Source organism: Impatiens glandulifera, chromosome 2 (assembly GCF_907164915.1).
Source record: "Impatiens glandulifera chromosome 2, dImpGla2.1, whole genome shotgun sequence".
In the NCBI taxonomy this organism is placed as follows: domain Eukaryota; kingdom Viridiplantae; phylum Streptophyta; class Magnoliopsida; order Ericales; family Balsaminaceae; genus Impatiens; species Impatiens glandulifera.
In genome coordinates this window covers 64,501,044-64,618,547 of record NC_061863.1, presented here as the reverse complement: position 1 = coordinate 64,618,547, position 117,504 = coordinate 64,501,044, and the positions used below count along the sequence as shown (strand labels likewise).

At 30.8% G+C, this 117,504-nt stretch overlaps 16 protein-coding genes across 30 annotated transcripts; 10 read left to right on the top strand and 6 right to left on the bottom strand.

Moving 5' to 3' along the window:
* The first annotated feature begins 13,062 nt into the window (after positions 1-13,062).
* LOC124927495 (extensin-2-like) lies at positions 13,063-16,819 on the top strand. The gene is made up of 3 exons (XM_047467912.1): positions 13,063-14,518; positions 14,766-16,513; positions 16,610-16,819. Exons 1-2 carry the CDS (start codon positions 13,108-13,110, stop codon positions 16,484-16,486), a joined length of 3,132 nt encoding a protein of 1,043 aa, XP_047323868.1. The 5' UTR covers positions 13,063-13,107; the 3' UTR covers positions 16,487-16,513; positions 16,610-16,819.
* An 8,024-nt stretch (positions 16,820-24,843) lies between these two features.
* LOC124924005 (bifunctional purine biosynthesis protein PurH-like) lies at positions 24,844-31,642 on the top strand. Of its 2 annotated transcripts, none has more exons than XM_047464031.1 (12): positions 24,844-24,998; positions 25,081-25,213; positions 25,662-25,737; positions 26,446-26,542; positions 26,931-27,033; positions 27,667-27,800; positions 28,140-28,317; positions 28,855-29,009; positions 30,030-30,239; positions 30,625-30,972; positions 31,066-31,192; positions 31,311-31,642. In XM_047464031.1, the coding sequence occupies exons 1-12, from the start codon at positions 24,882-24,884 to the stop codon at positions 31,460-31,462; spliced, it is 1,830 nt and encodes a 609-aa protein (XP_047319987.1). In that variant the 5' UTR covers positions 24,844-24,881; the 3' UTR covers positions 31,463-31,642. The 2 variants fall into 2 exon arrangements, with proteins under 2 accessions (XP_047319987.1, XP_047319986.1); XM_047464030.1 differs by having other exon boundaries at positions 28,852-29,009.
* Positions 31,643-31,807: 165 nt separating this feature from the next.
* Positions 31,808-35,379, bottom strand: LOC124924007. The gene is made up of 5 exons (XM_047464033.1): positions 34,677-35,379; positions 34,555-34,599; positions 34,183-34,464; positions 33,910-34,103; positions 31,808-32,212 (listed from the first exon to the last, which is right to left on the bottom strand). Exons 1-5 carry the CDS (start codon positions 34,945-34,947, stop codon positions 31,958-31,960), a joined length of 1,047 nt encoding a protein of 348 aa, XP_047319989.1. The 5' UTR covers positions 34,948-35,379; the 3' UTR covers positions 31,808-31,957.
* Positions 35,380-37,500: 2,121 nt separating this feature from the next.
* Positions 37,501-43,940, bottom strand: LOC124924004 (aspartic proteinase 36-like). Its single transcript, XM_047464029.1, has 12 exons — positions 43,541-43,940; positions 43,335-43,455; positions 42,071-42,498; positions 41,809-41,965; positions 41,200-41,282; positions 41,007-41,103; positions 40,835-40,907; positions 39,720-39,923; positions 38,652-38,776; positions 38,437-38,538; positions 38,252-38,349; positions 37,501-37,982 (listed from the first exon to the last, which is right to left on the bottom strand). Exons 1-12 carry the CDS (start codon positions 43,828-43,830, stop codon positions 37,811-37,813), a joined length of 1,950 nt encoding a protein of 649 aa, XP_047319985.1. The 5' UTR covers positions 43,831-43,940; the 3' UTR covers positions 37,501-37,810.
* A 1,725-nt stretch (positions 43,941-45,665) lies between these two features.
* On the top strand, positions 45,666-46,967 carry LOC124924008. 4 transcript variants are annotated; one of them, XM_047464035.1, is made up of 3 exons: positions 45,666-45,763; positions 46,362-46,549; positions 46,623-46,967. In XM_047464035.1, exons 2-3 carry the CDS (start codon positions 46,382-46,384, stop codon positions 46,692-46,694), a joined length of 240 nt encoding a protein of 79 aa, XP_047319991.1. In that variant the 5' UTR covers positions 45,666-45,763; positions 46,362-46,381; the 3' UTR covers positions 46,695-46,967. The 4 variants fall into 4 exon arrangements, with proteins under 4 accessions (XP_047319991.1, XP_047319992.1, XP_047319990.1 ...); XM_047464036.1 differs by having other exon boundaries at positions 45,671-45,767; positions 46,373-46,549; XM_047464034.1 differs by having other exon boundaries at positions 45,674-45,767.
* Positions 46,968-47,664: 697 nt separating this feature from the next.
* Positions 47,665-48,648, top strand: LOC124924009. Its single transcript, XM_047464038.1, has 3 exons — positions 47,665-47,812; positions 48,251-48,329; positions 48,415-48,648. The coding sequence occupies exons 2-3, from the start codon at positions 48,257-48,259 to the stop codon at positions 48,516-48,518; spliced, it is 177 nt and encodes a 58-aa protein (XP_047319994.1). The 5' UTR covers positions 47,665-47,812; positions 48,251-48,256; the 3' UTR covers positions 48,519-48,648.
* Positions 48,649-48,721: 73 nt separating this feature from the next.
* LOC124924006 (signal peptide peptidase-like 3) lies at positions 48,722-55,694 on the bottom strand. Its single transcript, XM_047464032.1, has 14 exons — positions 55,293-55,694; positions 54,711-54,869; positions 54,509-54,620; positions 54,244-54,360; positions 53,349-53,503; positions 52,925-53,083; positions 52,075-52,109; positions 51,833-51,989; positions 50,839-50,892; positions 50,673-50,765; positions 50,232-50,374; positions 49,420-49,490; positions 49,186-49,269; positions 48,722-49,086 (listed from the first exon to the last, which is right to left on the bottom strand). Exons 1-14 carry the CDS (start codon positions 55,443-55,445, stop codon positions 48,983-48,985), a joined length of 1,596 nt encoding a protein of 531 aa, XP_047319988.1. The 5' UTR covers positions 55,446-55,694; the 3' UTR covers positions 48,722-48,982.
* A 1,130-nt stretch (positions 55,695-56,824) lies between these two features.
* On the top strand, positions 56,825-58,767 carry LOC124926515 (RNA polymerase II subunit 5-mediating protein homolog). 3 transcript variants are annotated; one of them, XM_047466756.1, is made up of 2 exons: positions 56,825-56,973; positions 57,283-58,767. In XM_047466756.1, the coding sequence occupies exon 2, from the start codon at positions 57,293-57,295 to the stop codon at positions 58,523-58,525; it is 1,233 nt and encodes a 410-aa protein (XP_047322712.1). In that variant the 5' UTR covers positions 56,825-56,973; positions 57,283-57,292; the 3' UTR covers positions 58,526-58,767. The 3 variants fall into 3 exon arrangements, with proteins under 3 accessions (XP_047322712.1, XP_047322711.1, XP_047322713.1); XM_047466755.1 differs by having other exon boundaries at positions 56,855-56,973; positions 57,170-58,767; XM_047466757.1 differs by having other exon boundaries at positions 56,865-56,973; positions 57,230-58,767.
* A 1,527-nt stretch (positions 58,768-60,294) lies between these two features.
* Positions 60,295-69,670, top strand: LOC124923893 (pre-mRNA-processing factor 39-2-like). 8 transcript variants are annotated; one of them, XM_047463884.1, is made up of 16 exons: positions 60,295-60,624; positions 61,015-61,419; positions 62,120-62,226; positions 62,884-63,113; positions 63,321-63,488; positions 64,589-64,952; positions 65,092-65,144; positions 65,253-65,343; positions 65,439-65,582; positions 66,178-66,330; positions 66,410-66,526; positions 67,353-67,433; positions 67,517-67,666; positions 68,455-68,754; positions 68,886-68,978; positions 69,389-69,670. In XM_047463884.1, the coding sequence occupies exons 2-16, from the start codon at positions 61,041-61,043 to the stop codon at positions 69,461-69,463; spliced, it is 2,505 nt and encodes an 834-aa protein (XP_047319840.1). In that variant the 5' UTR covers positions 60,295-60,624; positions 61,015-61,040; the 3' UTR covers positions 69,464-69,670. The 8 variants fall into 8 exon arrangements, with proteins under 8 accessions (XP_047319840.1, XP_047319838.1, XP_047319839.1 ...); XM_047463882.1 differs by having other exon boundaries at positions 61,000-61,419; XM_047463883.1 differs by having other exon boundaries at positions 60,295-60,628.
* A 460-nt stretch (positions 69,671-70,130) lies between these two features.
* LOC124926142 (ras-related protein RABA5c-like) lies at positions 70,131-71,487 on the bottom strand. Its single transcript, XM_047466318.1, has 2 exons — positions 70,970-71,487; positions 70,131-70,603 (listed from the first exon to the last, which is right to left on the bottom strand). Exons 1-2 carry the CDS (start codon positions 71,298-71,300, stop codon positions 70,281-70,283), a joined length of 654 nt encoding a protein of 217 aa, XP_047322274.1. The 5' UTR covers positions 71,301-71,487; the 3' UTR covers positions 70,131-70,280.
* Positions 71,488-72,895: 1,408 nt separating this feature from the next.
* On the bottom strand, positions 72,896-76,714 carry LOC124926653 (biotin synthase, mitochondrial-like). Its single transcript, XM_047466925.1, has 6 exons — positions 76,413-76,714; positions 75,900-76,079; positions 75,273-75,379; positions 74,449-74,654; positions 74,136-74,275; positions 72,896-73,485 (listed from the first exon to the last, which is right to left on the bottom strand). Exons 1-6 carry the CDS (start codon positions 76,617-76,619, stop codon positions 73,186-73,188), a joined length of 1,140 nt encoding a protein of 379 aa, XP_047322881.1. The 5' UTR covers positions 76,620-76,714; the 3' UTR covers positions 72,896-73,185.
* A 2,363-nt stretch (positions 76,715-79,077) lies between these two features.
* On the top strand, positions 79,078-83,857 carry LOC124926944 (eukaryotic translation initiation factor 3 subunit E-like). Its single transcript, XM_047467278.1, has 8 exons — positions 79,078-79,320; positions 79,520-79,674; positions 81,189-81,416; positions 81,513-81,634; positions 82,019-82,238; positions 82,575-82,717; positions 83,223-83,360; positions 83,551-83,857. Exons 1-8 carry the CDS (start codon positions 79,113-79,115, stop codon positions 83,645-83,647), a joined length of 1,311 nt encoding a protein of 436 aa, XP_047323234.1. The 5' UTR covers positions 79,078-79,112; the 3' UTR covers positions 83,648-83,857.
* Positions 83,858-84,615: 758 nt separating this feature from the next.
* On the top strand, positions 84,616-90,919 carry LOC124925355 (casein kinase II subunit alpha-2-like). The gene is made up of 10 exons (XM_047465336.1): positions 84,616-85,043; positions 85,151-85,280; positions 86,738-86,932; positions 88,589-88,746; positions 89,187-89,277; positions 89,435-89,500; positions 89,726-89,808; positions 89,929-89,992; positions 90,061-90,129; positions 90,562-90,919. The coding sequence occupies exons 1-10, from the start codon at positions 84,658-84,660 to the stop codon at positions 90,607-90,609; spliced, it is 1,290 nt and encodes a 429-aa protein (XP_047321292.1). The 5' UTR covers positions 84,616-84,657; the 3' UTR covers positions 90,610-90,919.
* A 625-nt stretch (positions 90,920-91,544) lies between these two features.
* On the top strand, positions 91,545-93,044 carry LOC124925356 (30S ribosomal protein S21). Its single transcript, XM_047465337.1, has 2 exons — positions 91,545-91,918; positions 92,838-93,044. Exons 1-2 carry the CDS (start codon positions 91,608-91,610, stop codon positions 92,845-92,847), a joined length of 321 nt encoding a protein of 106 aa, XP_047321293.1. The 5' UTR covers positions 91,545-91,607; the 3' UTR covers positions 92,848-93,044.
* Positions 93,045-93,744: 700 nt separating this feature from the next.
* On the bottom strand, positions 93,745-106,077 carry LOC124925354. The gene is made up of 24 exons (XM_047465335.1): positions 105,861-106,077; positions 104,719-104,837; positions 104,243-104,327; positions 104,070-104,123; positions 103,834-103,925; positions 103,637-103,740; positions 101,638-101,713; positions 99,843-100,284; positions 99,095-99,439; positions 98,779-98,982; positions 98,560-98,655; positions 98,269-98,344; positions 97,695-97,822; positions 96,991-97,273; positions 96,679-96,908; positions 96,480-96,604; positions 95,766-95,883; positions 95,351-95,406; positions 95,173-95,266; positions 94,892-95,066; positions 94,753-94,821; positions 94,572-94,672; positions 94,216-94,278; positions 93,745-94,129 (listed from the first exon to the last, which is right to left on the bottom strand). The coding sequence occupies exons 1-24, from the start codon at positions 105,900-105,902 to the stop codon at positions 94,019-94,021; spliced, it is 3,288 nt and encodes a 1,095-aa protein (XP_047321291.1). The 5' UTR covers positions 105,903-106,077; the 3' UTR covers positions 93,745-94,018.
* A 6,777-nt stretch (positions 106,078-112,854) lies between these two features.
* On the top strand, positions 112,855-115,709 carry LOC124927959 (xylan O-acetyltransferase 1-like). Of its 2 annotated transcripts, XM_047468471.1 has the most exons (6): positions 112,855-112,997; positions 113,112-113,707; positions 113,784-113,955; positions 114,578-114,777; positions 114,854-115,012; positions 115,093-115,709. In XM_047468471.1, exons 2-6 carry the CDS (start codon positions 113,148-113,150, stop codon positions 115,439-115,441), a joined length of 1,440 nt encoding a protein of 479 aa, XP_047324427.1. In that variant the 5' UTR covers positions 112,855-112,997; positions 113,112-113,147; the 3' UTR covers positions 115,442-115,709. The 2 variants fall into 2 exon arrangements, with proteins under 2 accessions (XP_047324427.1, XP_047324426.1); XM_047468470.1 differs by lacking the exon at positions 112,855-112,997 and having other exon boundaries at positions 113,039-113,707.
* The last annotated feature ends 1,795 nt before the right edge of the window (positions 115,710-117,504 follow it).

Below are 117,504 nucleotides of genomic sequence, written 5' to 3'. Positions count from 1 at the left end.
ATAAGTCCGATGTTAGCTGCCCCATGGTGAACTTGTCTATAGTACATGTATTGGTTTTTTAGTCCATATATTTCAATTACTTTCAATTTCCCCCTAATCTATACATTAAAATGTCCCAAAATCAAATTTTGATAATACAATTTTGAGTTTGGTGTCATTAGTTAATTTCGTTTGGATATAAGAATTGATTAATTTGTTTTGATAATGTTTTTGGATGTGGGTCAAACTGCCTTATTTTTTAACTTGAGACATTTAATTATTATCCAAAATATAATTAAAATACAAAAAAAGAAGTAAAACATTATATATGATATTTCAAGGAGTTTTTCTATTAATATAAAAACAAAATAAAAAGGTAATTGAGTGGTTTGTAATTATTATGTCCATGCAAGTCTTTTCTCTTTGTCTCATTACAAGAGTTTTTACTTTTTAGGTAGAATTTGTAAAATTTCTCAATATATATATATATTAACTACTCCACTTATCTAATGATGGAGACAATTTTTCACCACATTATTTTATTTAATAAATGATTTTTGTATTTGTGCATATATATATTATATACTGAAAATAATTAATTAATTTAATTGTATTTTTTTTTTATTTTTTTTTAAATTATCAAAAATATCGTATTCAATTTTCACTAAAAAAAAATATCTTAAGTTTAAGTTAGAAATAGATATCGAGTAATTAACTTAAATTAAAAATTATGATTTCAAAAAATAAAAATATTTTGATATACTGATTTGTGATTTGGAAATACATCTAATTATTTAGTTGATTAGTTCTTATGTTGTTACACAACATTAATTTAAAAATCACCAAAATAATAACATAATTATTATATTTTCTACTAAATAAAATGTATGTTATTAAATTGATCATGTTAGCTATTAAACACTTAAGCAAATACAGTTTTATTTTACGTAAAAAAATATATGTCCAAAATTAATTAAATAATTTTTGGATTAATATTCAAATGTTGACAATATTCAGATAAGATCATATTTAATTTAATTATTTCTAAGTATTAAAATTATTTACATTTTTGTTTTTGTTGAAATACATTAAAAAAAATAATAATAATGGTGATTAAAAATATACCTAGCCTTATCATTTCAATTCTCTAAAATTTAACATCATAACAAAATAAAAATAAGAAATCAAAATCGACAAGAATTGACTAGAAACAAAGTTTAAGATCAATAAGAATATGTCCTTCAAGTTCAAGGGTCATTAATATGGGTAATTAAGCTAGATAGTAACCTAGGAGACTACAAATTAATTGTTTTGTAAACTAATAAATTATTTAAAGAACATCTTTTATATATATATATATATATATATATATATATATATTGTTCTTTTGTGCTAACATATTAAACGTAAAACGTCCTTTCCTTTCAACTTTAAAAGTTATTGTTAATAATATTTATCAATTACTATTAATTAAAGTGACCGCTATCTATTATTATTCCAGTACTAATATCTTTTTCATTATATATCTCCCGGTTCCAGCCGCTTAAACGCTCGATTTTGCATCGAGCGATCATGACATCATTCAATATCGCCACAATAACAGATTTAAATACCATGTTTGAATGAGGTCACCAAGTGTCAATATTTTGAAAACACTCTAAAAGAAAAATTATTATAAATTTATTTATTTTCAAATGACCCATCAAAATGATAATGATTATTTATACCAATCATTTGAGAATATCTATAATATGAAACACTAGTTTTAGTAATACTTTATTGAAAAAAGAAAAAAATAACTAGATTTCTTTTACCCTTACAAAATTAATGGACGAAAATAAAGTACTAAACAAAATGTAAGAATAGTAAACAACTTATTAACGATTGAAAGTATTATTCAAATTATAAAAATTCAAGACAAAAAATCTGACCCAGCTAAACATTATTTCGAATCGAACCAAGTAGAGCATCATAAAAAAAAAAATGAGAAATATGAGAAAGGGTTCACCCTAGCTAAAGAAACATTTTGATATTTCATATATTAAAATTATACCTGTCTTAATTATACATTAATTATATTTTTTTTCCTTTATCTAAACTCCAACTAAAAATAATAATTAATAATGATAAAGAAGAATATAGTCTCCATCTATAGCATATAAAACAACAAAAACAAATATATTATATGATTAATTATTGGGGTCCTATCTACCGTACTACATCATCTCGTACTATCACACAATAAAACGATATCCTTTAATTAAATTTGTAATCAATTATATATGCCCACATTAGTTAATATTATTGGACACTGTTATGAGATATCCTTTAATTAAATTTGTAATCAATTATATATGCCCACATTAGTTATACTAGCATTTATCTCGTGCATTTGCACGAGTAATAATATAAAAAATCATAAAAAAAATATTACGGTAAAATTTTTATGGGCGGGTCAACCCACAATCCGACTCAAATATTAATTTTCCTCTCAAATATATCCAAATTAACCACAGCTCTCGACCCGACAATCCGGACACTTTAAAAATTAAGCATCATTATATATATATATATATATATATATATATATATATAGATTAGTTAGTTGAAAAGTTGAACTTATATTGTTAAAATGTCACGCGTTTATCAAATTATGGGTTGAATTTAAAATATAAAGTGTTATTAGCCTAGTTGGTTAAAAGGTTATACTTGTTTTGTTAGGTTGCAAGTTCGAACCATACCTATAGCATTTTTAATTTTATTTTTAACCGTTTTAAGTTTATGGGCGGGTCAACCCACAATCCGACCCAAGTATCCATTTACTCTCACATATATCCAAATTAACTACAGCTCTCGACCCGACAATCCGGACACTTTAAAAATTAAGCATAATTATTTATATATAAATTATTGGACACTGCTGAGCTTCGATGATAATGATAAGTTTCTATTTTGATGTTTAATTAATTAATTATATCTAATTCAAAAAATATCTGTTTTTTCAATATATTATTTTTAAATTAATTTATCATTTGTCCCCTTAGTTAAATTTTTCTTCTAATATATATATATATATGAACTTGTTTGATCTAAGAAGAGTTATTTGAAAAATACTAGGTTATGAAATTTAATTTTTGTTTAGAAAAAGTGAATTAAAATGTATTTTTTTATGTTTAATTTTATAAAAAGCTGTATAAATTAAAAATATATTTTGATGTTTAAGTGACTTTTTAATTAAAATGATAAGTCATGCGAAACATTTGTTTTATTCAAACAAAAACAACTCCAACTCACCTACAAAATGACCCCCAAAATGGGTTTTCTCTTAAACTCGAACCTAAAACAAAATTCAAAATGAGTTAATTTTATATATTTAATATTTTATATAATTATTATATGTTTTTCATGTTTTATTTTTATCTTTTATTTTTTTATTAATATTTTTTTAAATATCATACATTTATAATAATGAACAACATTGATAAAAAAATAATTTTAATAATATTTGTTTTGATATAATTTTTTTTATTTTTGTAGTGTAATTGAGTTTATTTAAAAAAAGTTTAATTTATTTTTTTATTAATGTTTGCTTTGATATAATTTTATTGTTCACGTAGTATAATTTGTATTTGTTTATTTAATGATGTTTAATTTATTTTTATGTGTATAAATTATTGATTTATAATTAATATTATCTAATAAATGTGAGTTTGAAAAATAATGGTGTTTAATTTATGCTGTACCGAGTTTATTTCTTAGTTTTGAAAAAACACTCTCCTTTTAATAGCCTTTTGCTATTTCTCTTAATCTATATTACACCGGAGTCTCGTAAAATGAGATGAGACAACTCGCTCGAGTGACACCTCGTCTAAACATGAGACGAGGAACCAAAAATAAAAACTAACAAAGTGAATGCGTATGTGACTCTTGTTTAGAGTCGCCACCTAATTTTCTTATTTGAGAAATTAGGAAATTTGAAGAGATTCTTATTCGGATTTGGTGCTTTGATACGTATGGGGAATGACCTCTACGCTATACCCCAACGTCTACTCAAATGAACGGTCTTTATTCTGAAACTCTTGGCTATTATTAAAACACAAAACTTTAAACTAAATGGATTGCATCATGTCCCGCATATCTTTAAGTTTTCTGCCTATGCCATAGTCTAAATTTATCGGATTACGTCGTACTGGTAAGTAATAAAATAAATATAGATATCGGTAGTTGGAAAATACCCGAATAATGATGACGAAAAAGGTGAAACCTAAAATAATTCCAACAAATATGGGCTTATTTCATCAGATTTTATTCGAGGTGACATATATTTTAGTTACTTAGTAGGCTAAAATCTAAATCCATAAAATCTGACCAAATAATTCCTAAAAATAATGAATAATCCAAAGAGACATTTACTACTTTTAAACCTAAGGCCAAATATGCAGCATCAAAGAACTGGAGACATGATCATGAATCCTAACAACTAATTCACACCAATTAAAATTATCTTAATACAAAATTATAAATTAGATTTAACAAATTCTTACTTCAGTTGAAGTCTAAACCCTAACAACCAATTCACACCTTCACATGAACAAGAGAGAGAGATCCACGAAGTCATTTGCATTATATTTGATCATGGATTCATATGAAAGCTCTGATTACTTCTAATTTATGACTCATTTCCTATCAATATTGAATCTAGAAATCTCTCGAAAATCAACTAGACGATAACAACTAGAAACAAAGCATCAACAAAAGCTCATTTGAACTTCAAGAGAAGACGATCTGCGAATAATTTTTTTTTTTATGCAAACAAACATCAAATTGGCATATTTCGAATCTATAACTTACTACATGTGTACAAACGCATTTAGGCCTCTTCATTGTTTATAGGTTAAAAAAAAAGTCGAACGTATAATTCTTAGTCTAATTCACAATTATTGAGTTATATAGCCTACACTTATAATAAACTTCAAAAGTTAGTTAAAATTTAATGAGTTTGGATTTGGGTCTGATCAAAAGTTATTTAGATTTTATTAATTTAATGTTTACTTTATAAATATATTATTTTTAAGAATATACGTGTAAAGAAAATAATTTTAGAGAGATGAACAATACGGGGCTAAAATTATATATTTCCTTTTCTTTATAGCGAAATATGGTGACGGCCAGGGATGAATCTATGTAGGGGCTCGAGTGGGTTAAAGCCCACCCCAAAATTTTTATTTTTTTTATTTTTTTTACGGTAGAAATATGACATTACCCTTAATTTCTTAAAAAAATTTAATATAATTCATTGTTTTTTTATTTAATTATTAAAAAAATTGTAAAACTTTACTTTTATATACTTGTTTTTTTCAAAATTTTCTCGTAATTATTTTAAGCCACCCTAGTTCGAAATCCTGGGTCCATCCCTGGTGACGGCTGAAGTGGATGTATCTCTTTTGAGTAAAAAAATATTTGATCATCGGTCTAGTACTGGTTTCGCTAGCCGAAGTAGATATAGAATGAAATTAAACATTATGGAGACTTCGTTCTATAATAGAGTTTTACTTTTGGCGACACAAACAAGTATCACAGTTTGAACAAGACGTTATGCGTTGGAAAAATATGGATAGTTTCTATGCAAGCATTGATACAAGTTCGCTAAGATGATTCTATATAATTTTTGTTTGGAAAACTTTGGAAATCAAAATTTAATCCAAGATCTCGTTTTTGGACAAAACATTATTCATTTTAGAATTCTAACCGATGATATGTGCATAAAAAAATGATTTATTATAACTATTCGTTGTCATATGTGTCACGAAGAGGTTGAATCGACAACTCACTTATTTTTGCATTGTTGAGGGTGACTAGTATTTAGAGTCTTTTGTGGAGTATTACTAAGATTAATTGAGTGATGCCCGAATATTTAGATAGTTGATAGAAAGTTTGGATTGATGCGGATTATATGATATGTCTACATATTTCGATTACCATCCCAATATTTAAGTTGTTAGAAATTTTTAATGATCGTAGTCGTCTAATGCGTATCATATCATACTTCATTATGACGCTTTATGAAGTCATTCAAAAAAGTGAGTAGAGTTTGTCGAGTAGTTAATTGTTTTTCTCGAGAATTTATGAGCTCAATAACTTATTAAGTACCGTTTTTTTTTTAGTTTTTTAATTTTTCAATTTTTATGTTATATTTTTTGGTTTTACTTAAACGATTTTTTTTTTCATTTTTAATATATATATATACATTTACCTTTTTTATTTTTTTTTTATAAATTTATCTTATTAATTTTAATATGAGTAATAAAAATAAAATGTAACTTTTTAATCAAATATTTACACTAGTACTAGAGCTTAGACCTAGCTAGTTAAAAGTTAAAATTAACAACCAATAATAATATATTATTGATCTGACTATTCATTGTTATTGTATATATCTGTGAAGGAACACTTTGTTTAATGCCCATGATCAAAACATTTAATTATTTTATTGTAAAACTAAAAGAACGACAAGACAATCTTTACAGTTCAATAATTGCAGTATAAAATTATATATTGTAACGTGTATATATATTATTGAGAGAATTCCATATCAATCATGCATGTAAATAATATTGTCAAGTCCTTAACTATTCACAAATAATCCATTATCCATGCATGATAAATTTATTATAATGAGAATAAAATTTGGCTTGGAAATTCTGACTCATTCTAAATCTCTAATTATGATTTAATAAATTATAGAGGGTGGATATAAATTATTTCAAATTAAATCGTATTAATAAAGAAAACGCTATAAACTTATAAACAATGGAAGTATAATTAATAAATACAACTCCTACAAGTTGAGATGGATAAATTAATTGATAATATTAATATAAGGTATAAAAATCAAATAAGAAACTCACAGCTGTAATTTATTTCGGATTTTTGTATGTGATCGAATAAATGAAATTAGCTAGTGGCAGTATATATAGGAGTTGCACATGTCAGCAGCATGCAGGTCCATTCATTTCTGCCAAAATTTTGTAACAATCTTCATTGTTTATTATTGCATTCCATATTCATTAAATAAAGGTGAAAGATATTAAATTAAAAAAAAAAAAAAGGCTACATACATTCATCATTGCATCTCATCTTCCTAATTACAATAATATTTAGATATATTTAGCGGCAATAAGCGTGGATACCAACCATAAATTTCTGGGTTCAAGCCCGTTAGGCGGCAAGTTATGCGTTATCATATTTTTTTTTACCAATTTTTTTTAGAAAAGATATATAAAAATAAAGAAGATATTTTTGTTATTTATGATCAATTTTTGCGAACATTAATTACTAAAAAAAATAATTTAGCATAATATCAACTTTAATTTTGTGTATAAAAATTGAACATATACAAACATTTTAATACTTTTAATTCAATTTAATTGTCATAAAACTTTATTTTTTAAAAGAAATAAATAATGACTCATGTTTAAAAATGAGGATATTCATTTTTATATTAAAAAATGAGAATATCTTTGAACTCAACTTAAAAGAAAATATGTCAATATATATAAATATATATATATATATATATATTAATTTAATTAAAATATTTTTAGTGAAATGAAAATGTATGACTCCAATATCTAAAATCAGAATTTTATTACTAAGCTTAATGATATATAGGTATAGGTAAAACTCCTTTGTTCAAATTATATAAATAAATTATTATATTTTTTATTTATACTTAATTTGTAAATTTTATTTATTATATCACTTCATTTATCAAATAAAATGTTTTTATTAAATTTATACTATTTTATCTATTAATATATAGGGGCGGAAAAATTAGCGATATTATTTATATATCAAAAATATCGTATAGCAAAATATTGAAAATATCAATTTTTTCGATATACAAAAAAATAAAATAAAGTATGACGGCGATAAAGAAATTATTAATATAATCAAGTTATTTAATTTTCAAAATTTTGATATATCATTGTATACCAATTATAAGAAAATAAATAATGAGTAATTAAATTATAAATAACTATGTTTTAATTTTTATTTAATAAATTAGATTCACAATTTTCAGCAAGATCAATTAATCTAATAAGTTTCAAAAATAAATCACATTTTCATACAAATTGACAGTTGACACATGTTTTTACAATTAAAACTGTTATCGTTGTGCCTTTAAAAAAAATATTGTTATCTCTATTGCCCTCTTAATCTGACAATTGTTTTGCAAATTTATATATATATATTTTAAGGGAATGGGCTATAAATTAAATAAATGATATACAAACAAATAAATATATATTATATATATATATGAGGTGTAATTTGACTTTTCTACCATCCTAATTAGAAGAAGAAATTGTTGAATATTTTTCTATCGTACGAATGCATGTTTCAATAACTGTATAGAATTCATATTTAAATTGCCTTTCCAACCTAATCCCTTAAATTGGAGGGCAGAAACAGACATTTAGGATAGTGTTTGAAATTTGAACATGCAGGGTACTTTAATTTAATTAATAGGAAAATGAATAAATATCTATTTTTTATTCTTTTTATGAAGATTTCTAATAATGTACTAAATAGATTATTAATTTTTTATTACATATTCAATGTTTATATTTTTAATTTTATTATATAGTGTGACGGTTTCAAATAGTTATTATTGAATATTTTGGATTAATGGTACTCCTTCAAATAGTTTGATAAGATAAAAATTAGAATTTGTTATTTAAGAATATGTTAATTTTTCAAGTGTGTCATTGAGGGGCATGTAGCTTTTTTTCAGAGGGTATGCGGTGAAGAACACTTCTTTTAGAATCTTTAGATTTTTTTTTTTTTTTTTTTTAAGCGGAATTCGCTCGTTCAGGTTTTCATCGTTCTGGGCTGGTATTGCAATAGACAAGACTGGATCTGACTTTGTTCCGGATTTAATTTCCGGATTTAGTTTTCTAATAACATCGTAATTATCTTATTTGAGATTGCTTCCCAAACAAAATTTTAGAGACCTATTTAATTTTTTACCACTTAAATCATATTTTATTTTTTCCCTAAATAATACAGGCAGAAAACCTGTAACCCTCTTATTTGCACATGGCACTTCTCATCATTGAGAAATCACATTCAATTATGTGTTATAAAGGAATGGTAATGGGGTGTATATTATTTTATACATATATTTTTCAACCAATTATTAAAATTGAAAGTCATATTTTATTTAATATAAACATTAATTTTTCTTAAAAAATAAAATAATATGAATACATGTATTATTTCTTTGAACTTTCTCAATTTGGATTTTAAATTTTTTGGAAAACTTGATGCTAAGATTTGGAAATTGTCAAATATATATGGCCAACACATATAATAAATTTAGGTCATTAAAACATATGAGTTCCCCAATCAGTATTATTAAGCTTATTTTAAAAATGAAAATATTAAACTTATTTTAAAAATGAAAATTGTTAAACACATAATTCTAAAAAAAAATCACCAAAGACTGCTCTATCTTTTTAAATTTAATAAAATTATTGCTATATATAAAGTTGTATTATGTTTTATAATATTTTTCTCATTAAATTACATGTACAACCAAATTTCTTCTTTCTTTTCTTTAATCATAATTTATCATATTTTTACTCATAAAATAAAAATGTAATAATATACTAAACTAGATAATTATAAAATAAAGAGAAATGATAACAGGAATAATAAGTCAGATTGATTGAAAAAATAAATGATTTTTTTTCTCACATTTTTTCTTTTATCCAACAAATGAATTATGTTACATTATTCATTGTCTCATTTTTTTCCTAAACTTTCTTTCTTTATCATTGCTTTAAAATAAAATAGAGAGTAAAAATTAGAAATATATATATATATACTTATTATATATATATATATATATATATATATATTATAATTTAATATATTAATTAAAAAAATATTAATATTTATTTTAAATATTTTTTTATTTAATATATTTAATTTATTAACTAATATAAAGGTATAATAGTTTTTATGTATTTTTTAAAATATTAAATTTAGATATTATCAAACCAATTCAAATATTAAATACTTAAATTTTATACGTGTTTTTATTAATTTAATTTTTTATATATATAGATATTTAAGTTATTAAATATTTAGAATTTAATGTTCATTATACAAATTTTAATTTTTAATTATATCAAACATAACATCACTTTACTTTTTGGATTTTAAGTTAATTTTTATTGAAATTAATTATCGTATTGAAATGGAAGGCAGGAAGGGTTATTTTTTAGATTTTAAGTTCAATTTTTATTAAAAATAATGTATTGAAATAGAAGGCAAGGAGGGTTATTTTACCTTCCTCAAAATAGTATAAGTATATATAAAGTTGTCCCCATAAATAGATTAAAATGAAATATTGGATTATAATTTTAAAAGGAATTATAATAGTTTATTAAAGGCATTAAATAATTAATTATCATATATATATATATATATAATAAAAGCACATGAGAATTTGAAATTAATCACTTTTGTTTTTGTTAAAACATCGTGTTGCATCAATGCATATGAAAATGGAAGGGATAGATTCCTTTTTCTCTCTTTACAAAGGAAATATCTAATTTAAAAGTTCAACTTATTTGAAAAAATTAATCTTATTTGTTGTCCGACTAATTTTTCTTTTTTATGAAATCATTTTTCATATATTCACTGTTTTTATATAAATAAGGCTTGATCAGTTTCTTATTATTTTAAAAATATATTTATGAATTTGTTCGGTTAATATATTTCATCATTATAAAAATAGTTGAACCTTTATATTTAAAATTTTTATTTTTATAAATTAGTCATACAATTTAATATATAGATTTTTAATTTAATTTGTAATTCAATAATGTTATTTAAAAATTAATTTATTATACACAACTCATTATTTAAATAAAATCTTATCAAAATATATATATAGAAAAAATATCATATTATTAGAGCTGAAGTTTAATTAATTAACGTCTCAACTTTTAAAAGAATAACTTGATGATTAATTTATATGTTAATAATTCCTATTTGTAGATGAGAAAGTAAACTAGCTAGGGAGGGTGTAAGTATAAATCCATTGCATCCTATGCCCCTACAATTACATGCATTCTTTATCTTTCATCCCAAATCTAATAAATTAGTATTTTTTTTTACTATGATTCACAATAATTTAGAAAAGTAACTTTCAAAAATTCAACTATGGTTGGTTCAATAATTGTGACAATTATCAATGTCAATTGTCAAATGAATGGGTATTATTTAAATTTAAAATTTCAGTTATAAGCTGTTTCCAACTTACAAAATCCTATTACATTAAAAGTTTATTATTAAACAAAATATTTTCAATGTAGTTCATCAAAGTTATTCGTCCATATGTAAATTAAATTATAGGAAGCTCACTTAGACGTATCTACTTGTACAACTAGCTTAGACGTATGTACTAATAAAAGATCATTTAAACATATGTACTATCAAAAATTGGCTCATTTAACCTCTTTTAATAACCATGGTTAACTTTTATTTTTAAATTTATATATTTATTAATTAAATATTAATATATTTTCTCTCTCATTCTTTTTCATTTATTACTAATAAATGAATTCTCTATTTTTTTTTATATTTTTTATTATTTCTATATGAGCATTTATTATTGATTATTTTAATTTTATTTTATACATATATGAATATTCATCATTAATTATTTTAATTTTATATTTTTTCTTCTTTCTTATATTCACATAAATTATTAATTATTTTAAAATTGTTTGGTCCCAATGATTGAATATAACAATGAAAATCATTTCAACAATGAAAATTCTTTAACACAAAAATAAATTAATTAAGAATTAAAAATTGAATAAACCCAAAAAAGTAATAATCAAATATTAGACAAAACAATGCACCTACTATAAGTCGTAAATAAAAATTAAATAAAAAATTATTAATTTCATTTTTGTTTATATTAAATTAAATAAGAAAAAATTATTTAAAAAATATTCTAGTAAAATATAAAATTTATAAATAAATTGTTAAATATTTTTCAAAAATGAGAATTTAAACAATATTAAAATAATAAAATAAATTAAGAATAAAATAAATTATCTGGTTTAATTAATGAAAAAGAAGGAAGGAGAAAATATATTAATATTTAATTAATAAATATAAATTTAAAAATAAAAGTTAACCATAGTTACTAAAAGATGCTAAATGAGCCAATTTTTGATAGTACATATGTTTAAATGATCTTTTATTAGTACATACGTCTAAGTGAGCTAGTTGTACAAGTACATACGTCTAAGCGAGCTTTATAATATATTTTATAATATGCAATTAAATTTTGAACAAAATAATATTTACTACATTTATGTGTTTAATAAGTTAAGTAATTTTTAATTAATTAATAATCTCTATTAATTATTCAAACAAATTGATAAAATGTGAAAAGAAAACATGGGTTATTGAGGAAAGTATTAATTGATGTGTGTGGATAACAGTCGTGCTGGAGTAGTGTAATTAATAAAGAATTCATTAATTAATTAATAAGGTTTGATGAAACTGAGATATCAATTAAAATTTGTAAGTGTGTTTAAAATGTAGCAGGTGAATTATTAGTAGATGATTGATTGTATTATTAATCAGCTAATCTCAAATTATTAAAACTATTGTTAAGTTTTTTTTCTTATATATATATATATATTTGAAAATAAAATTAATGGGTTATAAAGAAATTAATAAATTTATATTATATGAGTAAATAAAGAAAAAAAAAAAGAAACACAAGTTGACAAACACGTTATTATTAATAATAATAATTAATAAGAAAGAAAGAAAAAAGGGGAGGAATTAGGTAGAGTCGTCCATAGGATAATGCCTTGTGGAAGGAAGATTGTTATTTCCAGCTAGCAAGTAATGACCAATAGGAATCAAAGGGGAAATGGTCCCTAATTGACAGCTCCCTCCCTCCCTCCCTCCAAACGACTTTTCTTTCTCCTATAAAACCATATTCTTTACACTCTCCCATTCAAACCAAACCATTTCTCATCTTCTTTTCACTATCTTTTCTTCTCTATTCTCCGGCACCAGCCAGCCATGAGAGATCGTCGTGGCGGCGGTCCCATAGGGACCCGTCTTTTGCCACATTTACTCATCGGAGTTGCTTTAGCGACACTATTGACTATTTCAGTATCATCTGCTGATCCTTACTTGTATTCTTCCCCACCTCCTCCCTACGAATACAAATCACCGCCTCCACCATCTCCATCGCCGCCTCCACCGTATCTATACAAATCCCCACCACCTCCTTCTCCCTCACCTCCACCGCCTTACGTCTATAAATCTCCTCCACCACCATCTCCGTCTCCTCCACCGCCTTACGTGTACAAGTCACCACCACCGCCTTCACCATCTCCTCCACCACCTTACTACTACAAGTCCCCGCCACCACCTTCCCCTTCACCTCCTCCTCCATACTATTACAAATCTCCTCCTCCTCCATCACCTTCACCCCCTCCTCCATATTATTACAAATCACCACCACCGCCATCCCCGTCTCCTCCGCCGCCATACTACTACAAGTCACCACCTCCTCCGTCCCCCTCTCCACCGCCTCCCTATTATTATAAGTCACCACCTCCTCCGTCCCCGTCTCCACCGCCTCCATACTACTACAAGTCTCCACCACCGCCATCACCTTCTCCACCGCCTCCCTACTACTACAAATCCCCACCACCACCATCTCCATCCCCTCCACCTCCTTACTACTACAAATCTCCCCCACCACCATCACCATCTCCTCCACCTCCTTACTACTACAAGTCTCCACCACCACCATCGCCATCTCCTCCTCCACCCTACTATTACAAGTCTCCACCACCACCATCCCCATCTCCCCCACCACCTTATTACTACAAATCTCCCCCACCACCATCACCTTCTCCACCGCCTCCCTACTACTACAAATCCCCACCACCGCCATCGCCTTCTCCCCCACCTCCCTACTACTACAAATCCCCGCCACCGCCATCGCCTTCTCCCCCACCTCCCTACTACTACAAATCACCACCACCGCCATCACCTTCTCCCCCGCCTCCCTACTACTACAAATCACCACCACCTCCATCACCTTCTCCCCCACCTCCCTATTACTACAAATCCCCACCACCGCCATCACCTTCTCCACCGCCTCCCTACTACTACAAATCACCACCACCTCCATCACCTTCTCCCCCACCTCCCTACTACTACAAATCCCCACCACCGCCATCACCTTCTCCACCACCTCCCTACTATTACAAATCACCGCCACCACCTTCACCAACTTACATTTATAAGTCACCTCCTCCACCATCTCCTTACTACTATAAGTCTCCACCACCACCAGCTTATTATCCTCCTCATCCCAATCACCCATTGGTTGTGAAGGTGGTCGGAAAAGTCTACTGCTACAGGTGTTATGATTGGACATATCCTAAGAAGTCTCATGACAAGAAACATCTCAAAGGTACAATCTTTATCTTCTTGCAAAAATATATTATAAAAGTTAATAGAATTCATAAATTAGTTACACTATATTATTATAAATATAAAGTTCAAAGTTGATTAAGATTGAAAAATAAAATAAAACTAGTTGGTGTAATTATGATGTTTTAGTTATTTTAGTGGACATGTGTAATATTGTTGGCTAATGTAGTTACTTTATAAGATGTCTTTTTTTTATGTATTTCTTATTGTTTTATGCACATGGATAGGTGCTGTTGTCGAAGTTACATGTACAATTGGCAAAAAGGAAATTGTAGCTTATGGTAAAACCAAGATCAACGGAAAATTCGCTATAACAGTTGATGGCTTTAATTACAATAAATATGGAGCCGAGGCATGTAAAGCCAAGCTCCACGCCGCACCTAAGGGCTCGGCATGCAACATCCCGACTAACCTCCATTGGGGTAAGACAGGTGCCAAGTTGAAGGTTAAGTCCAAAACCGGATATGAAGTGGTGCTCTCTGCCAAGCCATTTGCTTATGCCCCAAAGACTCCTTACAAGGAGTGTGAAAAGCCTAAACCTAAGCCACCAACTCCTACACCATACTATTACAAATCACCACCTCCACCTCCTCCGGTCTACTATTACAAATCACCACCACCACCTCCAACTTATGCTTATAAATCACCTCCACCACCTTATTATTATAAGTCACCACCACCACCCGTGAAATCTCCTCCTCCACCATACTACTATAAGTCTCCCCCGCCGCCATCACCATCTCCTCCACCACCTTACTACTACAAATCTCCTCCTCCACCATCGCCATCTCCTCCACCACCATATTATTACAAGTCTCCTCCACCACCATCACCATCTCCACCACCACCCTACTATTATAAATCTCCACCACCACCTTCGCCATCTCCTCCACCACCATACTATTACAAGTCTCCCCCACCACCATCGCCGTCTCCTCCACCACCATACTACTACAAGTCACCTCCTCCTCCATCCCCATCTCCACCCCCACCATACTACTACAAATCTCCTCCACCACCATCCCCATCTCCACCCCCACCATACTACTACAAATCTCCTCCACCACCATCCCCATCTCCACCCCCACCATACTACTACAAATCTCCTCCACCACCATCACCATCTCCACCACCCCCATACTACTACAAGTCACCTCCTCCACCATCCCCATCTCCACCTCCACCTTACTACTACAAATCTCCTCCTCCACCATCGCCATCTCCTCCACCACCCTACTATTACAAGTCTCCTCCACCACCATCACCATCTCCACCACCACCTTACTATTACAAATCACCCCCACCACCATCGCCATCGCCTCCACCACCATACTACTACAAATCTCCTCCTCCACCATCCCCATCTCCACCACCTCCATACTACTACAAATCTCCACCACCACCATCCCCATCTCCACCACCTCCATACTACTACAAATCCCCACCACCACCATCCCCATCTCCTCCACCTCCTTACTACTACAAATCCCCACCACCACCATCCCCATCTCCTCCACCTCCTTACTACTACAAATCTCCCCCACCACCATCGCCATCTCCTCCACCACCTTACTACTACAAATCTCCTCCACCACCATCGCCATCTCCTCCACCTCCTTACTACTACAAGTCTCCACCACCACCTTCGCCATCTCCTCCTCCACCCTACTATTACAAGTCTCCACCACCACCATCCCCATCTCCCCCACCACCTTATTACTACAAATCTCCCCCACCACCATCACCTTCTCCTCCACCACCCTATTACTACAAATCTCCCCCACCACCATCCCCGTCTCCACCACCTCCCTACTACTACAAATCTCCTCCTCCTCCATCACCATCACCTCCTCCCCCATACTACTATTCTTCCCCACCACCACCGTTAAAGTCTCCCCCTCCACCTGTTTACCTATATGGTTCTCCACCACCCCCATATCATTATTAACTATAGATACTTCAACTCATCTTCAATGTAAGTATTTTATTTATTTATTAATATTAGATCATATAAAACTATATAATCAACCATGAATTAATGACCTAATTATATATTTGTGCTTACTTGCAGTTGTTGATCACAAAGCAACAAGAATAAAAGAAGGCTCTGTGAAGGGAATGTTCAAATTATATGGAGAAATAAAATTAGGTTCTCTCAATAAGGTCCTAGTCAATTTATATGTGAAACTTAGTACTTTTAGTTTGGACCAATTTGCTCCTACTTCTGTGGTGACAATCTTGCACATTGTGCTCATATTATTAATGAAGCTGAAGAAGGAAGGAATGAAGATAAGTGAAGCCCAGAAGTCAAACAAGTGAATTGTTATTTTTTTTTCATGATTGATTATTGTTTATGATGTTTTTGAGTGATTTATTGGTGTATAGTTTCTGGGTTAATTTGCTTTAATATTGTTCAATTGTTTAGTAACTTGTGTAATTGGATCTTTGCTTTGTGCACAATAAAAGAATCTGTTTTCTACTTTCTCATTATCTCACATTTTGTTAACGTTGCTTACCATATTTTCCAGGTATTCAAAATTATGAATTTGATTCAAAATTTTGTTTTATCAAAATGAATATTTTAAATTTGAAATGATGAATTTGTTTCAATTCCTGAAGCACAATTTCTTATATCAAACTGAAGAGTAATCCAAAGTCATCATATAAGTGTAAACTCGTCTATCGTACATCAATTTATTAATTTTTCCATCTTTTTCAGTCCATATACTTCAATTATTTTCAATTTCCCCCCTGACTTGTTCATGTAACATTAAAATGTCCCGAAATCAAATTTTGATATGATTTTGGTGTCATTAACTAATTTCGTTTGGATATATGAATTGATTAACTTGTTTTGATAATGTTTTTGAATATGGGTCAAACTGACTTATTTTTTAACTTGAGACATTTAATTATTAACCAAAATCTAATTAAAATACAAAAAAAAGGTAAGCTTTATATATATATATATATATATATATATATATATATATATATATATATATATATATATATATATATATATATATATATATATATATATATATATATATGATATTTTCATGAGGTTCTCTATTAATATATATATATATAAATAAAGATAATTGAGTGGTCTGTAATTATTATGTCCATGCAAAAGTCTTTTCTATTTGTCTCGTTACAAGATTAAGACACAGTTTTTAGGTAGAATCTGTAAAATTTCTCACTATATTTCCATATTTATTTATTCATTTATTTATAGCTACTCCACCTATCTCATGATAGAGACAATTTTTCACTATATTATATATTTTTACGTTACTACTTTTTTTGTTATTCAATAAATAATTTTTGTATTTGTGCATATATATATATAATACTGAAGTTGTTTAATTGTAAAATATAATTGCTAAAAATATCAAAAGTTTTATATATTGTAAAATATAATTGCTAAAAATATCAAAAGTTTTATATTCGATTTTCACTATAAATTAATATTTTTTAATTAAAATAAAAATCATGCTAAATTTAAATAATATTTTTTATTTAAAAAATAAAATATAAATATTTTGAATACTCATTTGTGAGCTGGAAATGCATCTAATTATTTATCTGATCAGTTCTTATGCTGTTTACAATTAATTAAATCTTATACTAAATAAAATGTATGCTATTAAATTGAGATATTACATTTAATTATTAATATTTGTTTCCAAAATTAATTAAATAATTTTTGGAATAATATTCAGATAATATCATATTTAATATAATTATTTATAAGTATTAATAAAATTGTTTACTTTTATTTTTGTTTGTTAAATGTTCACCATGCACCGTCCTAATTATTTATATTAATAATTTGATCATAAATTTGTTAATAACACTTGTAATTAATTAAACGTCTAATTAGCTAGTGTATATATTCATATATACATTATCGAAATTAATCATTGACCAGAAACAAACAAATGAGTAGTTGTTGAAACTTTCTTTATTTTATTTAATTTTACTATTATTTGATAAAAATAAAAGTATTAAAACTCAAATCCGTGGAATTATATTATCATTGACTCTAACTAACGCAACCAAACATGACTTCCAGCTTTCTCCATTTACCACGTTCTCCAAAAGTGCATCAATAATTATATCAATATTGTTGTTCTATTCTGTTTGGATCTAACTCCTTGTTAGGGTTTGTTTAAATTATTTAAATAACTAAAAATAATCAAACATAATTTCATTATTACTCTCATTACGCTATAATTAGTATTACTCTAATTTATTAACAAAATTAATAAAATATTATTTATTTTAATTATTATTATATATTAATATGAGTTTTTCTTAATGCAGTTAATTTTGGGACATTCACACGTCTAATAAAATTGTTATCAACCTAATATATTAATGTTATTGAAATAAGGAAAAAGCTATTAAATTAATATATTTCTGTATTTTATATTTCTTGTTTTGATTTATGGTTATCAATTCATTTGATTTATGCCACCAAAACCTAATTTAAAAAATTATTATGAATGTATCAATAATTAATTTATTAAACTCACTGTTATATGTAGTTTATATTTAATGTAATTTCTCAATGTTAGACATAAAAAAATATCCCATCAAAATTTTACTCTATTTCTTTCTGTTCAATCGTATCAAGGGATGGCGTCTCCGCAAAAAAGAATTGTATTATATTGAATCTCGAAATTAACAGACGACAATAGGTGTTCTTAATATTATAAGTATTTAAATCTATGTTATTATTATTATTATTATTTGTTGTTACATAATATTTTTAAATATATAACCCACTAAAAATATAACAACTACCATGTGCAAGCCAAATGGATCGATGTCTAAGTAGACTTTATTTTATTATTTGGAAAATAAAAACAATTAAATCATACTTTAATCACTAATCAGCATCATGATACCAATCGTTTGTGTTGTCATTTCATATTCATCGGATTCTCAGTTTTATTTTGTAAATAATATATATCCCAAATTAATTTCTTCCAAATGGATAATATTGGTTAGTACGAATTACCATGTTGTATCAGTGGACATAGACAAGATTAGACATATTATGATATCTTTACATAAATTCAAACCAATAACTTAAGTTAGACATCATTACAATTTCAAATCTCTTATCATATTCATCATACTATATATCTTTTGTCAAGTTCAAACTATTAATTAATTATGTTAATTGTTTATAAGTTTATAATTTTTGCGCCTTCAACATTGTCTTGTTTATAAGCCTAGCTAGGGTGAAAACGAACCAAATCGAGCCAGATTATATTTAAAAAATTGATACTCGAGCTCGAAAAATATGAACAATATTCGAATTCGATTTGAAATTCGAAAATTTAATAAAACTTGACTCGAGTTCGATTCGATGTAATGTTTGAATTTGAGTTTTCGAATTGTTTGAACCATAGCTCAAAATATTCGTATTTGGAAAATAAACTTTTTAATATATATAATAAAATATAAGGTATAATATAATAAACAAAATATATATATATATATATATACTATATTAAAGTTCACAAACTGCTCTCGAACAATTAAATAAAATGGTGTGAGTTCGACTTAGGTTGAAATATTATCGAACATGTTCGAATTTGATAATCTCAAACTCGAATCAAATATATATCAAGTCAGCTTGAAAAAATTACGAACTGACTCAATTTGTTTGCACCATCCCTACAACAATCATTAAAGTTTTTTTTTTAGAGAAACAAATCTACTTTTTTACTAAAACTTAGTGTATTTTTTTACATAAATTATTAAAAAATAATTATTTATCTACAATTAAATTAAATTAAGGTAACAACGAATTCCCACAAAAAAATTTCTTCTCAATTTGAGAACTGAGGCAGCCCAAACATCTTTACTTGCATTTGGTGCATTGCATGCAGTACTCTTATCTTAAGAAATTCAAATAATAATAATAATTAATGTTATACGCTAAATTTACAAATATTTTTTTTAACAATAGTTTACATTAAAATCAAAAGAAAGTTTTTATTTAAAAAAAAAAAAAGACAATAAGTTGGTAACCGTGAAGTCAGTACTCGATAGTGGAGGGTGGTTTGTGATAAGATGGTGAAATGTAGGACCCAAAAGATTATTAAATTAAAATAAAACTGGGACCCCTTTTTTTCTTTTTTCTTTTTTCTCGTAGTAGTGGAAGAAAAGAAAAGTGATAGGTACAGCCACACAAATTTTAAATATTATAATTCTTTAATTCATTTTAAATATTATATTAAATTGTTTTTATTCGAAATATTTGTAAATTCATATTATATATTATCCTTCTTACTAGTCTGTCTAGCTATATAATAATATATATAATCAAGTTGGGGCTTATTAAATTAAACTTGAAAAATAAATTTAAATAACTGTTTTTAGATTTAGATTTTTTTTAATACTATATAATATGAGGTACGGAACTTGTCTCAATTACACAACTCAATAATGAAACTGCCCATCATGAGTTTGTTGGAGATTAGTTGAATTATTACTTGTACATTATTTGTTTCTTTTGTAATTAATAGATATTTATTTTTCATACTTTCTTTAATAAAGTAATTAATTAAACCTTAGTTGCTTGAAATGATAAAAAAATGACGAGTTCAATTTTTAAAAATATTGGTGGACATTTATACGTTACTTAAAAGAAACATTGTTTTTACATATGATCAATTATATTTTAATCATGATTAAATTATAATAATAATAATAATAATAAGTGATATAAGGTCATTCATTAGTCTTTGTTTAAATGAAAAGTAAATAAATTATGTATACATTTTCAAATAAGTCTACTCTTTGTAATTACTTATTTCCTTTTTTGTATCTTCTGTCATGTTTTCACTGTTTTTAATTATCTTCCTAATTAATTAATTAATTAATTGGGTGAATTATCTTTTACCAATTTTCAACCACGTCGTTTTCATCTAGCTTGCTAATTAATTTAATTGCATGTGTTATATATATATATATATATATATATATATATATATATATATATATATGAACATCATAATTAACTTGATTGAAATGATATAATTGATCTTGTTTTTTGTTTTAAGTGTTTGTAAACTTCTATATAGAACAAAGAATTTGGAACTTAATTTTCATGAAATAATATCATTTTTTTTTAATTTTAAGTTTCATTATATGCACTAGTTAATTGATTTTATAATTTATAAGTGTCGTACTCTATTTTGTTTCAAATAAAGAAATTTTACAAACAAATTTAAATAATATCTATAAAAATTACTATATATATATTTATTGAAATATTGCACTAGCTAAATAAATATATTTATTACGTGTTATTCAACAAAAATATGAAACAACATAACAGATTAAAACACACTTTTATTAAGAGTTGCATGATTCACCTAAAATAATCTACAAAGGTAGTTTAAATTTAAATAAATAAATAAATCAATAGAACGTCCTTATTAAAAGTGGAAAATATATTTGTGAGGGATAGTACTATTTTCTTTTTATTTTTAAGCTACAAAAAAAAATCATGTTCAGTTTTAAGATATTTGAAATAATTCATGGCTGTTTTCAAATATATGAGATTAGGAAAAAAGCCCAAATGTTTTGGGCCCTCTACGGAAAGTTGGGCCTTAACTGACTCACTAGTAGCTTGTCATGAATAATCCATCAAAGAAATTATATCAATTTATTTATTTGAATAATTAATATTTATATTTTTAAAAATTTTAAATACAAATTCACCTATTAAATTGTAAAATTAAAATTATTTAGAAACTCATCTTAATAATCTAACTAAACAAAAAGAGTTCATTCTAAGCAATTTGAAGGGTGAACTCGGAATTTTAACTATTTTGTTCACTATTTATTTTTTTAATAAACAAAATTATGATTTATATTCCTAAAATTTTAACTATTTTACTTGCTATTACTTCTTTTAATAATAAAATTTATAATTTATAATTAAAAAGTTTAAATTATAAGATTTAAGGTCATAAATTTTAACTTTCTTACCCTCTCAATTCTTCTAATAATAAAAGTGATGCAATATGAATTGTTTATACATTTATATATTTTAGAAAGTTCATATAATCTTATTTAGTAACTCATTAGATCTATATTTAATTTGAGAGTAACCAATTTTCTTTTGAAATAAAACAAGAATTAAGTAACTTTAGATTAAATTGTTATACAAGTTTTAAATATCTACTTATTCATTTAATTAAGTTGTAAATATCTATACAAATAAAATAATAATCTTTATATATAATGTTCCTTATACATAATTTTGTTTTAATTTCATCCTTACATTTTTTTTAAATTACTCTTTATACATTTATTTTTGTTTAAAATTATTATTTACTACATTTATTTTTAATTAAAATAGTTTGAATTTCTCAAGTAGTACAAAATGAAGAACTTAACTCATAATATATATAATTTTTATTTTATGGTTGAAATTTGAACACTATTGATAACTAATTTTAAATTATTGATCGTTAAAGCTTCTAACTATGTTTTGTTTTTTTAATCTTGATTAGAACTTATTTTGACTAATAAACTAATTTTGTCTTTAAATAAAATTTCATTAATTTTCACTCTTAATTCATTCTCATAGTCATCATTTTTGTATAATTCTTGTATAGCCATCCGACTAGCTGATTCAACCATATACTATATTACGGATTTGTATTACAATATCATATATTATATCTCGTAATGTTTATCATAATATTACATTTAAACTATATAACTATCGTACATCTTTCTCTCCTTCAATATTGATGGAAATGCATCACAACGGTAAACAACAAAATGCGGAATTTATCATTCGTTTGACAACACTTTCCCAAACCGTTTAAACCTGTGAGGAAACTAACAAATAGGTATGCAAATTGCAATCAAAACAGTCCCTAAAATAGTGAGTAACACACAAAGCAAGCACACACACAAACAATACAAAATTTTAGCGTGAAAAACCTCTCAATTGGTAAAAACCACGGGACACTTAGTGCCGCTTAAAATCCACTATCACAGCAATAGAGCAATACAAAAATTTTCTCTAGACAATACTAGAGGCATACAAATTCATAATATCATTGGAAACATGCACATCAATGATATGGAAACAATTAAAGAACAAGAAAAGAAGAATATCACCGAAATAACTGTTACTGTTCCGGCAACGAAACCCCGACCTCCAGACCTCAGAATCCGATCTCCACCGTCCAGAATGTTGGCCTAGAAGTTGTGAAGCTGCTGTCCAAATATTAGGACGATCCAACAGTGCAAACTCTGGCGATCATCAAAACACTAAGACTACTGAAACTTGAAGTTTTTCCCTCTTTTCTTTCTTGATTTTATCTCTCTTTCTCTTGCTCTTATTTCTTGCAAAAGAAGCTTTCTCCCATTTGTATATTGCTCTCAAATAAGTGTATTAAGTGAGGTCCAAGATGGGCCTATTTGCTGGGCTTTTCCTCGTAGACTAAGGAAAACAAAAAAAACCAACAAATATCAATATTTTTATATCATTTAGATAATTTTGAGGCACAACACAAACACACCATATCTAAATATAAAAGAGACGAATTAGTAACAACTTTGTCATTGTCTTAGTCTGTAACATCGTTATCTAAAAATTGAAAATAATAAATGCGTCGTTTGAGAATTGTGTTAGAAATATTATTTCAAGACGGAAGTGTAAGTTTTGCTAATAATTAAATTAAAAAAAAAATGGATATGCCACACATAAGAAAAATGTATGCTCATTTTAAACACAAATTAATGAATTTATAATATTTTAAATACTTTTAGATATTTACGGTTTAAATTTAAACAAAAATAAATAAATATAATAAGAAGTGATTTTAAATAAATAAAAAATAAACCCTAAAATGAACATTTTCATACCCAAAAAAAAATATATATATTTAAAAGAGTGAGTTTAATGTATACAGAGAGTATTATTGTACATATTAGATTACTTAGATTTTACAGATATTTAATTTATAAACCAAATATTGTTACAGCCTTACAGGGAGATTCATTAGAATCGATGACATTTTGTGTTATTGTTAATACCTTTTGTGTAATTGTACAAAAACAGGATTCATATATTTGAAATAACTAATTATATAGCAATAATTGTTAATACATATATTTCAATTTATAAAACTAGTCATATACTTATTTTAGTAGTTAATATATTTTTATTTATTAATATCTTAATGTTAATGTCAATTATATTATTTATTTATAATATTTATTGTGATGTTGATATAACTTGTTTGTTTTTTTTTCTTCATTTTTCTGCGTATTCTTTCTTGTGTTGCCAAATGTTAGCGGCGGCGGCGGCGGCGGCGGCGGTCCCTTCTTCTTCTGGAAGCGCTGTTTCAAAGCTTACTCGCTATCGCCTTCTCAGCGCGGTTCAAACCTATCGGCGCTCCCACCTGGTAATTCTCACTTCAACTAAAACCTAACGGATAAAATTTGTTTTCTTTTGGATTGAATGTTTTTGTCCTGTAATTGGTCCAGTCTCCAACTCCATTGTCTCGGGCTTCACCGTGTTTGGTGTTCTATTCCAGTTATAACAACACCCTTAGAGCTACGATGGATGCTCAAACCATCACAACCCCTGATGCTGACTATCAGGCCTCTCCTTTTAAAGGTAATCCCTTTAATTCCCCTATTCCTTCACTCATATACATAATTCTATTTAAAGTCTGACTTGTCCTTGCTTTGAATTCTCCTGGCTGTTCTCTAATTGAAATGTTCACGAGACAGCTGAATTATGCAGTACAAATAGTCACAATCATGAATGTCGCTTGAAATGATTAAAAGTGGAAGCTAATGCAGATAGTTTGCAACTCTTTCTCCTTTCTGACCGCTTCAAACAAATTTGTGTAGATCACATTGGTTCTTTTTCCACATATATGTTCATGTCTTGCTCTAGGAAATAGCTTTGCATTTGACTTCTTCTTTTTTTTGTTGAATTTCCATTCAAGAAGAGCCAAACCACTAGTGAATTGTCTAATTACAGTTTTTAGTTTGTTTCTATGTCTGACGTAGCTTGCTATTTCGTGTTCTTCACCATGATTTTCTTTTCCTTGTTTCAGGAACTAAGCAAGCATTAATATCACTATCTGACAAGAAAGATTTGTCTTTTCTTGGTAGCTCGCTTCAGGAACTTGGGTAAGCTCACTCGGTATATACTCATTAAAAATTATATTAGACTATAACCAAGCGCAGGAGGTTTTCATGGAGGGGTGCATCGGATCAAGTTAGAAAGCATCGAAGAATGAAACTCAAATGTTTCCTTTCCCTCCACATTTGGGCAAACTTTATTTGCTTGATGTCAAATAGTTATTTGAGAATAATTGAAATTCATGCAAGATTGTAATCTATGGCAATGAAAGATATAATGGCACCTGGAGTTTATAGCTAAAGATCAAATAAGCCCCTAATTCTTAAATCATTGCTCATTGTTTACATGTATAGAAACTACCCGCCTATCATCCAAGTATATACAGATCCCATTTGGAAACATTTTCTATTTTTGTTTTTGTATTTGGATCTAGATACAAGTACTTTTGGAAACTAAACTTAGAAAGAGACAATTTGAAAAAAATATTGGCAGTTACTCATCTAGATCAGGGATCCAGAAACATAAATTATGAGTGTTTCCAAATGGAGCTACTAGTTTGTGTTTCATTGTACCCTGTATTTTCTAACAGAATTACGTAATGATGAGATGCCATTCAGCTCATTGATCTAATACCTACAAGTTGAATGCTCGGATTATTAAGATGAACTGTTGCTGATAACTGAGTTGGTTACTTTTGCCAAGATGTTTCTTGTGTTGAAGTTTGTAATTTATTAATTGATCTTGGTAATTATTAGGTACTCAATTGTTTCAACTGGTGGAACTGCATCTGCTTTAGAAGGTGCTGGCATAACAGTCACCAAGGTTGAGCAGCTTACGTGTTTCCCCGAGATGGTAAGTTGGATTACATTTCACTTAGTTAGTAGTTTATTACCCTCAAGTGGGAAAAAACAAAAAATCATTTATCAAAAAATAAAAAAATATCATTTATTACCCTCAAGTGGTAAATAGTTGGCCTAGTGTTGGATGTTTATGTGATGAATGGATGAGTTCTTTAGTTGTCTTCCTGTTGGCTACTCAGTCTACCACAAGTCCGGGTGGTGTTAAAATATAAAAATATACTTCAGTTATTAGATATTCTCTCACAAAGTGTTTCATTTGTTAAAATATGGTTTCCTACTGTAAGCATATACATGTATTTACATGCTCAAGTTTCTCTACCCTTTCATGCAAATTTTATATACAACCCTGATATAGTTCTAACTGAATATTTTTTTTTCAGCTTGATGGTCGAGTAAAGACCTTGCATCCTAATATACATGGGGGTATTCTTGCTCGGAGGGATCAAAAGCATCACATGGAAGCCTTAAACAAACATGAAATTGGTTAGATCATAAGACTTGACAAGGGGTTTTTCATATTGTGTATGAGGCAATAATTACGTTAATCCTTCTCGGTAGATTTACTATTAGCTTTCTGCTTTAAAAAGCCATTATTACAGTCTTCATTAACCATGTTGTTTGATTCTTTGTAAAGTTGTAGCAGAGAAAAGGTCGATATTTTTTCGTTAATGACCCTTCACATTGTTCCTTAGTTCATTTATTGTTCTCTTAACATGGTAAATAAAATGAAAAGAATAAGAAATCATTATTGTTAAGAGTTGCCTTGGGCACTCTTCCCTCCTAGAAAGTTGTTAGTAAACTACTGCAATACCTTATGTTTTTCAAATTTTTTATGCTACCCGAGTTGCTAAACATATGTTTGCAATACTTGAAACTTGTAGATAGCTTCCTCGTCACTTAGTATAAACAAAAAATAGAAATTTGCACATTATTATAATTCTTGTTGACAAATAGATCCCTTGTGGCTTCCTCTATGAACTACTATACCATATTTAAGTATCCACCTGGTTTCCCATTTGATGAAATGTATTTAAGTGTGCTAATTTCTTCCAGTGTGAACCAATAAACTGCAAGTGCATTCCTCTTGTTTTCATTACTAACAAATTTTTATTTCAGGAACATTTGACATTGTGGTAGTGAACCTTTATCCATTTTATGAGAAAGTTTCATCTGCTGGAGGGGTAACATTTGATGATGGAATTGAAAATATTGACATTGGAGGCCCAGCCATGATCAGAGCTGCTGCAAAGGTTGTTTCTCATCCACTATCAGACATGTTTTCAAGTATCTGAAGCATTCCAATGCATACGTTTGTTCCATTCCGGCTGAATGACACTAACATTTAGGATGCCTTGTAAACTTGATATACCAATGAATATCAATAATGATTGATGAACCTGATTTACTGAACAGTTTTATGAAGAGGATCCAAGTTTTTGCCTGAATTAATAATTTTTTTTATTTTTCTGGTGCCACAGACCTTGACAATTTGAAAATTTTACATCTATAGATTGTAACTGTTTTTTGTTTATTTTCTTTTCTAAAGTTAAATGCGTCTTGACCTTTGAAGATCCCATTTTCCATAACAGAATCACAAGGATGTATTGGTCGTCGTTGATTCACAAGATTATCCTGCCCTAATAGAATATCTGCGAGGACAGAAGGATGACCAGCAGTTCAGAAGGAAGCTTGCTTGGAAGGCTTTTCAACACGTTGCCTCCTATGATAGTGCTGTTTCAGAGTGGCTGTGGAAGCAAACTGTGGGAGGTAAAAATAATGGAACCATGTCGGACATGATTCTTGAGAAAATGACACTAGGAGGCATTTTAATACTATTTAACATTTAAGACATTTAGTGGATCCCACATGTTATTCATATTCTCCTTTTAGAAACTCAAAGATGAAATTGAACACACAATGTCTTTCATTAAACTTTGTGAATGTTAGGAAATAACTCACTTAAGAATTTAGGCAGACTGTACAAAATTTGTTTTAAGATCAATTTACGTTTTAATCCATGTGCATGTAAATGTTTATTAGCTTGATCTTATAGATAAACATAAACCTGATTAATTTTCTATCTGAGTCACCACTCACCAGCAGCCTGGCCCTTGAAATGACCTCCCAAACTGTTGCTGAAATATATATTGAAAAGAGGTCTCATTACATCAATTTTATGTCCCCATTCATGATAAAAATAAATAAATAAACATTGTATGGTTGTCATGCAGTTACTTATTATACCTTCCAGAGAACGAAACACAAATTATAAATTAATTTATTACTTGTTTATTATCATAGAAGATGTGTTCCCTCCAAGCTTGACGGTGCCGTTATCACTTAAAAGTTCACTTCGTTATGGTGAAAATCCTCATCAGAGAGCTGCTTTTTATGGGGATAAAAGTCTCGCTGAAGTCAATGGTGGTGGCATTGCAACCGCTGTACAGCACCATGGAAAGGTAAGAAAGTAGACCATTTAGTTTTTTTTTCTTTTCTTATGTTTCTGACTTGTGCTTGTTCTGTCTTTTTTTTTCTTCTTCTAGAAATTGAATGTTTGGATCCTGATTAATCGACTTTAAGCTCATTTTTTGCTGGTTTACTAGGTAGAATCCATTGTTAAAGCTTTCACGAAAATGATAATGTGAGTGTGTAACTATTATATGATTCCAACTCAAGTATTTTGCAAGTCTGGTTAATGAAACATATATCTCAATGCTAATAAATATAAGCAAGAAACATGCTAGGTATAAAAGCTAAAATGTCTAAGAGTCTTCATCTGATAGTTGACCTCAGAACCATAAAACTGCAAAATAATTCTCTGGAGAAGTCCTTAAAAGTTTGCTTTGTCTGAAGTGATGTGTGAATCACTGTATTGGATCTTCTTCTGAGACCAGGTTTTTTTCCCTAGAAGGGAGACTAGCATCTTAGTTCAAGTCTCTTTACCACTTGAGCTACCCTTGGTTGGTCATTGTTTAGGATCTTTTTAGTGTCCCATCACATGGCAACACCTTTCTCTGGGGTACTTGATTATTGAGTCAAGCTGAGATGTACTCTTTCTTGGCTGAATAGGGCACATGGGGTCTGTAAAGCAGTTAAGGAGCATTATGATTGATCTATGTTTCCTTCAGAATGATATTTTGATAAGCTCTTTCTTATGATTCAGAATGTTTCTTTTACATAAATGGTTTGTAACCTTGTAGTCTCATTGCATTATCAAAGCTCTTATTTACCTATAATTACTTTATCCTCTTGATCTATTAGTTCCATGAAATTTGATTGATTGTGAACCATGATGAAGCCATGATATTGATAGTGGTGAATATTGAGCATATGAAATTTGCAAAAAATAAAATCTGTTTGATACTTCCAGAGGGATTATTTGACCCATATATACAAAGTGCATTATTAATTTGACACTTCCATAATTTTAAGATTGTACTTATTCTTGAAACTTATACTGAAATTTTCCATCCTTGCAGGAAATGTCGTACAATAATTATTTAGATGCAGATGCTGCTTGGAACTGTGTGTGCGAATTTGACAAACCTACTTGTGTAGTTGTGAAGCATACAAACCCATGTGGTGTGGCTTCACGTGATAATATAAAAGAGGCCTATAGATTGGCTGTACAAGCTGATCCAGTCAGTGCTTTTGGTGGTATTGTCGCCTTTAACATTGAAGTTGACGAGGTAAGTCACTTATTTTGCTAGTTTCCTTTTTCCCCCTTTTGATACATAATAACGTGGATCTGTTTTTTGAGAGTCAAGCATCTTTATTCAAAAATAAGAAACAACATTTCTAATACTTTTTTTACATTTTTTATTGGACCAATTACTATTCGAGGCTCGAACTTTGATGTGTTCGTAGAAGTGAACCAATAAAACGAAACAGTGGAAGTTCTAACCTTTTTGATTCTCTCAAAATTTTCAATCTTTGATCTAAGAGGATCTCATGTTTCTTGTTGTCTTATAATTTGTGCGATACAGTGAGATTTTCCTCGTGTAATTTAGTATTTCTTCAGTCATTTCCTGGTATTCCTAACCTGTTGATTTCCTGGGTTCATAAAATTGGAAGGAACTGGCAAAGGAAATAAGAGAATACAGGAGCCCCACGGATGGTGAAACGCGGATGTTTTATGAGATTGTGGTGGCACCCAAGTATTCCGAGAAAGGACTCGAGGTCCTTCGGGGAAAATCCAAGACACTGAGAATCCTTGAGGCGAAGAAAAATGAGAAAGGGAAGCTTTCTCTCAGACAAGTAGGCGGGGGCTGGTTAGCACAGGATTCAGATGATCTGACACCCGATAGTATCCAATTTAAATCAGTATCTGAGAAATCTCCCACTGAAGACGAGCTCTCCGATGCAAAATTTGCATGGTTGTGTGTCAAGCATGTAAAGAGCAATGCCATTGTGATTGCAAAGGTTAGTGGATCTCGACTTGACAACTTAGAGCTTGTTTGATGAAAAAGTAGTAAGACATCCTTTGTATATCGGTTGTTGTTATTGTTTGGGCAGGATAACCGGATGTTAGGTATGGGAAGTGGGCAGCCAAACCGTGTGGAAAGTTTGAGGATAGCGTTACGAAAAGCAGGAGAAGATGCTAAAGGCGCTGCTCTGGCTAGTGATGCCTTCTTTCCATTTGGTAACAATTCTGATTTCTCAGATAAAAATAAACAAAATTAACTATCTGTTGTCTCTATTCTATGAAAAGTTGATTTTGAACTTGATCATCAAAATGATGATTTGTGGCCTGCTTGCAGCATGGAATGATGCGGTTGAGGAAGCATGCGAAAACGGGATATCTGTGATCGCAGAGCCTGGAGGAAGTATAAGAGATGTAGATGCGATAGATTGTTGCAACAAGTATGGAGTCTCACTTCTTTTCACCAATGTTAGGCACTTTAGGCATTGATTGATCAGTTTTGTCAGTCTAAGATCTTTGAATTTGCTGTATAACTTATTAAACAAAATGTGGTTTTGTTGATAATAATTGCAACTTCAAACCTGGGAAACAGTTAAGTTGGTCATGATATTTTTGGAGGATGAATTGTAAGAAATTCACAATAAATGTTAAGAGTTAATTTGTCAGTTATCTATTGGTTTATTACATAGCTACTAATATACTAGTAGGAATTTAGGATACCCCAGGCTGTTAAAATATGGATATTATCTCGATAAACCAAATGTCTCGTGTTCGTGATTAAAGGGATCATGATTGTGAGTGTTATTTTATCCACACTCCGGGATTAAACCCATGTCACAAAAATAATAATTTAATATATAAAGCAGGATTACACGTCATTGTGGTGGGTGAACAAAACAAATAAATATTGATAGATTCAAATTTGAATGAACATAAATAGGTATAGAGAATATTTATATAGAGAGAGTTTATGAAGAAGACCTGCTATGAATATGGAGGATGAACAGAAGCATTGTTCTTTCTTGGATCTCTTTCTCTTTCTCCTGTATGATGATGTTGTTGTTGATGTCTCGTTATCATTGTCCAAAGGCTGCAGCCCCTGAAAGAAAAGCACTCACCAACTTGCTTTCCCACTTTCTTCTTTTTCTCATCACCTTTTTGCTTCTTCTCCTTTTCATCATTCTCTCTGCTTCTTTTTGTCTCTTCATTATTATCCTCTCTTGTTTCTTTCACCTCCAACTGCCAAAACCATAACCAAAATCCATCCACTCTTTTTTAATCAATTATTATAATATCTGTCACTCTTTGATCTGAAAGTGACCTATTCACACATTAATAATGTTAATCTTCATATCTGTTAAGCCTAAAGTGACTGGTCAAAAAAAAAACATTTGAATATTTAATTTTTAAAAGTATGATTTATTTGATATTTTGTTAATGATTTGATTCTCACACTTCCAAATTATTATCTTGAGCTAAAACATTGAAGAAGAGCTAATCCATACATTGAAGAAGAGCTAATCCATCCATTAATGAAGCTAGGGCCACCTTGTCCTAATTTTCCTAGTTGAAAAGACAATTTGGCACATTTCAAAAGATTAGAGGGCCCAGTTTTTTTTTTCTTTCTAATTTAGTTAAGCCTGTCCTTTTTTTTTTCTTTTAAAAGAATATTTTGATTTATGAGAGAAAATAAAACAATAAGTATTTTGAGGATAAGACTTTGTTTGAGTGTTATTCAAAATTTAAAACTCATGATTCTCATCCACTATTCCATATTATGAAAATCTGGATCTGATAACCAGGACCATTCATATATGACCACACATAATATATATTCTCTTCCCCACTATCCCAAATCCAAAAACATCAAACCCTTATGTTTAAATCTAATTAATGAAATATATAGAAATCAAGGGGAAAAGGATGCAATCTTAAGGTAGATTTTTATAATATTAATTAAAATATCAAAAATAAAAAATATTTTAGTTATTTAATTTAAATAATTCACTTTCTCATTAATTAAATAATTTGATTTTTACCTAAGCCCATAGTCTTGAAGGGTGAATTGAAATCAATCAATCATCATGGGGGACCAAATTTCCATCCACATATAAATAGAAATCCATGGGTTTGAATTTTCTATAATCTATCACTAAAAAATACAAGATATTACTTAATTCTTACAAAAACAATATATCTTTGTTTAGTAAATTTGATATAGTTTAATGTTTACACTGAATTAAAACAAATTTAAATAAAGACTAACATATCGTTTGACTCTAACAAAAATATATATGTTTTTTAGGAATGAATTTATATCATAATTTCCTTACAATTTTATTGAATTTTAATAAAATTAACATACTCCTACTGTAATTTCCTTACAATTTTTATTTAAAGTGGTTTTAATAAATAAAAAATGTAATATCTTAAACACTTTAACTACAAGTAAAGTATTTTTAATAAACCATTAAACTATAAAATAGAAGTAAGTAGTAAAAAAACATGTTAACTTTTGAGAAAAAAAATGTTAACAAGTGGGCCGTGTCAGGCTGTCTGAAAGATCAAATAAAAGCAAATTGTATCATAAATATGCATGCATATAATATTTATATTTTTGAATTCAAAATTGATCCAACACTTGGATAGTCTGACATAAAAATTTGGATTAAATAAAATAATAATTTAAAATAAAATAATTTGATAAAATACTTAATGGGGTCAAGCAAATGTTAATAAAACAATCCCTTAAATTTAGAATAAAAATAATTTTATTTTATACTATTTTAAATATTTTAGGTAAGGAACAAAATTATTATTAAATTAAATAACAGAATATGGATTAGCCTTATAATACTAATAAGGATATTAAAGATTATACTACTAAAAACACAACTGAATTGATTAAATAAATTATGTTGAATTAAAGATTGTACCTTTTCCTCAGACATGGATCTTGTTATGGAAGAGACAGGAGACTCTTCTTCAACTTGAAGCTTCACTGGTCTATCTTTAATGGAAGGAGTAGAATTAGCTGGAACAGGACTACAATTACTACTACTGTAACTGATCAAATGTGATTCAGCGCACTGAGTTCCAACGTCTTTGGGGTCTGCTTCTGTGATCTTCTCTGCAAATCATTCAAATTCGATTAGAGGATTAAATGAATATGATCGACGGTTTAATGATAATTACAAATGGAATGGAACCTTGAACAGGGAAGAGAAGTTCATGATCTTTAGTCTTATCAATGTTATTGTTTTGATAGTAGGCTTGTTTTGAGTAAACAAGAGGAGCAGACATGGTGATCCTTCCTCTTAAATGGCGAAACGATGCGTTTCCTAGCGTTTTAGCAGACAAACACTCCATAGGTACCTCTCCAGAGAACGGATTACATATATACTTTTCAGCTTCGTTCCATTTCGAATTCAGAGTTAATCCTGATTCTGGAGATTGCAATTCCCAGCAGTTGGATGATCTTGCCTGCAATGCTGCAACAAACAAACAAACAGACTAACAAACTAAGTAACTAACTAACTAATCCGATGTGAGAAGAAACCGCCATGATTGACAATTAATACCTCTAAGAGCAGTGGTGAAGGAATACGTTGATGGATCAATTTCCTCTGTAAGACGTGATGAAATTTGAATAAGACAGAGGATCGGAGAAGAAATACAGAAATATAGATGTATGTATGAGTACCTGTTAAGTAGTTGTAGGCGGGAGAAGAAGCAGTAGTCGAGGAGACGGTTAAGTTGGATCTGAAAGATCTGGCGGCATCGACTTCTCTAATGGTTCTGATATAGGAGGCGGAGAATCTTCTAGAGCCAGTGTTGTCGCGGCTGACGAGTCGTGACTTGAGTCCCCATTCTTTCAAGTTGAAGTTATCATCATCGTGATTGATCTGATCTCTTTTTGTTGGACTCACAGGAGCTTTTCTAATTGTAGTTGTAGTAGTTGAAGAAGAAGACATTGTAGTTTTACTTCTTTGAATTCTTCGAATTCTCCTAATTAGATGCTAGTAAGTAGTAGACTCTGCTATTTTAGGATTTTGCATATGCACTAATATTTATGCCAATTTCAATATCATAATTAGTCTCATATGTCAACATCAAATACATATCTATCTATATAGATTTTTACCATTCGAAAACCTGTAAAAAAAGAAAATAGAATTCTACTTGTTTGAATTCGGATCTTCAAACTCGAGCTAGGATTTGTTTTGAGTCAGAAATGGAAGTGCGCAATAGTGAGAAACAGTAAAAGGAGAGGAGGAATGGTGTCAGATGCATTCAAATTGATGAAAACGGACACAAATGTTCGGCCATTTACAGTGCGGGCAGTATAGGGAGAGTGACAGAGGACGATGAACACAGCACCACATCTCGAGATCGATGAATAGATAGATAGATTAGAAGAGAGAGAAAGAGAGTGTACATGTGAATGTCGCGGTCATGATCGTCACAAATCATCTCGTAGGAGGGTCCCATACCTTAAGCTATCTATCATGCCTGTCACTTTCTTCGGTAGCATTTGACAGAGAGACTGTAGGTGAAAGGGACCGGCGGAATCTCTCCCTCCTTTCGCCATTTCCGTTCCTTTAGGGTTTTACAGCTTCTTTCAGGTCTTTGTTTATCAACTGCTTTCGTTTTCTTTTCTTTTTTTGTTTTTACAAAATTAAATTAAATCAACCGTTGGTTTTAATTTCTGAATTACCGCCAAAATTTGTTTAAATCAGTCCCTAAATTTACAAGAGATGTAGAATAAGCCAAATTTTATAAGATGACATGATTACCCCACCTATCAAATCATAAATAACAACAATTTCTATTTTTTTATTATTAAAGTACTACTAATAATTCATGTAATCGTTTACTAGAAGTTTGTTCTTGTTCGATTATTTGAAATGATTTTTTTGGAGTTTTTTCTAAAAAAAGATTGGTTATTTGGACTTTTAATTATTGAATTATACAATGTTTTTTATTTAAATTTTATAAAAATAAAATAAAATTATTTTAATATTTTAATTAATAAAATAATAATCAATAATTAGAACAATAGTAATGTAGTAAAAGTGAGAATTTATAAAATGATGAATAAAATTTCAAAATATAAAATCACATCAAACTAGCTCTAAAATTACTTAGCTCATTCTTAGGAAATAAGCAAAGGAGTTATATTTTTCTTACAAATTTATCAATTAATTAAATCTAAATAAATAATAATAAACCATTTCATTGTCTTCTTCTTTCTCTATTTTTCTTTATAATATCATATTCTTCCTATTATTATTTTTTTTTGTCCATCATAATTTGTATTAATCAAGAATAAAATGTTAACATTCCTAATAATCAGCAATATAAAACATTCAGATTAATTACAAAAGTACATTCAAATTATCGTTAACAAAATTCAAACCGACGAGATTGCTGTTAGAAATCATACTTGATATTCGTGTGTACAGCCGTAACAAAGAGGCTGTAACCTCAAATTTACAATTCTCAGTTCTCATAATTGTTCTAAGTCCATCAAATTTACAATCCTCGTCAAGCTAATTATTCTTCTCATAATAACTATTAAACGTGTATAATCATAGTATATTATCTAGATGGTTTCTTTTTCTAGCGGGATAAGTGAGCCCGAATTTGTAGTCCCGAGATTCAAATTATACTTCGACAATTCATCATACGTAAGAAAACTTTTAATGTCAATAAAAGTTTCCAGGACTAATACTCTTCTTGTCTTCAATGATTAAACTAAGGAGATACGCGTCAATCAGTCCGGGCCTCATATCGGGATAAAAAAACGTCAACCAAAGAACGTGACATGAAACTTTAAACAAAGAATAAAATAAATTAACACTGTTTTAACCGATAAAAATGGAAAGACTAAATGATACTTATGTTTAATATTTTTTTTGTCAAAGTCTAAATAAGTTAGTTGGACAAAGGTTAATCTCTAGTTTTTATATAACCTAATATATCTTATTATAATTATAATTTGTGTAACCATCAAATAATTCAATTTATTAATTTAAATATCTTTATAAATTTAAATTTTAAAAATATAATAATTTAATTAATTAAAAACTTAAATAAATCCAAATAACCTACATCAAACAAGCCGCCTTAGGAGTTAGTTTATATTAGTTTTTTCTTTTAAATATTAAAAAAACTCAATTATTTACTATCATTCAAATACATTTAATTTAATTTTAAACAAAAAAATTATTATAATAGTTCAACCAATATCAACCCAAATAACCTATCTTTTCGTCAAATAATTTTTTTCTAAAATTCTCAACAAAAAATCTAAATAACCCAACCTCAAGTCTCACTTTCAAGTTGAGTAACATAAACTACATAGTATAATAAACAATTTTTTTTAATGAGAATTTGAACATAAAACATCCAAATAATAAACTCCTAGCTCAAAACTGTTGCTAATGAAATTACTCGGACCAGGTATTTATTTTGTATGACCAAAAAAACACAAAAAAATAATGCCAAAGATATAACCCATTTTGAAAAAGACCTGAACTAAAACATATGACTAACAATTAATGTTTTTGTTCCATTTTTAAAATTCAATGTTGTTTTTGGTATACAGAATAAGTGTGCTTTACTTGCTGTACCTCTTCTGTCTTTCCTGCCTCCAACAATCTTATTAAACCCCCTCCCTTCCTCCTATGTGGTCTCATTGAATGTTATATAACCAGCTTTCTCCAATTGTATCATCTCTGTTAGTTTTGCTTGCAGAAATCATATCTCAAAGCCAAAATGCAATCAATGTATTTCACAATTCTAGTAGATGATTTTTTTGGTCAAGAGTTATTATTATAGAGGTTGTAACTCTTGCTCAGAAACCGCATCATTAACAGGACGATAAGAGATGGAACCATCCTGCCTTCGTTTCCATAGAAACCAACCCAAGGAAGCCGATAACCCAAAGATTATCGTCACAACAATTGGTGTAACCACAACCAAGTAATGTTGCTGCCACCATGTCCTGCATTGGTCTAAACAATCAGGAACTCTGTGCAGATTAAGAAGTGAAACAAAAAGCCCCATATAAAAATATATAAAAAATGTTCAATTGGGTAATCAAGACCATAAATAAGGAATTGGACATAAAGACATTGAATTATAATTATAATCTAATTCTAGATCCAATTATACACATCCAAACATAGCTAAGAGAAATGACATACCCAGAAAAATAACAAAACATTACCCATGTCCTATTATTTATGAGAGGCAAAAAGATAAACTACTAACCGCTCTTTTGGTGGCTCAATATTCCATTCAACCAACTGATAGTTTCCAAAGGTTTGAGGAAGATTAATACGATTCTCTGATATCCGGGAAATAATGCTCTGCCAATTTCAATTAATGAAATATTCCTAAAACCAATAATAATAATAATACAATATTAATAATAAAGGCTGAACAACAAAACTTACCACTGCCGTGGCATTTGGGAAGTACCCAGCAGATCCTGAAGGAAAAATGGCCCATTTGGTTAGGGAACCATTTCCTTCTGCAGTAAAATTTAACAAGTGGATCTACAGAAATAAAATAAATAAATTATATCATTCAAAGGGAAGTGTTTCACCTACAATTCAAAGGGTACCAATAAACATAAGTGATGAAAAAAAAAGTATTTGAATGAAGTTACCTGTGAGGTATTAACCTCCAACTCCTGTGCAATTAATTGATTAAGCTCTGTAACGAGAGGCTTCAAATCATCGTACTTTATGCTCAAGGACATGAAGAATGTTATGAGTCCTACTTGAATTTCTCCTGTGCACAAAAGGGTAACGGTACGGTTCTTTGTTTTAGATGCTATAGATGATACTCCGACACTGTACACTATATTTATTTACATCTAGGCTAATGTCGCTTCCCTATGTAACAAGTTATTTTTCCTACTGAATTTTTCAAACCCGATAATTTTACTTGAGTGGATATTTCATGGAAACATCCATGCCTTGTTTGATGTAGCAATATCTCATCACCAATCACTTTTCCATCAAATCATCATCCATAGTACCAAAATACCCTTATATTATTCTTTATAAATTATAATAATATTTTAAAACATCATATACTAAGGAAATATTGGTCATTTGACCCCAAATAACAGAAACAATAAACTTTTACATCAAAGAACAGATTATGCACAGGTAATATAAAACAACAGGAAGATTGTAGTAGAAGCAGATTATGCACAGATAATTAGAAATACCCTTAGTATGACCCTATAATTTAAAGAACAAAAGTGAAATCCAGGTGTTTTTTGTGCTTAGTCGCTACTTCAACTTCATGTGATTAACTCTTGCAAACATGCCATGAGTTGTATTAAATGGTTTTTGACTAGGTGTTTCCATAGTTTATCGCCTTTGTGACAACTATGTATTGTTGAAAAATAGTTCTATCATTTCAAAAAATATCTAGTCTACAGAACATACAACTGGATGTTCAAACAAATATAAAAGGCTATGAGTACTTATTATTATTTCGAAACAACTACAATATCAAAAACTTTATCAACCTACGAATTTCTTATCTATCCAAATAAATACTAAAATACCATTCTCAATTAACAAAAACTTCTAAAAAGCATGAAGATTCTCAAATACATGACGATTTCCTCATGTTGTGCCTACAATAAGTTGAGCTCCAAAACTTACGAACTTTATTGCATACCCCATCAAAAGGTTCAAGAACATGTAGCTTATTGTACCTGGAAAAACATGGTGTGATGATGATTCAGGAGCCACAGAAGGTGGAATGCCGATAGACGGGTTTGTACCGTTAGAATTCGATAGTGGGGGCGGAGCACCATCAACATGAAGGTTTTTCCACAGCTGAGAACAATTGGTTCTCCAGAAACCAATCTTCTCATGTTCCCGGTCATATATCACAAGAGTATTGCGGACAACAATTCCTGGCACAGAATATCCGCAATAAAGGATGATAAGAAATCAATTTCCTAATTGAGTTCTATCAATCCATAATTTTTTTGGAGCATATATATATGTAAACCTAAAAGTAAATGGAAGGGAAGGGCTACTACATGATATGTAAGATTTCACATTACAAACTCTTAGCAATTTGTTGGAGAAAGAATGTGGATTTTTTATGTTCCATTTTAGAGATCTCTACTACTTATTTCTGTTTAGGTGTATAATGTTGTCTAGACACTCATATACTACTTGAACAACTAAAAATCTATGCAGATCTATAATAATAGTTATTAGCCCTATTCTAGAATATTGAGAATTTCTGAGGTAGAAGAGATTTGTCCTCCTTAAAGTTTTCTCATTGCAGGGCTTTAAATTGCACGGGTCTTGTTAAATTAAATCTCATAATAAACTTTAAGAGAAATGATTGGGAGAGGGAATTTGGAAGAGTGAATGGGTGAGGGGATGACGTGGCGCAATCTGATTGGCTGAAAAAATAATAAAATTTCTCTCTCTACTCTCTTTCCTTATACTTTTTCCAGTCAATAACGTGATGTCACGTCAAATCTGCTGTTCCAGATTATATATTCCATTATGTAACACCTTCACAAAAATTGGTCATTTTATAGAATGAGTAAAAATAATGAAGAGAGAATGAAAAATTAACATATTTTGTGAAGGTGGTACATAATGGAACACAAAATCTGGAACAGAAGATTTGATCCCCCAAAATTCCCTTCCCCTATCACTCCTCAAACTTTAATGTATGCAGACTTTCACAAGGAGCACTTGAAAACCATTAAAATGAAAGGAAATATGTTGTAAAAAATTACACTATTGCATCACTTTTTCACAAAGAGATGAACTGTTGAAGAATAATGAAAGCCCAAATTACCTCCCAATAGAGTGGTTGGATCCTTCCCATTCTGGAAAACCCCCAAGCAGTATGCTCCCGGCACCTTGGAATGCTTTATGTGGATATGATGACATGTGGAGAAAAACAAATGAGAATCATTATAAACAAGCAAAGTTTTCCAAACCATCAATATGAAGTTCACAATGCATACCCTGAACAAGTAGTTTTCAGGACTTAGTGAAAGTTTCTGTCCGTTTCCAAATACCATGTCAACAGATGGAAAGACTTTGGGCAATTGTGATACATCACTGCAGGAAGCATCAAGAGTGAAATTAGTTATCAAAAGAACATAATTGGGTAAGCTGTGGCTTCCAATGACTTTTTTCTAATATTTTGAAGACAACCTTCCACCACCAGAGAAACATATATCATTATAATTTGGATCAGGACCGCGAATTTGTTTGAGTGAACCTAATTCCTTCATTATCTGAAATTGTACAAAAAAAGCATTTCATAAATAAAATAAATGTTGACAAACTAGATTACTTTCAAATTTTGAAGGTGCTGGTATATGAAACAATGTATGCGACCTAAAGTTCTTTTAGCATTGCTACAAACTACTATCCCAACTATTGGCCCAAAAGAAAATTAGGGTTCAAACTTGCACAAGAATTTCAAATCAAGGCTCCGAAGAAACTATTTAAACAAATCGAACCTGAGACCTAAGCCTCTTAGTACAAGATTTTTATCACTTAAACTACCATGGGTGGGTCAATGAATATTGTTAGTAATATTCAATAAAGTGATACTTTAGTTTTCTAACTTACAGTCTTACAAAGTCATGAAGTGTAGCATCTGCGTTTAACATAAACAAAGATCTGGTCCAGACAAACTTAACTTTCATGAATCTCCTATAATGTGAGGAATACAAATGAAATAGGATGCCTCTTCAATTAAAGATACTACAGATACATTAAGGGGATGAAACAGGATTAGGAGAAAGTAGATCTTACAGCATCTTTAAATGCTATAAATGCAGCTTCAGGCAGATAAGCATATGTTGTTCCACTATCGAGAACTGTCCCATGCTTCCCATCAAAAACACTTGGCTTTAAAGACAACTGCTTCCCAGCAACTTGTATGGCTTTCAGCTCAATGTTGTAATAAGGACTGTTGCCATCCGAGACTATAGTAAATTGAAGAGATTCTCTTCAAATGTATTTGTAAACAGTAAACCAATGCCTTCCATCGATTAGATGAACACGACAAACATACCTGCGCACAGGATCAGAATTTGTAAAGACCATGTCAGGAGGAGGAGAAATTCCACCAAGCACCATTGCACCACCACCAACATCCATCCCACCATAACACAAGGAAAACGAGTCACTAATTACACCTTCGTCAACAAGTTGATCAACAATACTGAGTTCTCCGCGGCCCAATCCCATGATTCCATCTGCATGCTGACTGTAGAGATCACCAGTTTCCACATTTTCACAACCAAAAACAGCACGCTGAGGTACTAGATCACTTTCGTCACCAAAAGATACTTTGTCCTTGCCAAGTACACCACTACTTGAGCTCAACTCAGCATATTGTCTATCATATGTGCATTGGTTCCTATCATTGTCACAGGTACAATCAGCATTACACTTCACAGGCTCATAAGTGGTGGATAGATCCGGCTGGAATTTCGGATCCTGGTGAAAAAAATTACCACTTAAAATAATTTGGAAAAAACTCTTCCTTGATCATTTTCTCACTATCACGGTACAATGAAAAGGTCTTCACTTTTTAAAAAACAAGAGAATACAAAGTTTTCCAAGATAGCAATAATTCACACGTCACTTTTGAACATGGCTTCTTCTTGTTTCATGTTATGTCGTTGCCGTTTAAGATTTCTTGAGAATGAGTTTTTTGTTTTTGGGCCACAAAAGAGCTTCTTGAAATAATGTGTAATAATTTTATATAAATCTCTAAACAATATCAACATACACTCATAATATAATGAATAAGCTTGTTGAACAAAAAGATAAATATTTCCAAATGAACCCAAGCTACTTAAAGTTTTTACCGACAGTTTCTCGTCCAACCCCATACCCAACTCAAGATCCACCTCAAGAAAGTGTTTCCAAATGGGCCAATAAGCTTACTCCAAGTGTTAATTCCAAATGAACCCAAGATACTTATGTCACTACCCTAAGTGAAATAGGCAAAGACATAATTCAACATGAGGAACCATCTTACAAATCTATATAAAAAAAAATACACAATTTCTTCTCAGTTCCTCTTCATAACGTGGCTTACAACTGTTACTCAGCCTTATTGGACTGTTCCAAAGCATAATGACGAAGAAACCCATTTTAATCTTGTATGAAGCTAAGATAATATCTAATACACTAACAAATCCACTACGTCAGACTCTAGTATATTAAACACGGCAAAAGATAAACTCCAGCTATATGTCCACATGACTTTGAAAAGTTGCAAATTTCAATCAACAAATTAAACCCATCATCAAAGATTAGATAATCACCTGATGCCTACCACACTGTTCACAGGTAGAACAAGGAACATATGTGACTGTACTTCCCGTATCAACGATAAGCGCAAATCTCTGCGGAGGAGTCCCAATGAAAAGTCTCGTAGTATAGTATCTGCAAAACATACATACATAATCAATAAGATTCTGATCCAAATAGAAAATAGAGATCAAATAAATAAAATTAAATGATGAATTACCCGTTGAGAAGGAGATCATCGTATAATCGCATACGAGCGATGGGGCGATCAGAAGTGGAACCTTGCAGTTGGCGTCGGTATTTTCCGACGGAGGTGATTGAGGAATTGGGGGAAGAAGATGGAGAAGCGAGAAAGAGAGGGAGAATCATAGTGTGACGATCGCCGCTGGCTTGAGGCGGCTGAAGGACGAAGTAATCGGGATCTCCGGAAAGAGTGGGAGTGATTTGGAAGAGTAAGATCAGAGAGACGATGAAGATGGTCATGGCTGAGATGAATGGAGACGAAACCATCTGATCTAACTCTCGATGTGAGAGATCGAAGAATCAAATGGGGATTCAGATCAGAGTGAGTCGGAGGAGGAGGAGGGCCATATCAAACACTCAGATTCTAACCTTCTTCTACGTTAGTAAATCGCACTTTGCTCCCAATACAATTAATTGACTTACGAATTTTTTAACAAACATACCAAAATAATTGCATCAAATTTAGCCCTTTTTAACTATTTAATTTCATTAAATAAAATATAATAATATTACTTTATTTTTATTATAAAAAAAAAAACTATATTATAATAATTTGTAAAATATGGTAATTTGGAGAGAAATAGTCAAAATCTTAGTTGCCCATTCTTATTATTAATAATATTATTATTAAGTCATTTTCTAATAGTGTGTTTAAACGATATTTACATTAAAAAAATAATCGGTGATGTAAGTATGTTAATAATAATAGTCAATATTTTATTTTGTAAGATATCTAATATCCATGATCAAGTTGGTTGGTTATTGTAGGTTTGTTGAATGAAGAATTAATGACAGATAAAATTATTGATAATATTTTTTTTTATTGTCCAACATCTTGGTTGCTTTAGAAGGCAAAATACATGTGAAATAACTAGTAAGAGAGGGTTTGGACTAAAAAACAAGCTATTTTATTGTTAATTTATTTGTGTTTAAAAAAAACCATGTATCTAGATTTGAATTATATATTTCAAATATATAATGAACATGATTCCTATGTTTAAACAATTTTTTTCCATGTACAATTTCTATAAATGTTGTTTCATGGATGAAAATTATTTTATCTTTACTAATATTCATAATCTCAATATGTGTAATATATTTTTGACACATACTAAAATTTGAAAAAAATAACATTTGACTTACAAAATGCACATCTTTTGGATATATTTTTGCACAAATTTTTGTATAGGGTGGCAAGTTAGCGGGTTGAACAACATTATTATCTGACTCTGAAATGTTTAGTAATTCGAGTCAAAATCTCTAACATGAACATAACATGTTTATTTGTAATTGACCCAACTCAATTGACTCAACTCGAACCCAACTCGGTGTATTAATATCACATCTCTAGATTTTGAATTAAAATGATAAAACACAATAAAAAAATAAGTTAAATCACAAATTCATTTGCATATTTTTTTTAAAAATGAGTATCTAAATAAAAAAATGACAAACAAAAAACTTTACAAAAGAAAATTATAAATAAGTTGACGGGTCTACTCTGAGTCATTTAAGGTCGACACGATTTTTAACATGTTTATTAATTAAGTTAAAATAGTCCACATGAACCGAAGATACATGATCTTAACATTATTTTTTTCAAATTCTGTTGGATAAAAATTTCTAACTTAATATCGCAAACAATAAATAACAATTTAGTTCAAATAGAAGAGATAAATTAAACATCTAAAATCAAATATCTTAATTACTTATTAGCAAGATTTATTAAAATGTCATTGAACCCTAATAATTAGATAATCCAATGAAACAAGTTTTAGTTTAGTTGTCTTATTTTATATTCATGATTTACTTTTTCAATAAGCAAATAATATTATAAAATAAGATAGTTTGAAACACCAAATGACAAAGATCATAAAGGCAACCTAATAGTAAGAAGGATACAAACATGAGTGAAATAAAATTCAATTGATTTGTCAAATAAATCGAAACTTCTTATAGGTGGAAAATGTTAAAATTAAAAGCTTAAAGTAAAAATGTCTAATTTAAAACAAAATAATATATATTGTAAATACTTAGATAGTTTGAGGACTACACTAGTAATATGCATCCCAAATCGAATTCCAATCCCTAATTTTTTTCTTTCTCATTTCTCCCCCGTTGTCTTCTTCATCACAAATCGCTACCATAAGTGAAGATCCTTCGGACTGAAAGTAAGACGAGCGACACTTCGATCCTGAAGGTAGGTAAGCATATACATTTCAAATCTATATTCTTTATTTTCAATCATTGGGACTGGAATGAAATGGAACAGCTAGATTTGTTCCTTGGAAATGGAATGTTGATAAACTGTTCTCATTCGCTTTAAGCCTTGTTGTATACAAGTTTGTAGAAACGCAAAGCGTAAAACTTTATTGACGTGATTGTTTCACTGTTAGAAGTTAGAACTCATGCGATTGCCCTTCCTTAATGATGAACTTGTGTGAAATTCACATCTTTTATAATGCTATATGTGTTAGTAGAGCTTGGTATGACTTTGAAATGTGTAGTAAGTTTTCTACATTTCTGCTTGATTATCCTAATTAAATCATAATGAAACCCTAAACCCTAAAATTGTAGGAATCTTGCTGCAAACATGTCTAACTTAAGCAATGCTATTTTCACTTATATTTGATCAAAGGTTGGTTGATATATTGGACTTGATTTAGATTAAGAACATGATGGATTATCTCTTCCTTCATTAGGGTAGTGACAGGATGTGATACTGATGACCTTCAACTTCTTCCTTATTATTTGATTGCATTTTAATTTGGGAACCTTAAGATATTAATTTTATATAGATATATTAAAGGAGGAAGATATGGGGCACAAAATGGGTTCACTGAAGATAAACCCGAAGAAGTTTGGGGGATTTAGCAAACCTTGCATGAAGGAAATGGTAACTTTCCTGAATTGCTTAGCCATCAACCACACCGATGAAAAATGTGCTCGTCATAAGGATCTTTTGACTACATGTATGAGTGCTCAGGTGAGAAAATTCACTTGACCCTCCAAATAAAAGAAAAATGAATTAAAGATTTGCATTTCTTTGTTTCTTGTAGGATACCAATTCCAAGAATTCATGGGGGAGCATGAATTATCATCTGCAAAGGCTTAATAGGGGAAAGAAGTAGAAGCTTGGCATTCCTTGGTTTAAAAAAGAAGAAGAAAAAGCGACAAATAAACCTATGCATCTTGTGTGGAAGAAGAGAGGTCTCATCCACTTTTCATTTTGAAAACTTTGGTTATTTGCTGACATATTACCCTATGAGATTTTTTTTTGTCAATTGTTCCATTTTGATAGAATACAAAAGGTGACAATTTAAGAATTTACTCAGTGATTCGGGTTTATTCTTACTAGTGTGTCTAGCATAATCTCCTTTAAATTAAGTATTCTTATTGAGAATTGAAGTAAGATTATTGTCATGCGAGCAAAGAATGTGTAATTTTTTTTAAACATATTTAACTTAAAATGACCATGGCTTTGGGCAAAGGTGTTTACTCGTTTTCTTATCAATCTCAATTATTTTCTTTTGTAAATGAATTTCTTGTATTAAAATGACAACTAACACGAATTTCTTGTATTAAAATGACAACTAACACGAATCTACCCGTAGAAATAATTACAACAAATAAAGCACAATGAAAATTAAAAGGGTTAAACAAAAATAAAGCCGTAATCCCTTACTCTTCCAATGAATAAATTGAAAATTTTCTATTTACCACTTCAATATCTAGTATATCATTCTTTACAAAAGAATATGTTTGATTTTCTTCATCAAACTTCAAGAAAATTGCATTAGTGACAAGTAATGAGACGCCATTTTATTCATCCAGTTATAATAAAATAGCATTTAATTATTACGGATATTTTAGAGAGTGCAGAAGATTTCTACAAGTGATATAATAAAGCAAAAAAAATATATATATTTTTTTTATAAGAATTTATAAATTCAAACCTAGGTGGTTGTCTATCTAACATAATATATTGAAATTATAAGTTTAAACTGAAAACTGTCTCATCTAAAAGAACAAAATATTGATTTAAATACTTAGATAGTTTGAGGACTGAACTAATATTATGCATCCGAAATCGAATTCGAATCCCTAATTTCTTCGTTCTCATTTCTCTCCGTCTTCTTCTTCATCACAAATCACTCTGTTTCCTAGTCGAGCTGCTAGCATTAGTCAAGATCTTTCAGATTGAAAGTAAGAAGGGCGACACCTCGATCTTGAATTTCACCGAAGGGAGGTAGAGATATACATTTCAAATCTATATTCATTGAACATATTTTAACTTGAAATGATCTGTTCACTGAGGAAGACAATATGCTTGGCCTCGTTTTTTTTCACCTCAATTCCTTCTCCACTCGTTGTTTTTAAATGCAAAATTTCATTTTTTTAAAAACCAGGTTTATTCCCTCCTTTGTAGCTTTAAGTGCTTTCAGTTTGAGTTGAGAATCAAACTTGAAACCTGAGCCCTTAGTTCATGACTATACCCCTGTCACAATTTATCCCAATATCTGAATCTGCAATTTGTAGCCTTATCATAAAATGGTCCAGCTGTGGCTTCTTTTACATTAACATACTATAATTAGGTTCTTTAACTTTGTTAACAACATAGATATCTGTCTTTCATACTTCAACAAGAACTAATGATGATGAAACCTTGTCATCTAACATTTGACAGTTAGAAATGAGCAGGGGACTTATTACCGACAAATGGTCCATGAGGATTCTCTGGGCTTGTGCTGTTGGAAGTGCAATCAGTATGTAAAATAATCTTTTCCCCAATGTTATTTAATTGTTGAAAGATTATGTGGGTTTTTGATAGTTTGTCTGTTTGCCTTTCAGGTTTCTTTATGGTGGCGCAAGAAAGACAACTGCAGAATAGGGATAAAATGTTGGCTGATTCTCTTAATGAAGCAGATGGAGGCACTGGTGGTGAAAAAATGTAATCAAACAAGATGCTTTAATGCTATCTCTTTTGTTTTGTTTCCTTGGTTTTGGCTGCCTTTCAATGTAGCATCAATGATTTGGAACCCTATTGCTTTTGCTATATACAATAAGTCGATGAATCTTAAACATCGACCACAAACAACATATAATAGTACATTAGTGACACGACATATGGATCAGCGAAAAAATTGGGATCTTCTACATAATAAACTTTTGAACTTGTTACAAAAGTTAAAATAAAATTGTTGGCACAATGAGGCCAATATTGTACATAATATACTTATGTCTGACTCCAAACAATACTACTACTAAAAAAGAACACCAACTAAAAATGAGCACAAATTTACCTACTGACTTACTTAGCTGCTATTTAAACAAGGAGAAATTTACAATTAAACATTTCTTTTCTTTCATATACATTCGTGAATACAACAAACAGTGCACCATACGACGACTGGCTTCTTCAAACTCTATCACCAAGAGTTTCTGTGGGCTTGGAGCCTTCTTCACCGCAACTCCAAAGAGCTTTTAGTTCACCTCTAATCAAGCCCAATACAACGCAAGTTCCTAGATTTTGTTTTTAGCAAATTGAAATGTCGGATTATAAATGAGGGTGGACAAATATAATTTTAGCATTTTAGTAAACATTTGTGATCAACTTATTACCTAATGTGCAGGGAACAAGGTACAAGAGAGCAGGTTGACCGTGGCCATTCATCAAATACAATCCCATGTAAGTGAACATCAGGCCTGCAAACAACAAAAAGTGTCTAAAATCTACTAAAGAATATACAATATGAACAACTCTAGTTATCTAGGAAAGCATTGCCCCCCACGTTTCCAAAGTGAAAGTTGTATACAACCAAATAGTATGCATAACAACAGCATAAAGATACTTACCACATCCATAGCCAATCATTAAATAAAGGAAATATCCAGTTGGTAAGGTCTTATTAGTACTTTTGTCAAACCTGCAACAGCAAGAAAGTCCAAAATGATTCAAATAGACAAGATCATTGAAAGTTGAATTTCTTATTGTAAAATGAAACACATTGAAGGATTCCAGCAAGGTACCAACATAAAAAGAAAATACAAAAAGAGAATGCTATAGGACCTCCAAAACTAAACGTCAATACTAAAATATTCTTAACTAATTTTTGCAAGAAAAAAAATACATCAAACAAGCTGTTTGAAACATACTCTTATTCATTAAAATCCATCTTGCAGCTGAAAGGGCCTCAATCAAAGCATACTAATAGATCCCTCTACTCGGTCTAGGCCTATCTTCAACTAAAGGACTCCCTCTGACAGATTTTATGCGATGATTTGTGCATTTGGAATGCCCTGTGAAACACTTTTCAACAGTTTCTCTAAGAGAAAACTAAACAAAGAGAAGCTTCTAACCATTCTCCACTAGTGAGACCAGACACCTAAAGTTGTACAAGATAAAAATGTATTAAAAGAAAGCATATCCCACTGAAGATCCAAATTAACCCCTAAAGTTGCACAAGATGTTCAAATTATCTCTTAAACTTCTTTTTTTTGGGTTCAAATCAAACCATAAACTTATAAATTTATCTAAACCAAACCTTCAAATTTGATAAACATTTATTTTTGTTATTTGATAAATATTATATTTTATGAATGCAGATTGAAATTCAAGTTAACAGAATACATTGTGAGAAAAATCATGAAAAGATTCATGTGGAAACCTGTGAGCAAATGAGACCAGAAGACCAGGGAAGAGGATATCCCCAAATCCAATCATATTATAGCCACCCCAAGGATCAAATAGTCGTGGAATTCTCAGAAGCATCGGAATAGATTCTCCACCAGCTTTGTCACCTTTCGCTACCTAATATATTAAAAACTATACATAAACATGGTAATAATGGAGGAACAAATTGTCAAACTGGGATTGTTTTCAATGAAATTACTCATAATTCATACACGAACAATGTAAAAAGCAAGCAACTTTTCACTTTCATGTATCATGAATAAGCCAGTCTTCTTTACTATTGTAAGACAACGTTGACCTAATATTCATAGTACTTAAATCCTTAACTAGAAAAATGATGAATCATGTGAATACTTTCTGAACATGACAAAAAAAATCACATGAGTGATACTTAGAGATTAAAAATAACACTTACCACAATCATAACACTGTTATGGAAGATATAAGGCGATAGGAAGACCCAGAATATATCATAAAGAAACGCACAACAAAGAAGTACTGTAGCCACCTGAAGTAAAAGACAGAAATTTAGATGAACATGTGTAATGTTAAATCTTATAACAGTTTAAATCTACACAAACCTTTATATTGGGTAATCGTGCAACCTGAAGAATTGTTATCATCAAGCAAATACCCTGTTACCAATAAACTCACTTGAGAATCTGATTCCAAGCTAGATAAAGAAGGCACTCATTCATACACATACCAAATAACATTAAAAAAAACTACTAACAGAACAAAATTGTAGGGTAAAAACAATCAAATCAAATATTTAACATAAAATTCAATTTGGACAGCTGAATCAATTCCTTCTAGCTACAGTAAAATCCAAAAGTGTAGAAATAGCATGTCTTTAACCATTCGTCATTATTTTATCATTCACTTAAAGACTCAATCTGAGGACTAAATATTAACAGTGAGGTAAGTGAAGAATTAATTAGATTCAATACATAACCATTTCTGCCATGTCTATACCATTATATAGTTGTGCAATGAGGAGTTCAAGAGTAGTTAAAGAATTATGTCGGCAATACCCTTAACTTTTAGTCAAAAGATGTCTTTGAAGGATATTATAGTAAAGTTGTGCAAAAAAAGGATAATGATTTTTTCCCTTCCATTTTTCGAAGTTCTTTTCCTTTTTTCAGTCCTGTACCATTTTTATTTTTCTTCTTCTCTCTTGTAACTATGAACTTGCAACCTTTGCAAGTTTACCTTTTGAAATTAAAAAGTGTGGGAATAGTTATGCATTTAAATAAAAAATATATATACTGTTACATACATGATGGCGAAGTATATCTAACACATGAGGGTTACCTATGATAATTAACTTTGTATGTGATGTAAGTATGTAATCAGCAAGAGTTAAGCACAAGGCAACATATGACGGAGAAAACAAGAAGTTAATCCCAGACTAAATGAGCAAGAAATGACACAATTGAAGAGAAAAATAGTGAAGGTGAAGCTTCTGAATAGAATAAAAATTCAATTGACTGCAAAAGTTGAGTCACCATCCATTACAAGCACAATACAGTACAAAAACTATGCAGCCAAATAAGAGCAATGAAGACGACTTACTAGAATATCTTGACCAATCCATGAAAATGATGCTCTCCTAGTGGCAGCCCAACCTATGGCAAACACCATGCAGAACAGCAAAGCAAGAAGAGAAAGAACAGATATAGTCCCCATAAGAGGCAAGCTAACTTTCTTATCCCCACAATTTCTACACCTCCTGTGTTCATCAGAAGCAAAAGCATTTATTGGTTACAGAAGTGACTGTCCAAAACAAAATGAAAACATTAATTTCAACGTATTACCTTAACGCAAGAGACACAATAATAGTATGCATTCCCTGGAAAGAAAATAAATACGGTAAAGAAATAAGATGCATGAAACAAGACAAATTTCTCACATCCATCAACCTGACCATAAAGTAGTATAATGAGAATGAATGCATTGATAATCTAAAAAAAATCAATAAAATCCCACTGGTCAAAGATTTCAGAAAACTGTAATGCCACAGCTCTTAGGCATCTATTGGCAGGAAGCTCGCAAAGTTGCATTAGACAATAAATTAACAAGAGCACCCCACCATTGATCAAGAAAAAGATATAGCAGATGCAAGAAACTTAACTGAATCAATAACTTGATGCATATGATTTGACATATATTAGACGAAATGAAGTGCTGCACATCCAGAAATAATGAAAAGAAGGATGTTTTGTTACTGTTAAATTATGTTGATGAATAGATTTATGATTTAACACACAGAATTCACCATGTTTGTCAAGACTTGGATTTGAGGAGTTTCATAATTTTTGTGTTTATCATAGTCAAATTCATTTTATGAGACATTATCTAATTTAATATTTTAATCGTATGCTTCGTCTCCCTCTCTCCCAGCTTTGTATCCGGCCCAATTGCTAAGTCTCAACTGCTTCTTCTCTGATATATAACCCCCAACAACGCTTCGCGTTTAACAATATTAACGTAAATTTTAGAACAGTAACATATGTTGAGCAATAAATAAGAGACTATATTTATCCACCAGCAAATCATTTGACAACGTTTCTAGAACAGGAGAAGACAAAAGGAACTATGAATGCATAATGAATCTATTTTGGAACAACAGATCAAAAGTTGGTAACTTGAGAAGAAACTTAGTACCTCAATACCACCTAAGCAGAAAAGGAAGATCAGTAGCCAGACAAACGATTCTGACATGAAGAAATACAGAAGCACGAGAAAAGTTGATGCAGAGATAACAAAGAAGACAGCGCTTTTTGCATTAATATCAACAACCTCTTGTTCAGCCCCAGCAGATTCCTATAGCAAGGGAAAACAATTAAAGCCTGAAATAAGGCAGAAGATAAATTATGCATGATTGAATGGAATAAACAACCAATGCAAAGTCTATTCTAAAGAAATCACTCTAAAAAATATCCCCCATTTGGATACAGGAATTCAACCCTACTCTTTTCATGAGAATGGAACTAGGGATGATGATGTCCACCAAATGAAAAGACTTTTAAATAATAATAAAAAAAAGTAGCATATGAAATAAAAGAAGAAGAAAAACAAAAGTTGGAACCTTTGAGACATCATTGTACGGTTCATCACTCTCCTCAAGTTTAGTAAAGTCTGCCCAAAGAGTAGCACAGAAAACAGTCCCTACAGACATCATCCATAGGAATACCACAGAACCGTCTACAATAGGGCTCACTGGGGAATATAACTGAAGTTCCACTACATGCAAACACAAGTCATTAGTCATATATAAGAGGATAATAGTGGTGACTGGTGAGAATAATAATAGTAATAATAATAAGAAGAACATTCTGTCCAAAAGAGACTGCAGGAAGTTAATTATGGAAAAGAATAGAAGGCTCGTTTAGCTAAGTGGTAGAGCGAAAGGCTCAAGGCGAAAAAAAAAATTTATGGAAAAGTAGAGCTACAAATGTCTATCATATAAAAAAAAGGAATATTATGTTTTAAGAGTGCAAATTAAAAACTAAAACATGATCTTTTATTAAAACAATTATTTGATTCAATTAAACCTCATGATAGACATAGTCTCTATTAAAACATCAAATCCCCTGAAAATCAAATAATCCCTTGAACTTTGGAAGTATCAAGTAAACAATAAAGTTTTCCAAAAACCATCTGTTCTTCACACATTTAATGACACCATGTGTTGGTCCTTTCTCAAAACCTCTCCATTCAGATTCTTTCTCCCTTCCACCTACCCTACCTCCAAAATTCAGACTGTGTTGACAAGAAACTGGCTAGTACTGGAATAACTATATTTCTTCTAACCACATCTAACAGCTAATCTTTCTAGAAGATAAATCTGGATCATCCATGCCGTCCTATACCCACCATCGGATTGGCTAACCCTTGAGTCTGTCCCTATAACTAATCTCAACTGATGGTTACCACATTAAAATATGGCATTAGAAGAAAGAAACAAAAACTTTTGAGCTCACCTTTTTGTCCACCTGTCAGTAATTTGTTTATAATATTTCCATCAGACTGTGCGACACTAATAACAGGGATAGTAACATTGCTACCACTGGCCTCGGAACAGGACATCTCCATACGAGCTGGAAGAAGGCAGATAGAAAAGGATGGAAAAAAAACAGGTGAGAAGTGAAGTATTAACAGGAAAGAAAAAGGAGTAGTTATTTCCATCTACTTAAGGTCAAGTACTTAATCAGGAACTTCTGAAAGTTGTAAACTAAATAACATTACCTTCTGCAGTATTTACCACTAACAAGCCTGCAGCACCGGCCGACTGTGCAATCTCAGCCTTAGCAGCAAACTCACAATCACCTCGAGCAGACAATGCAATTCCTCCAGATATCTGCAAAGTGATATTTGTAAACATTCAACAAAAACATGTTACAGATCAATAAATGGGATTAACAAATCAACCAAGAAACACAAACAACACCTTTGATAACGAGCTTGCGCATCCATTTATAGGGTTTGAGAAAACTGCAGGAAGCCTACGAGCTTCTGCGGTAGTTGGGGGCACAATACTGCCAAATCTTGCAGACATTCCAATTATCGTTTCTTGTTCCACATTATTAGCCCACATGAGGACTTTGACCTGGAAAACAATTTGGTAAGAAAATAAAAATTACTATAATCTTCCTATGCATATCCACTAGTGGAAGTGCATAAATAGCTCAAGTTCCAATCTTCAAACATGGTTTTTCATATTTTCAAATGTATTTGTGGAAGACTTTAGCATATTAGTTCCATGATGAGGCAATACATAACTAGTTTGATTTGCCATCAGAAAGCCCATAAGTGAAACTTCAAACTTTACAATCATATTCTCTTTTCTAATCTATGCCACTTGACATTAGATGAGTAAATATTGCAGCCAATTCATGAATATCCTTGTTGGAGCTCGTTTGAAACCTATCCATGCATATTTCATCAAAATTTACGTGGAGATTTTGTTAAATGTGGAAGGAAGAGGTGCATAAAAAACAGATTAACGAGGAGGAATGATGATTAGAATTACCATTCGAAGAGCATTATGACATGTGGGAGACGTGGGAGGTGAATCAGCGGCGGATGCAAATGATAATAAAAATGATAAGAGAATTGCAAACTTGGTCATCAATGCAAAGGAGAAATGAGAGGAAGCCATTTCTATCTTCATCTTCTTGTTCATTGCCAGGGAATCTCAACTCCCTCCCTCCCAACCCTCTAAACTCAACCAAGATTGTATTTTTTTTTTTTGGGTTTTTTAGATTTTTTTGGTATAGTATTCGGTTTTGTGATGAAGAAAAGAAGAGGATTGAAAGATTGAGGGAGGAAGAAATACGAAATCTGAAGAGTGCCATGATTTGCGTCCAAATCGTCAAATCCGCTTCTCCCTCTCTCCCTCTCGTCAGCGCCCGCACAGAATTTTACAGATGAAATTTGTTAACATTTTTATTAATATAGATTATCAGCAAATTAACTTGTCAGAATTTTCAAATAAACTCAAATAAAATATTAAAAACGAAAAAATGTATAATAATAATATATATATATTTTTATTATTATTTTTTATTTATTTATTAAGAAGTTTGGATTGATGGGTGTGGTTACTATCTTAATTATATCTCAATTATTTTGGGTGAACTATTTTATTGAAAAAAAATTATATTGTAGTTGGACGTATCATTTATAATGTTATTATTATAATATTTTTTTAGATTCATTTAGTTTAGGAAAGACAGTAGAGTTTGTGGTTGAGTTATTCGTTCATCTCTTTTCGGAAATTTATTAAGTATTATCTTTTTTATATTCATGTTACACTTTATCGTTATGTTTAAATAATTTTTTTCATTTTTAATATGCATGTCAAATAAATTATTTATAAATGAAATATATTGATTACATTTATATATGAAAAATCGAGATTTGATGGCTATACAACTGGATGGTCTTCGACTTAAAATAAAATAAAATAATAATTGTTTAAAAACTGTTATTTTTATTATTATGAAATATATATATATATAATTTGAGGAGATGACCCTAAAAAGAGGCCTAAATGCGGAAAATGAGGGTCACTAATTTAAATAGCGCTGGTGACCCTCTTTTTTTTTCTGACGAAAATGTCTCTATTGCGTCACGCATTCTCAGGTTGCGTGACGCAATTTTTTATTTTTCAAAAAATTTTAATTATGAAATTTTTTGGACGAAAATGCCTCAGTTGCGTCACGCAACCTCAGTCGCGTCACGCAACCTCAGTCGCGTCACGCAATCGCGTCACGCAACCGCGAGACGGAAAAAAAAACTTGAAAAAAAAAAATTTAGTTGTGTCACGCAACTGAAATTGCGTTACACAAATGTACAATTGTCATCAAAAAAGGGATTACCAGCGCTATTTAAATTATGAGATTTGTTAAATTATTCACTCACGTGAATAGTAATTCAGCCTATCAGTGACAAGTGACAGTAGGATCATCTGCTCAAATTTTCCCATATAACAATGGACTTGGTTTATTTTGCCGGTCGAGCCCACACCAGCCCGAAGACCCAAAGTCCCAGTCCAAACAAATAAGTATAAAAGAAGATTTACTGTTGTTCGAAGAAGGGGTTTTTCTGGAGTTAGATTTCGGAGAAGAGGAAGATTGATTCTCTAAAGAGAGATCGAAAAGAGGAATTGAATCGGCATATTTGTTAGGAAGAAGACACTCTCAACGCAGGTAACTTGGAAAATTACAATCTATATAAATCGTGTATTCTCATCCATTATGTAATCGATGTTCTGATTTTGAATTAGTTTTTCATGTTCATGTCTATCGTCGCTTTATATCTTCTCTAGTATTATAATTCATTTGAATCCTGATATGATTCATGTATTTATCTGTCTGTATTTATATTTATGATTTCAAATCGTAGCCGGAAGACTTCTGACTCTCTGGTTACGTATTTGATGTTCTTCTAATTACTACAAAAAAGAAGAAGAAGAAGTTGTTTTCGATTCTCTCTCAAAAACCCTGCTGGAACTACAGGCGAAGAGCGATGATGGGCGAGCCAGTAAGAGGAACGGTGACTTCTCTCTCATCAGCTTTCCCGGCGGAGGAATCGGTGAAAGCCTCCAGGCGAGTACATGAAGCTATTACAGAGAGACAGAAAGGGCTAGACAAGATCCAAGGTTTCATCTCCGACAATACTAACCTTATCAACCTAGTACAGAAACTTCCAGAAGAACTCCATCATGATATAATGGTTCCATTTGGAAAAGCGGCTTTCTTTCCTGGTCGTCTTATTCACACCAACGAGTTCCTGGTTCTTTTGGGGGAAGGTTATTATGCTGATAGAACATCCAAACAAACCATTGACATTTTGAGGAGGAGGGGGAAGACACTGGATACTCAAGTTGAGTCCATTAAGTCTGAAATGAAGGATCTTAAGGTTGAAGCATCATTTTTTGAATCTACAGCGATTGAAGCAGCGGAGGGTCTTGTGGAGATAAGGGAGGAATTGGATGATATCCCTGCTGAAATCGTGTCAAAAACAGGCCAACAGAATCAAGAAAGTCTCAGTTCGAAAGTTGTAGATGATGATGATGAATTTGCTCGCATAATGTCTAGGATGGATGAACTCGAGAGAGAAGAACTTGCTGCAGAGAGTATGAATGAGTCCGAAGAAGAACCTGCTTCTGAAAGTATGAATGGGTCTGATGAAGAAGAACTTGCTGCTGAGAGTATGAATGGGTCTGATGAAGAAGAACTTGCTGCTGAGAGTATGAATGGGTCCGAGGAAGAAGAACTTGCTGCTGAGAGTATGAATGGGTCCGATGAAGAAGAACTTGCTGCTGAAGATTTTGTTGTAAATGATGAGTACAAACCCCTAAAAGACCATAGTTCCTCCTCATCTGGCCAAAGAAGCACAGTGGGGATTTTGAATCATACCATGAAGCCCTCGAGTAATCAAATCATTCCAAACAATTCATCCCAAGCAATCAGAACTAACAATATGGAGAATGTGAATTTGCATTCATCATTTGAAGAGAGATCTTCTAGTGGTGGCAAACGAGTAACATTTGCGGATTCTGGTGTTACTGAGAGATCTCCTGCGTCTTCTCAAGTGAAGGACAATGTTCACTCCAATTCTGCATCAAAGACTATTATTATAGGCTCAATTGTTGAGCACACACACAACTTAAACATAAATCAGAGTGGACAAGTGGCACCACCTCCTAAGCTTGAATCATCAAAACCAGTGTCCAGATTCAAAATGAATAGAAAGTAGATCACAGTGGCTTCGGCAGTTCATTTCAAATTGAATCGACAAAAATGAAGAACACAAAAAGGATTTATCTGCATTAGTCTCCCAAAAAGTAACTGTGTGAGAAGGTAAAATTGAAAGATTACTTTTTCTGTTTTTTTTACCCTTTTAGATTCAATGGATATACAATTTTGAGAAGAAACATTCCAATCTATTAATTGTAAGGGTTCCCTCTCCATTTTCTATTTAAATGTATATGAAATTTTAAAAAATAAAAGTATATATTTTTAAGTTCGTGTATTATATAAATGTTTGAAAAAAAATATGTGGTAATAAAATTTTGTTTTATATAAAATATGTACTAATAAAAAGAGTGTTCATGTAATGTAAGGTCCTCATTTGTTTTTCTATAATAAAAAATTATTAAAAAATATTGAAAATTGATATATATATATATAAATATATATATGATAATAATAAAAATTTATTTCAAGGAACTTAATTTTTTTAATATATTTTTTAATAAATTTAAAACAACATATTTATTTTTAATTTTTTAATTTAACTTTTTTTATTAATTTGTTTTACAGTTTTTATTTTTAATTTTAATTATTATTTTTTTATTTCAGTATTTTTAATTAATAATATATATTAATCTGAAGAGTGCCGCTGCTGCATATGAATTTGTTAACATTTTATTAATATAAATAAATATGGTTAACTTGTTAATATTTTCAAATAAACTCAAATAAAATATTAAAAATTCAGTAATTTTAAAGGTTTTAAATTTTTTATTTCCCTCCACACTCATTATAATACATATATATTTTTATTTTATTTTATTTATTCAAAACATTTTAAGATAAAATTAAACCCGTGACATTTTGGTCTACTCACTACTTTATAAGTTAAGAGATAAAATATCACGATCTCAACAAAAATTGTTTTCTCTTTATTTATTTATAAAAGTATAAATATAAGTTATACTAAATGTCTATTTTTTATTATATATATATATATATTAAAAAAATTAATTAATACATATTATAAATGTAAAAGTCATTTTTCTTAAAAATTTTACCTTACATTTCTTTTACTATATATTAATAATTTTATAATATTTATAATTTTATATATCAATCTATATAAAAATTAATTCATAATATATTAAAATAAAAATAATAAATTTATTTAATTATTTGTCTATCTTTTATTAAATAAATGATTGAAAGAGAGAATTTAAAAAGAATTTAAAATAAATGATGTAACTCTGATTGAACTGAAAAATAACAAAATTTTTCTCTCCTCGTATATTTTATTATTTGTTCGTCAGTGTTCATTAACTCCGCATTCTTTCTCCCAATTCAAAAGGTATGAATATTAGAATTTTGTGAAAGATCTTGAATTCCATAAAACTTTATAAAAAATAAAATATTTTTATTTTAATAAAATAATATTTATTTGAAAAATAAATAAACGAAGAAATTTGATTAAATGATCATAATAATGTAATTTTTATTTTTATTTTTTATTTTTATGACACATAGATATTTTGTCTTAAAGAATTATTTTTGCAAAATTGATCAAAACCGTTATTTTTCTAAAATATATAATTATCGGAAGGAATGTTAATTTTATATACGATGATATCAAATTTTTAAATTGTAAAATTATTAGGTAATTTCGTCAAATTTCTCTTTATTACTATTAGTAAGATTCGTATGTAAAGAATTAGTTCAAATTCTCACTTAAGACTCATAATCTCCCATTTCCGTTCATCCTAGTCCCAATTTTTTACCTAAATTTTTCTGATCATACGACGCCGTAAAAGATCATCTCCAGAAAACCTAATTTTCCTCTCCCCCACCCCCACCCATCTCTTCCCGCTCATTTTGACGACTGGCGCCGCGCAGCACCGCAACGGACCGCGTCGCATTATCACCGGCCTCTCTCTCTCTCTCTAAGCCTCGATCGATTTATTGTAGTGCTTTTCCTCTCTCTAATTCCTTCCTGTCCTCGCGTTCTCCGCCGGTCTTCTTTTCTACTCAAGCTGCTACCATAAGTGAAGATCTTTCCAAGCGTAAGTAATACGGGCGCACCTCGATCCCGATTTTCTCCAAAAAGTAGGTATACATTTCAAATCTCTCCTCTATACTTTCAATTATAGGAACTGAGATGTATACTCCAATGAAATTAAAATACTTAGGGCTTATTAAAGATTATAGCTATCTCATATATCATAGTAACAACCGTTTCTCCCGATAAAATCAAACATATTGCTACACGTATCATTCTTAAAATAGATCTGTTGCTAAAATACTCACCTTCCACTTTAAGACTTGTTGTGGACGTGTTTTTAGAAATACTAAGAGTAGAATGTTATTGGCCTGATTGTCTTACTGTTTGAACTCATGTGATTGCCTTAATGATGAACTCTTGTGAAATTCGCATTGGATAATGATATATGTTTTAGTACGACTTTTCTGTTTAAATTGCAGCTGTTTTTTTTGGAGGTACTTAAGCAACATTCTTCAATATTATGGGTGATAGTGAAATAGCAGTTGCTCAACAATCATCTATTATGGGGTATACATCAGCTGGACATCCTTCCATTGACAATTTTCAAGAGTTTTCTGAAATGGAAACTGATGAATTGGCTGCCGCCGCCCCCCCTGTGACAACTGTTGCTGACAATTCAAAAGTTTCTTATGAGACAAGTGCTGTTGGTTCAGATCATGATGTAGCTAGCAGTGGTGCAATCCTAGGCATTCCAGACACTGTTTCGATGGTTTCATCACACTCCACTGCTTTTCTTAGTGAACCACAGAATGATGCATCGAGCAGTATTGGTGAGAATGGTAATCTTTCAAATGGTGTTCAAGGATCTACTGCTGTGCAGGAAGTGGCAGATAACACTGGTATGCATGTTTCTTTTCTAGCTTGGGAAAAATATGCTGGCATGGATATGTTTATTTGATATATTTTTTTATTCAAGCAACATCTATACTTATCTCTAATTAATTTGGATGTATTCTAGGCTTTATATTGTTGTTTTTTGATGTGCATTGACTGTGTAATTTTATTTTTAATTTATAAATATTAACAATTGATTACAATAATGTGAAACATTATGTATTTCATAAAGATCACATGCATCAAATGCTGGGTCTAAATAATATATTGTTGAAGGACCATTTGTTGGTTTATCTGTTTTTTTATCAAATCTAAGGAAAATTACTTTCAAAACGATGTACTTAATAAGTTTTCTATATTTCTGCGTGAATATTCCTAATGTATATCATTGAACATTAGACGAATGGATCTGTCTTGAAGTTTAATTGTTGCTGCAAGTTATTTTAAATTAACTTAGTAGATTTTAGTAGCTTTTTCTTACTTGTTCATCATTACTACTACCCTTTTTTGTTTTCTTTATTATGTTTTATTGTTTACTTATCTTCACTTTTACTGCTCTCTTTGATTGGTTGTGATCACATGAACATTTGGTGTATCGCCCTTGTCCTTCATTCAACCTGTGCACCCCTTTGCTTGCTCATTACATGTAATAGAAAATTGAACTGCTTAATTTCCATGTTATTCATTGATTTTCTTACCTTGTAGCAGCACTATCTTCCGAAGAAGAACGTTTATGGAACATAATTAAAACAAATTCCCTGGAGTTCAACGCATGGACTGTCCTAATTGAAGAGACGGAGAAAGTAGCAGAGGTCTGTATGTAGCATCTTTTTGATATACACATTGTCTTATTTTATGAGAAGGGTTATTTTCAAAATATTTTTAAGAGGATGTGGTTCATTGACTGGACAGTGTGGGAAAAAGGTGAAAGATCAGTTTCTACATGTCATCCTATTAATCTTTTTTGCCAAATGCTTGTTTTTCTGTAACGATTCATATAAACGTGCTTTATCAAATCATCCTTTATTAAAATATATTAATGGGACCATCTTGTCATAATGTACAAGTTTAAACTTGAACATTATCGTGTAGCAACATTTGTATATTATTTTTCTAGTAGTTGGTAGACACTTGAGATGTATATCCACAGATTTTTGTTCTTCCAGTTTCTTGTAGTAATGATCCTTGGTAATTCATGTGCAAAGGCATTGCTGCTCTTTTGTTACAAAAGAAGATTGTGAACCATTAGGATTTGTTTATCAGCAGGTTAACTCTTTCAGGTAGATGTAAATACTTGTTTGTACCATTTTTTTTACTAGACTTGTATATAATGTAGGCTTATTGCTGATGAAGTTGCTGTCTTCTCAATCTACACCATTCAGACTCTGTGGATTTCCCTTATTTCTCTTATTTTTATTTTTCTCCTTTCTCTTATTCAAGCTTACAATTTAGTTTGTTTTCATCTGCAGAACATCATCTCAAAAATAAGAAGAGTTTATGATGCATTTTTGTTGGAGTTCCCTTTATGCTATGGTTATTGGAAAAAGTATGCAGATCACGAGGCACGCTTTGGTTCTATCGATAGAGTTATGGAGGTTTATGAGCGAGCTGTTCTAGGGGTGACTTATTCCGTTGACATCTGGTTGCATTATTGTACCTTTGCTATAACTACATATGGAGATCCAGATACTATTAGAAGGTAATCTGTTCTTGGATATGTTCTTATAGACTGGTCTATTTGTTTGGTTGATTTCTAGTTACTTGGAAAAGTTATGTTGTACGACAGCATCACATCCTATCTATCCATTTGAGTTTTATCATGTTTCTTTTGATGCATCTCTCCACTTTATTATGTTTTTATGGCCATGTTATTCTACATTAACAAGCTATTCTAATCATGTTTCAGGTTATTTGAGAGAGGGTTAGCTTACGTAGGATCAGATTACCTCTCATCACCACTCTGGGATAAGTATATTGAGTATGAATACATGCAACAAGAATGGTCCCGTCTTGCCATGATCTACACACGGATTTTAGAGAACCCTATTCAACAACTGGATCGCTATTTCAATAGGTTATTGTCATGTCCTTTATTCAACATTTTATTTTGGAATGTTTTTCTTGCCTTTAGTCTTTTATGTCTTAGGTTACATTTAAGGAAAAATAACTTGTCTTATTTCGATTAACAGTTGTCATCCATGTCTAAGCTGATACATTTAAGATGGACATATATGGAGTAGTACCTTTATCACAAATCGATAATTGTCTTTGTGTTATGCTTCATTTGTATTGATTCTTCAGTTGTATACTAATTCCTTCTTTATTAGCTCATTTCGAAGCAATTAATAAGTGTGGTTGTGTCTGAGGTTGAGTAAACCAAGACGTGTTCACAAAATGTAATTAGGACCATAAACCATTAATATTATCAGCTGCTGGCATTGTTTCTGGTGCTGAAACAGTTAGGCAAGTATCATAGTACACACCTAAGAACTTAAGAAATCACATCTTGCCCTGTCATTGCAGCAAGGGCAATTTATCATTTGTATACTAATAGGTTACATTGCGACATTGTTTTCCACATCAAAGTACACACATACATCATTACGTATGTCCCTTGATTGAATGTTGAATGTATTTATTTTATATCTTGTTATGTAGTTATATGATTATATCCCATTAATTATCTATTCTTCTGTTCATTATTGTTCTATTTCTCATCTGGAAGTAGTTCCATATCATCCATCTTATGTTGTCTGAAATATGCCTTAATTGTCATTTTCTTTCCTCAAAAACATTAATCCATTCACTTTAGGCAATTTGGTGTCTTTGTACGTTACATGAATTATGTTGCATTTACCTATTGCTATTATTTTCTTATCTACTAGATCACTGTCATTATAACATATTGGATGGTCATGGATATTTTATTTCTACTAGTGGGTCAATTCGTTACTTCTTTATGTCATTTTGTATCCAATTCAACTGTGCAAATCCAAATCAATCTTTTGAAATGTAAAGGTAGGTGTCCCAAATTTAGATGGGACAAACTCAAAATATTACATTCTATTATAGTTGTAGGAAGAATATAATTCCTCTTCTCAAGATATTTATTTTGGTAAGATATGTGGTGTTGTTTTCTTATGAAATATTTAGTATGTTTGCTTATTTTTGCAGCTTTAAAGAATTAGCTGCAAGCCGACCACTATCAGAGCTGAAAACAGCAGAGGAAAAGACTGTTGCTACTACTGTGAGTTCAGAAGTTGGTGGCCATGAAACTTCTGGTGAGGTTGATATTTCTGCTACAGAAGAATCATCTAATCCTGTAAGTCCAGGCTTTACAGAAGCTGAGGAATTGGAGAAGTACATCACCATTAGAGAAGAGATGTTTAAGAAAGCTAAAGAGTTCGATTCTAAGATCATTGGTTTTGAAACAGCTATAAGGAGGCCTTATTTTCATGTGCGGCCCCTCAATGTTGCTGAACTTGAAAATTGGCACAATTATCTTAATTTTATTGAAGCAGAAGGAGATTTCAATAAGGTATTTACTGTTTATTGTCTTAGAAATATTTGTAATTTACTATCCTTTTTAGTTTTAGTTGTGCCCATTTTATACATTGACTTACAGTTAAGTAAATCTGCTGCATCCAATGCTTTATTGGATAAACCGTTCGATGAAGCGTCTTTTAAAACGGGATATTGAACTTGGACAAAAGCATGGACTTTTCCTTTGGTATCTATAAGGCTAAGTACTTCAAACTCTCATTTGTTAGTGGACATTCTGGGTTCATGATGTGTTGCATGGTAATATTTGTTTTACAGCTCCAATCTTATCATGCAGGTTGTTCTTACTTCCTTATCATCTATCTGTCAGGCTAGGAGAGTCCCTCTTCGTATTTGAGGGGCCTCTCTGTTCTATCAAAGGAGTACTTGTTAATTTTTCTTGATTCTTTGTATTTCCTTCTTTTGCTTTTGTTGGCACAATTTGTAGAATTTGCTAAAATATGATATATCTTGGTTGTAACAGGTAGTGAGGCTATATGAAAGATGCGTTATTGCTTGTGCAAATTATCCTGAATACTGGATACGGTATGTTTTGTGCATGGAGGCTGGTGGCAGCATGGATCTAGTAAATAATGCACTTGATCGTGCTACTCAAGTGTTTGTCAAGGTATCATGGCCTCTTTTAATTGGTGTGATATTTTTGGTTTCATGTGTAAATTTGAAACGAAGTATGTGCTTATATGTTCAATGTGGTCATGTTTTAATCAATCTATTGGGGAGATATATAATTACTGTTCCGGATGTTATGTATTGTAACAGGGAAGGTATATAATGAGTTCATCTGAAAACACTTTTTTCCGATGTGGATGCATATAAGATCACGTTTGAGAACAGAACTTAGTCACATTCAGATTTTTTCTAGGTTTCTCATATGGATTCGGATTCAGACCCAGAAACCAAAAATGGGCCCAAATGGGCCCAATAGTAACAATAAAGATATTCATGAGTATATGCCTACACTATTGGGAGTTGAGACAAATTATGTTACTGCTTGATTCTGACACCTTACAAAGATTCAATCGATAGATCTCCAAGCAATCCCATGTTATTTCATATTTTCCTGTTAGATTTGATTCACCAATCAGAAAAGAAGAAAATAAGTTATCTTCTTCTTAAGGCATGTAATGGCTATAAATGAAATCTTCATGAGTGTTTTCTCATAGTGATTTCTCTCTCATTTGTGTTCTATTATGTGTATGCAGAGGCAGACAGAGATTCATCTCTTTGCTGCTCGACTCAAAGAGAATAGTGGGGATATTGAAGGAGCACGTGCAGCCTACCAACTTTTACATACCGAAATTTCTCCTGGTCTCATAGAAGCTATTATCCGACATGCAAACATGGAACATAGACTGGTAAGATTACTCCAGGTGACATGTAAGTTTTCAGACTTCAACAGTGGCTAATAAAGTATTTTTTGTCCTTATTGTGCAGGGAAATCTGGAGGATGCTTTTTCTGTATACGAACAGGCCATTGCAATCGAGAAAGGGAAAGATCTGTCACAAACTTTGCCATTTTTGTTTGCACAATATTCTAGGTTCTTCCTTTTGGTAGGTGATTTTTCTTGTACTTGTTTCCTTATAAATATTCAAGGATTTGGTGAAGAAACTATATTCACTTAACTTATGAGCTACATAACATAAAAAAAATACTCTTAATCTTCAGTAAAGATTCAACGTAATCACACGGCCCTCTTAGATGTTTTCTCTGATTCCAATACCATCTTTTTTAGACATTAACTGCTGTGGATATGTTGGTTTTTTCTGTTGTTAAATCTAAATTCCCTGTAAACTATGTGATAATTTCCAAAAAATAATATATTTGGATTTTTGTTATTTTTGTCGAAACTAGCATTCTATGCTTATTATCTCTCTTTGGTAAACCAAAGAATTAGGTGAGGGATTTAAGGGATCTTGGTTGATCCTAATTGAGGAGAATTAGCTTTAATATTTGTGTAAAATTATAAACAAGTGCCTCTTTTCTGCAAACTGTTTAAGAACGTTTTTTGCGTTCCACTCTCGATTTAAATAAATAAAAAGTTGACCTTTTTTCAAAAAATAATAATTTATAAACTGGTGTAACCTATTATGAGAATTATATTGCAAAATTCCCTCTCCATTAAATTCCCTCAAATTTACATGGTCTTTCCCTTTTTATTTTAGACATGCTGTCTAGAACTTCTTGGTTGGGTTTCGGTTTCTTGTTTCCATTTGATGAATTTTAATATGGTGTCCATATACTCTGCACCAAAATGTTCCTCTACATAATTTATTGTGTTATTGCTATCATGGAAAATATGACTATAAAATTCTTTATCATGATGAAGATTTGTGCTTCCTATGTGCTATATCTTATTCAAGGTTTTCTGTTTTGTAGGTTGTTGGAAATTTAGAAAGATCTCATGAAATCCTTATAGGAGCACTAGAGACTGTACAGCCATCAAAACCACTTATAGAGGTCTCCCTCTCACTTAATATGTTTGGGGATATATATGTACCTTGGTTTTGTTTCCCTTAATAACATATTCCCATAATATGCAGGCTTTGATTCTTTTGGAATCTATGCGCCCACATCCGAAACAAATTGAGTATTTAGATTCAATAGTTGAGAAATTTATTATTCCCACAGCTGATAATGCTAATATTGCCAGCATATCTGAGAGGGAGGAGCTCTCAAGCATTTTCTTGGAGGTAATACTGGCATTCCATGTCTATGATAAATTCACTTTCATGCCCTTCATACATGGGCACCTTTTAGTGTCTTTTTTTCTTTTTATGGTACATCCAATGCATTTTTAAATAATTGGTGGCTTCATTTCGTTATCAAGCTTCTGTCCGTCCGGTTTACCTGAATTTTTCCACATAAGTTCTGAAAATTAAAATTCATTATTTATTACAAATGTTTTTATGGTCATTATATCATTTTAATATATCGACAGTTCGATAAAGTGACATCTTGAAGGTGCAAAGTAGTTTCAACACTAATTATTTTAACATGTGCTATAGCTTCATCTGGCTGCTTAACAAAAGGCCAATGTGTACTTTTTAGGAAAATTTGAGGGATAATTTGTACCTTTTTATAAGTTTAGGGACTTGTTTTTGTCGCTATTGTGAAAGTTCATGGCCTTTTGTCATCTTCTCCTTTATTACTTTATCCTTGTAATCATAAAGTTGAGAATAATGGCCATTAAGAAATAATAATATTAATAAACATTTTCGAATTTCATATGCTTATAAATTTTAAAGCATTATTTATTATTTCATCAGTATTCTATTGGTTATCAAATTTAGTTACTCTAAGATCAAAAGATATATAAGATATTCCTAAGATTAATCATGCCAATTAATCAAATTGTTTTATTGATGACTTTGTTACTAATGTTTTCACTAAGCATTTCCGTTTGCTCGGTATAAACTTAGCCTTGGTTTTACAAATGTTAGTAGTTCATCTTTCTTAGAGTTCCGTTATTGTGCTGCAGTTTCTAGATCTCTTTGGACATGCACAATCTATTAAGAGGGCTGAAGATCGGCATGCTAAGCTCTTCCTACACATCTCGTCAGAATCAAGAAAGCGGCAGGCAGAGGACTTTCTAGCTTCTGACAGGTCAAAGCTGGCCAAGGCTTACACTGGTAACTCGTCCCCTGTTCCTGCAGTAGCTGGGCCATACCCAACAACTGCGCAAACCCAGTGGCCAGCTGGTTATGCCCCACAGGCTCAAGTCTGGCCACAAGGAACACCGGCCCAAGGACAACAATGGAACCCTGGTTATACCCAACAGGTATCTCAATCTGTGTAACCTGGATTTTGGTTTTATTGTGCTGTTTTGGTATTCATATTTGTAAATGTTGATCATGATCCGAAAAATCTATGCGACTAAACCTATAACTTGTTTTGTTTTGCCTGATATAGGCTGCTGCATATGGTACTTATGGAGGCAGTTATACAAACCCACCAACATCTGTGCCTCAAACTGCTGCTGCTTATGGTGCTTATCCTCCTCAGGTAATTGATTTCATTGTAGTTGTATTTGTGGCCTTAATGTATTATTACATGGGGCATGCAGAATATGAAAAGCTATTAGAGGATAAGAATTATCTTTAATATCATGATCCTGAAAAAACCAAATTCTAAATTTGTTATGTTGGCCAATAATCAAAATGATCTGAAAAATAAAATTGGATTTTGATCCAAAAATATATATGCTAAATGTATTTCAATAAAAATAAAAAATCCTCTTCAATTTTCTTTTTGAAGATTCTCCAATGTGATAATGAGTAACAACATATTAGTTTTCATCTCTATGATTGGAACTTATTTTCTCTTATTTTTTTAAAGTAGAAAATCATTTGCTCCTATATAATAATAGATAGGGATTCTATAATAGCATTTTAACTTGCTGATTTTAATTCCAGCCCCAACAAGCTGTTGTACAGCAGCAGACAGCGGCAGTTCCAGTTCCCCAGGCTTATTATGGAAATTATTATTGATTTATGATCTCTTAATAATTTTATACTTTACTCTCTATGATGAGATGAACACTGAACACTATGTTGGTGCTGTAATGTTGTGTACACCTTAGCTGTATGTTTAGCTTTTTTCTTGTTATAATTTAGATTCTTCTCCCAAATGTATGCATTTTATACATCTTTGTGGTTCGAGTTGCTTGAATTAATTGAAGTAGTTATCAATTATTATCATATTATTAGATTGGGTATGAAAATGCATTTATGAATAGATTACTAACTATGTTAAGATAATAGGTCCATCTGGTTCCATCTAAAGTGGTCCATAGGAGGTGAAATATATTTTATTATTTATTTAGTAAAAGTATTTTTTTAATATATAATTGATAAAATATAAATAATTATTTAAAATATAGAGTATTTTAATTAATGAATTAATTATTGAGTTATATTAAAGGTTTTTTTGTTTTGTTTTTGGTTATTTAGTTAAAATAATAACAATTTAATAGTGCACTTTCATTAAATATAATTAAATTTAATATATTATGAACTTCATACCATTAATTATGTAATTATTTTTTAAATGTTTCTAAATATCAAGATGTAATTATCAAATTTAATCTCCAAAAAAACATAAACCTCACTATTCAAAGAGTTAACGAGACTTTAAGTTGATTAGCAAGCAAAAAAAAACAGCAATGATAATTATCATATAGAAAGAAATTCTATTGGTTTAAGAACAATACAATTCATTTTAGGGTTTCTACATGTTCATTGATGGTTTCATTACAAGGAATTTAATCAATTATATGTATGCAAAGTTTAGCTGATGATAAACAATTTACCTCGAACAGCAAGAAAAGAATTGATACGAGCTTGGATCATCTTCGCCGTTTTTAACGAGATTTATCCTGTTGCCAGATAATTCTGCCTTGTACGCATCATCGGAATTCAATACCTTCCTGCTCATGTTTCCATAGATCTCTTTAATAACCGATTCGAAAGCTTGTCTAACATTTGTAGAGTTGAGAGCTGAAGTCTCCATAAAGAATAGACCCTCTGTTTCTGCTAGGGTTTTTGCTTCTTCCACACTCACAGCCCTTATGTTCTTCAAATCACTTTTGTTCCCCACCAACATCTTTACAATACTTGTATCAGAATGTGCTGCATCCATATATCATCATTCATTAATGGAAAACAACAACAAAAAGTTAAAATATATGCATTTATAGTGATACGATCTTTTCCATCATTCAAATATTCAATCATGCCATCAACAATTTGCCAGAAAATCACTCACTATTTTCAAAACTTGATGACTTTCCAGATTTGATCATCATTTCAATAACTTCAACAAGAAACTTTCAGATAACATTAATCAAAAAAGAGCATCATGTCCTGATCATGTCAATTCCTTATAGAATTTCCTTGATGCAACAACTATGGATTATATTCCTAACAATATAATCTACAATCTTAAGATCTATTCAATTGATCAAAAGATAAGTATGTTCAAAAGATAATTCTTACTTTTAAGTTCATCAAGCCAACGGCCAATGCTATCAAATGTGGTTCGACGAGTGATATCATAAACAACAAGAGCACCGACAGCACCGCGATAGTAAGCGGAGGTAACAGCACGAAATCGTTCTTGACCAGCAGTATCCCAAATCTGAGCCTTCACCTCCTTTCCATCAATCTCCATACTCTGTGTCTGGAATTCAACGCCGATCGTCGCCTTAGAGTGGGGATGGAACTCGTTTCGAGCATATCGAGATAGCAGATTCGATTTTCCGACTGCTGAATCTCCGATTATAACCACTTTGAACAGGTACTCTTCTCCTCCTTCATCATCCGACATTCTCTTTCAGTAAAAGTCCTTTTCAAACATATAGTTAGAGGTAAGAAGAAGATCAGAGGTCCAGAGATGATAGATGTGGAAAGTGGTGATGAAAGATGATTAGTTGCAGGTAGAGAGTAGAGAGAGCAGCTGGTAAGGACATGAATGCGCATGGAGTGGGGTTTCTTTTTCATTTCTCTTTCTTTCTTTCCCCTTTCTTTTTCCCCCTTTTCTCTCCACTATATATTTTTCCTTTTCTTTCTTCTTATTCTTCTTTTTTTAGTAATTAAAGTGAATATAATCCCTAAACTTGTATATCAAAATAAACTCTGTCCCCTACTAACAAATACCCTTTTAATTTCTTACTTAAACACATTTTAATCAGTTTAAGTATATTTTCTATTAAATTAATACGTGAAAAATAGATTATAAGTAAAACATTGAAATGGATTAATAAGGTAAAAGCATAGTTTTAAAATTCAATCAGGTCATTAACTCGGTGAAGGGGATGGATTATTGGTTCAACTAACTGAATAAGTTTATTTCATATAATAATAAAATAGAGTAATGCAAAATAATAAAAATTCAATTAATCAAAATTTAAAATATTCTTTCGTAATTACAATGAAGAACACAATTAAAATAAATACAAACTCTTAAGTCATGGATTAACAAAATTAAAATAAATATCAACTACTTATTATTCACAAAATGCTCATATCATTTACCAAAATCAGTCCATTAAAATCTGAAGAAGAAATTAGGTTTAAGTTATGACTTACAATGTCACTTTAAATCGTTTTTTAATCGGGTAAAAACGGAATCAGCTGGTTCAGGTGGGAGGTTCAGGTGGGAGGTGGAACTTGAGATTAATGAAAGAGTTTGTCATTCTTAGTGTCTAGAACTAAAAATCGATAATTTACCCACGTTAAATTAAAAATAGGTAAATTCAATAGGAACCAAAAAACAAGGAGAGGAAAACTGAGAGGGTGATAAGTGAGAAAAAAAAAAGTGATTTTTTTCTTAAAAAAAATAGGATAAACCCATTGGTTTAACCCGAACTACCGAATTTTCGGTCCAACCGGTTGGTAGGATAAACCCGCTGGGTTAACCCGGCCTGTCGAATTTTCGGTCCAACCGGTTGGTTGGCCAGATTTAACTGGACTGATTACATTTCTGATTTTTTCATCACGACAATCCGATTTGACGACCGGTTCGACTGACGGGACATGTTTCAAAAGTATGAATTTAAAATAAAATAATACTCATTTATTTTTTTTTAATTATAATCAAATTAATATAAATACATTTTTTTTAATATTTTCTTTCTAGTGTGAAAATGTTCAACTTTATAGGAGTGATACAAACTAAATTTGTAAAAATAATTCCATAAAATCAATGAAAAGTCCATGAAAAATCAAAATAAGTGTACTAAAAATTCAAATTAAAATTTAAGGTTGAAGTTGACATGCACTAAAAACACAAACAATGTCACATTTTATCACGAGTTTAATAAAATGTGAGCCTTTAAATAAAGAAGATAAATTTTAAAATTAAACTTATTATCAATAATGTTGTGGCTATGTATATAATAAGAGTTAAAAATCCAAGATTTGTAGACTTAATCTAAATGATAAACAAATACTAATAATTATTCACTAACATAATTATCCTAACCATATCCTAAAAAATTATGGAGCCTAGAAATAGAGCAACATTGTATCACTTATATGGGGATCAATTATGATGGGTAGGAAAAGGAAACTATCATATGAGATTCATTGCACATCACAATAGTTTTTCTTTTTGACATTTGGATGAACATGTAAAGAGGCCAACACAAAGGATAAACCACCATGGTTCACATCATATTCTTCATGTTCTAGCTCCTTAAGGAAGAGATCAGTCAAGCCGAACCAGAAATAGCGGCTTCTTCTGAGCAATTCTCAGTGTCTTGATCAAGAAAGCTGGGTGCTTTTGGTACTAATCCTAGTACCTTGAACATGAGCTGATCCGTATCAAAGTCATTATTTGGAGTAGTCAACAGTTTCTCACCAGTGAAAATGGAATTAGCTCCGGCTAAGAAGCACAAGGCCTGTTCAGGCATGGAAAATCTAACTCTCCCAGCCGAGAGCCTGACCATTGCGTTTGGCATGATTATACGAGCTGTAGCAATCATCCTGATCATCTCCCATATTTCAACTGGCTAAAGAAGATAAATATGGATTATAAGAATATAGTTCAGCAATCATCGAGGATTATGGATCAAATATGCAATAAGAATTAGCCAAAATATTTCAATTTCATCCAAAACATAATCTGCATCGGGATCTAAAATATAAACTTAGTCATAATCCAGATAAACTCGCCCTTTAAACAAAAATTATTTATGCATAATTTCCTAACTACCCATCTGTTCCAATTCAAGTTTAAATTTTTTAAACTCATAGTTATGTGTGTGAGTGAACATGATAATGTGGTAGTTGAAGATATTCAAAAGTTGTGAGGAAGTAGAAAACGACTTCCAATTCATTGAAATTTCATCCAATTATACCATCCCAAATTATTTTATTTTTTTCATCTTTAAATTGTTTAATGTTTAACAGTTCAAGTAAAGAAGAAGAATGTTATCATCAAATGTGTATAACATTTTCCTATAAACTTTCTTCCAATTCTATTATACATAATTGATAACAAGGCTTCAAATTTCGAATTATAATCCTTATATAATTATATTCCTTTCAAAATTTGTGAAATCAATCAGCAAAAGGAAATGTCAAATATGACATCAAGAAAGCACAAAGTGGAAACAAATAACACATGTTTATTTTAAAGTTATGAGTCACTTAGATTCACCTTTTGATTTTCAAGGGGAGTGCCTTTGACTGCAACAAGAGCATTGATGGGAACACTCTCTGGATGTGCAGGGAGTGTTGCCAAGGTATGCAGCAAACCCATGCGATCCTCCTCTGCTTCTCCGAGCCCAATTATTCCACCTAAGAAACCAGTATTTGCTACCAATTAGAACAAAAGAAGAAAGCCGATTGGACACAACACAGACCATTCAAGGTGAGTCTAAGCAAACAGAGTTGGATTATTTCTTACGCCTCAATCTCTATCCAAACTAATTCACGAGGTAACAAAAGGTGTTATCACTTGTTATTATTACCTGAACAGACATTAATTCCTGCTTCCCGAACATGATTTATTGTCTCTAATCGCTCATCATATGTTCTAGTTGATATTATATTGGGGTAGTACTCTCTTGAAGTATCCAGATTGTGATTGTAGGCTGTAAGACCTGCATTCTTCAGTTCTAAAGCTTGTTGCTTCTCTAGCATCCCCAAGGTGCAGCAGACCTCCATACCCATGCCTCTGGCAAATCACAAATTATAATCATTTAAGGAAGATGGAATGATGATGTTAATGACAATCGTTGGAATTTGTAGTACAAAACAAATGGAGCCTGAAAACTGCTACAGTTACAATTTAAGCCAACAAGTCTATTCAATAAAAAATGACACTTCGATAGCATAAAGACATATATCATCACTATCTTTAGGTTTAAATCCACATTTAAATAATTATTATCCTTATCAATGCAAGGCTATAAGCAAATTTTCATCGCCAAATGTACCATTGTCATCCATGAAAGATATTTATAATTTTATACACTACAGAGACTTGATGTTACAAGACATAATTAGGAGGTCTAGGGTTCAATCCCCCCTTCCATAGGTTAATGTATCATTGAATATGTGTGTGCATAGTCCTCACTCAGGCAGTTGATGCATTCACATAATTTCTTGTATTTGTCATATTTAATCAGTAAGTATCAAATTGATTATTATTTATGTACAGTACAGAAGTATATAGCAATAATGAATTTTAGTGATGAAAGTACTTGGTTCTGGAGATGTTTTGTTAGTTCATGGACAAGAACAAGGATGAACAAATAATCCCAAGATTGACATAGATATAAATTGATTTTACCTTATTTGTTTTACATATTCCAAGATCTGCTTGAAATTAGCCTTCCTTCCCACTGTGTCTCTCCATGCAGCACCCATGCAGAACCGAGTACTGCCAACTTCCTTTGCCTGTAAACAGTTAGAAGGCCTACATTATTCCACTGGTAAAAAAATGATTAACATTGCTATTTCCTCTGCAAATGAGAATTGCAGTGGATCTAATTTCACCGAATTAATATGTCTATAGTCTATACTCAAGATAAGTCATCTTATGATATATGAAAGATTAATTGCCTAGAAGAATCTATCTGCACATTTAATCTCAAGCATTTAAAGATATCCTAATATGAGTGTCGCATTTAGAGTTTTCTTTATCTCAGTTTTTTCTATAGTCAAATCTAGGTATTCTCTTGTGGATAGGAAAATTGTTTTAAAATGTGTAACTAGTACAGAACCATTTTTCTATCGAAAACAGGAAAAGTTTCTTTTGATCAACAATAAAGAAACCAAACACGAGTCAATCATTTTTCCTTGGTAACTTAGGAATGCCCTTTCTCTGTGAAATTGTGCTTCGACAATGAAATAGACTGAACATGTAATTCTGATGCAGCAAAACCCAAAAAATTAGGGAATTGGGTAAAGATTGCACCTTATGTGCTGCTTCCAAAACACTGTCCTTGTTCATAAGCCTTTGGGAATTCACCCCTGTATTGTACCTAGACGATTGAGGGCAATAAGAGCAATCTTCACTGCACCCTCCAGTCTTGATAGATAATAGAGTACACTGCTGTACTTCCCTAAAGTTGTGAGCATTTCTGTGGACCTGAGCCTTCAAGAAGATGAACATAAACTCACTTACCACAGGACAGTAATGGAATTCATGTATACATAGTTCCAAAATAAAGTGTATTAATACTTCAATAGTATAACAACAATAGCAATACAAACAAAATCAAGAACAAGCTAAATATAATGCCCAAAAATATCAAAATTACGAAATAAAATTAATGAATTATTGAACACTATGTATAATGAAGTTCGATTAACCACAAGTATCCATGCAAATTAGAAGTAATTGTTTCCAGTTGTGCCAACTGTATTGTATAGCATTTCATTCTTCACACATGCAAATAGCGAGAGAAAAGTTAAAACACATACATACCCCGTGAAAGAGAAGGTCGAGGACGGGAGAATCGTATATGGACTTGACTTCGTCCTTTGTCCAATTAGTCCTCGGTCCTTCTCGGATGGTTCGATCTGCATGAATAGCGGATGCAGAAGGGGATGTGGAGTAATCTGAATATTGGCTCGGAATCATCCACCGAAATGGCCGTCGACTGAGCCTAACAGATCTAACCAGAATCATCATTTAAGCTTGTCTATCTATGGCGTAAATCCTGGTTGGCGATCACGAAAATGCAGGGAAGCGAACTAGACGGAGAACACACAGTTCAGTGTAGTATCGGTTTTATTTTATCCTTTATTTATGGTGTCTATATTTTCTTAATTTTCTATATTATTGTTAAATAATCACATAATATTTTAGTACGAATTTAAATAAAAATATATATACACATGGTTTTGTACTTTGAGAACTATCCCTATCTATCATATTTACTCACTCTCACTTTAATCAATATTTATTTTTAATGAGAAATGCGATGAAATGACCATAATAATCTTAGATGATTAACACCTGATAAAAAAAAATAAAAAATTGCGTCCATGAAATGACCATAATAATCTCAGATGATTAACACCTGATAAAAAAAATAAAAAATTGCGGCAGATAATCAGCGTCAAATAATAATTGTGCAAATGACCGTTCTTTATTTTTCGAACAAAAATATCACGTCGCGTTACGGAACCTTAATTCGTCGAGTGTGTCATCGCAATCGCGTCACACAACGCAGCGTCGCGTTACGCGACATTCGTCGAGTGTGCCACCGCCACCGCCATCACGTCACGCAACGCGACAGAGTATTTTTGTCCGAAAAATATGAAGGGCTCATTTGTGCAATTTTTATTAGGTCATCTACTCAATTAAGACAATTGTTATAGTCAATTTCATCTAATTTCTCCTTTTTTTTTTAATTTATCTCATATTTTTTTTTAAGACGAAAACATTGTTTTAATAAAATAATTCTTTAAAATGATATATTATATTAAAAATGATAATAACCATTTAAGTATAAAATATATAAAACATCACAAAAACTTTAAAATAAGAAAAAAATATATAAACACGTTATCTAACAAATTATCAAGGTAGTAGATTTTCAAGAAAAACAATTAACTTTCCGACTCACTCTATTAACTTATAAAAATAAAATTTAAAAAATATTGTAATAATATCATTATGAATAATATTAATCGAAAAACTATAATTATTAAAAGTTTGACGATTTATCTATATCCATATACTACACTAAAAAACAATTGAAATAGTAATTCAAATATTTAGATTTTCATATAGCCACTTCAATCTAATTTGTTTTAGTAACTACCAAAGATTCATGAATCAATGTAATCACTAATCACTCTTAATAATGTACTGATAAGTAGTAGCTAATTTCACCTATTTGTGACATATATAAAGGTAAGTTGATAAGTTCATGCCTTTACTTATTTTTGAGAATTTCACACATTATACTACTAGGTCTATTGATTATTTTGTTTACACGGGAATTAAAGTTGGTCCCGAAAGTTGTATATTTATGGGGTCTTAGACTATCTCCAACCAAAAAATTTATTTTCAAATTTATTTTGGTGTAAATGTCATATCAAACAGTAATTTTTCTCCAACCGAAAAATTTATTTTCAAACCCAAAAACTTATTATAATGACAAAACGATAAATGTAACCCAACGGAGGTGCCACGTTTACAACCTGCAAGTTACCAAGTCACCCCTAAAAAAATTAGGCGTGGGCTTAAGCCCACATCAACCCTCCCTTGATTTCGTCATTAGTTGGGATGATATATAACTTTGGAGTTAGAACGAAGTTGAATTTGAACGAATAAATATTATTAAATTTGTTATTATATGTATAATTATAAAATTTCAGTATATTATACCCTAATAAAATATATTTTTTAAAATAATATTTTTTTCAAACCCAACTATAGCTTAGAAGTTGGGATTTTCAAATAGTGAATTACAAAGTTATGAACTTTGCAAATTTTGTTTGATAATTCCTCCATTTTTAGTGAGAAATTATCTATAAAAAATAATCATTATTCGTTGAGTAACATAAAAATTGAATAAATTATTGTTTTTTACATAGTCTAAACAATTAAGATAAAAGTACACCCACATTAAAAAAAAATGAAAAAAAAAAGTGAAAAAAAGAAAACTACTCTTATGGTCAATTGAATAATACATCAAATTTATATGACATGCATTTAATAAAAGAAGAAGAAAAAAAGAATTGATTCTAAATGTATCAATATCCATATTCATAAAAAAAAAAAATCAAAACTTAATCAAAAACATGTTGAAAAATTATTTATTGATTTTTTTAGACTCTATATTAGGGAGAGTAATTAGGCGGTTTCGGACAGGGTGTATGCATTTTTACTTTGAGAATTTAAAAAAAAAAATTGAAGCACTTAATACTGTTTATACCATATTTTTTACAAAATAAATTTAAATTTTTTTATAAAAATATAATAAATAAAAATATTTTTAATTTTATATTTTTAATTATATTTATAATGTTCGAAAATAAGATTGGTGTGGTAAATTAAATATTTAATAAAAAAAAGAAAAGGAAGAAGTAAATTACATTGTAGTACACAGCTATTTTTATAACTCTCTTCTGTCTAGGGTAAAGGATTTCTATCTTTGTCACCAGTGCAGCCATGGCAAAGAACGACCTCACGGCGCGAATTGCTCCCAACTTGGATCGCCATCTGGTATTCCCTCTACTCGAGTTCCTCCAGGAACTCCAGATTTACCCTGATGAAGACATCCTCAAGGCTAAGATTGCGCTCCTCAATAACACCAACATGGTCGACTACGCCATGGACATTCACAAGTCTCTCTATCACACGGAGGAGGTTCCTCAAGGTATTTTTCACTTTATCTCGTTAGTTTTCCATCTCCCTCTTTGTAGCGCCCCCTCAAGGGTTCACGAACTTGATACTTTGATTTCATAATTCTTTGAGGGTTCTATATTTCTAGCAGGTCATTTGTATTTGAGTTTTTTTTTTTTTTTTTTTTTTTTTTTTAATGTTTTCAAATTTCTGTATATTTCTTTTATTCCTAGGTATGATAGAAAGGAGAGTTGAGGTGGTTGGAAGGCTGAAAGCCTTGGAAGAAGCTGCTGCCCCTCTCATTACATTTTTGCAGAATCCAAATTCAGTTCAGGAGCTAAGATCCGATCAGAATCATAATATTCAGTTGCTCAATGATAAATACCAGGTCCTCTTTCAACTCTAGACCACCATGAATATTTTTATTTGTGTTTCTTGTTTAGCCTGTGCCTATGAAATAAATACAAGGTGAATGCCAAAAATATGTGGATCTAGTTTAGATGCAAAAGTGAAGCTGCTGCCCCTCTCATTACTAATGTCACTTTTGTTCTTTCGTGAGATGTAGTTGCATAAATGTCCCATGTTACTCCTCAACCTAATAAAGGTGTTTACTGAATACAGTTCCATAAGAGCTGTAATTTTAATAAAAACACGAGCAATAGTTGGCTTAATGTCATTGAATGTTTGTAGATTGCGAGTGTACATGGTATTCATTACTTAAAAGAAAAACTAACCATTGTAGTAATTGGAAAACATGTGGTATCAGTTAGAAAGATTTGCCATTTTTATGTAATGGATGATTTTTTCTGTGTTATAGATCCAGGTAGTTGGCCCTAGATACATACCCATCTTTCCATGAGTAGAAGAAGTGCTGTAAACACAATATGGCTTAACTCTTCTAACGATTTATAGTCTTGTTCAAATCAATTCTAAGATGATTACATGGAAATGAACACCTTTTCAGTTTATTTAACTCCCTGACCCCGAGTCTTATTATTATTCAGCACTATTGCTTTTGTGTATGAGTGATAACAACTCCGTTCCAAAATACCCCTTAATTAGAAATATAATTTTAAAGGTAATACTTAGTAATTTTCATAGGAAAAAAAGTTGTTTAATGGGAGATGAATATTGAAAACCATACAAATAAAGCACGTAAGTAGCAGGCATCAATCAAAACTTGGATTCCTCGCTTATTAATCTAACCCGAATTTGTTGAATCCAATGCGAACGAGATGAAGGACTAACTTGGGACAGATCTCCATTCTTCTAGAAGGTATATAGCTGCAATTTGGATCTTTTACGAAGCAAGTCCAGTGCAACTCTTCATCGGTGAAGATAACGCAGTTGCAAAAGGAAGTTGAGTGCAACATTTCATTATCGAAGGCCAGCTTGCGATGGGATCTAACTGCTACAAGCAATGGACAATCTTTGTTTGATTTTTGCAGTCTTCTTCATGAATTTGAACTTGAATTGAAACAATTATGTTGAATGGAAAATAATGAATGTGCCCTCATATTCCAATTCTCTCTTTGTTCTTATGTATGTTTTAGCTAGTTCCCCTTCTCTACCCTATTTTCATTTGAATATGATCTGCGCATAATTTTATGGAATATTTTGAAGAAGTACAATCTTATGGTATGGAGATTTTAAGGAAATATCTTGTGAGTTCTCCAAAAATTGAGGGTGAGTCTGTATTCGTCAGATAGGGTGTCTTGATGTTGATAACCAAAATCTTTCTCAATTATGTTGTCAGAGAGTTATATTATTTAGTTTTTTCATTTGATATTGTTGGACTTCTTTAGCCCTAGAATTTATGTATAAATATGATCTCCTTACAATTTTCGCAACACATTTCTCTTTTTCTTATTTATAACTTGTACATTATTGTCTTTAAATCAGATTGGCCCTAATCAGATTGAAGCCTTGTATCAATATGCTAAGTTCCAGTTTGAGTGCGGCAACTACTCTGGTGCTGCTGATTATCTGTTCCAGTATAGGGCCCTATGCACTGATAGTGACAGGAGCTTGAGTGCATTATGGGGAAAACTTGCTGCTGAGATATTGATGCAGAACTGGGATGTTGCTCTCGAAGAACTTAATCGCTTGAAAGAAAATATCGACTCAAAGGTTTCTATCATTTGTCCATTTGTAACAAGATTTTTGCTTAATATGCTTTATCCTTCTTATATTTTCATTGTGATGTTATTTAACTCTGTGATGCAGAGTTTTGTTTCTCCTATGAATCAAGTGCAAAGTAGAATATGGTTAATGCACTGGAGCTTGTTCATCTTTTTCAGTCATGATAATGGAAGAACACAAATCATTGATCTATTCAATCAGGACAAGTATGAAGCTAATCTCATTTATGTTTTTTCTAGTCTGCCTTTTCTTTTTTCAGCAAGAGTGTTTGGTTATCATAATTGCTATATGCAACTTTCTTGCAAAATGAACTTATTATCTTAGTGTATTATCTAATAATATTAGTATCCAAATTTTGTTGAATCCTAATTTTCATCCCTTCATTAGTTTGATTGTTGTTTACAATTAGTCTTCTTTGAAAATAGGCATATTTCTTTTGATGGTACTATGGTTCTTTGCTTGAATAATTCTGGTTAATTTGTTTCATGACCTAAGGTTGCCATTAGATTTTGTTGTTTTTTGTTAACATTATACCTAGTATTGAACTTGTATATATGGCTTCATTTAACAGCAAAATGAATTTTTCCTAGGTACCTTAATGCTATTCAAACAAATGCACCTCATCTGTTACGTTATCTGGCCACAGCGTTTATTGTCAACAAAAGGAGGAGACCTCAATTTAAAGATTTCATAAAGGTTATCCAGACAGAGCAGTATTCTTACAGAGATCCCATCATAGAGTTCTTGGAAGCTGTATATGTCAATTATGATTTTGATGAAGCTCAGAAGAAAATGAAGGAATGCGAAGAAGTAATCTCCTTTTCTTTGAAGTGTTTAATATGATACTATTTAACCAAGCCAGGGGTCCAAGTGACATAGCTTATATTTATAATTTGATCATTCCATTTCATTTTCTTCCTCTATGTTAGAAATATTCTTCCCATGGGGGCTGGATGAATCCATTTTTTTTTCTCCCTTTTTTACTTTCTCATCTTCATCCCTTGACCTAAATATGGATAGCTTTAGTTTAAGGAATACTTCAGGTGTGATACTTTTTGTAGTGTATTTGTGGCGCCATAGATTGAATTGTTATTAATTCCATATCAAGACTTCATATTACTAACTGCTTTGCCTACTATGTTGTAGGTCATTCTGAATGACCCATTCCTCGGAAAACGAGTGGAGGAAGCTAACTTTTCAACTGTACCATTGAGAGACGAGTTCCTTGAAAATGCCCGCCTCTTTATTTTTGAAACCTATTGCAAGATACACCAACGAATTGATATCAGGTATACACCTCCACCTTTGTAACTTGTTTAACTTGGCAATGCATTCAAATTGTAATTTGCTACTCATGTTTTGAATTTATTTCAGATGTAAATTGGTCGTTAAGTAGCTGTTGTCTATTTTTTCATCGATTTATAAAATAAGAGCATCTATTATCCCTTGACTCAATCCTCTGCATGGGTCATCATGGCTTTGTAAAACTTAAATAACATTTTTATTTGATAAAGGGTCATACCTCAATCTGACTGCAATCTTTTCGTTAATATTCCACTAAGTTGCCTAGAATACAGATGTGTTTCTTTAGATAATTCTTGATTCATAAACTTATGATTTTTGTTCAATTTAGATAATCCAAATACAACTTTCTGTTGTATTCAAGATATTGTCATGACTAAAGTAGCATCCTTCTATAACCCTTCAACAAACAAGTCCTTAAATGATGTTTGTACTAAATGATTTGTTAGCGGTCACAGGATTTCTCATCTGAAAATCATGTAACATTTGCAGGGTACTTGCTGAGAAGTTGAATTTGAATTATGAAGATGCTGAGAGGTGGATAGTTAATCTCATTAGAACTTCTAAGCTCGATGCTAAGATTGATTCCATGTCAGGAACCGTTGTCATGGAACCTGTGCATCCTAATGTGTAAGTTCACCTCTTCTATCAAATTGAATAAAAAAACTCTGAACATTATTTATTTAATATCTTATATAAATCACCACAATCATAATTCATATCAAACAAACCCTTACCTGCTGAAACCTGTACTAGTTGAGGTCGGTAGCCCTTATTGTTTTGTTACAATCACAATAATGTGATCTATTGTTTACTGCAGGTATGAGCAGTTTATCGATCAGAGTAAGGCTCTTTCTGCAAGAACATTCAAACTCGCTAGTCAGTTAATTGAACGCACACAGCCACAGGCTGCCTGATATTTTTAGCATCTGAGGAACACATACACACATTGTTGTTTCATCAGCATTTAGCTGTTTTTGTTTTCGAGGATCAGTTTTTTGATTCGAGAGTAAAACTAGAAGCAATTTTACAAACAAGTTAATTGTATTAGATTTTGTTTATTGTATTTGGCTAACATTACAATAATTTTTGAGTATTCATTTAAAGATCAACTTATTAATTTTGAAGATTCATCTGTTTTTTTTTTTGAAGTTTTAGTTTAGCGTGTTTAAGATAACCTTACAAAGTAGCTCTCACATAGCCTTAAATTAAGAGGTTTATTACTTTAGGTCTTATTCTATTCTTATTGAAAAAGGCTAACAAACTAAATAAAGTTTAAAAAAAACAAAAAAAACAGAGGTTAAATTTATATGCATTTTTACAAACAAACAAAAAAATCAGTGGAAATCTAAAAAAAAAACAAAAAAAAAACTAAAAGACAAGTAGTGAGAGGTCACACTTTCCAGCCAATGACTAATCGAAAAGGACAAAGAGTGACCCACACCCGAAATAGGATATGTTATCTTTTAATTCACTTCTATATGGTTTAGAATTGACTAATATTGTCTCTAATATAAATATTATTTATTATTCTAATATTTATCTTTTAAATAAAATTCTGACTTTTAAAAATGAAACATTAGTATATATTATTTCTAAATAAAAAATAAAAAATTTAACGTGAACTTAATACTTAATAGTAGAATTTTCATCATTTTTATTATTTTGTTTATTTTATTTTAAGTCTTACTTGACTCATTTGGTAAATATTGAGTATAAATTTAACAAATAAGAATTAAATTAAAAAAAAATAAATAGAAGAAAAACCCACTCATTCATTAGTAAATTATATTTGTATATTTAGAAAACATAATCCTTTCAATTATTATTATTTATTTTAGAAAACCTAGTGAGGAACAAATAATATAGATGGATTTCTTTTTATCTCTACGATGATTAGGGTTCTGGTGTTAGAGCATCCTTTTTGATGGCCTTAAGGCCTCTGCATTTCATCACCATCGCCCACCCGAGCTGGATTTCCCTCTCTACCAACTTCTCATCTTCTTTCACCGCTCTTCTCAATCACTCTTCTCCGCCTCCGTCAGAGTTCTCCCCCACTTTTCCCCGTCGACTCTATTCGTCCTTGCCAAAACAACATAGATCCAGCCACAACAAGAAACAACAACCCTCTTTTTCTCAGGACCCTTCCCAAACTCTTAAGTCATCTCTCTCCCTTCCAGAAACCCTGGCGCAGAAGATTGGAAAATCCATGCGCCGTCCTGGCGCTCCCTCCAAGGCCAAGGTTTATGCCGACGTCAATGTCATCCGTCCCAAGGAATACTGGGATTATGAATCTCTCACCGTTACTTGGGGGTAATTTTTCTATTTATATATTGGGTATTGGATATTCATCTTCATTTCTGTTGCATTCCATCCGATTAAGTTATGTATGGTTGATTGATTGGTAATGTATGCTATAGGGAGCAGGATGACTATGAGGTTGTGAGGAAAGTCGGAAGAGGGAAATACAGCGAGGTTTTCGAGGGCGTTCACTGCACCAATAATGAGAAATGTGTTATTAAGATTCTTAAACCTGTGAAGAAGAAGAAGGTAAGCTTCGATTGAATTGATGTTCAATTAGCGATGTTACTTAGAGGATAAGTAATCTTATTGAGCTCCTGAATTCGTTGATCTCCAATTGATGTTCTATTAACTACGTTATTGATGGGATAAATAGTCAGTTTGTTTGAGTATTTCTTCCAGATTTCAGATGCTTGCAATGGATATAGTCCATTCTTATTGTCATGTTTGGAGATTACATATTTTTCGATGTAAAAGACCCGTGGGATGGGAAAATTGAATCATCCTATCAGTAAAGTATATGCCTTTCTTGGTTTCTTGGATGGGTTTATTGTTTTATGTACTTACAACACATTCCAAAACAAGTGTTATAATTACACTATCAAGTATATATAGATTGATATTGTTAATCATAAAATAAGATGATTGGGTATATTTGACATGATCCAAGTTTTAAGGTAAAAATGTAGTGGTATATGGAGGGAACTTTTTTTTTTCTGGAACATAGTTGTAATGCACAGATGTTTAAAGATTATACATTCTTTTAGGTATGAGAAATATTAGATTTTTGTGTGTTTAACTGTCTAGTAACACCAACTCTAAATTAACAGGTATTCAAATTGAAGAGATTAATGATAAAGAATGTCATTATCTATCTCAGTTAAATTTGAGAAACAAAGATACTATAAGATGATTTTAGCCATAAACTATTGTCTAAGGAATTGTTTTATACTGTTTCTTACAAGAATAAATTGGTTATTTGATGTGTTAAAGCTTATTTTTGATTTTTTTTCAAGGTAAATCCTTTTGTATTAGAAATAAATAGATGAATTCTCTTGATCTAGCTACTTCAGTGAGCACGTCACTAACTCTTTTAATAGGATGCTTTGTAATGCTTTCCTAGGGAATGTTTCATAGTTTTGGTACCCTCTAAAATAATTATCAATTCGTTTAAATTCTATCCTTGACATGATTTTTGACAACTTAGATAGATGGTTTAGGGTTAAGTTTGTGTCAAACACACAATACATGTCTTTAACATGACAGAATGTCATTCTTGATGAGATTGTTTTACCCTTCAATTATTGTATTTACCTGAACAGTTTTATGGAATTGTACTCATTATTTATCTACTCTCGAAAATTGCCACGTACACATGGGTTTTAATATTAACTTCCCAATAGATAGAACCGGGTTAGGTCAACCATATCATATGGCTTTTTTTTTCATGTATAAACTTATACCAATGTAGTGGTTGGAAACTCTTGTTACAGAACAAGAGGGGATACCAGCAGACCTGACAGTTTCTAGGGTTGTTTTTAGTAAATGATTACAATCTTTAATATTGTCCTTATCCTCGTTGCGAATTTACTATATAGTGTTCCAAATATTTTGTGTGTATTTTTTCTCTTAAATATTTTATGATGAAGTTTGTTACATTCTTTTTCAAGAATTTCTGGAAATTGCTAACCATGTGGGTAATGCAGATCAAGAGAGAGATCAAGATTCTCCAGAACCTCTGTGGTGGGCCAAATATTATAAAATTGCTTGACATTGTCAGAGATCAGCAATCAAAGACTCCAAGTCTGATATTTGAACATGTGAACAACACAGATTTTAAAGTGCTATATCCCACACTTTCCGACTTCGATATTCGCTATTATATTTATGAACTTCTAAAGGCAAGTTTCCTTTTATCTTCCTTTTTTATTTTCCTCAAACTAATACATATTTTCCTATAAATGGTTCAAGGCTTGTATTTTCTAAGAAACTGTAAGCGATATTGAACCAAGTAAAGATCACATAAATATTTATGAACTTCTAAAGGCAAGTTTCCTTTTTTATCTTCCTTTCTTTTGTTCCTCAAAGTAACTATAAATGGTTCAAGGCTTGTATTATCTAAGAAACTGTAAGCAATATTGAACCAAGTAAAGATCACATAAATTTTTCTTGAGCAGTATTTTTAGGAAAAATTGAAGTTGTATTAAAGTCAAGGAAATATTCAAGAAGATATTCAGTAATATTTTTGATTTACATGCAGCTTCTTCTAGTGTTATTTTAATTTATCTAGGAAAAGTTATGACTTAAGTAACAGTTCTTGTAAGGATTCAGAAACTTCTCAGGGTAATGTACTCTTAGTTGTCAGGCTTTACAATTTTGGAAAACACAGGTTCACAACTGCTTTTTAGCTAAATAATCTGTTACACAGTCCAGATATAGTATTTTGAAACAGTTAAAGCAACTGCACGACTTCCTTTGCAATGGTTGGTTCTCCATTCTGGTTTCTCATTATTTCTGCCAGGATATCTGTTAATCTCCATAATTAAATCAATTCTTCCAAACATATAGAAAATAAGTATTAAAAGAAATGCATACAACTGCTTGGTCTCTCTACGAAGATGTCTTTTGTTTAGTCTATTCTTCCAAACATATAGAAAATAAGCATTAAAAAAATGCATGCAAACTGCTCAGTCTATCCACGAAGATATCTTTTGTTTACAACCTAGTCTTTGTTGGAGTTCTTCCTTTACAGTCTAGTATCTGTTGAAGCCCATTTAACCATATCTACACGAAGGCTGTGTGGGCACTGCCAGAGCCAACTAACTTACAAAATTTCATATATTCTGTTAACATCAGTCATAATTAAAGACGTGCTAGATTTGTCAACTTCTCTTGGTAGACAATTTTTGTGGAAAAGACTAGTGTGAATATCGGAATATACAAGCCTCTAAAATGGCAATTATCCAACCAAATATAGGTAGAGGTACCTTCCACAATAATTCATGTGGACCATTGATGAGTGATCTCCTTTAGCTTCCAGATTTTCTTGAGTCTCCATGAAATATCAGCAAAGAGCACAAGTCTAGTAAAGTCATGAATCCAAGAATATAGGATGAGGTTAAAGCCTAAGAAGTGCACATTCGGTGTTACTGCAGGCATGATGCTGGGATTCATGATCACCCAACGAGGAATTAAGGTAGACCCAAGCAAGGTGAAGGCCATTACTGATACGAGGTGTTTTTTGGTGGCCTATATGTTTCTTGTGTCAAAATCTTGTACTAAGCTTCACATTCTTCTTATATGTTTATGGCATATACGAGGAATTGAGGTAGATCCAAGCAAGGTGAAGGCCTCTACTGATAAGTTGTGTTTATGGTGGCCTATATGTTTCCTATGTGTCAAAATCTTGTGCTAAGCTTCACATTCTTCTTCTATCATATGAGTAACAAAGATGTATTTATCTAGTAATTTCTATGTTTGTTACATAGCTGCCGCTCTGATGCACACATGTATTCTTGAGAGGGTTTTAACTTCAATAATGGTATCTTCCTATACAGGCATTAGAATATTGTCATTCCCAAGGTATTATGCATCGAGATGTGAAGCCCCATAATGTGATGATTGATCACGAGCAACGAAAGCTCCGACTTATTGATTGGGGCCTTGCAGAATTCTATCATCCTGGAAAAGAATATAATGTTCGTGTTGCTTCAAGGTTGGTTTCCTCTTCAAATTGGAGCCTGTTTCTGTTTAGCAACGAGCTATATTTTTGTTTAGTATTGCTTAGGCTATTCCTATGTTGCTATTTAATGGCTATTTTTATGCATTGAATTATACAATGAGTAAAAGAAAATAACACATAGGAACTCTACCAATGCACTAAGTGTAACTTATCAACTCACATGATTACGGTCAGAAAGTGCCTTTGTATTTTAATTGAAGAATTACAAAGATTGTGATTTCTATAAATAAAAGCACCAATTCCAAAAGAAAAACAGTATTTTTTTAATGTTGTCATTATAGTATTGGGATTTGCATAAACATATTTTTTGTGGAAGGGCTCTTGAAAATATGTTTGAAGATTGTGTTTTAATTTTACACTTAGCAATTTGCTATCGAAAATTCTTCATCTACTATTTTTTTGCCTGCTGATAGGTACTTTAAAGGACCTGAGCTCCTAGTTGATTTACAAGATTATGACTATTCTTTAGACTTATGGAGCCTTGGTTGCATGTTTGCGGGAATGGTGAGAATGTGGCCTGTTTGATAACTATTTATACTGATAACCTTTAATTTTACATAATATGGTTTATTTTGGTAATGATTTAGGCTCTATAAATATTGTTATTTTGGTAGTGATTTAAAATCTTTGGCCTGATGGTGGTTTGATGTATGACATACAGATTTTCCGTAAGGAGCCATTTTTCTATGGCCATGATAACTATGATCAGTTGGTCAAAATTGCAAAGGTACAATCAATCATATGGTTATTTAGTCAAGGATTTATGTTTCTTTTGGACATGTGCAAGCACTCGTGCATAGTTAACAATATCAAAATCGCTTTGATCTTCAAGAATAGAATTCCTCAAACCTATTTCTTTGCCTGCAAGTGGGCATTTGGGTACATTACTTGGCCTCTGTAGTTTTGAGTATATCCAAATTTAATATCCTGCAGTTGTCGTTTGTTCATGTAGGTTCTTGGGACTGATGAGTTAAATACATATTTGAATAAGTACCGCATAGATTTAGATCCTCACCTAGCTGCCCTCGTTGGGAGGTTGGTGATGCAAATTTACTGCTTTTCCACTCAATTTTCAGACTACAGTTTGTGTAGATTTTATTTATTTATTTCACTATTCAATATACCTGACAAGAAATTTACATGGCTTTCTTATAGGCATTCTAGGAAACCATGGTCGAAATTTGTTAATGCTGAAAACCAACATTTGGCTGTTCCAGAGGTAGGATTTGTGCCATTTATAACCTTTTGTTCTACTGGTCATTATTAATTAATTTATTTATTTTATAGGCAATTGATTTTGTGGATAAGCTGCTGCGTTATGATCATCATGAAAGGCCCACTGCAAGAGAGGCCATGGTGAGGAATTTTCTTCTTAGATATGAAATCTATCATATTTTCATGACCTGCATTGTATGACAGTCTCATAACATTTTCCTGCTAAAATCTCTCTTATTGTACTACTATAAAAAATGAGTGTCTTAATTTATTATTATTATTATTGATCCATGTACCCTTAATAACAAATTCTCTAAATGGACCTCTTTTATTACCTCTTATTGTTATTTGAACACGTAAAATATATTATTGTTCAACTGGATATTCATTACTTTTGTAGGTTAAGTCATTCTATAGGCCGTTTTATCACTTTTATGGGTTATATGAATAACTTGTTAAAATCAGTTCAAGACAAACTATATGTTACAACTTCAATTGCTGCTTCTACTTCCTTAAACTTGAATTATATTATGCTCTAAGACAAAAATTATATGTTTGATATTGCATACACAGGCACATCCATATTTTTACCCTGTGAGAAATGCTGAAAGCAACAAGTAGTATCTTGCTAGTCCACCCGAAGAAGATTCAATCTTTAGTGGCCGGGAGCATCGATGATGTTCTTTTCTAATGGTTAGATCGCCTGTGAAGATGTGGCTGGCCCATATGTTCTTGGCTATCTATCTATCTATTTTATGTAAACTTGTATGTTTGGTACAATGTTTTTTTGTGTGGCTGTTTTAGTCATATATTCAATGGTGGGTATATGTTGGACACATTTATTTTTCTTGCGTGAATTTGGTGTGCTCTTGATTTGTGTTACAAGAACTAACATTTGTTGAGATATTCTTTGTTTAAAGGGATTTTGCAACCATTTACCTATTCAGTTTTTCCAATCCTTAATTCTTTATAGTTCTTGCATGCTATTTAAGGTCATGAACCATGGTGATGTTGGCTTGTGATTCTTTGTAATGTTTTCATCGCTTGTAAGTATATAATTTATATATCTTTATTGAAAGGTTGATACTTAATTTATAATTTGAATTAGAATTTAAATCTCAATTTTATAAGAAATGCAATTGAAATGTAATTTTAATTATTCAATTTCTATGTTTAATTTTTTTTTAAGAAATTTATTCTATATTATACTTGGGATTTGTATAGCATGAAACATCTAGTAGCTTGAATGAACTTGAGTTTAGTTATGCTCTTAGTTATATATACAAGTTATATATATAGTACTTTTGAAGGTGTTGTATATACTTATATATATATATTAAATAAAATGTTTAAGAAAAATAAAATCTGTTTTAAGCAAATAAACCTTAAATAAGGGCATTTCAGTCATAAAAATTCATATTATTTGTTTAGAATCAATTTATAATATAAAATAGTTTGAGGTTAAATTAATAAAGTGTAGATTAGTTCGATTGCTAATTTAGATAAGTTGGGCATAAATATAAGCCTTTCTTCTCAGTTTGTAATCGTCATTTCTGGAAATAATAAGATCGGTGCCCTAATCTTCTTCACAATAATAAGAGTCAAAAGTTCTTAGAGAAATGAATGCTATTTGGAGATCTTCATGGAAGAGTTTTACTAGTTCGAGTCCAGGACTGACCTCATTGAATTCGGCTCTTAATCACTGGAGAGGGATCCGAGTCAAAGTTCGAGACAGTAATCTGGAGCAAGCGCTAACTTTTATGCAGAGGAAAATGCAATCAAGCGGAATTGAGAGGTTGATCAAGAATGAGCAGCTTTATCATATCAAGAATTCCGAGAAACGAGTCCTTGCTCGCAAGGCCCTTGAGAGAAAGTTACGATCAAAAGAACTTGCTCGCAAGCTTCAGGCAGTCCTGGTTAAGAAAGTCAGGTAAAACAACATTATCTCTCTCTCTCTCTCTCTATTTCTGATACGAATGCCTAAACATTGTAGGATTGTTTGTAGGTTTTATTTAGGAGATTGATAGTTTTGTTTGTTAGATTTATACAAAACTATGATTCATTTAAGTAACTTCAATTGCATTTAAGTAAAAGGAAGCAACAAATGAAACTAACGCCAGTTTCTGATCTAAGTAACAAATCCGGATGCTTTAAAGTATTGTTTTCCATTGAATCTTGAGTTATAGAGCATGTAGGCTGATCAAACTTTATATAAATGATGATTTTATCATATAATACCTAGTTGTGTAGTCTGGAATCTGGATACATCAATATTGATTCTCAAAACTCATGCTTATGATTGAATTTATCTCTCTTTTCTTTCATAACTGAATTTGAGATACATATGATTTAAATAAGATATACTGAATTTACATTGTTTGTTCTTCAAAGTAAGCCTTAATTTCCTCAGAATTAATGAATTAGTGGGTTCGAATTCAAACTGATTGAGTTTAACAATACAACAACTTTGGAGTCAATTCATAGGTTCTCTCAGATTAATCTACACAATAATCTCGATTATGATCGAGGAAACAATCTTATAATGACTAAATAATTTTCATACAGACTCATTGGGATATTTTTTGCTTTTACGATCTTCTATTGGGATCTTGATTGTGACAAAAGAACAATTTTCATATAGACTCATTATGTTTTATATGAAATCTTAAGAGCTTGTTTGATGTTATTTGAATAAAATGATGTTAAGGGTATAAATTTATAATGACTAAATAATTTTTTTTTTTTAAATGAAAGATATTTTTGTTATTTTGGTTGATGATTTGAATGATGTTGATCAAACAAGGCCCAAATTTGCTCATGACAAAACCTTTTTTTTTTACCTCTTGCAGGGGCATGTAACAGCAGCGCAGCGGTTATCTATCTTACTAAATTGTGTAAGAACTCAATCCTCGACGAATTTGTCTTCATACTCTTTTGACAATTTCTAATTTTGATGTCTTTTGCATTTCATGGGAGAAAGAATGCTTGGTTAGAAATTTAAACACAAAAGACTAGTGTTAAAATAAGTTTGCTGTCTTGCTTTTTGTTTATTTTACCAAACAAGTCCTCTAGTTTAACAAAAAGTAGGGCTTGTAAAGATATGCATTTGTATGAGAACTGATATGCCTATCTTGATCAAATGAATGTTGAATTCTAATGAGATGCAAAATCCCAAAGCAGGGTATACCCATTAAGGGGAAAGAATGCACATTGCTCTATAGAAGGAAGACCTAGAACATTCTAGAAGATTTTTGAAAATTGATATTCATCTATAGGATATTTCAAGTAATGTTACAAGATTATTAGTTTGTATTTAAACAACAGTAATAAAAATTGGTCAAAATATCATATTGTTGTTAAAGAACTAACTGATTTGTAGTGTTCATATGATTAATTACTTATGTATAATAATTATTATTAAAGTTAGAAGTATTTGAAAAGACATATATATATATTTGTAGATATAATTTGTCCACATTATTTAAGAAGCATGTCACCCTCTTTCATATTAAAAAAAGTAAAAAAATAAACACTAAATCGATCAAAAGTATACTAAAATATTTTTGTAGTATCATATTATATATCTCTAGTAATTACTGAAATTCCCTTAAGAAAATCAACACCCTCTTTCAAATTTAAAAAGAATAAAAAAACAAACACTTGTTGCAAATATTTCTTTTAAAAACACAAAAAAAAGCTATTTAAAATAAAATAAGACACTCTTGTCTGTGTTTTTCAAAACAGTATTTGATGGCTATATCATGTATATCTTTAACAAATCAAATTATCAATTACATTATTAGTTACACAATAATTGCAATTCTTACATATTTTGGGACAATGACTTATGAAATGATGAACAAATGTAAAAGTAAAAACAACATTGTCCTGTACAATTCTTGCTACTATGACAAAAATGACTGAAATGATTCCAATGGGAGAGGCGAAATATTGAGCTTGGTTAAGATATAGTTGAGATGATTGAGTAAAATAACGACCTTGGTTAAGATATAATTGGAGATGATTCATCTCAAATGTTCCACCATTTACTGCGTTTTTCCATCTGTTTGGCAAGTTGACTTGCCATGGATGCAAAATTCTCCGACCCACTTTGCAGCTCTGCGGTTCGTTCGCTAAGTTGCTGATCCAAAAAAAAATATTCTCAACAAAGAATTCGATGCAATTTTAAAAGAAGGTGAAGGGAGGACGCCATATTTGGTTTACTACCTCTAGTTTTTCCTTGCGCTCTAGGAGTTTGTCTCTCGCTTGGTTAGCAGCTGCAGAGGCATCCTGAAATCCACAAAACAATGTCAAGCATTTAGCCAACTGTTGTTTTTCTGTTTCTTATTTAGTCGCAAAAGAACTAAAAAGTTTTAATTATTCCCAGACCTAGACTAATACCTAGAAGAGGCTAACACTTAAACAACAACCCACAATTTTTATGGAGGAAAAATAAAATAAAGAAACAGGTATGACCTTGCCACCTCAACCCGGTGCTTTCAATAACAATCAAATGTGATAAAACCCCTTAATCCAAGTCTCTATTCACAATTAATCAATTTAAATAAGATTGTAAAAATTACCCCAGCTTTTCTATATTTTGCTTTGATCTCCTCAGCTGTTCTCATTGTTGGTTGGGCATCATTACCACCCTCAAACAACCTCTCTCTGTCAGAAGTTTCGGCTGCCATTCAAAATCCAGTTATTAAAGTCCCACTACTAAAGAGAGTCCTTAAATCAGAAAACAATGGCAGATTATTGTACCTTTTTGCTCAACCTTTTCTTTTGGAGCAGAATATATAATTTTTGGAGGTTCTTCAATATCAATATCATCTGCACACAAAAAAAAAAGATTATGAAAAAGGGAAACAGATATAAAGAGTTAAAATAAAGAGTGCCCTACCGAGGGTAAGTTCTATCACTTCGTCGTCATTATATGCTTCTGAAGGGTCCGAGAATGGGAACCTAGAAAATATTTTCTCCAGATGAGCACCAATAGTTTCTTGACCTTTAAGATCATTGCTTTTCTCTCTCTTGAGACCCTTTATAAGTCCACTAAGAACTCCCTGAATAGATTCCTGTAGCAACAAAAATAACAATTCTTGTAACAAGAAATACAAGGAAAAAGAATCTGGCGGTGGAAAAAACCCTAATCTAAAAGAAAAAGAAAGAAAGAATCTGAACCTGTTTTTTTGTCTGAAATTGAGACAAATTCAAGGCAGCATCTGCTGCAGCTTCAACAACTTTATCATGAAGGGCTGGCAAAGCCTCAGGAATTCTGGCATTTCAGGTAGATTGTTTAGTTTCATAGTTATCTCATACAGACGTTATAAGAGAGATAGCAAGAGAGTGAGATGGGGACCTTAAATCATTTTCGAAAGCCAAAAGAGATATCAAAGCAAATTCTCCCGCATTTACCTATCAAATTTGAAACCATAAACATAAGTTACATTCTATGCAACCAGCACAGCTAAAGCCTAGTTTAATGTGGGTTATTTGAGATTAATTTAATCATCAACCAAAATACCCTTAATTCAAATACACTTTCGTTCCAAAGATGATCCGAACTGGATCCACACCTAAATGAGAAATTTGGCACAAATGGTGTTTCTAAATGAAGCCATTAATTTAGAGGATTTTCTACAACCTATGCTCCCATAATCTCATTTGTACTGTCATATATCATTAACACGCTAAGTGAATATATGGTAATAAACTGCCTTAGAAGAGCAAAATATTTGTGTATAATTCGTCTTAGAAATGACAAAAATACCAACCAATGTTATCATCCCGGAATCAGAAGAAGTTATTGTCTTGTTCATGTTGTTCTTGAAGTTCCATCTAAGAAGAGCTGTCATAGAGCTGTTACCCACTGATTTAAGATCTGGCAGAGTCCTGTAAAAATAAAGTCACATCATAACTCAAAAATGCACAATCAGAACTGGTACATGGAAACAACTGGATACAAAAATTCGGCATCCAAAAATGTCTCTGGAAACTAAAACTTAGTCACAGACAAGTTCAGAAATTGATTGTTTATTTCTCATACGGATCCAAATGGGATCAATGGCTTAATACAGAAACACCTTTGTATATAATATGTATCCGCATGTGAATTGCTAAATACAAATACGTTTGATTGCTAAATACAAATACGTTTTTTATCAAATGTGTGGTTGGGTGGGATACACCAGAAATCGCGCAACACTCAAACGCCTCCCATCGATTATTATGAAGTTTGTAGATCTTCGTAAGATGAATTTTTTAGATCTGGCCGGAAGAGTAATTCTATTGTCAACAAAAGAAAAAATCGGTGTATCTGGATATGAGTTGGAATAAGTTTGGATGCATATCCAGATGAGACAACGGAATGAGATGATGTTTCCAAACGACAATGTAGCAAAAATTATAGACAATATCTTGGATCTATAGAAAACTTATACATTTAGACACATTTGCGTAGTTTAAAATATTAATTTACAAAATTTCACCTTATCTCTATCATTCCCGTCTGATATATTAATATCAGTCCGTAGGGTCTCCCGTCTTTCTTGAAAATCATTGTATGACAACATTGTTTTCCAATACTCACTTCACACACAGGTTGGTTCTCCCCCTATGAAGCACAATTGAGCTTGTGAGACAAATGCATTGCAAAAAAATAACTAGAAATTCAATAAGACAAAGAACCTTCATCAGTGATTTTAGTGAGTATAGACGCAATGAATCCTCAGAGCTAAGCAGAAAATATGACTTTAAAGATATTTCCTCCGACCGCTTTGCTTGAGTTGAAGCATCTGACTGGCTCTCAAGTGCACTGAATTCAGGTTCTAAGCTCTTTTTTGCCAATATGTCTGTATCCTGAGACGAGACTGATGAGTGCTCTTCACTGGATACATCAGAAGGGGCAAAAATGTCCCCTGCAAATGTATAGTTCTTAGGAACTGTGGAAAGAAGTCGAATTAAATAAATACATTAGCAAGCCCCATATTGTTTACTTGCCTAATAAACAGATTGAGACTGCATTGGACGCCTTTGAGTGAATCGGCAAAGAGATGATAGCATGGCCAGTTGTGTCCAAAGCAATAATTTGAGAGTTACTCATCAGGACAAAAACTACTTCCGTTTGGGATCTAACTGAAGTTTCAGCATTAGAGTGATCAGAAGAGTTGTTAGGAGCATATGGAACTGTTCCTATAGCAAGGGATACAATTGTGGAGCTTGGAGTTGATAAAGATTCCGTAAGGAATATAACTTCTGATGAAATGACATCAAGCAGTGCAACCTGAAATGAACAACAATGATCATAGAACACCTAAATAATAAAAATTAGCTTAAAAGGGAGATCAAATGTTAGTTATCCAGGTATTATTATTTTTTCAAAAGTGTCAACCAAGTAAATATGCAATATATCTTGAGCCTATTTGAAAACTGATATTTTGTCACAATCACAGTCTTAGTTTCATTTGCTACACAAATTATGTTTTAGATCATGATCCAAGTTCTAGTGTAAATTTCCGCTTCATTTGGTATAAAAATATCTATGTAAATCATGATCATATTATTTTTTAATTATGATACATTATTTTCTAGATTATTGTGATTTTTAGCAAACATAACAAATATAGATTTTTCTGGACTATGGTGAACAATAAAAAAATTGTATAACAAAACAGTTTCATTACAAGTTAGTATATATTGCTCACCTGACCACACTCAAATCCTACTACCAATCTCTCTCCAGAGGATGAAAAAAAGAGAGAACGTATAGGGGAATCAATCAGTGTGAATATAGCAGTAACACGGGCCCCATCCTTGTAATCAAAATCATGAACTGCAGAAAATGGTTTACATTGATCAGGCCGCATAGATGGGAAGCCCATCAGATATATGTCTAGTAGGTTATAAAAAATCAGGTTATTTAGTTAAAAAGACATTAGAGGTATAAATATATAATAAACAAATATATTTAAAAAATAGAGGGTATTTTGGTTGATGATTTGAATGATGTGATTGATGAGTAAATTATTGATTGGACAGTCCACATCAAACAAGGCCTAGGTGTTAGCCTCAAATAAGAACAACACAAAAAGGTAAAATCCAGAAGGATGTAATTGTTCCCTTTTTGGGCTTTTTTAATGAAAGGACTATAAGTCGCTTTTCCCGCCCAAAGAATTCTCTTTCAAAACAAGAGAATCTTAAGAATATCACCCTAGGCCTACAATAGAGAATAAGAAGAAATTGTAACAACATTAATCAAGCTAGAAAGTATTACCATACCTTCATGTTTTGTGCCGGTTACATAATGACACTGTTTTGTTTCATCTGAACTCCCCATTAGACTATAAAGGCGAACCTATAAATTCCAACAAAAACAATGACTATCACAAATTGGCACAGAAAGCTGACAGCTCATATATTTCCGTGGTGACCCTCTTATACTGGCATACTAACCCGTAAATATATTGTCCATACCTAACCCCCTAAATAGATTTCATGGGGAAAACACACATATGTAACAATAAATAACCTTTTTTCTATAAAATATATATATATATATATATAACTCACCACTCCATGTTCATTCCCAACAGCGAGAGCTAAATGGGATGATAAAGCCAGTTCCGATACCATGGCATTTGCCAAAGCAAGTTCAATGCCATCCACCTGTTCATCATATTTTGATCATTCTTTCATATGAAAAATAATCATCGTACTTGATAAAGAAGTTGTTGTTTATGCCAAATCACACTAAAGATTCCCATCCTAGAATTTGCAGTGAGAACTCACCTCAGATCCTAAAAGCAAAATAAGTGATAAAGTAGGATATGTGGCATCCCATACTCGAACAGATCCATCTTGATAGCCTGCTATAAATATTCTTTTAATATTGTTCTTTCCAGAGAACAGTTGGCTAGGAACACCACCAGTGATGGGCCACTGACTGCTTTGGCTAATGTGATGCATTTGTTTATGTTTAGCTGCTGAAACTGTCTAAACAAAACACTTAGATAAACAAACAGCATTAACAAGAGAATAGTGTTAGGAAACAACGGTTCATTGATCAAACCAAAGCATTCCACTTCAGTTTGTCTTTAGGATGTACCTGGCCCTCTGGATGGATTGCTGAAAGACTCCCTTCTTTAAGTTCTGAGCTCATCTTACACACAGTCATACATGGGTCAACAGTTGGCACAACCATAGGATATTGTAGGGGATCAATAGAATGCTTCTTATCTGACTTGGAAACTAAGGAAGCAATGCAGGAATCATCATAGTAATGCAAATGGCCGGGGCTGCTCAATACAAAAAGTGAAGATGCATCTGTTTTCTCCTTTGCACTAACATTTGGCACCAGAACCATATCCGCATAAGACCCATTAAGCCTGAGGTCTACACGATGAATGCATTTAAAAGTTTCTACACCAGAAGACCAATGAAGACTGAGGATCTGCAAAATTGGCAACAAAATATCAGGAGGAAGATTTTGAACAATGATACCACAAACAGTAGATATTTAGAAAAATAAATACGAATACTCCCCATGTCTGTGACCATATCAAAATGTCAGCTATGCTTATAGCTCAGCCATTTGGAAATACATTTTTTAATTGTTTTTGAGTCTGGATCCAGAAATAAAAATAAATTTATTAACCTTTCACTCACTAAGTTTAGTTTCAAAACTTTTTTTGTATCTGGTCCATATACAAAATCAAAAATAAAAAGTGTTTACAAGCGGGGCTACTGCTAATTAATCATACCATCAACAGGATAAATAACTAGTGAATCACACAACCATTCATACAAAAGCTAAAGGAGGAAAGGAATTGTTGCAAATCAGGTAAAGATCACACCGTGAGAACTTCTTCAGATCCAATTTCGTCACCTCCATAAACAAAAAGGCGTCCATCATGATCAGTATGTCCTCTGCTTGAGGACCAATGTAAGACAATAACTGGCAATCGTTTCTTGGCTGATGATGTCTGTAGCTTAACAACATTATTAGCTGCTTGATTTTTGCTATCAGTTGACAAGTTCCATAACAAAATATCTCCATCTACATAACCAACAGCAAGAATTGATCCATCAGATGATACCCAACAGAGAGAGCTTATCTCCTTTTCAGTCTGTTCATCGACAGAGGAATCAACCAACTCTTCCTTGGTAACCCCTTCTGGAGAATAAATAACTTTATCATCCTTCAGTTGGAGATCCTTAGTGCCTTTGACAATAACTGCCCGGTCTTCAGTGACATCCCAGAGAATGATTAATCCATTCTCAAATGCAATCAGAACTCTGCAATTCAATTAACTGAGTGCAAAAATGATAAAGTCTAAAAGGAACTGAATGTTAGACAAAAGTAAAATGTGGATACTAATTATTACAAAGAATTATCCCATAGTTCTAGGAACTAAATTATATCCAAGATTTTAATGAGTATTTAAAGGGCATGACCCGTTCTAATAATATCATTACAATTATTTCTTTGAATTTTCCACAATAAGTAACTATGTCACAGAAAAAAATAGAGAAATCCCATGACTATAAATGCACTCATTTTCAGATAGTTCTGCCAATCAGAATTTACTTAGCATAAAAAGATCACATGTATAATATGGATTCATAATAATTCAAACTTCAAAACAATTTAGAAGAGGACTTGTAAGAGATTCATAGCTACCCTTTCTGCCAATTATGATCCCAGATCCCACTATGATTGAACATAAAGCTCTCACATAAATGGTACCCATATTGCTAGCATCGACATAAACCATGAAAAAAATCACTATTTATAATTTGACACAGAGCACTAAAATAATACAATGTCATAAACAAAAGTAAAATGTTATGCCAAATGAAGCCAATGTACCTAAAGATCATTACTTCTAAATACAGAGATGCAAATAAAGATTTAACTTGTTTGGAAGCAACTTCAAAAGTAAAATTTTGTGCCAAATGAAGCAATGTACCTAAAGATCATGACTTCTAAATATGGAGATGCAAATAATGATTTAACTTGTTCGGGGAAATAATTTTTTGCTGTTGTTGTTGGGTTTTAATGTTGACATATGTGAGACCTTTATGTCAAAGAAAAAATTAAAGGAACAATAGAAGCGTCTATAAAACAGCTTCCAAACGAGCTCAAATGCAATGAAATGGACCTGTCATTATTTATGGAGAATTTAAGGAAATCACATCATAATCTCAAATGAACAAGGAAAGTTGGATGATAAAGGAATAAGGGGAAAATTAAGTTTCAGCAAACAGCTGTAATACAAAAAGAGTAGAAATCACATGTAGTCTGTCATACATTTCTAGAGAAGGTCTACAATTCTCTTTGATGTCCATAAAAGAACTATCAAGAGAAAATAATCCCACTCTTTAAATAAGTACTCGTGAATACCTCATTCCCTATTATAGGCTAATTGAAACATTGAAGATGTCAAACTTCTATCGGTTTCCATAGTAATTCATAGGATTATTCTCTAGTATCCAACATCAAAGTTAATTAATGCTATCACATGCAGGGAGGCTAATGTTATATTTGTTCCACAGCTTATACAGATTTTACATGAATAAAAGCATGAGATATGAAATGTAAAGCTTGATAAGCCTAAAGAACGACTTCCGACAATTCATTATAAATACCTGTTTCCACTGGAACAAGGCTGAGGAAGTACGCCAACAATGGACTGACAACTGGATGATGAAATGCCAGCAGCATCTACATCATATACCAATAAAGAATATAGTATAAATTTTGACTAAGACAAGCAAATATATATCTTTAACATACAAACCTCAGAAACTACAATATTAAGTGGAACACCATGAACATTTTTCTTGGGGATAATGACAAAACATATTGCGGAATGAATCTCAAACAATACATTAGCTTTTATCTATTGTTGTAGATTTCTCGTTGCAATCTCACTTAACTAAACCTCATCCAACTTATGTAGAGTCAAATTAGTTTCGATTGGGCAAAAGCATCACTAACTTGTTTCTCTCATTTATTTCTTATCGCATCCTCTTACTACTAAATTTCAAGCATATGTCCCCAACCTAATGAAAAAGGTGTAGTTGATGGTGATGAGATGACAGTCTAGGAAATACACATAATAGCTTAGTCATCCATGTGCAACATAACAGATATTATAATTCGTAGTGATAGGCTTACTAGACATGTAGATGCTGAATATCAATCTCTTCCTAGGCAAAAATAACTTTGGAACTGTTCCCAATAAAAGTGAAAATTTAATAATTATTCGCATTGACTTTGTTACGTGAGTAGAACCGGCCTTTTGAGGCAATGTTTTGCAGGGCTTGTTTAATGAGTTATCATTAACATGAGAATTAGTGTTTTTTCCATGGAAATGATCCCGCTTCCCCACTCTCAACCCTAAGAGAAGAACCTACCAGAACAGTCGAGTTTGGTTATTTTATTACTGGATTTAGGACTTTTATCTTACCATGTAGGTGCACTTTTTTCCTACTCATCACTTAATATCATATGATTCATAAATACAATTTCTCACCACAAACTTATGTTAGTTTATATTATAAATTATTTTCCTTCACAAAATAAAAAAGGTACAGATCTGTCTCTACTTTTTTTGATAAATAAATTAACTAAGGCTTTGTTTGATGTGGATTATTTGGGATTATTTTTAAATAAACCTCTGTCTAATATACCATCACATCATTACCCTCCATTATTTTCATAACCCTAATGTCTTTTTACTCAAATAACCTGGTTTTTTATAACCTACATCAAATAAGGACTAACCCTTTTTCCTACTCCTTGCTTTATATATCATAGATTCATATCAATAATTTCTCACCACAAACTTATGTTGGTCTATATTATACGAATCATTTTTTTCACAAAATTAAAAAGGTACAGAGCCGTCTCTATTTTTTTCTGATAAATAAACTAACCCTTTTTCATATTAGGGGAAGAGACTGACTACAATAATTTGGATCACAATTTAGAGACCCCAAGTCTCAATCAAATGATTAACTCGCATAATTGATACTAGCCAGCCAAATCCTCTACTTCACAATGCATCTACATCAGTATTGTTAAGTGGATTCATATATGACTAGAAGCCAGCATGAGGATAGTACCATAAGATAAAAATCCTGAGATCACATATACCCATATCTAGAGAGTGAAAATAAATTGTGCCTGCCATTTTAACTCTTCAACCATTTCAGAAAGCAATCAATATAGAGTCACACATCAATCTCAATATTCTAACACCAGGTACACTTTGCATAGCTCAAACAAAATATATACTCTACAAAAAATATAGGCTTGTGCCCTGAGGTTAGGTGGAATGTACAAAAAATAACCAAAATGATTTTTTTATTTATTTTGCAAATGTTATTTACTGCAATTGTACACAAAATGGTCTCTGCAAGTGAGATCATTTTGTCCCATTTTACTAGAAGTAACAGTGTTTCTTGCTTATATGCATGTTTGCCATAAAGCTCTGAGAACTGCTAAAAGAATATGTCCATGTAACTAAGGACTTGCATATATTCACAATCAAAGAAACTCACACAGGTTGAAGGTGCTTAGACTGTTGTTAATACAATTTACAAAAGCCTTTCAACCACTGAGAGAAAAAGTTGTTATTACCCTCAACAATATTCTGAGGAAGATGATATGGCAAATGAATAATTTTTCCTTCCTTATTGTCATACTTGAGAACTGATAAGAATCCAAACTCATCTCCCACATACCTGAAATAGTAGCAATAACTGATTAATGAATATTCATGATCTTGCTTTAAGGGAAATGTTGAAACAAAGTGTAAAATGTTCTGAGTGTGTTACATATATTGAGTTCCATATATAGCAGTAAAGGAAGTTATATTTGATTCCCACTTCGAACTGGAAGCTACACGCCTATTCTCAAGATCCCAGACCTGTCATACATTGGGGGATGGTTAGCCATGATTTAATAAGATTGAAAGCAACAGGTCAAAATCAAAACAAAATGAATAATAGACACCATGGATTCCAAAGTTATGCTCAACAAATTCACTTGCATAGATGCAAGAAGATATTACCTGGATTTCATTTTCGTTTGAAACACTCACTAGAAATCCTTGGTTTTCCAAGAACTGCAAACACAATGAACAACCAGTGTCAAATAAGTGCAATATTGGCAAAAGATTATCATACAAGATGCTACTGCAAGAAGGAAAAGAAGAGGGATGATAATTTGGCATCAGAAACAAACCTCTAAGTGTTTGAATGGACATGATTTGGGAGAGAAAAGAATAACTTCAATATTGTCACCACCAATAACTTTAATCCGCCCATCTCTGCAAGAGAAAAGAGAAAGGATGTTATAGAAGAGAGGAATAATTATAACATGATAATATAATCCTTTGATGGTGCAAATTTCCTGACAATCACTTAAAAATGAATACTTAAAATAGTCCATGATGACAACTTCATTCTTAAATATGGTCAGGTAATAATTTAGTGCATAAACATATCCATTTCCAATAAAGATATTTTCTAAGCATGTAAAATAATCATATGCATGAAAAGTTGAAAGTCATAAAAAAGTTTAGCAAATTTTTTTTATACAGAAACAATTAATATGAATAAATCTTTGTGAATATACCCCAAAAAGGGAATGCTTGCATTTAAAGGAAAAGTGAATTATAAGAAATAGGTATAAAGAATGAAGATATAAAGTCAACTTACAGTGTCCCTATTGCTAAAATGCGCTGGATATGGTCAAAAGCAAGGATCGAGGCACTTGATGGGATGCCATAATGAACACCAACACGTGGATGTATCACATTTTCCTGGGGTATATCATGCTACAGAAGGATAACAGATACTAATGTCACCATATAAAAGAAATGTAGCATCTAACTACAATAGAAGTTTAGCAAATTTAAAGGTAACTTTAAATATCAACTACCTTACAAAAATAACTAGCCAGACATCAGTCAAAGTATCACAAACATTATGTGGAAAATGGAGCTGATAGCTGAAACAATATTCATAATTGCTACCAAAAGCTTTCAGAAAATATAGAACATAGAACAGTGCTAGTAGACAAAGTTAATCAACTAAACAGGAAATGGAAAATAAAAACTGGCCACGTTGTGAAATTGACAAAGAGAGGTGAGAAAAGAAAAAGATACTTGAATGTCTTGTTATCGAAGAAATTTTGTTTAAAGCCTCCCTCTATTGTGAAAAATCACTCCTTTGAGAACAAAGTGTTCATCAGCAAGGATGAAGCAATATGGAAAACTGACCTATACTGAGATGATGATGCTAGATCAAGTCATTCTTTCTTGTACAAGTAACTCGTAAATTACCAAATACGAAAGGAAATGAATAATCAAAAACCAATAATCCAAATAGCAAAGAAAGCTACTAAGTAGTGTCTGCACCAATTCCTTGATTGTCCATATGAGGAAAGAAAAAATAGTTCAGGAACAAACAGAAGACAAAAATAAACTCATTTCAAGCTTTGATTTCGTAACTAAATTCATTGGGGAATGGTCGAAACAGAAGACATAATGCAAGATCAAATGCTAGTCCTATTTAGAAACAAAAACAAATCTTTATTCCACCTCTCCATACACTTAACTGTTAGCTAAATGGAGAACATTTCCGTTTCCTAGTTAATCAATAACCCTACTCATTGAATTCCTTTCTATGTATAGATATGTATTTGTATGAACAAATGGAGTAAAAAAGTCACACGTTCAATCATAGTGCCAAAGTACTCCAATCCTCACAAAGTCAGATTAACAAGACTTTTTTTTTTTCAGATAATACTAAAAAGTCATCAATCAAGTCGCGATCATTTTGCGAAACTAAACGATTACCTGAGAAGATCGAGGTGACTTATTAAAAAGCTTGGAGAACATCGCCAAACAAGAAGTGAGAGAAACGGCAGATTGAAAGGTCTGATCTTCAAGGAGATGCACAAAATAATAATATTGTTATCTGCTAAAAGTACCGCATAGCATTTTCATTCTCGCGGATCTTCGTTGGGGGCGGACGGAAAGACGACGAACAGAGATAAGAGACGTTTGAAAGCGTCCGAAAGGGGGTGATTCTGTGCGACAAAGTTCAACGATTGAGAAATTGAGCTAATGAGTAACAACCGTGCGATTATGATGATCTATGGAGTTAGTAACCAAATGCTTGTTTGTTTCTTTTCTTTTTCTTTTTCTTTTTCTTTTTTAAATAGTAATTTTAAGTATAATCTTTTTTTAAAATCATTTTTTATATTGATAGCAAAATATTGAAGTTAGAGCTGTTTGACTTTGATTTAATGATTTTTAAATATAAATAAATAAATTGTAAATAAATACCATTTTAAAACTAAAATCAAACTCATACTGTTTTCAATAAAACTAGCATTGTGTGTTCTATGTGCCACTCAAACAGTATTATTGGCTGTCCTATACCTAATTTTCTTTTTTATGTGATTTTCAATTTAAAAATCATTCTTAAATTTAAAATTATTATTTTTTTCAAACTCAAGAGAATATTATTGGAATATTTATTTTTACACTAATTTTTTTATTTTTCAATATTACATACATATTTTTTTTAATAATTTTTTCATACAAATAAAAAAAATAATTATAAATCACTAATTTATACCTATAAAAAAATAATTTTTAATTTTTTGTAATATTTTAATAATATTGAAGTGTGTGATTTTAATTTATTAGATTATTAATTATATTTTAATTTATTATGTTAACTTTTATTATTTATATTGCATTATCGAACATGATTACTATAAATTTGTGTGTTAATATTTATTGATTGTATTAATTTTTATTATTTATATTGCATGATCGAAGAACACGGACAGGGTTACCTAAGTATGTCATCGGACCTGCTTGTAAGAGTGGAATACAAGATTGCAGAAATGGATATATCTAGAGGCGGTGTCAGACACATGTAAACCCGGATAGAATTATTTTTTTTATTCAATATTAAATACATATTTATTAATAAAAAAAATGTATATAAATAAAAAAGTTTTAATTATAAATCAATAATTTATACATATAAAAAAATAAATTTTAATATTTTTGTAATATTACAATAATATTGGAGGTATGGTTTTAATTTATTAAATTATTAATCATATTTTTATTTATTGTGTTAATATTTAATAATTGTGTTAATTTTTATTATTTATATTACATTATCAAAAACACGGGTTACTATACGCCTGTGTTAATATTTATTGATTGTATTAATTTTTATTATTTATTTTGTATTATCGGACAGTTAAGAGAGTGAAATATAAGATTACAGGAATAGATATATCTTGAGGGCGGTGACAAACACATATAAATCGAGACTATAACCCAGAGAGACCTATTGTCTTAATGCTAATATATTATATATTATATAATATATAAGTATATATATCAATTCCTAATATATTAATTTTTATACCCACTATACTAACTAATATATAAAAAAATAAATTTCAATATTTTTGTAATATTTCAATAATATTGAAGGTTGTGGTTTTAATTTATCAAATTATTAATCATATTTTTATTTATAGTGTTAATATTTAGTAATTGTGTTAATATTTAATAATTGTGTTAATTTTTATTATTTATATTGCATTATTGATTACTATAAGCCTGTGTTAATATTTATTAATTGTATTAAATTTTATTATTTATATTGCATTATCGAACACAATTACTATAGTGTAATATAAGATTGCAGAGATGGGTATATCCAGAGGATGCCACACATATAAAGTATATATATATATATCACTTCCTAATATATTAATTTTTATACCTACTGTACTAACTAATATATTATATAATATATTTATTCTATCTACTTAGATATTACACGAATAGATCTAACTAATATATTATATAATATACTTATTCTATTTAATAAACTTAAATCTGATTTATCAATTCTTAAATAAATAAATAAAAATTCACCTAATCAATACTAATATATTATATAATATATTTATTTATAATTAAAGAACATCATAATTTATTAATTCCTAAATAAATAACTTATTCCCCGATAATTTATAATTTGAGCTAAAAATTTATAACAACAGTGGATTACGATGATTTGGAGTTAGTAATCAAATGGTTGTTTGTTTCTGTTTTTTTTCTTTGTTAGTAGTAATTTTAAGTTTTATCTTTTTTAATATTTTTTTAAAATTATTTTTAATATTGATAGCAAAATATTGAAGTTAGAACTGTTTGACTTTGATTTAATGAATTTTAAATAAAAATTAATAAATAAATTGTAAATAAAGACTTAAAACTTAAATCAAACCAATACTTTTTTCAAGAAAATAACATTGAACATATTGGCTGTACTATACCCAATTTTTATTTTTTTATTATTTTTATTTTATGTCATTTACGTCTTAAATTCAAAACTTCATTATTAAATTTAAGATAATTTTATTGGAATATTCATTTTTACACTATTTTTTTTTTTTTTTTACATTTTCAATACTATTTATATATTTATCAATGTATTTATTTTATTCAATTAAATAAAATTTTGATAAAATTAATTATAAATTAATAATTTATACACATAAAAAAACAAATTTCAATATTTTTGCAATATTTTAACCATCTTAAAGGAAATGGTTTTAATTTAGGGTTTATGGTTATATTAATAAAAAGTATAGGATACAAATAATAAATTAAATATATAAATAAAGAGGAGTGATAGAGTGAGGGAATTTAATAAGGGAATTTGGTGAGGGAATGACTTGGCATCACCTTCATTGGTTAAAAATGTAAAACTAGGAGGAAAGAGAGAAAAGAGAAAAATTATTTGATTTTTTCAGCGAATCGAATAAGATTATGCCAAGTCATTCCCTCACCAAATTCCCTTACCAAATCATTTCTCATAAATAAATTATATAAAAAAATAATATATAAAATTGATAGTTAAATCATGAAATTGTAATTTTAAAAACATTTTATAGCTTGTGAATAATGTGCTTATATGAGTTTTACCCATAGAGAGTTTGATTAAAAACTCATTTTGAGGGTGAATTTGGGTGTGGGTTAGAATAAAAAATTTATTTTGGAGGTAAATTTAAGTTTGGATTAGAGAAGATCTTAACCCATATAATCTTTTATAAACAAATAAACATATATCCACTTATTGTGTTAGAAAAAAAACATATGATATTTGAATGTGTGAAAGTTGTTTTAGACTATGGGAATCAAAACAATCATAAAACCTAAAATGTGGGTTGATGTGAGAAAAAGTAAAAAGCAATCAACAAAGTATTCACAAAAAGATATGACACATCACACATGACATGAGCGTTTTTTTTATAGAAATTTACATCTTTTAATAGTTTGTTTCGTTCCTCAAAATAATAAAATAGCCGACATTATGTACATGTTGGAAACTTTAACTCCTTTCTATCTATTTCGGGCACAATTTCATTACAGTTGGTAAAATATCAAATTTGGTATATAATATAAATTTTATTTTATTTTTAAAATTTTGGATTTATTTGGTTGAAAATAAATTAATAATTGTAATAGTTCGATGCGTATTATATATATATATATATAAAATGTGATTGTTATAACAATTTTTTGTATTTGATCAAATAAGTAAGTAACGCGGTTGGAGAGTTAATCATCCTTCTTAAGGATTTATGAGTTCAATAATATGATTAGCCGACTTATTTGTATTTTTGTTCTTATTTTTAAATTTTTTATTTTTTTTTGCTTTTATGTTTTGTTTGTGTGCGTCGCTTTACATAAACATGTTTATAATTTTTTATTATAAATAAACTATTTTAAGAAACTAATATTTTCACGTATCAATTTAAGATAATAAATAATATTTCTAAACTTAAAATGCATTAAATTAATTAGAGTAAATATCGTTACTATAGAGATTATACTAACATTTTATATTAAAATAATATTAATTAAGTTTGTAATTTAATACAAATAAAATAAGAATGATACTCTTGGAGTGAGCTATAGATCCCATCTGTTTGAAATTGTTTGTTTAAATATACTTTTTACATTAAGTTTATAACTAGAATTACTTATATTTGACAAAATTGTATTTCTCTTCTTTTTCTTCTCTAATTCCCTTCCATTTTGAGATTGATACATATATATAAATTGCTTACCCAAATATTTATGATAGAATTTTAATATTGTAAATATATAAATTCATGATCAATTATTTTTATAGATTTGAAACTAAATTAAACTTTCATAGAGCAGAAATCGAAAGAGATGCATAACAACTTTCTAATTGATCTATATCATGAGTGTGACAACAAAGAAATAGAAGGATATGGAGTATTGGATGGGAAGCAAGACCACCTTTATAATTAGCTTTTAAAAATGGAGTGAAGTATGTAATCCATCAATAGACTCATCATTCTCTCTTAGCTTGGAGTAAAAGGGATGATGGATTCACACATTAAAACAAAAATAATAATATTTTATTTTGAAAAAGATACAACCATATATATATTTCATTAGTTCAATATTTATTTGCAGAATAACATTATCCATATGAAAAAAATTAGTAAATGTTACAAATTAGAATGACATGAATATCAAACCACCATAATAGTTTAAGTGTCTATATCATAAAGGAAAAAAAAAAAATCATTGGTTCAATTCTTATTTAATTAAATTCCCATTATTTTTTTATATTATAAGTAAAAGCTTATAACAAAAACAAATATCATTTTTTTAAAAAATTTGTAGGGGGTGAGTTTCAATAAGAAACTATAAATTTATTTTAATAATTTGATATAAAAATGTGAGTAGGTTGAGATCATGACAATTAAATTAGTGACAATATATATTTCAAGATAATATATATTTATTTTTTTTTGTTAAATGGAGTTGGTAAAAGTTAACGAGAAGAATAAAAAAAAAGTTGTTTGTGTAACGTCACATTCGAGATTGTATTAACTTAATTGAAAATAAATATTAATTTCTAAAAAATAAAACATAAATATCTAAATTTACAAGCTAGTGTGTTTTCCTTTACATTTACTTTTCTCCAACATAAAGCTAACTACTAAAGTCTTTATTCTATTGACATTAATTGCTTAAACAAACATTCTCTAACGACTATTTAATAAAATGTATCATTGTTAAGTTGTTGTTGGTAGAAAGGGATTATCCTTTTGTTGTTCATATAAATGTAACAAATGGGATCATTTTATTCTTCTTATTGCTTATAATTAGTAGAATGATCTTCCAATATTATTATAAATTTGCATTAAACCACTCATGGTTTCTCTGTGTGTGATTTAATTAAATCAATTATGGTTTTATTTCACTTACATGACAAATTAAGAAGATGTATTTTCATCACACTCTTTCATAATTGAATTGTAAATTATATATTCCAATAACTTCACTAAAACTACTATATATATAACTAGCATAGGCACCCTGGGTGTTACATTAAGATTTAAAAAATGAATTATGAACAAACTTTGGGGGACAATTGTCAAATTAAGAGAAATATGAGGACATATTTATTAAAACACTAATTAGTTCATCGATCTTAGCATATCATTGGAAACTAATTAGGTAGTTAGTTCAAATTATTCAATCAAAGATACAAATTGTTTGACTCATTTTAATCAATTTTTTGGTGGCTAAGTTATTTCATTTTAGTATAATATTTTAAACATACCTAGGACATGTGATGAAGGGTACTAATAAATTATGATATATAATGTTGATAATTAGTCTATTTGAAAATTATATATTATCATTTTAATCCATATCAGTTGACTTTTTATTTGAGATGATTGTTTCTATTGATTTTTTTTTTTGTTTGTTTTGTAAATCAATAAGACTATTGAGGATAATGATAACAAGTATGTACGTAGTGGGAGAACAGAATAGTAGTTTCTATATTTAAAAAATAGTAACAATTAATTATTGAAAGTAAAGGTTTTCGAATAAATAAATTGAAGCTGGTGCTATAATTATAGTTATAATAAAGTTCTCAAGAAAAAAAGTACCATAGATACAGCTATTATACTCAAATTATACCCCTATTGAATTAAATAATTAATCTAATATCAAATTAAATAATTAATCTAATATCATTTGGCATTTTGTATATTTGAAGAGTTGTTAGCAAGTTAATAAATTCATTTGAATGAAATATATATCAATTAACAATTCATATGATATTATTTAGACTTCCCTTCGTCAATTGAAATTTTGGGTCTGTTCCTTCAAAAATTATCATTTAAGATTTTTTAGTGTTAAAATTATACTAAATTAGGTTTTGTTTTAACGATTTTAAACGTTATTAATTTATTATTTACATAAAATTTATAAATAAATAATTAATGTTACCAATTTAACTAACACGTAGTTCGTAAATGTACGAGTAATGATATAAAAATAATAAAAAAAATTATGGTAAAAATGTGATAACATTTTTTATTTCTTCTCACATACGTATTCAAATTAACCACGACTCTCGATATATAATCTTATTAGGTTGTACTTGTTTTTGTTAGGTTACGAGTTTCGGCCGACAGTTTCAAAATTAAGCAGCATTATATATATATATTACCAAATTTTTCTAATAAAGAATTTCAATTTTACTATTTGATTTTTTATTAAATGGTATAAATGTTTTAATAAATGAAAGAAGAGACTCCAAACTTCAATTTCTCAAGAATCACAGGTTTTATAAAAGTTTAGAGGCTTATTTGATAATTATTCAAAAGTTATGGGGGCTATTTAACCTTCTTTTCAACTTAAAGTTTTTTTACTTGTGATTAATTTCCTTAATTTTGCAGAGGGAAGAGAGGAGGGAGGGAGAACATAATCGGTTAAAGAAGCAGAGAGAGAGAAAGCAACAGTTCAACCGCAGCTAACCAAACCAGTTTCTTGAAGATATCAACTTTAATCTCACCAAACGTAGAATTAACAATTGTCCCAACAACAAATGTACTTTTTTTCTGTATTTCTCATCCTATATTTGATGATCTCATATGTAGTAATGTTAATCTATCTTCTCTCATCATTCATTTCATTCTCATAGTCATTACTCATCTCATGCAGCCCTTCCGCCGGAAATCCCCAATTTTAGCATTAGCAATGAAGCACTCCGCCGCCGCCGCTCGCCGGAACAACAACCTCTCAATCTTCGTCGTCGTTCTCTCCGTATTCCTCTTCGGTTGTTTCATGTACAACGAGGACGTCAAATCAATCGCCGAATTTCCTTTTTCCCGACCCAAGTCTCAAGAAATTCAAGAAGATAATAAAGTGAGTCAGAGCCCTGCACCAATTCAAGAACAGAGGAACGTTAGCGATGAATTGCCGGCGATTCCGAGAACGATCACGGAAACCCAATTGGCGACGAGTTCTCAGGAAGAAGCCCAAGAGACGGCGGAATCACCCAAGACGGACGAAGAAGATGAAAAGAAGAAAAATATTGAATTGCCGGTTGATGAAGAAGACGAGGAGGAAATCGAAACGCCGCCGGAAAGCTGCGATCTTTTCACCGGCGAATGGGTTTTTGATAACATATCACACCCGATTTATAAAGAAGATGAGTGCGAGTTTCTTACCGCTCAGGTCACATGTATGAGGAACGGGAGGAAAGATTCATCGTATCAGAACTGGAAATGGCAGCCAAGAGATTGCAATCTACCCAAGTAAGGATTTTTTTTTTTTTGGGAATTAAAGTTGAATTTGTTACTGATTTGTCATTGGATTATACTACAATTATAGGTTTAAAGCAAGATTGCTTCTTGAGAAATTAAGAAACAAGAGGCTGATGTTTGTCGGAGATTCATTGAACCGGAATCAATGGGAATCTATGGTCTGTTTGGTTCAATCTGTGGTTCCTCCGGGAAGAAAGAGCTTGACCAAAAATGGTTCATTCAATATCTTCAGAATTGAGGTCTGTTTTCTCTCTTATCTTATCTTTTATTTATAAAAGCAAATTTATTACCTATAAATCTGAAACACAAAATTTTTATCATGTAGATCCAAATAAACAGGTATATAACAATTTTTTTTTTAAGGAGACCACTAAATTTCAGAGCATTCTTAATGAGAAACAAACATATAACATTTAGTTCATATTCTAACTTTATATTTGTTATTATTTTGGCATCATTTATAATGAACCAAATTAATGTTGAGTTATTATTCTTAAACAATGATTATGAACATTTATACCTGTCCTTTATAAAAATAAAAAAGAGATTGTAGGTCTGGTTAAAAGGGGAAAAGAAGAAAAAAGGTTAATAGATGGGGGACAAAAAGAGAAGTTGGAGTGTTCTTATGTATATTGCTTGACTTAGAATCAAAAGTAATTATTGATACCAAATATAATTAGGGAGTTGGTCATCCCATTCCCATCCACCTAACTTGATATTATATATATATATTTAAGATATTGATCAAATTTTGGATTGAGATGATTAATTTGATAATATTTTAGGTCAATTGGTTCTATTATTATACTTCAAGAAGAAGATCACATTATTGTCTCTGTTTTTTATTTCTTTTTTATGTAGGACTATAATGCCACGGTTGAATTTTATTGGGCGCCTTTCTTGGTGGAGTCGAATTCAGATGATCCGAACATGCATAGCATATTAAACCGTATCATCATGCCTAGTGCCATTAAGAAGCACGGTAGACATTGGAAGGACGTGGATTATTTGGTATTCAACACTTATATATGGTGGATGAACACGTTCTCTATGAAAATCTTGTACGTATATTGGTGTCATAATTGATTTGTATTATTTGCGTTTTTTGATATATTATTGATTTGATTGTTACATTAGACGAGGATCGTTCGATAATGGAGCCACGGAGTACGATGAGATTGAAAGGCCGGTTGCTTATAGGAGAGTCTTGAAGACATGGTCCAAATGGGTGAACAAGAACATAAATCCCAATAAAACAACAGTCTTCTTCAGCAGCATGTCTCCTCTTCATATCAAGTATTTGTTCTTTTGTTAAGTAAAAAATGGTTTTGTTTTTGTTTTGGGCGTTTGGTTTTAATTGCAATTTTATGGGACAGGAGCTTGGACTGGGACAACCCGGATGGGATAAAATGCGCCCTTGAAACCATGCCTATTCTAAACCAAACGGTGCATCCCCAAGTGGGGACGGACCGTAGGTTGTTTATGATTGCAGCCAACATAACTCAATCCATGAAAGTCCCGGTTCATTTCCTCAACATAACTACACTTTCCGAGTTTCGAAAAGATGCTCATACATCGGTTCACACCATCCGACAAGGAAAAATGTTGACAGATGAACAAAAATCTGACCCGGCTAGTTTTGCAGATTGTATCCATTGGTGTCTACCGGGTCTACCCGATACATGGAACGAGTTTCTCTACACGCGTATAATCTCAGTTTCTTGACGCGTGTCGAGTTTTTGAATTGTATTCTTTTTTTTTTAAATATTTTAATTTTTTGACATTTTTTTGTTTCTATAAAGCATTGTGAATTTTATTTTCTTGAAAGAATTTCATGTATTCTAAGTAGAGTTTTTAATGTTGACATGCTGACTTGGCGTATAACAAACTGCAGCCACTTGTCAGCATGTTAATTACAAGTGGAAACAAATTGTAAAATGAGACAGGTTGAAATTTAAGGAAAATAAACAGAATCATTACTTGAAAGTCTTAAGAACTGTCTTTTTAATTATCTTATTTATTGATTGTGAAATATATATATATTGATATTTAAAAGACACTATATAAGTCTAGTATGTAAAGATAGAATTACTGAGGAGAAAATATAAAGGAAGATGATTTTGTCACAAATGATAAACTATAATAAATTTTAATATGATTTAAAATGTCATTTACGACTCAATTATATTACTCGGTGCTAAAGTATACAAGTTTTCACACTAATAACCTTTTCTTATATATGAACTAGTTAATCGGTAACATTATTTTTTACTAATTTAATTACTGATCAATTAAACTCTCTATTGCTATATTATATTATTATCATTGAGGCTTGCATTTGTGTGACTAACAATATTACACAACATACATTTATTTCATAATCAATCCACAACGAATAAATAAAAAATAACACACAATTTTTACTATGTCGATGGAAGAGATCGGGATTAATCGACGAATGAACAGAGAGATCGAAATGAATCTGAAAAATTACTGAAGTTCTCATCTCATTTATGAATCTGCTTGTTTTGAAATGTAAAAGACAGGTTTTATTGTGATTTTAAAATATGAGACATGTAATGGGACAGTGAAAGTGGGACAGAGATCATATACACTCCTAATAATAATAAAATAATTTAATTTTCATTTGGAGGAGCTAGTTTGATCTTCTGTTTTTGTTGATTTTATAAAGTTTTATTTAGAATTTTTTAAGAACTGTAATTAATATCATTTTAACAAAAAATCTCTTAATTTATCAATTAAAATATCAAAATATCCTTACATTATTTTTATTAAATTTTAATTCGAAATAAAAAAAGACATTTTAGAAATTTATTTTAAAACAACTCATACATTTATCAAACAATAGTATGAGTATGGTACACAGTTTTAATTTAGAAAATAAATATATTTTAATTTGATAAAAAAATAATTATTAAAAATAACTCTTAAAATAATTTAAGTAGCAAAATAAATAAAATAAAACATTGGAAATATTATTATTTCCTTACAAAACTGTTTAATTACGTACCTTAATTAACATATTATTATTACGTACCTTAAGGATATATATTGTTCTGGTTAATATTATTATTACGTCTCCTTTCTTCTGAGGTTAAATTTTGTTTTAGTGGCAGCGTACATGAAAATATGATGAGTTCTAATACGTACCCCTATTTTTTGTTTTCATTATCAACTTGTAATGATTTAAAAAACCTTTTATTGTATTATAACTGCACAAGACATCATTTGTAGACCTATCTATCTATGAGAAAACAAAACGGAAAGCCCAAAAGGAAGAAGAGACTGAATTGAAACCACCTCCTAAGAATTAGTTGATCAAATCGAGTATTTAATTACATTTATTTCATAATTAATCCACGACCAATGAATAAAAAAACATCTTGGTTTTGTTTGCAAAACTCTAGCATGGTTGAAAACTTGAAATAGGTTACAAAGATTTTGATCATGATATTCCACAAATTAGCACCTCATGACTTATACCCACTAAAAAAAGAATTAAATTTAGTTTAAGATTATGACGTTGAATCAGCAAGTTTATTTTATAAATTTAACTAATTTAAAAATAAAAATAAGGGTATGGATTGCCTTAAATTAATAATTTGATATTCTTGTATGTATTTGGCGTTTTTTGTATTAGAGTTTTTTTTTTTTTTTAAATATAGAAGTAGAAAATAATAATGATAGGTGATGATTAGTTTTTGTAAAAAGACTTAAAATGTATTAATATATATAAATAAAATAAATAATAATAATTTAAAATAAAG

Excerpts from the sequence above, each read along its gene's own strand:
- LOC124927495 (XM_047467912.1), top strand. The coding sequence starts at position 13,108 with ATGAGAGATCGTCGTGGCGGCGGTCCCATAGGGACCCGTCTTTTGCCA. Across the intron at positions 14,519-14,765 it reads TGACAAGAAACATCTCAAAG|GTGCTGTTGTCGAAGTTACA; the intron begins GTACAATCTTTA and ends GCACATGGATAG.
- LOC124924005 (XM_047464030.1), top strand. The coding sequence starts at position 24,882 with ATGTTAGCGGCGGCGGCGGCGGCGGCGGCGGTCCCTTCTTCTTCTGGA. Across the intron at positions 27,034-27,666 it reads CTTAAACAAACATGAAATTG|GAACATTTGACATTGTGGTA; the intron begins GTTAGATCATAA and ends TTTTTATTTCAG. Across the intron at positions 28,318-28,851 it reads GTGGAAGCAAACTGTGGGAG|AAGATGTGTTCCCTCCAAGC; the intron begins GTAAAAATAATG and ends TTATTATCATAG.
- LOC124924007 (XM_047464033.1), bottom strand. The coding sequence starts at position 34,947 with ATGTCTTCTTCTTCAACTACTACAACTACAATTAGAAAAGCTCCTGTG. Across the intron at positions 34,600-34,676 it reads CGCCTACAACTACTTAACAG|AGGAAATTGATCCATCAACG; the intron begins GTACTCATACAT and ends CACGTCTTACAG. Across the intron at positions 34,465-34,554 it reads CTTCACCACTGCTCTTAGAG|CATTGCAGGCAAGATCATCC; the intron begins GTATTAATTGTC and ends TGTTTGTTGCAG.
- LOC124924004 (XM_047464029.1), bottom strand. The coding sequence starts at position 43,830 with ATGGTTTCGTCTCCATTCATCTCAGCCATGACCATCTTCATCGTCTCT. Across the intron at positions 43,456-43,540 it reads GATGATCTCCTTCTCAACGG|ATACTATACTACGAGACTTT; the intron begins GTAATTCATCAT and ends TATGTTTTGCAG. Across the intron at positions 38,777-39,719 it reads ATCACACCATGTTTTTCCAG|GAGAAATTCAAGTAGGACTC; the intron begins GTACAATAAGCT and ends TTTTGTGCACAG.
- LOC124924008 (XM_047464035.1), top strand. The coding sequence starts at position 46,382 with ATGGGGCACAAAATGGGTTCACTGAAGATAAACCCGAAGAAGTTTGGG. Across the intron at positions 46,550-46,622 it reads CTACATGTATGAGTGCTCAG|GATACCAATTCCAAGAATTC; the intron begins GTGAGAAAATTC and ends TGTTTCTTGTAG.
- LOC124924009 (XM_047464038.1), top strand. The coding sequence starts at position 48,257 with ATGAGCAGGGGACTTATTACCGACAAATGGTCCATGAGGATTCTCTGG. Across the intron at positions 48,330-48,414 it reads TGCTGTTGGAAGTGCAATCA|GTTTCTTTATGGTGGCGCAA; the intron begins GTATGTAAAATA and ends TTTGCCTTTCAG.
- LOC124924006 (XM_047464032.1), bottom strand. The coding sequence starts at position 55,445 with ATGAACAAGAAGATGAAGATAGAAATGGCTTCCTCTCATTTCTCCTTT. Across the intron at positions 54,870-55,292 it reads GTCATAATGCTCTTCGAATG|GTCAAAGTCCTCATGTGGGC; the intron begins GTAATTCTAATC and ends ATTGTTTTCCAG. Across the intron at positions 50,375-50,672 it reads ATAACAGTGTTATGATTGTG|GTAGCGAAAGGTGACAAAGC; the intron begins GTAAGTGTTATT and ends TTAATATATTAG.
- LOC124926515 (XM_047466756.1), top strand. The coding sequence starts at position 57,293 with ATGATGGGCGAGCCAGTAAGAGGAACGGTGACTTCTCTCTCATCAGCT.
- LOC124923893 (XM_047463884.1), top strand. The coding sequence starts at position 61,041 with ATGGGTGATAGTGAAATAGCAGTTGCTCAACAATCATCTATTATGGGG. Across the intron at positions 61,420-62,119 it reads GGAAGTGGCAGATAACACTG|CAGCACTATCTTCCGAAGAA; the intron begins GTATGCATGTTT and ends CTTACCTTGTAG. Across the intron at positions 64,953-65,091 it reads CAGAAGGAGATTTCAATAAG|CGTCTTTTAAAACGGGATAT; the intron begins GTATTTACTGTT and ends CGTTCGATGAAG.
- LOC124926142 (XM_047466318.1), bottom strand. The coding sequence starts at position 71,300 with ATGTCGGATGATGAAGGAGGAGAAGAGTACCTGTTCAAAGTGGTTATA. Across the intron at positions 70,604-70,969 it reads TTGGCTTGATGAACTTAAAA|CACATTCTGATACAAGTATT; the intron begins GTAAGAATTATC and ends ATATGGATGCAG.
- LOC124926653 (XM_047466925.1), bottom strand. The coding sequence starts at position 76,619 with ATGATGATTCTGGTTAGATCTGTTAGGCTCAGTCGACGGCCATTTCGG. Across the intron at positions 75,380-75,899 it reads TTTTGGAAGCAGCACATAAG|GCAAAGGAAGTTGGCAGTAC; the intron begins GTGCAATCTTTA and ends AACTGTTTACAG. Across the intron at positions 74,276-74,448 it reads AGGAATTAATGTCTGTTCAG|GTGGAATAATTGGGCTCGGA; the intron begins GTAATAATAACA and ends CTGGTTTCTTAG.
- LOC124926944 (XM_047467278.1), top strand. The coding sequence starts at position 79,113 with ATGGCAAAGAACGACCTCACGGCGCGAATTGCTCCCAACTTGGATCGC. Across the intron at positions 79,675-81,188 it reads TGCTCAATGATAAATACCAG|ATTGGCCCTAATCAGATTGA; the intron begins GTCCTCTTTCAA and ends TCTTTAAATCAG. Across the intron at positions 81,635-82,018 it reads GATCTATTCAATCAGGACAA|GTACCTTAATGCTATTCAAA; the intron begins GTATGAAGCTAA and ends AATTTTTCCTAG.
- LOC124925355 (XM_047465336.1), top strand. The coding sequence starts at position 84,658 with ATGGCCTTAAGGCCTCTGCATTTCATCACCATCGCCCACCCGAGCTGG. Across the intron at positions 88,747-89,186 it reads AATGTTCGTGTTGCTTCAAG|GTACTTTAAAGGACCTGAGC; the intron begins GTTGGTTTCCTC and ends GCCTGCTGATAG. Across the intron at positions 89,501-89,725 it reads AGTTGGTCAAAATTGCAAAG|GTTCTTGGGACTGATGAGTT; the intron begins GTACAATCAATC and ends TTGTTCATGTAG.
- LOC124925356 (XM_047465337.1), top strand. The coding sequence starts at position 91,608 with ATGAATGCTATTTGGAGATCTTCATGGAAGAGTTTTACTAGTTCGAGT.
- LOC124925354 (XM_047465335.1), bottom strand. The coding sequence starts at position 105,902 with ATGTTCTCCAAGCTTTTTAATAAGTCACCTCGATCTTCTCAG. Across the intron at positions 98,983-99,094 it reads CAATCCATCCAGAGGGCCAG|ACAGTTTCAGCAGCTAAACA; the intron begins GTACATCCTAAA and ends TGTTTTGTTTAG. Across the intron at positions 98,345-98,559 it reads TTGGGAATGAACATGGAGTG|GTTCGCCTTTATAGTCTAAT; the intron begins GTGAGTTATATA and ends TGGAATTTATAG.
- LOC124927959 (XM_047468470.1), top strand. The coding sequence starts at position 113,106 with ATGCAGCCCTTCCGCCGGAAATCCCCAATTTTAGCATTAGCAATGAAG. Across the intron at positions 114,778-114,853 it reads ACGTTCTCTATGAAAATCTT|ACGAGGATCGTTCGATAATG; the intron begins GTACGTATATTG and ends TTGTTACATTAG. Across the intron at positions 115,013-115,092 it reads ATGTCTCCTCTTCATATCAA|GAGCTTGGACTGGGACAACC; the intron begins GTATTTGTTCTT and ends TTTATGGGACAG.